At 39.5% G+C, this 144179-nt stretch overlaps 1 protein-coding gene across 1 annotated transcript; it reads right to left on the bottom strand.

The window, feature by feature from the left end:
- Positions 1–39556: 39556 nt before the first annotated feature.
- On the bottom strand, positions 39557–120571 carry LOC124789618. The gene is made up of 6 exons (XM_047257038.1): positions 117884–120571; positions 107629–107853; positions 86074–86167; positions 59351–59653; positions 40699–41215; positions 39557–40592 (listed from the first exon to the last, which is right to left on the bottom strand). Exons 1-6 carry the CDS (start codon positions 120300–120302, stop codon positions 40359–40361), a joined length of 3792 nt encoding a protein of 1263 aa, XP_047112994.1. The 5' UTR covers positions 120303–120571; the 3' UTR covers positions 39557–40358.
- Positions 120572–144179: the final 23608 nt, after the last annotated feature.

Here is a 144179-nt window from a genome sequence, read left to right as displayed (position 1 = left end):
CATATAGCATTTAAAAGGAAATTAAAGAATTTCTTAATGGCAACTCCTTCTACTCATTAGATGAATTTTTGGATGTATTAAGTGGGTAATTTCCCCAACCCACACAAAAAATTGAGTGTCATGCAATATTTTGTGTAATGTAATATCTTGTATAGACACCTTTTATTAACCTGACACGTTCTACATTATTACGAAGTGTCATATTCATGATCTAATGGAACAAGTACTAATCTAATCTAATCTCTCTACCCTCCTAACTTCCTTCCATTACTAAATTGGTGGTCCCTTGATGCCTCAGAATGTGTCCTAGCAACCAGTCCCTTCTTCTAGTCAAGTTGTGCCACAAATTCCTCTTCTCCCCAATTCTATTCAAAACCTCCTGATTAGTTATGTGATCTACCCATCTAATCTTCAGCATTCTTCTGTAGCACCACATTTTGAAAGATTCTATCCTCTTCTTGTCTAAAACATTTATAAGTCTATACTCGATGTTAACAAATTTCTCTTCTTCAGAAATGCTTTCCTTGCCATAACCAGTCTACATTTTATATCCTCTCTTCTTTGACCATCATCAGCTATTTTGCTTCCCAAATAGCAAAACTCATTTACTACTTTAAGTGTCTCATTTCCTAATCTAATTCCCTCAGCATCACCTGATTTAATTTGAGTATATTCCATTATTCTCATTTTGCTTTTGTTGATGTTCATCTTAAATCCTCATTTTGCTTTTGTTGATGTTCATCTTATATCTTCCTTTCAAGATACTGTCTATTCTGTTCAAGTGTTCTTCCAGATCCTTTGCTGTCTCTGACAGAAATACAGTGTCATTGACAAACCCTGCAGTTTTTATTTCTTCTCCATGGATTTTAATTCCTACTCCACATTTTTCTTTTGCTTCCTTTACTGCTTGCTCAATATACAGCTTGATTAACATCAGGAATAGGCTACAACACTGTCTCATTCCCTTCTCAACCACTGCTTCCCATACATGCCCCTCAACCCTTATAACAGCCATCTGGTATCTGTACAAATTGTATATAACCTTTCACTCCCTGTGTTTTACCACTGCCACCTTCAGAATTTGAAAGAGAGTCTTCCAGTCAATATTGTCAAAAGCTTTCTCCAAGTCTACAAATGCTAGAAACACAGGTTTACCTTTCCTTAATCTATCTTCCAAGATAAGTCATAGGGTCACTATTTCCGTGCATGTTCCAATTTTTCTATGGAAACCAAACTGATCATCCCTGAGGCCGGCTTCTACCATTTTCTCTGATTGTCTGTAAGGAATTCATGTTAGTATTTAGCAGCCATGACTTATTAAACCGGTAGTTTGGTAATTTTCATACCTGTCAACACCTACTTTATTTGGGATTCAAATTATTAAATTGTTCTTGAGGTCTGGAGGCATTTTGCCTGTCTCATAAATCTTGCTCACCAGATGGTAGAGTTTTGCCATGGCTGGCTGTCCCAAGGCTATCACTAGCTCCAATGCAATGTCGTCTAATCCCGGGGCCCTGTTTCAACTTAGGTCTTCCAGTGCTCTATTAAATTCTTCACGCCATATTGTATCTCCTATTTTATCTTCACCTACTTCCTCTTCCATTTCCACAATATTGTCTTGAAGAACATCGCCCTTGTATAACCCCTCTAAATATTCCTTCCACCTTTCTGCTTTCCCTTTGCTTAGAACTGGTTTTCCATCTGAGCTCTTGATATTCATACAGGTGGTTCTCTTTTCTCCTAAGATCTCTTTAATTTTCCTCTAGGCAGTATCTATCTTACCCCTAGTGATATATGCCTCTAGTGATATATGCCTCTATTCATCCCTGCTTAGGCATTTTGCACTACCTGTCGATCTCATTTTTGAGATGCTTGTGTTCATTTGCGACTGCTTCATTTACTACTTTTTTTATATTTTCTCCTTTCATCAATGAAGGATTTCTACTAGCACTCGTATTTTTACCTACTTGGTCCTTCTGCTGCCTTCACTATTTCATCTCTCAAAACTACCCATTCTTCTTCTACTGCATTTCTTTCCCCCGTTCTTGTCCATCATTCCCTAATGCTCTCGCTGAAACTCTCTACAACCTCTGGTTCTTTCAGTTTATCCATTTCGCATCTCCTTAAATTCCCACCTTTTTGCAGTTTCTTCAGTTTTAATCCACAGTTCATAACCAATAAATTGTGCTGAGAGTCCACATCTGCCCCTGGAAATGTCTTACAATTTAAAACCTGGTTTCTGAATCTCTCTCTTATCATTATATAATCAGTCTGAAACCTTCCAGTGTCTCCAGGCCTCATCCACGTATACAATCTTCTTTCATGATTCTTAAGCCGCGAAGTGTTAGCTATGATTAAGTTGTGCCCTGTGCAGAATTCTACCAGGCAGCTTCCTCTTTCATTCTTTATGCCCAGTCAATATTCACCTACTTGTTCTTCTCTTCCATTCCCTACTATCAAAATCCAGTCCACCTTGACTATAAAATTTTTGTCTCCCTTCACTATCTGAATAATTTCTTTTATCACATCATACATTTCTACAATCTCTTCATCATCTGTGGGACTAGTTGGCATACAAACCTGTACTACTGTGATAGGTGTGGGCTTCATGTCTATCTTGGCTACAATAATGTGTTCACTATGCTGTTCACAGTAGCTTACTTGCACTCCCCACCCCTCTCTCTCTCTCTCTCTCTCTCTCTCTCTCTTTCTCTCTCTCTTTTTTTTTTTTTTTTTTTTTTTTTTAATATAAAAAAAACCTAAACCTACTCCTGCATTATCCATATTTGACTTTGTATTTATAACACTGTATTCACCTGACCAGAATTGTTCCTCCTGCCACTGAACTTCACTGATTCCCACTATATATAACTTTAACCTATCCATTTCCCTTTTTAAGTTTACTAACCTATCTGCCCGATTAAGGGGTCTGACATTCCATGCTCCAATCCATAGAATGCCAGTTTTCTTTCTGCTGATAACGATATCCTCCTGAGTCGTCCCCACCTGGGGATCCAAATGTGGGACTACTTTACCTCTGGAATAATTTACCCAAGAGGATGCCATCATCATTTAACCACACAGTAAAGCTGCATGCCCTTGGGAAAAATTACGGCTGTAGTTTCCCCTTGCTTTCAACTGTTCACAGTACCAGCAGAGCAAGGCCATTTTGGTTAATGTTGCAAGGCCAAATCAGTCAATCATCGAGACTGTTGGCCCTGCAGCTACTGAAAAGGTTGCTGCCCCTCTTCAGCAACCACACATTTATCTGGCCTCTCAATAGATACCCCTCAATTGTAGTTGCACCTATCGCTGAGGTATGGAAGCCTGCCTGCCAATGGCAAGGTCCAGAGTTCATGGCGGCGGGGCTTTATCATTCACATTTCACTTTCACAAGGCTACTGCAGTGTAACAGACAAGTCTTGTAACTGGACTAACCCAAAATGAAGTGTTACATTCCAAATGATTTGATACACTGATGCTATCTGTGATACCCTCTTCCCTCAGTTATATCTTTTTTTCCAGTCACCATTCTCAAGGGTTCTCTATGCAGTAGACCTCCTATGCAGTACCACAGAATCTTGCTGTGTGACTTCTTCACCTTCTGCAGAGGGCTGAGGGCTCTAAGAGAGCGTCAAACTATGCAAGCTACTACATGACACAAATGTCTTTCAGTAACTCTTCTCTGTATTTTGTATCCAGTGTATAAGAACATTTACAACTGTGGGTGGACAGATCTCTTTCCAATTCGTCAATTGCATTAATCATTATATATAATAATTTCTGTACAGAATTCATAACAGAATGACATTTTTGTTAACCTTCCTACAACTGTTTTTGAGGATTGTCATTATCACCAGTATCTCTTGCTCTATGCCTTCCAAGACACTGCCATGTTGTGACATCAAAGTATAAGTGAGCTCACCACCCCAGGTGGAGACGCTCGATTGCCATCGCATCTTGACTATATTCTGTGCTCACGGTCCTCTCCCCACATCTGCACATAAATCAAACCACAGCACACACAGTGGGAAGTTCACTACTTAAATACTATGTAAATAACACTTTTTTAAATTCACATCTTTCATCAACTTGAGAGGAAGAAGTGTATCATGTTGTTCTGCATCAATAACATGTCACACCACAGTTCACCCCCCATCCACTATGATACAAGATATCATGTCAAACAACTTACGTAACTGTGTACAATCATTTTATAACCTTTAACTTTTGTTAAATTGTTATTATTAAACTTAAGGTCTCTTACGAACTCCACCATTGCCAGTCCCAAGCCCGGGGCCCCATCTCGCAAGTCATGGGGAAGGAGGAGGGGGAGGAGCAACAACCTCATTAAAAAATCTGTGTCCATCTGGCTCTGGATGGTAGCACCCAGTTAGGGCCCCTACCTAGGGTTGCAGGCAAAACCCGGCCAACAGTCTCGAAGATGGAGGAGGAATATCACTTCCCAATGGCAGAGAGAGTGGAAGAGCCACTGAAACATATCAGATAGCGGCTGTACTCCATGTTAGGGGTGGCTACCAAAGACGTCTGTGTCCCCATGTCAGGGGCGGCCTGACCACTTCTTCTGGCTCTAACAACTTCAGTTGTATAACTGGATGGACATGAGCCGTCCCATCAAAAAAATTTTTTAGCTCATGGAATGGATCACACTATGGAATTGAGACTACCCCAGGGGGACAATCCCCCCCGTTGACCAAGGTTGACGCAAGCAGGCATTCGGATTCTGGGGGACCTGCCAAAAAGTGCATAAGGAAAGAGTCGGAGCTCCCAAGAACCTCAAAGAAGATTAAAACTAAAAAGACTTTCAGAATTGGAACCATAAATGTACAGACAATGATTAAGACTGGTAAACTTAAACAGGTAATAGATGAGATGAAAGAGAGAAGCATTGGAATATTAGCGATGCAAGAAACAAGATACACTGACGAAGATACATTGGAGTCAGAAGGCTTCATAATACTTAAGGGGAAACCAGGAGTTAAAGTGGGAAAGGAAAGACAAGCACCTAGATGCTTTGGTACAGGGTTCATAGTAGACAAGAGATAAGAGGATGGAAGAACTGAAATGAGTAGCAGGTCAGAAAGGATATCAACACTGACATTTCAAGCAGGGAACAAAAAGTACACAATAATAAATGGACATGCACCTACAAATGACAAGAACAGGAAAGACAAGAAAGCTGCACATAGTTTCTGGGAAGAGCTAGATGATACACTGAAAAACATACCAAATAGACATGTAAAGATACTCGTAGGAGATTATAATGCACAGATTGGAAGAGAGAAGCAACATAAAGGAGTAGTGGGCGAGTACCTTGCACACCAGCAGACAAACAAAAATGGAGAAAGACTAATTGAACTGTGTCAAGAACACAAAATGAGATTGATGACAACACACTTCAAGGCCAAACCGTGTAAGAAAAAGACATGGGCAAATCCATGCACCCGCCTTGGGGAATTCCAAATTGACCACATAGCAATCAGCTGGACAAACGCTAAAGAGATCATGAACACAAAGGTCAGGAAGAACACAAGAATAGAATCGCATCACTATCTTACAGAAGTTAAGTGCCTTTGGATTCCAAACAGAACAGACTGCCACAGACGAATAGAAGAACAGAAAATATAAAGGTAGACAGAGACAAATTAAGACACAATCGATCCAGATATGAGGAAGGAATTGAATCATTCAATGAATGGGATGACATGAAGCAAAATATGGCAAAACAGGCAGAACTATCGGGAAAGGAAGAAAAGAAATGGAAGCACTGGTGGTGGAACAAGGAATGTGAGGAAGCGGTAGAGACTCGTAGGAAAGCCTGGAGAGACTGGAGCAGCAAGAAAGACCCGGAAAAATGGGAAGTTTTCTTAGGAGCAAGAAACGAAGCGGCCCAAACAATAAGATGGACCAAAAGACAGAAGATGAAGCAGGAACTGGACGAGATTGAGACCAAATTCAGGAAAAACAACAGCAGACACTTTTTTGGGAAATTCAAAAAGGATCTGATTGGATACAAGGGTACAGAACTGTTTATAAGAGATAAGAAAGGGGCGCTGGCTGTCAGTGCACAGGAGAACTATCGGATTTTTGCAGAGTACTTTCATGACCTGCTGAACTGTGAACCACCTGAAGAAGAGCTGGAACTGGGGACTGACACAGAAGAGAGAGAGCCACGCCCTCCAACCAGGGATGAAGTCGCACATGACATAAGTGATCTAAAGAATAATAAGGCAACTGGAGAAGATGGTATAGCAGCCGAGATGATAAAATGGGGAGGCAACAAAGCAATAGACAATATGACCAACATAATTCACCAGATTTGGAGAACAAAGAAGTTGCCAGAAGGATGGAAGAATGCAATTGTAGTACCAATACATAAGAAGGGGGACAAGAGAGATGCAAACAACTAAAGAGGAATATTGCTACTAGAGGTTGGATACAAGGTGCTGTCAAAAATATTGCTCAAGAGAGTAGAAGAACAGGTAGAAAGTACAGTTGGCGACTACCAAGTGGGATTCAGGAAGGGAACAGGTTGTATAGAACAGATATTTATCCTGAAGCAACTGATAGAACATAGGGCCTTTTTTTAAAAAAAAAAAAAGAACAGAGGACTTGATGGAACTACAAAAGAGCTCATAAAAGAAATTCTGACAGATACAACAGCAAGGGTGAGATTCAGAGGAGCACTGTCAGAAGAATTTGAGTTCAAGACTGGTGTTAAACAGGGAGATGGATTGTCACCATTGTTGTTTAATATAGCACTGGATGAAGTGATCAGGCAGTGGAGAGCAATGGACGAGGAAATGGGAATACCAAAGACCCATATGGGGGACAAAAAAGACAACAGGGCTCAAGTGGACTCCCTAGCCTTTGCAGATGACGTAGCAATAGTAAGTGAGACAGAAGAAGACATAAAGACATAACTCGAAAACTTAAGGAAGGTAGCCAGAAAGGTGCGACTGAGGATCGCCAATAACAAGGCAAAGACATTAAATACCACTGCAGACAGGGAAACATCAGAAGGCACTGTGCAAATGGTGGGCAAATTTAAATACCTGGGAGAATTTATAACAGGAAGGAACAGGAGCAAGGAGGGAATAACAGAGAGGATAAAGAAGATGAGGTCAGCCTTCTGCATGACGAGAGAGATATACAATAAAAAGAATATATCCACAGAGGCAAAGATAAGCCACTACAAGGCAACGATGAGGAATGCAGTATTATATGCTGCTGAGACGATGACTCTAGGAAGAAATAGGGCAGAAAAACTAGAGAAAGAAGAGAGGAAAAAAAAACTGAGAAAAATACTAGGTCCCAAAAGAGGTGGAGAGAGGTGGATGCGAAGACCTAGAGAAGAATTGTACCAGAACATGAGAACAATATCCGGGGAAATCAGACTCAAAAGGGCAAGGTTTGCTGGACATGTAGTTAGGATGAGTGTGGACAGAATGACAAAGAGAGTGTGGGAAACAACAGGGAGGACAAGGGGAAAGACAGGAACCAAGTGGGTTGTTGAACTTCGGAAGGACTGGTTGGAATTGGGGATCAAGGTCGAAGGAAAGGAAAATTGGAGGAACAAATGTACACTGACCAATATGCCGGAGATCAATGACAGAGAAGAATACAGGAAAAGATTAGAGTGTCACCAGTGGAACCGACAGGAGAAACGGAAACTGAAGATCTTGGAAGAAGAGTGGGAGAGAAGAAGAAAAAGAATGAAGAGGTTCTGGAAGACGAAGAGGAAAATGCAGTCCACGATGGGGCTACCTGTGGTCCTACAGAGGCTGTAACGCAAGAAGAAGAAGGTCTCTTAAGACTGAATTCCTTTCCAGTTACACAATAAAACATATCCAAGCATATTTCTTATCTCATTTCTTTCAATTAACAATTATCTGGTTTACCAATACTAAATATCATAGTACAGTATTTCCATTTTAGACAAGTATTACCTAATTCAGATTCCTTGAGAAAAAAGTGTTGTGTTGTTTCAATGTCCTCATTTATTTCTTAACATTACTTGTTCAAATTTCTGGCAAATATTGTACTTTCCATGAGGTTGTTTCGCATATTCCAATCTAGTAAATGACTTTCCTGTTTCACATTTTACTCTACTATTATCACCCTTCATCTCCCTTGCTTATACATTGCTGCAGTGTCTTAAAAACTCATGAGAGATATATTCAATTTGATCAGGTTCTATCATGTTTTCAGTATCCTTACTCAAAGGCAGCCCCATTTGAATAGCTTGTAAGAGCATAAGATTCACAAATTTATTGAGATGTACAAAGTTTATGTCTTCATTTACCTTTAGAAGTTACATACTGATATTCTAGTCTCCTCTACTTTCCAAGATTTCAAATCTCAGTTCTCTATTTAGTCAAACATGCCCAGAAATGAATATTGAAAGACTCATCATTGCTCAGGAAGTCTATTTGCTTATTTTGGAGAATACTTCATTAGTGTGACTCATAGTCACTTTCCATCTTCCTGTCACTGTAAGAGCCACACCTACACCTTATCCTGCAGACAGATACTGTGGAAATACATTGTTGCCTTGCAATGTGAGTGCTCCTTTTTTTAATCTTTCCATACAAAAATGGTTCAGATCGTTCCTTCTATAGACTCACCTGAACAAGTATTAGATCATGCCTTCCTTTGGTTTGCCTACCATTCCTCTCTCCTGTACCTACATAAAACTGGGTGCACCTCATCTTAAATATTTTAACAGTGTGCCTGGCCTCTGATCCTAACCTTTATTACCTGCAATGATGAAGTTTCTCTGCAGCATAGCAACATTATCCAGTTATTTTAAATGTGTGTCTCCTCATTCCTCCTCCAGTTCTCCTTTTTCTATGCTTCTTGCAATTCTATAACTCATATACATAGTTTTGAACTATGTAATAAAAAGCCTTCTCTCATGTTATTTAGCCAATTTTTCACCAATCAACTGCAAGGAATCTTCAAAGGAACAGAGACACAACATCAAAACTAACAAGCAAATCCGTGGGACTGAGACACAAACACTTCAAACACTGAATAAAAACCAGACATTTGGAAATACGGTGTTCGAATTTTCAGACATGGGGACTGAGAATGGACAGTAAATACTTGGCTAAGTTGTAAGTAGGAGTGCCCATATTGCTGACAATAGGCCGAAGGGGTACTCCCTGCTTGTGTACCTTAGGTAAGCTGTACAATCTTGGCGGGACTGCAGGACCAAATTGAAGTTTTTACGGAGCCACATCAAGAGTCTCTATGGGGAGGAGATGTTTGAACTTGTAAGGAAGTTTGATAAACTTCATGAGAAGAAGGGGAAGTTGCTGAGTGCCCTCGCTTTTCTGCCAAGATGCCGGAATGAGGGTATAATATCTAAACCTGCCAGAATTGTTCATTACATTGGGACAAGAATGGCCAACAACATTGAGAAGTGTGCTGGTTTTGCCTTAGTAAGGGAGCACATTCATTTTAAACGTAGACAACTGGATTTCATATCCAAGGATTTATTTTATTTGCATTTGAAAGCTTCAGCATTGCTGTCTGCTACATCCTGGGACTGGGTTGACAGTTCGTCCTGGGCAATATCAGACTAGGTCCATGCAAACACCGTCAGTAGGCAATCTTCGAAGTTTCAACGGCTTTCTTCTCAGTCTACAATAACGGATGATGACACCCATCGACCCGTTGTGACAATCTCACAACCAAACAACTGGACGATGCTATGCTAGCAGTATTGGAAAAGGGATTGAATTTTGTCCCTACACCCAGGAATACTCCCATTATGGAATTCATTTCTGACATTGTACAAGCGGTGTCCAGGTTACCAAACGATCTAGCTGATGAGATAAGGCACGAGGTCTCTCATACAATGCATCGGGTGCCACCCGCATGATGTAACATCTCCTCGCTTGAAAGAGCCACGATCCATTCCATCAGAGAAGACCAGGATTTAGTAATTCTTCCAGCAGACAAGGGCAATGCAACGGTTCTTCTTTTGCTGGATGATTATGTGGATAAGATGGATCTTTGGCTTGTAGACTCGGCATTCCAAAGGTTGAAGAACAATCCAACTGAACGTATAAAATGCAAGACACTTTCACTTTTGAAGAAAAGTTCATTACACTAGTCAACAGTGATTTTAGTACAGACAAGGTACATATAAAACTTAATTCTATCTTTTAATGTGAGATAAAATGTGAAATCAGAAAGTATCTGTCGAGTCAGGATTAAAAGTTATGACCTACAAGTTATCTAACATAGCTGAATTTACTGTATAAGTTTTAAGCCCTTTGTGTTTGAAAGGAGTGTAATAAAAGTTAGCACAGTGACCTTTTATGTTCTTAACTTTAATGTGAACTACTTTTTAACTGGAAATGGCCTGTAACTAGAGAGGTACTTTTTTTTTGAAAAGGGGATGAAATAATGAAGATATAACCCCTCAAAATGATTAAGTAAAAGACGTATTACTCAGTGTTACAGCTGGTCGACGCTGATGAATTTTTGATAAATATTCTACTAGTGCAGTCGCTGACATTCTGACACTCCAATATGCCTAACAAAAACATTGGCCTTCTCTTTGGAAACAAAACATCACTAAATTTTGTTCATGCTTATTACTTTTTTTTACATATTAAATAAAAAGTTACACTACCCTGATTTGTTGTTATTTTTGTCCCTTTAATACCAAAAACTACATAAATGTTGTTTTACTATGAGCCTATAAAGTAACAAAATGAATTTTAAAGAGGGTAACATTGCCTCAAGCTATTATCCTGTCTTAAATAATGTTTATATTAAGTGGAGCCAAGTAACCCACTCCAGGAGCTACTTTGCTCCAATTTTTTAAAAATTATAAAATTTCAAAAATAGATATTTGATGTCTTTGTGTGTTACTAGACAGTTTTTAAATTAATTTAGAATAGACTAACCTCATTTTAAAAAGTCATTTTACAAAATTACTGTGCATTACAAAATTTCGTCTGAAAAACTGTACAAATTGGAGCAAAGTAACCCCACGTTACAGTACCTTATCTCCTTGCCTCTTTACATCTCAAACTCCATTTTTTTTTATTCCTCCCCTTGGGTTTTAAGCATAGTAATACTATTAGACATTTCATCTAATTACTTCCTATCTCTGCTTGAGCTTTACTACTATCTGACAATTCTTTCAATTTCTTCAATACTTCTGACATCCTGCTATTCATTTTGCAGATAGTAACTGGCATACAGTGTAGACAAAATTATATACCCTAAATAACGCTTCAATAGCATGAATCTGAACACAACTGTCCCTAACTAGTGAAATATCTTTCAGTAACATTTTACATACTATACTACGGAAAAGGATTTCAGTTCTGGGCTGTTTACATCTCACCTGATAGGTCGTACTGCTGACTGCCCTGCACTACTGATGCGTCACTTGAGGGCAAAGCGATGAGCTGCTGTGCAGTTGTGTAGTCAGCTGAGTGTTTGTGTAGTCAGCCAAGTGACCATTGCACTGAGAAGTGAAGCTGCGCTATTGTCACACTGACCGACACTGAGACACCGTTGAATGTTGAAATTCTTCTATATATTCGACATAATTATTCTAGGCTCATGTGCAAAAAGTTTTTAATCAAGCACATGAACATGTCTTGCTGTTGACCTGATTGCTATTGTCAACTATTTTAGTTTATCCACACACACACACACACACACACACACACACACACACACACACAAACAAATTGCACACACGTCTGCAGTCTCAGAGAGCTGAAACTACACTGCGAGCAGCAGCACCAATGCATGATAGGAGTAGCAACTGGGTGGGGATAAGGAGGAGGCTGGGGCAGGGAGGGGGAGGGATAGTACGGTGGGAGTTGCGGACAGTGAAATGTTGCAGAGGGGGGAGGGGGTAAGTAGCGGAAAGGAGAGAAATAAAAATTAATTAATAGACTGGGTGTGGCATTGAAATGACGGCTGTGTAGTGCTGGAATGTGAACAGAGAGGGGCCTGGGTGGGTGAGGACAGTGACTAATGAAGGTTGAGGCCAGGAAGGTTACGGGAACGTAGGATGTATTGCTGGGAAAGTTCCCAACTGCGCAATTCAGAAAAGCTGGTGTTGGTGGGAAAGATCCATATGGAGCAGGCTGTGAGCAGTCATTGAGATGAGGGGTATCATGTTTGGCAGCATGTTCAGCAACAGGGTGCTCCACTTGTTTTTTGGCCACAGTTTGTCGGTGGCCGTTCATGCAGACAGACAGCTTGTTGGTCGTCATGCCTACATAGAATGCAGCACTGTGTTTGAAGCTTAGCTTGTAAATCACATGACTGGTTTCACAGGTAGCCGTGCCTTTGATAGGATAGGTGATGTTAGTGACCGGACTGGAGTAGGTGGTGGTAGGAGGGTGTATGGGACAGGTCTTGCATCTAGGTCTATCACAGGAGTATGAGCCATGAGGTAAGGGATTGGGAACAGGGGTTGTGTAAGGATGGACAAGTATATTGTGTAGGTTCGGTGGACAGTGGAATACCATGGTAGGAGGAATGGGAAGGATAGTGAGTAGGACAATCCTAATTTCAGGGCACGACGAGAGGTAATCGAAACCCTGGCGGATAATGTAATTCAGTTGCTCCAGTCCCGGATGGTACTGAGTTATGAGGGAAATTGCTCCTCTGTGGCCGGACTGGGGGATTTTGGGAGGTGGTAGGAGATGGAAAGATAAGGCATGGGAGATTCATTTTTGTACAAGGATGGGAGGATAATTATGGTCAGTGAAGGCTTCAGTGAGACCCTCGGTATATTTAGAGAAGGACCACTTGTCACTGCAGTCCCACAGTCTGGCCACAGAGGAGCATTGCCCTTGTAACTCAGTACCATCCGGGACTGGAGCAACTGAATTACATTATCCGCCAGGGTTTCGATTACCTCTCTTCGTGGCCCGAAATGAGAAATGTCCTACTCACTATCCTTCCCGCCCCTCCTACCGTGGTATTCCGCCGTCCACCGATCCTACACAATACTCTCATCCATCCTTACACAACCCCTGTTCCCAATCCCTTACCTGATGGCTCATACCCCTGTAATAGACCTAGATGCAAGACCTGTCCCATACGTCCTCCTACCACCACCTACTCCAGTCTGCTCACTAACATCACCTATCCCATCAAAGGCAGGCTACCTGTGAAACCAGTCACATGATTTACAAGCTAAGCCGCAACCACTGTGCCGCATTCTATGTAGGCATGACAAGCCACAAGCTGTCTGTCTGTGTGAACGGCCACTGACAAACTGTGGCCAAAAACAAGTGGACCACCCTATTGCTGAACACGCTGCCAAACACGATATTCTCATCTCAATAACTGCTTCACAGCCTGTGCCATATGGATCCTTCCCACCAACACCAGCTTTTCTGAATTGCGCAGTTGGGAACTTTCCCTGCAATACATCCTACATTCCCGTAACCTTCCTGGCCTCAACCTTCGTTAGTCACTGTCCTCACCCACCCAGCCCCCTCCCTGTTCCCATTCCAGCACTGCACAGCCGTCATTTCACCGCCACACCCAGTATTTTAATTTATTTTTATTTCTCTCGATTCCGCTACTTATCCCCTCCCCCCTCCGCACATTCTCTCCTGCCCTCCGTCTTAACTGCAATCCTTCACTGTCCGCCACTCCCATCATACTATCCCTCCCCCTCCCCGCCCAGCCTTCTCCTTACCCCCACCCAGTCACCACTCCCATTATGCACTGGTGCTGCTGCTCGCAGTGTAGTTTCAGCTCTCTGAGACTGCAGACGTGTGTGCAAGTTGCGTTTGCCTGAGTGTGTGTGTGCGTGTGTGCCTACTGTTGACAAAGGTCTTAATGGCCGAAAGCTATGAGTGTGTTAATCTTTTTATTGTGCTTATCGTGATTCAGCATCTCCGCTATAGGGTGAGTAGCAACTTTCCTTCTCTGGTATTGTTACATTCTTCTTAAACATTTTACCTACTTGGGCAACACTATAGCCAGTGCTCACCTAAATCTCCTTCACTGTTTAATTAGGTTACTCTGGGAAAAGTTGTATTTTCTACCCTTATTTCTTGAAAATTCTTCTTATTTTCAATAAAGTTCTCCTTTTTGTGCCTCTTATTTGCACCTTGAACTACGGAATGGTACAGCTGGACTAAGCCAAAATGAAGTGTTACCCTTCAAATGATCTGACACCTTGAAGCTATTCATGATAACCTTTACTTCAAGTATATCTTGTTTTTTAATGGCTATCTTTCTCTGCAGAGGATTGAGGGCTGTAAGAGAGGTCTGAACTATGCAAGCTACTAAATGGTGTAAATGTTTTTCAATGGTTCTTCTGTATTTTGTGGCCAGTGTATAAGAACGCTTACAACTGTGGATGGACAGATCACTTCTCAGTTCATAACTTCGCATAAACTGTTACAAATAATCATTTCAATAGAGAACCTCGGAACAGAATGATATTTTTAAAAAGCTTTCTTCAATTGTTCCCAGGTGGTGGTGTTATCACACAGCTTCTTACGCCTTGCCCTCTAAGACATAACTAAGCTGCAATGCCAAAGTATAAGAGATACTGCCACTTCGGGTGGAGATGCTCAATCGCAATTACACCTTGATGACGTTCAGTACTCCACTTCTCTCACCACACCTGTACATACCTCAAACTACAGCACACACAGTGTGAAGTTCTCAACTTATATACTACATAAACAACGTTTTTTCTACATGCACATCCTTCATCGGCTTGAGAGGAAAAAGTTTAACATATTGTTCTGAACGAACAACCTGTCAAACGACACTACACTCCAGAAATATGCCTTCAGGAAAAGACTTGCTAACACTTAAATTCATGTTCAGTGTTAACAAATTTCACTTCTTCATAAATGCTTTTTTGTCATTACTGGGCAACTTCTTATATCCTTTCTACTTTGGCCATCATCAGTTATTTTGCAGCCCAAATAGCAAAACTTATCTCATCTAATACATTTTGTCTCTCATTTCCAAATTCCCTCAACGTTGCCCAATTTGACTACATTCCATGACTCTTGTTTTGCTTTTGTTGATGCTCATCTTATATACTCCTTTCAAGACAATGTCCATTCTGTTCAACTGCCTTCCAAGCCCTTTGCTGTCACTGACACAATTACACTGTCATCAGCAAACCTCAAAATTTTTATGTCTTCTCCCTGAATTTTAATTCTGTCTCCAAACTTTATTTGGTTTCCTCTAATGCTTGCTCAGTGCACAGATTGAATAACGTCAGGGATAGGCTACCACACTGTCTTATCTGTTGAATCAACCATGCTTCTTTTTCATACCCCTCAACTCTTTATAACTGCCTGCTATCTTCATTTTTCAAAGAATGTATTCCAGTCACCATTGTCAAAAGCTTTGTCTAACAAGGGGAGGCCGCCAATTGTGAAATTCAGATTCGATTCATACTGCGCATAATAAAAGCTCATGGCCAGAGGTGTGATGCGGCAAAGCACCAACATGCACTTCTCAGCCGTTGATGAGAAAATCGACAGTTAAAAGAAACCCTTGCGGTGAAATACTCTCTACCATTAATAATTTTCTACAGTCGTGGCGCAGCGGTAAGCGCTCGGGTTCGTAATCCAAAGGTCGCCGGATAGAATCTCGCGCCGTGCAACTTTTTTTTTTTTAGTATTTGTTTTTAATAATTCATATATATATATATATATATATATATATATATATATATATATATATATATATAAAAATAATAGAGGGAAACATTCCACGTGGGAAAAATATATCTAAAAAGAAAGATGATGAAACTTACCAAACAAAAGCGCTGGCAGGTCGATAGACACACAAACAAACACAAACATACACACAAAATTCTAGCTTTCGCAACCAATGGTTGCCTCGTCAGGAAAGAGGGAAGGAGAAGGAAAGACAAAAGGATATGGGTTTTAAGGGAGAGGGTAAGGAGTCATTCCAATCCCGGGAGGGAAAGACTTACCTTAGGGGGAAAAAAGGACAGGTATACACTCGCACACACACACACATATCCATCCACACATACACAGACACAAGCAGACATTTGTAAAGGCCTTTTTTAAGGCATGTTTGCGGAGGGAATGTACATAAAACTTTATGGGGTCGTTGTGAAGGTGTTGTGAGGGTGACATGGTACTAGAAGGTGGAAAGTGGAACACGAGGCTGAAATGAAAATGAAAATAAATATGAAAAAATATATGGGGAGAGATAAAGGTAAAATTAGAAAGCAAATGGAGATCTGGTGTGAAAAAAGGCGAAAAAGGGTTGGTTAGGGCTGGGCTATGTTGATCCTGTGGTGAACTTGCGTAGGTAGATAATGATGTGCATAAAGGTTAGGTGGTTGTGTTGCCGCCAAAACACGTTAAAGGGTGGAGAAATTCGGGAAAATTTCGAAAAAACTACGTGAGGATGTATTAAAAGGAGTGGTTTGGTGGTGGCAGATTATGGAAATGAAGCTAACAGTTGTTTGATGAAGAAATAATGACGTTAAAACCTGTGGGAAGCGGCTAAAAATGATCGGTGATGTGAGAAAAATGGAAATGGAAATAAAGCAAAAGTTATTAAAACTGCCGAAAGGGTTGTTTAATAGCTAAAAGGAACTGTTTGTGGGCTGGAAACGGTGGATTTTATAGCAGCAAAGCGGGAAAAAAAAAAAAAAAAAAAAAAAAAAAAAAAAAAAAAAAAAAAAAAAAAATTTTTGGTTATGGTTTCGAAGTGATTTACGTATTATTACGTATTATTGAGTGTATATCGACGGGATAAAATTGTATACTGGATTACGGTAAAAAAGGAGAAGGTGAATAGAAAGTGAAACTGCTGGCAAAAACAGAAGGAGGAAATAAGACGACAGAAAAGACTTCGAAATGTAACAGTGACAATAACTATAACGATAACAATAACAAACGTGATTGTTGGCTTCAAATTAATGATATGAATATAATAGAGGGAAACATTCCACGTGGGAAAAATATATCTAAAAAGAAAGATGATGAAACTTACCAAACAAAAGCGCTGGCAGGTCGATAGACACACAAACAAACACAAACATACACACAAAATTCTAGCTTTCGCAACCAATGGTTGCCTCGTCAGGAAAGAGGGAAGGAGAAGGAAAGACAAAAGGATATGGGTTTTAAGGGAGAGGGTAAGGAGTCATTCCAATCCCGGGAGCGGAAAGACTTACCTTAGGGGGAAAAAAGGACAGGTATACACTCGCACACACACACACATATCCATCCACACATACACAGACACAAGCAGACATTTGTAAAATGTCTGCTTGTGTCTGTGTATGTGTGGATGGATATGTGTGTGTGTGTGTGCGAGTGTATACCTGTCCTTTTTTCCCCCTAAGGTAAGTCTTTCCGCTCCCGGGATTGGAATGACTCCTTACCCTCTCCCTTAAAACCCATATCCTTTTGTCTTTCCTTCTCCTTCCCTCTTTCCTGACGAGGCAACCATTGGTTGCGAAAGCTAGAATTTTGTGTGTATGTTTGTGTTTGTTTGTGTGTCTATCGACCTGCCAGCGCTTTTGTTTGGTAAGTTTCATCATCTTTCTTTTTAGATATATATATATATATATATATATATATATATATATATATATATGTTTACCGCAAACAAAGTTGTATTTCACAGATGTTATTAATTGTCTACATAACGTTAACCACGTATAGTTAACGGAAGACGTAGAAACGATATTCCGAAATGAATACGTATAGCGTAAGTCAAACGTTCGAATTAGAATAGAGACAACACGAACACAAATTTGCTGTGGCAGGTATGAAATATAAACTCTGTTACTCGCTCATTACACTTGAAGGGCAGATGTTGAATGGGCCGAAACGAGCCGCCGCATAACAGCGTAGTTGCCTGCTAACTTCGGAAGAAGGTAGATGCGGTCCCTAGCGCAACTTATAACTTCGTCGAAAATCAGTGCGGACGGGAGAGCTTTGGTACACCCTGTTAAAAAAACGGAAAAATGGAGGCGGTACAATTGGAGAGCGATCCGCCTTCACCAACACGCATAAGCAATTCATTAAATAAAAATATATACATATATATATATGAAGTACAAAAAACTAATAATTAAAAAAAATTGCATGGCGCGAGATTCGATCCAGTGACCTTCGGATTACAAACCCGAGCGCTTACCGCTGCGCCGCGACGCTGTAGTAAATTATTAATCGTAGAGAATATTTCACCGGAACGGTTTCTTTTAACTGTCGATTTTCTCGACAACGGCTGAGAAGTGCATCTTGATGCTTTGCCACATTACACCTCTGGCCATGAGCTTTTATTATGCGCAGTATGAATCGAATCTGAATTTCACAATTGGCGGCCTCCCCTTGTAAGTCCACATACATTATAAACACAGATTTGCCTTTCCTTAACCTATCTTCTAAGAGGTGTCATATGGTCAGTATTGCTTCAAGTGTTCCTACATTTCTCCAGAAGCCAAATTGATCTGCACCAAGGTCAGTTTCTACCAGTTTTTCCATTTTTCTGCAAATAATGTGTGTCAATATTTTGCAACCATGACATATAAAATTCATAATTCACTAACATTCACACCTGTCAGCACATGCTTCTTTGAATTTGGAATTACTCCATTTATTTTGAAGTCTGAGGGTGTGAGGATAGTTTGAAAAGTTTGTGGAATCACCACCAGATGTCAGCTCTAGTGCACTGAGGTTCCCACATAATAATATCAGTACTCTGGTTAGAGATCTATGGTGTGAACATCTCTCTGTTATTCCCATATAGTGATTTGTGAAGACAGAAAAAAATCAAGATTCAAACAATGATCAAGTATTTCGTATGGAAAAGTGTGAAAGCAAAGGAAATTCATGCAATTTTCACAACACACCGTGGGGACTATAACCCTTCATATTCAATTGTTGCCAAGTAGACAAATGAGTTTAAATTTGGATGGGCTTAGATGAGAATCTGCTTAGTGGTCAGAAAAGATGTGCCACTACCCCAGAAATAACAGCAAAAGTGCATCAAATGGTCATGGAGGATCACTCACTGAAATTTTGAGAAACTGCTGAATCAATATGGATATCATCTGAATGGATATATCAAATTTTAACAGAGGAATTGGATATGAGAAAATTATCTGTTTCACAGGTGCCACACCTCTTAACACAGGATCAGAAACAAATCAGAATGGAAATGTTTGATTCCTTTTCAGAGCAGCCAACATTTTTTTTTTTTTTTTTGCTCAGTTTGTGACCACAGATAAAACTTGGGTCCACTACTATACCCCAGAGACAACACAACAGTCAAAACAGTGGTAACACATTGATTCTCCATCAACAAAGAAAGCAAAGGCAATATGGTCAGCCAGAAAAGTCATTGTCAGTTTTTCAGGATGCAAAAGGGATTCTGCTGATAGTTTACCTTCCCACAGGTCAAATAACTATGGAATAATGCTATGCTATACGTCTGGACCACCTACAGCAAAAGAAACACCAGGAAAGGCCAGCAGTTGACATCCATGTTTTGTTCATACGGTTGTTGCTCTGTGTTACCATCTCTGCCTGCCACTTTTGGAATATGTATTTATTTCAATTCTAGTAGTCCATCTAATTTCTCCTCTCTCTGTCTACCTCTTCCATCCCCGCTCTCTGCATATCTCCTCTCACCCCTCTTTCTATACACCTGCTACTCCCTCCTCTTTTTGTACATCTCCTTCTCTTCCCTTTTTCTGTCCATCTCCTCTCCTTTCCTCCATGTCATCAATGATATAAATTTGTAGGTATATTCAGCAGCATATATGAATACTGTCTGTTAAACATGCTGCACGTAAGGTTAATAGCAATGAAGTAATAAAGTTAAACATCATGATGTCATGCCTGATGCAACAGTTTTAATTAATGAACGGCAAAAATGTAGTAACTTATTTCCTTTCATCATTTTGTGGGAGCTGCAAGTGAGAAAATGTTAAGCAAATGTCTGAAATTATGTGTGAAGTTTGCTGCAAGTCACTATGGGTTCTCATTCTCAAATACTTGATAGCATGCATGATAGCTATACATTATACAATGGGTACATTATGTGGCAAATATTGTGTAATTATGGGTCAAACATATTGAAGTTGAATCATATCATGTAGCACATATCAACCAATAAAAACATTTTCACAAATATGATAAAGTTCAAAAGTCTAAGAGTAAATAGCATTTCTAAAGCAAAACTATTTTCCAATCCATGTAATATTCTTCAAATCAAGTATTTTGTGCTACACACTTTCTAAAGTAGCTTACTCCTCAGTGTTCAAGCTATTTTGTTACCAAATCAACTCAGTGGGTGAGTTCTGATTATACATGTAAATGTTATACATGATGCAGCAGTTTTTCACACAAGTTGGTGTTTATAACATCATATATCCTGAACTGCGTGTTATACAATGATATAATTTTGCAGGTACATTCTGTGGTGTATGTGAACACTGTCTACAACATGTGTCATGAAAACAGCAAGTAGTGAAGAAGTAATAAATTACAAATCAAGACTCATGCGAAAATGAACAGCGAAAATGTAGTAACTGATAAACTTTTTGTTTTTGTCATTTTGTGAAGGGTGTCTACAACAAGAAGTTTCATAAATGTTTGAAATTATGTGTAAAGTTTATTGCAAGTTGCTAAGTGCTATTGTTCTCAAATACTGGATGAATGAAATGTGGGTATTCTTGCATTGTGGCCTACACTTCTTTTCACTCCCACCCACATCCCTTTGATAGATAGGTTATTCTTACACCCAAAATACTTCTATTCAGAGAGTAAGTAACAGACGTACCGAGTTTGGTTGAAATCAGTCCAATGGTTTAAACAGTGATATGGAACATAATATAGTTTTATAATATGTACTGGTATGTGTATCTTTTTTCCCATTATAGGATTTCCGTGACAATAAGCCTATAACAGTGCCTAAAGCAATACTCAAGTTATCAGTAAAAACCTCACCAAAATTCATCTAATAGTTTTGGAGAATAGCGGGCTCAGGCAGAAAGAAAAAAAAAATTACTACAACTTTAAATTATGATTCTTTAACCTGGTTTTGATAAAATAAAGGCTGTACGTTGTCCACAGCTGTGCTGAAATTACCAGTGAAAACCTCATACAAATCCATCTAGTAGTTTTGGTGATTAACATGTTCAAAGACAAACAAACAGACAACATTTTTACAGTTCTATTACTAGTATCTATTGTTTGTAGATTGCTGCTTTTTAACAATAATTACAAAAATAATGTTTTCATCATCTGCAGTGCAGTCTTTGTGATGAAATAATCCAGAGTAGACCCTGCCCAGAGTTCCCAATGGGTACTATTTTACTTCCCAACATTTTACACAACAGAATGTTATCATCAATTAACAATAAAGAGAGCTGCACAACCCCAGGAAAAACAACAGCTGTAGTTTGCCCTTGCACAGCCATTCTCAGTACCAGCAGAGCAAGGCCATGTTAGCTAACATTACAAAATCACATTAGTCCCTAATCCAAACAACACACACACACACACACACACACACACACACACACACACACACACACACACACACACGAGCATCCCCCCCCCCCCCCCCCCGCACACACACACACACAGAGAGAGAGAGAGAGAGAGAGAGAGAGCACCACTGATAGTTCCAGTACTGCAACTCAATTGGAGTGAGCACTAATCTTGGCTGGAATATGTGGGAGATTTACGACACTGGGTGAAGTTGTGAATCATAGCCATGCAGAACATTTAGTGCACTCAAGATGGGAGTATGGCAATGGCCCAACCATAGTAGATACACCGGTTCCCGTCAGATCACCAAAGTTAAGGGCTGTTGGGCGTAGCCGGCACTTGGATGGGTGACCATCTGGGCAGCCATGCACTGTTACCATTTTTCGGGCTGCACTCAGCCTTGTGATGCCAATTGAGGAGCTACTTGATCGAATGGTAGCAGCTCCGGTCACAGAAAACCATCATAACAACCAAGAGAGCGGCGTGCTGACCACACGCTCTAACGTTTCCAACTTAAAGTGTGAGTGTGAATCTGGGTTATTTCGGTTTATTCCCCCAACCCCCCTTCCACTTCTTCACGAGGTGACTTACTTGGAATTTGCAGCCACTCTTCTTTACTGGATAGCCGGCTGCTGGAAACCCTCTTGACTTCTTCTCCGTTGAATAACACTAGGTACAGGAATTTTTAGACTCTTTCTACTTACAAAATAAGTAGACATACAAACTATGCTTATCGTCAGTTAATGATGTATTTGACTTTCATACACAATAAAACTCTCACTTTTAACATAAATATATAACTTCCCGTAAGTCTCTCGCACAGCCGACCGTCAGAAGCAAACTGAGTTACAGTCAAAACAAAGTTGGCTTAGATACCATAGCTTTTCTTAACTTGAATCAGAAAAATAAGTCTTGCCTATAGCAAGCTTACACCAAGAGTATTCAAGAGTTCTTTTTCAACTGTCCTTATTTTAATAACAATAGTCAATGACACAGTAAGCACAGAGCTGCTTATAAACTCCATGGTTGTTCCTTACACACTCACTTAAACATCTATGGATTGCCGGACAGGTACTTGTTGGTGCCGTTCGTCCGCCGTGTCTACTTTCTTCCCACGACTGATTTTAAACCTGCACACACAAACATGTGACACGCAGTAGGTAGGATTATACCACCCCACACTCATATCCAGAATATCATGTGTTCGAGATGGTAGAAGGCTGAGTGATTCTAGAATTTACACAGCAATTCTTGAATCACTACATAACCCCCCCCCCCCCCCCCTCAGTACGAACATACAATATTTTATACATTATCATTATGCAAATAATATCACTCATAATAACATTTCTTATCTTAATGGTATACATTTCTTACATATGTTTATATACATGTCTTTCTTTCAATAACAATTCTCTGTCCTCTCTTGAACAATATTTCGCTAATTGTTTCCTTACTCTTTTCTTATTTTACTTTGTTATTAAGACCTGAGCATTTACTCATGGTTTTAGTCAGCTTTACTAATATTTAGGAATTGTGAGGACTCTTTTTTCTTTTCTTTATTTCTTTTTTTTCCAATCGTAAACTTCAGGTGTTTATGACACAAGTAACCTATTTTCTGTTCTTATTTTTCGGACTTCATTTTTCCTAGTATGTACTATTGCCATTATTTGTAGCTTGGAGGAACTCTGGGCGAAATGAAAGTGTTCTTTTGACACTCATTTGTTTCCGTGAAACCTAATAATCCTAGATGTTTGTAGAATTTACACTTCCCAGTATAATCCCTCGACTCTTATAACTGCCATCTGGTTCCTGTACAAATTGTAAATAGCCTTTCGCTCCCTGTACTTTACCCCTGCCACCTTCAGAATTTGAAAGAGAGTATTCCAGTTAATGTTGTCAAAAGCTTTCTCTAAGTCTACAAATGCTAGAAACGTAGGTTTGCCTTTTCTTAATCTTTCTTTTAAGTAAGTCGTAAGGTTAGTATTGCCTCACGTGTTCCAACATTTCTACGGAATCCAAACTGATCTTCCCCGAGGTCCGCTTCTATCAGTTTTTCCATTCGTCTGCAAAGAATTTGTGTTAGTATTTTGCAGCTGTGACTTATTAAACTGATAGTTCGGTAATTTTCACATCTGTCAACACCTGCTTTCTTTGGGATTGGAATTATTATATTCTTCTTGAAGTCTGTGGGTATTTCGCCTGTCTCATACATCTTGCTCACCAGATGGTAGAGTTTTGTCATGACTGTCTCTCCCAAGGCCATCAGTAGTTCTAATGGAATGTTGTCTACTCCCGGGGCCTTGTTTCGACTCAGGTTTTTCAGTGCTCTGTCAAACTCTTCACGCAGTATCTTATCTCCCATTTCATCTTCATCTACATCCTCTTCCATTTCCACAATATTGTCCTCAAGTACATCGCCCTTGTATAAACCCTCTATATACTCCTTCCACCTTCCACCGTTCTGCCTTCCCTTCTTTCTTAGAACTGGGTTGCCATCTGAGCTCTTGATATTCATACAAGTGGTTCTCTTTTCTCCAAAGGTCTCTTTAATTTTCCTGTAGGCAGTATCTATCTTACCCCTAGTGAGACAAGCCTCTACATCCTTACATTTGTCCTCTAGCTGTCCCTGCTTAGCCATTTTGCACTTCCTGTCGATCTCATTTTTGAGGCGTTTGTATTCCTTTTTGCCTGCTTCATTTATTGCATTTTTATATTTTCTCCTTTCATCAATTAAATTCAATATTTCTTCAGTTACCCAAGGATTTCTATTAGCCCTCGTCTTTTTACCTACTTGATCCTCTGCTGCCTTCACTACTTCATCCCTCAGAGCTACCCATTCTTCTTCTACTGTATTTCTTTCCCCCATTCCTGTCAATTGTTCCCTTATGCTCTCCCTGAAACTCTGTACAACCTCTGGTTCTTTCAGTTTATCCAGGTCCCATCTCCTTAAATTCCCGCCTTTTTGCAGTTTCTTCAGTTTCAATCTGCAGTTCATAACTAATAGATTGTGGTCAGAATCCACATCTGCCCCTGGAAATGTCTTACAATTAAAAACCTGGTTCCTAAATCTCTGTCTTACCATTATGTAATCTATCTGATACCTTTTAGTATCTCCAGGATTCTTCCAGGTATACAACCTTCTTTCATGATTCTTGAACCAAGAGTCGAGGGGCATGAAAGGGAAGCAGTGGTTGGGAAAGGAGTGAGACAGGGTTGTAGCCTCTCCCCGATGTTATTCAATCTGTATATTGAGCAAGCAGTAAAGGAAACAAAAGAAAAATTCGGAGTAGGTATGGAAGTGAAACATGGACGATAACCAGTTTGGACAAGAAGAGAATAGAAGCTTTCGAAATGTGGTGCTACAGAAGAATGCTGAAGATAAGGTGGGTAGATCACGTAACTAATGAGGAGGTATTGAATAGGATTGGGGAGAAGAGAAGTTTGTGGCACAACTTGACTAGAAGAAGGGATCGGTTGGTAGGACATGTTTTGAGGCATCAAGGGATCACAAATTTAGCATTGGAGGGCAGCGTGGAGGGTAAAAATCGTAGAGGGAGACCAAGAAATCAATACACTAAGCAGATTCAGAAGGATGTAGGTTGCAGTAGGTACTGGGAGATGAAGAAGCTCGCACAGGATAGAGTAGCATGGAGAGCTGCATCAAACCAGTCTCAGGACTGAAGACCACAACAACAACAACAGTATAATCCCTATAAAATTTGTGACTTCTGTCACAATACTGTCCCCTTCTCCTAGGATCAGCACCTATTCCTTGCTTGTGGGTTGATCTTATGAGAGCACTTCCTCTTTCCATTCTGGTAGGTATGCCCCTTACAGAACATCTCTATTTTTTAGGCCACAGATCGTCCTATCTCCATGTAGGTACACCTGCCCTTTATACTTAGTGAATGCCGGGTACACCCCCCTTATCCTTTCTAAAGTAGGCCTCAAGGTTCATTACCCTAGTATATTTCTATGTATACCGTAATTAAGTGTCTTCTGGTAAAGATATAAATCTATTTTAAACTTCGCATTCATTCTTTAGTATATCATTTACTCCCTAGAGTCCTCCTCTACTTATCAACTACTAAATTTTCAATATATACTATGTCTAAATATACTATTTACATCCCACTATCCTTCAATTCATCACAGTACTTAACCATGGACCTTGCCGTTGGTGGGGAGGCTTGCGTGCCTCAGCGATACAGATAGCCGTACCGTAGGTGCAACCACAACGGAGGGGTGTCTGTTGAGAGGCCAGACAAACGTGTGGTTCCTGAAGAGGGGCAGCAGCCTTTTCAGTAGTTGCAAGGGCAACAGTCTGGATGATTGACTGATCTGGCCTTGTAACAATAACCAAAACGGCCTTGCTGTGCTGGTACTGCGAACGGCTGAAAGCAAGGGGAAACTACAGCCGTAATTTTTCCCGAGGGCATGCAGCTTTACTGTATGATTACATGATGATGGCGTCCTCTTGGGTAAAATATTCCGGAGGTAAAATAGTCCCCCATTCGGATCTCCGGGCGGGGACTACTCAAGAGGATGTCGTTATCAGGAGAAAGAAAACTGGCGTTCTACGGATCGGAGCGTGGAATGTCAGATCCCTTAATCGGGCAGGTAGGTTAGAAAATTTAAAAAGGGAAATGGATAGGTTGAAGTTAGATATAGTGGGAATTAGTGAAGTTCGGTGGCAGGAGGAACAAGACTTCTGGTCAGGTGAATACAGGGTTATAAACACAAAATCAAATAGGGGTAATGCAGGAGTAGGTTTAATAATGAATAGGAAAATAGGAATGCGGGTAAGCTACTACAAACAGCATAGTGAACGCATTATTGTGGCCAAGATGGATACGAAGCCCACACCTACTACAGTAGTACAAGTTTATATGCCAACTAGCTCTGCAGATGACGAAGAAATTGAAGAAATGTATGATGAAATAAAAGAAATTATTCAGATTGTGAAGGGAGACGAAAATTTAATAGTCATGGGTGACTGGAATTCGAGTGTAGGAAAAGGGAGAGAAGGAAACATAGTAGGTGAATATGGATTGGGGGACAGAAATGAAAGAGGAAGCCGCCTGGTAGAATTTTGCACAGAGCACAACATAATCATAACTAACACTTGGTTTAAGAATCATGAAAGAAGGTTGTATACATGGAAGAACCCTGGAGATACTAAAAGGTATCAGATAGATTATATAATGGTAAGACAGAGATTTAGGAACCAGGTTTTAAATTGTAAGACATTTCCAGGGGCAGATGTGGACTCTGACCACAATCTATTGGTTATGACCTGTAGATTAAAACTGAAGAAACTGCAAAAAGGTGGGAATTTAAGGAGATGACCCCTGGACAAACTAAAAGAACCAGAGGTTGTACAGAGATTCAGGGAGAGCATGAGGGAGCAATTGACAGGAATGGGGGAAATAAATACAGTAGAAGAAGAATGGGTAGCTTTGAGGGATGAAGTAGTGAAGGCAGCAGAGGATCAAGTAGGTAAAAAGACGAGGGCTAGTAGAAATCCTTGGGTAACAGAAGAAATATTGAATTTAATTGATGAAAGGAGAAAATATAAAAATGCAGTAAGTGAAACAGGCAAAAAGGAATACAAACGTCTCAAAAATGAGATCGACAGGAAGTGCAAAATGGCTAAGCAGGGATGGCTAGAGGACAAATGTAAGGATGTAGAGGCCTATCTCACTAGAGGTAAGATAGATACCGCCTACAGGAAAATTAAAGAGACCTTTGGAGATAAGAGAACGACTTGTATGAATATCAAGAGCTCAGATGGAAACCCAGTTCTAAGCAAAGAAGGGAAAGCAGAAAGGTGGAAGGAGTATATAGAGGGTCTGTACAAGGGCGATGTACTTGAGGACAATATTATGGAAATGGAAGAGGATGTAGATGAAGATGAAATGGGAGATATGATACTGCGTGAAGAGTTTGACAGAGCACTGAAAGACCTGAGTCGAAACAAGGCCCCCGGAGTAGACAATATTCCATTGGAACTACTGACGGCCGTGGGAGAGCCAGTCCTGACAAAACTCTACCATCTGGTGAGCAAGATGTATGAAACAGGCGAAATACCCTCAGACTTCAAGAAGAATATAATAATTCCAATCCCAAAGAAAGCAGGTGTTGACAGATGTGAAAATTACCGAACTATCAGTTTAATAAGTCACAGCTGCAAAATACTAACACGAATTCTTTACAGACGAATGGAAAAACTAGTAGAAGCCAACCTCGGGGAAGATCAGTTTGGATTCCGTAGAAACACTGGAACACGTGAGGCAATACTGACCTTACGACTTATCTTAGAAGAAAGATTAAGGAAAGGCAAACCTACGTTTCTAGCATTTGTAGACTTAGAGAAAGCTTTTGACAATGTTGACTGGAATACTCTCTTTCAAATTCTAAAGGTGGCAGGGGTAAAATACAGGGAGCGTAAGGCTATTTACAATTTGTACAGAAACCAGATGGCAGTTATAAGAGTCGAGGGACATGAAAGGGAAGCAGTGGTTGGGAAGGGAGTAAGACAGGGTTGTGGCCTCTCCCCGATGTTGTTCAATCTGTATATTGAGCAAGCAGTAAAGGAAACAAAAGAAAAATTCGGAGTAGGTATTAAAATTCATGGAGAAGAAATAAAAACTTTGAGGTTCGCCGATGACATTGTAATTCTATCAGAGACAGCAAAGGACTTGGAAGAGCAGTTGAATGGAATGGACAGTGTCTTGAAAGGAGGATATAAGATGAACATCAACAAAAGCAAAACAAGGATAATGGAATGTAGTCTAATTAAGTCGGGTGATGCTGAGGGAATTAGATTAGGAAATGAGACACTTAAAGTAGTAAAGGAGTTTTGCTATTTGGGGAGCAAAATAACTGATGATGGTCGAAATAGAGAGGATATAAAATGTAGACTGGCAATGGCAAGGAAAGCGTTTCTGAAGAAGAGAAATTTGTTAACATCGAGTATAGATTTAAGTGTCAGGAAGTCCTTTCTGAAAGTATTTGTATGGAGTGTAGCCATGTATGGAAGTGAAACATGGACGATAAATAGTTTGGACAAGAAGAGAATAGAAGCTTTCGAAATGTGGTGCTACAGAAGAATGCTGAAGATTAGATGGGTAGATCACATAACTAATGAGGAAGTATTGAATAGGATTGGGGAGAAGAGAAGTTTGTGGCACAATTTGACCAGAAGAAGGGATCGGTTGGTAGGACATGTTCTGAGGCATCAAGGGATCACCAATTTAGTATTGGAGTGCAGCGTGGAGGGTAAAAATCGTAGAGGGAGACCAAGAGATGAATACGCTAAGCAGGTTCAGAAGGATGTAGGTTGCAGTAGGTACTGGGAGATGAAAAAGCTTGCACAGGATAGAGTAGCATGGAGAGCTGCATCAAACCAGTCTCAGGACTGAAGACCACAACAACAACAACTTATTACAATGACGTTTTGATGATCAACATGACTAAGTCCTTTCCTACTTTCATTTTCTTTCTTTGCTCACGCCTCTTTCTTATTTATCCATTACTCATTACTACTTTATAGTTGTTCATTATGTAGCATATTTGTTCCATAAACTCATATGCTTTTGTCTCTTGTTACGCATGAGTTCACTGTGCCTATTTTAATCTCTATTTAGAACTGCCACTGTGCTTTGTTTATGTGCACCTCTTCTTATGTACATTCGATGTAGAACCGACATAGCTTCCTATATGTAGGTGCATATTTCCATACGTACACATATTTTCCCCTATAACACTTGGCGGTTCTGACATCGTGACAGGCTTTGTCTTATGTAATTTAATGTTTGTGTAGAAGTGTATATTTGTGTATATGTGGATGTGTGTTCGCATAGTCTGATTTTTCGGCCTTCTCATCTAAATATAAGATTTACGTTTCTAGCAAACATGGAAATAAGGAAGGACTTCAGCGATAGAAGTTTGTGAATATGAAAAGAGGGAAAAATAGGCAGGTCCTCAAATGAGAAGTAAGAAAATAAAAAATAGATGTGGATGCTAGGATCGAAGAAGAGAAAGAAGATAGCTCCAAAGACAGGAAACTCTTCCAACCCCCCTTTGCTAGGATCCCCACCCTTCAGGTACTTAAGTGAGACACCGGAGGTGGTCTGGCATTAAATCGTCCCCTACAGAACAGACTTGTCCCACTTTCACCCTTTGAGGTCCCTGAAGGTAATCCAAGCAATCCTATGGTTCAAATGGCTCTGAGCACTATGGGACTTAACATCTATGGTCATCAGTCCCCTAGAACTTAGAACTACTTAAACCTAACTAACCAAAGGACATCACACAACATCCAGCCATCACGAGGCAGAGAAAATCCCAGACCCCGCCGGGAATCGAACCCGGGAACCCGGGCGTGGGAAGCGAGAAAGCTACCGCACGACCACGAGATGCGGGCAAGCAAGCCTATGGAAACAGCAAATGATGAAAACCAAGGCACACTTGTTTATGAGGGTTGTTTGAAAGGCGTGATGTGTGTTTTGCATTAGTCATGATTTATCTTGTAAATCATGCTTTTAGCTACAATGCCCACCTCTTAAAATTTATACAAACCCTCCCATCTATATCACATCTCATAAAAGGTATAAAATATTCTATATAAAATAGAAAAGCTATACACTACGGTATAACAGTTGTTCAGCTAGTCACATCATATTATATTTTCCACAAATACAATACTCTATTCAGTTTATTTTGTCTATATATCACTTTTTTCTGTGATTCTCTTAAGTTGTTCTCTATTTTATAGTCATATCTGGTTTTCTAAGCAATAATATTACAGAATAGTTTTAGATTTTAAAGGAATTCAGTGCAGGAAAACTATTTTGGTAAAACACTGAAAATAACTGACAGTCGTTACTCTGCCCATTAATTCAGAATTTTAATGTCCCTGGGGGATAGATCACAGAATAGTTTAAGATTTTAAAGGAATTCGGTGCAAGAAAACTATTTTGGAAGAAACACCGAAAACAACTCAGTATCTGACGGTTGTTACTCCGCCCATTAGCTCAGAATGTTAACGACCCTGGGGGAATACAATTTTACATCCTTTACATTGTATTTCGTCCTTTTTTTTTTTTTGTTAAAAGACAATCAAAATATTTCCTTATAGTACCCCAAGTATTATTACAATATTTTGGGTCCCACAAATCTGATATTAACTTTTCTTTCAAATTAAATTTCTTTTGAATGTCTCCCCAAGAGGAAAAATTCTCAATATTTGCTGTTCCCCATTCTGAGGCTTCCCCTATAAGGTACCCAAAAACAAATTTGATCTTCTTGGAGTCTTCTCAATTTTTTGGTAAAGCTTGGTTAAATCTTTTTAAGAAATGGGTCGGATGTACATCTCCGTCCGGTTTAAATTTAGGGAATTGTCTAGATAACCCTGAATTAGCTATCTATTTCAAATCAGTCACTGCCTCACTAGTTAACACAACATTAGATGAAGTTACCATTTTTTCTACGTTATCTCGGATAAGCTTAAATTCTCTCCACAGGTCGTCCACACCCTTCCTGGTATTATTGACTTCAGAAGAAGGAATACGCGATACGTTTCCGAATGTTATTCTCTGGGTAACCTTTCAACCTATAATTTCTCCAAATTGTTCCTCCAAACTAATTACATTTATATCATCAGAGTTAGCTATTTTCTCTTTGAAAATTCTTTCTACATTATCTACCCGTGTATCGACATCTGTAATTTGCGACTGAATGATCGGCATTAATTCATTACTCTTCTCTACACTCTCTTTCAAGTATTCATTCCCTGTCTTACATAATTATATTTAATATTGTACACGTTTCAAAAAGATCCTAACTTTTCAATAAACTCATATTCTATATTATTACATTTGTTCTCAATGTTAAGTTCTAACCTTTTCGATAAATCTTGAAAAGCGTCATTCTGTTTCTGACTAAGGTCAGTAAACATACGATTTATATGAGTGGTCAAAGAATTTGTCAGCATGTTCATTAAATCTACTTTTAAATTATCTACTTTATTACTTATATCATCAAACTCAATCTTCAAAGCACCCATGCCTTCACATAGATTACTAAATTCTTTGCTTTGTGAGTCGGCTTTGGCATTTAACAAACCTAAATTTGTCGTCTGAATATTTAGAGTTTCACTCTGAGCACTTAAAGCTTCACTCTGGTTATTTAATTGAGAACTTAAGACTCTGAGCTTTGATTAAATTTATCAACTCAGCCCAGTCAGGCCATTATTTGCTAATTTTCATGGCCATAGCTGGATCTTGAGTTTCCCCAACCTGTTGTATATTTTCCATACTTTCATATGCCTCAGCTCTTGTAAGCATTTAAAACTAACTTTAAATATGATAATTACACAATAAAAGTTTACTCAACAGTATCTTGTACCACTTCGTACTATAGTAATCAAGCTCTGTTTCACACTCACCCGGTGTATAATTCGCGTTGCGTAGGAGAGCGGATGTGGAGGCAGGTCAGCACCGGTGAACAGCAGCTGGTGCCGGCGGCATCGGATGTATGTTGGTTTCCGCGTCTGCATCTGCGTCCCCGTGATGTGTGTGGGAGCTGTATACGCCCCGCACTGGATCTTTTTGGTTGAAGCATTCTATGTGTATTTCTTCTTAAACAAATACGTTGAAATCTTCTTTGCTGTTTTATTGTTGTGAATTTTTCATTTCTTCACCATTTTTCCATTTAAATTTTGCTCCATTATATACTTGAACATATTCCAATTTTTCGAAGTAATTCTCTTGTCTTCTTGTGCTTGGTTGCTACGGCAACACATAACAGCTTCTTTCTCGTTATTGACTTAAAATTCCTGTTTTCTCGGTCCTTTCACACAGGTCGCAATGTTCTAATGTTCTAACAACTTAAAGTGTGAGTCTGAATCTGGGTTATTTCAGTTTATTCCCTCAAACCACCTTCCACTTCATCACGAGGTGACTTACTTGGAATTTGCAGCCACTCTTCTTTACTGGATAGCCGGTTGCTGGAAACCCTCGACTTCTTCTCCGTCGAATAACGCTAGGTACAGGAATTTTTCCACTCTTTCTACTTATGAAATAAGTAGACATACATACTTTGCTTTTCGTCAATTAACGATGTATTTGACTTTCATACACAATAAAACTCTCACTTTCAACATAAGTATATAACTTCCAGTAAGTCTCTCGTACAGCCGAACATCAGGAGCAAACTAAGTTACAGTTAAAAGAAAGTTTGCTTAGATACCACGGCTTTTCTTAACGTGAATCAGAAAAATAAGTCTTGCCTGCAGCAAGCTTACGTCAAGAGTTTTCGAGAGTTCTTTTTCAACTGTCCTTGTTTTAATAACAATAGTCAATGACACAATAAGCACAGAGCTGCATATAAACTCCTTGGGTCTTCCTTACACACTCACTAAAACATCTACGGATTGCCTTGTCGGTGCTGTTCATCCGCCGTGTCTACTTTCTTCCCGCGACTGATTTTAAACTTGCACACACAAACATGTGACGCACAGTAGATAGGACTCTACCATCCCACACTCATATCCAGAATATTGTGTGTTCAAGATGGTAGAAGGCTGAGTGGTTCTAGAATTTACACAGAAATTCTCGAATCACTACAACACCTTTCCTATCTGCATCCTCAGCTGAGGATGACAAGGTGGTTGGATGGTCCCAATGGGCCACTTGTGGCCTGAAGATGGAGCGCTTTAAGATGGGAGTATGGTTGGGGTGGTGCCTATGTTTTGAAGGAGAGCGACAGACTGAGATAGAGGGCTGCTAGAAGAAACACAGAAGTAAATAGAAAAGGGATGAGTGTGGGGATGCTGAGTAAGAAGAAGAGTTAAGGCGGATATATGTCAGTTAAATTCAAACAATGGAAAATCCAGAATGGAATGTAACAATATTGTGAAAAGGAAAGTTGCTACTTGCCATATAGTGGAGATGCCAAGTCACAGATAGGCACAACAAAAAGACTGTCACAAATATAGCTTTCAGCCAGTAAGGCCTTCGTCACAATTAGACAGCAAACACACACATACACACTCACACAAAAGCAACTCACACATGTTACTGGCCAAAAGCTATATTTTTGACAGTCTTTCTACTGTGCCTATCTATGTCTCAGTTAAATTCAGATGGAAAAGTAATTTGGTGGTGGGAATGTGGGGAGATGAGTAACAGGATGGCATGTTAACTAGAGGATGGAATATAGTGGGGAGAGCATTGGTGGTACAAGAAGCAGATGGTGAATAGGGACTAGGGAAGGGTGAGACCACATGTTTGGGAGCCGGAGTTGCATAGGATAAGGATATTGAATAGCACAGGAGGATTGTACAGACAGTGAGGAGATATTCTCAGTTTATTGGTACCTGGCAGGTAATATGAGTAAGTTGTTCCATTTCTGAGTGGTGTGGAGTTATAAAAAAAGGATGTTGTTTTGTGGTGGGGTAGCAGACTTGCAGGAAGTAGATTGGAGATGTGTGGATATAGAGATAACAGGTGTGGTCAAATGATGTGGAAACAGCATTACACAATAAGTTTTGTTGTTGTATTGTTCATAGACTGTGCTAATAATTTCAAACCACAGATCACCATCCAGAACATTCAGCCAAATATGGCCAGCAAAAATGACAGACTCCACTGATCAATATTTGATGTTATTACGTGTGAAGGAATAATACTATGACACCATGCCAACTACTGCCTGCCCTTGCTGCAGCCATCAGAAGGGTTATGCCAGTTGGAAATGGGTGCTGAAGGCTTCAAGAAAATAATAGGTAAGTGAAGAGACTAGCAATGTCTGTACTGTTCACCATTCATCACTGGGTTTACAATGAACACAACCCACAACATGTATAATGGACAACAGATACAAGTGCTACTGTTACTTTGACAGATAAACCCTAGTTAACTTCTAAAGTCACAGAAGATGTACTTGTTTTGGCAGTAAGCCAGGGCCTGTAATCACCTATTAAACAATGGTGACAGAAATACTTTTGGAGGTGACAGTATACTGGAGTGTGGAGACTGACACATGGTGACACACACACACACACACAAAGACACAAACACACACACACACACACACACACACACAAACACACACAACTTCCATGTGATTCCTATGCCAGTGTAACATGTGATTTTGTCCTACAATATGCTTATGTCCAATTTAACAGTGCTCATCTCATGTGCAAATATGAAACGAATGATCCAGTGGCTGTAGCAGACAGCTCAATCTTCCATACTGTGTTGCATATATACATGTTTGGAATGCTCTCATGAGCTGTGTTGCTGCTTCTGGTTTCCAAACACCCGTTACTCTGAAAGCATCTCAGAAAAATATAAACAAATAACATCCATACCCTTTGAACCTCAAGTATATTATCATTGTTGACATGTGCAGAATTGTTATTTGGAGTAATCACACTCTTAGCTGCCCTATAATGAACTGACAGACCTAATCTGAAATTCTAAACATGTTCTAAATTTGACCATAACATGTACGCTACTCTTGTGTTCTTCACTCATAAATTCTGAGTTACCGTTACCTTTGGGATATTTGAATGACTAATGTAAACAAGTGCATAAGAATGGAAAAAGTTTCTCACCAGGAGGATAATTTGAGCAGTCATACATATTCTTTAACTCTGGACTGATGTTCCATGTAAAGGACCAGCATCTCTGTCTATTTCGAGTACTAATTCACAGTAGAAAAACATCTGTTCTGCTGCAGTTTCTGAAATTTTGGGAGTTGAATCAAAATAAGCCTCTATAATTATACAAATCTGGTATTACTGAAGTATGTCAAGGGGACCAGAGACACCATGTTAGTAAGTTTTCCGTGTCGTATACACTGCTGACTGACTATTAAAATTGTGACACCAGAAGGGCAGCATGCTTGGGCATGCAAAATATTGGCATTGCAGCTCTACTTCGCAAAGTAGGAAAGAATAATGCCAGCTTCATGCTGCACTACAGAAATGTTATGCAGTAGGTTTCTCATTCATAAATCATATTTGAAGTTGGATGGTTGTGATATGTCATGTTTTACATCCTGTAAGAAGAAAAAATATCTAGCAAAAAGTTTTGCAATTTGAAAATGGTAGCGTCATGACCCACTGGGTTTGAGCTTCATTATTCCACAACATTGCTGCTCGCATTGCTCGCAATCCCGCGATTGTCATGCAAACATGGAACTGATGGGTTCAGTAGAACCATACTCCACACCACACAGGATCTCAATTGCCCTAACAGAACAGACATATTGTTTTCTTGGTCATACAAGGTCGCACAGCGACTTCACACACCTTGAGTCAGGAAGTAGATTTGTTTGTAGCAAGATGAGTATCCACAAAAACAGCGTGCAGACTTTTGGAGTACAATGGACTGTCAGTACAGTGACTTTGATGTGGCAGCAAAGAAGGGCGTTCCAACAGTGGTGCGTCCAACAACAGTGGACATAGGAGTGGCACTACACTGTGAAACTACCTGGCAGATTAAAACTGAGCGCTATACCGATATTCAAACGTGGGATCTTTTCTTTCACGGGCAAATACTCTAATGACTGAGCTACCCAAGCACAACTCACAACCTGTCCTCACAGCTTTACTTCTGCCAGCACCTCATCTCCCACCTTTCAGACTTCACAGATCCCACCTGCGAGTCTTACAGGACTAGCACTGCTGGAAAAAAGGATATTGCAGAGACATGACTTAGCCACAATCTGGGAGATGTTTCCAAAATGAATTTTTCACTCTGAAGCAGAGTGTGTACTGATATGAAACTTCCTCACAGATTAAAACTGTGTGCCGGACTGAGGCTCAAACTTAGAACATTTGCCCTTTATGCGCAAGTGCTCTACTAACTGAGGTACCCAAGTATAACTCAGGAGCCGTCCTCATAGCTTCACTTCTGCCCGTATCCCACCTCCTAGTTTCAAAACTTCATAGAAGCTCTCTTGTGGAACTTGCAGGACTAGCAGTCCCGGAAGAAATTGTAGCTCAGAAGATACAGCACTTGTCAACAAAAGGCAAAGATCCCAAGTTCAAGTCTTGGCCTGGCACACAACTTTAATCTGGCAAGAAGTTTCTGATCAGCACACAAACCTCTGCAAAGTAAAAAAATTATTCTGTCACTACACCATCTCTTGAGATGACTCCCAGTTTGGTATACAGCTCATGATGGACTCGCTCATGGGGGGAAGCCCTGAGGAGAACAAGTATTACAGATTGGATTTGTCATCACTGGCACAGGGTGTCATTGGGTACACAACGTGACCATCCATGGTTCACAAAGCCTGTAGTTACATTTATGACATATTAAGGCCATAGGCTGTGCCCTATCTTCAAGATCGGTTGTTATCTCTCAACAAGATAATGCAAGACTGAAAATTGCCTGTACTGTCTTGAGCTACCTTGATACAGAAACTGTTCGACTGTTGCACTGACCAGCACATTCTCCAGATCTTTGACCCACTTAAAAATTCTGGTCATAAGCTGGCAAGAAATTAGCAAGCAACCACTCACCAGTAACTAAGACTGATGAACACTTGGCATAGAGTTTAAAGAGCAGTCATCCAAACTCAGTAATACTCTATGCCCAGTCGAGTAAGAGCCATTGTTACTGCCACAGGTGGTACCTCTAAGTACTTAATTTTACAGCCTACGAATTTAATCATGTATTCTTCCTTCCATACTGTACATTCCCAATATAGAAAATTTCATTACTTGCAATCCATCCTAGTGTTGTATTTGTAACGATCAACAGTGTATAATCACCACATCCATCTGATGCTTATCCCACAAAGAGATATTTTTCCTTTTAATGAATACCATTGCATTATAATATTGGTGGTAAAATTAAGATTCCTGTTTCTCGTAAGCCAAAACAACCTACCACCAACATATGACTGCATATACTGAATGTCTGCCACATAACATAGAGACTGTCTTGTGGGCAAATGTATTTAATGGTAAACAATTCAGATGATTGAATGATGATGAAACCTACTTTTGTTTTTAAATATGTTGGATTCATGACTCACGAGAGAACAGCAGAATAACATGATATTTTACTAAAGTTAGTACACTGGTGTTGTATAACAGATGCTGGTGTTTTATACCAAATGTAAAACTTAATTACTATTAGAAAGCATAGGAGTAAACTCTGGTGTCGGGCTCCGCAGAAGTTGAAAGTCCACCAGAGCAAATGGACGTAGATCATCATACTGCTCCTGGGTCACTGATTTCCGATGTACCAGCCACAAATCTTATTTCTCGTGTGCCAATCAAGGTCGCAAGGCTTTGTACACAAGACTCCCTTGATTTATGGTGTCATAGTTTACCTGGCATCTGTTCCCAGAAATATTATGTGATAGCCTCCAGGGTCAAGTTTCACCAGTACCATAAACAGACTGGACAATCATACTGCTCCTGGGTCACTGACTTCCGATGTATCAGCCACAAACGCGATTTCTCTTGAGCCAATCAAGGTTGCGAGGCTTTGTACACAAACTCCTTGATTTGCGGAGTCGTGGTTTATCTGGCATCTGATCCAGAGGTCCGTACAGTGGCACTGAAACTGGATAACCCATTGTTGGAGGACACCTTGCGAATCGCAAACTGATTTGTAATATGCACATTGTTAACAAACAACTCACGGTGAGGTCAAAAGTGGTACCATATGTTCCACCCTCTAATTGCAGACGTCAGACAACCCCTAGCCTGCAGCAACATAGTGATTTGTCGTCATCTGACATCTCTATGATATCCGAGCCTTCAGCCATTCCTTACTGACAGACATGGAGCTGTTTGCTTCGTGCCTGCTGTATTTTCGCTTTGTGCCTGCTGTATTTTTCTGCTCACTCCCGAGCATACTGGAGATCTTGCACCAACTGTGGTAAAGAGGGGCATCTCCACTCAGTGAGTGCACCGCCACCTCAAGAAAACACTGGCAAATAGTATTTCTTGCAGCTGGCATATGTACAGCCCAGTGAAATAAATATGGCCGCCCAGCAAACAGTCAGTCAGTTCCGTGCTCGCGTCTGATACTGTGCTACTATTGTCACTGTACTATTGACCATTTGATAACATCATCGCTTGGGCCTTGGTTCTGCTCTCTGGTCACATTGAGGAATGTCTCTCTCTCTTTGATCTTAGCCTGTTGGCATCACTGTGGCAAAGATTTTGTTTTCACCTTTTTGTTGCATAGGCTGCTTTGGGCTTGTTCTAGTCTTTGTCTTGTCTGGCATCTGTCAACAGACTTTAGCTCGACTACTGCTCAGTATTGTGTTCTCTGCCTTGGAGCACCACCCGTTTCTCTTCTGGGTTCTGATGCATGCATTGATATCAGGCTACTCATATATATAGCAGAAACTGCAAAATTATAAGGCAGGAGAATGGATGACCAGTATTTACTTTGGTCAGATCCTCCTTATTGAGTTGGGTTATTTTGGGGAAGAGACCAAGCAGGGAGGTCATCAGTCTCATCGGATTAGGAAGGATGGGGAAGGAAGTCGGCCATGCCCTTTCAAAGGAACCATCCAGACATTTGCCTGGAGCAATTTCAGGGAATCACGGAAAACCTAAATCAAGACAGTTGGGCGCAGGATTGAACCGTCGTCCTCCCGAATGTGAGCCCGGTGTGCTAACAACTGCACCACCTCACTCGATTCCTCCTCATTCTCACAAAAGGTGGGTCCTTTTCATCCCAGGTCCGAGTGACATGCCCTCCTTCAAAGCCATCTCTCTTTCCCTCCTGAAAAAGGAGCTAACAATTCGCAGAGTTAGAAACAGATTTTTTATCTGTTTTTCTGGAATTCTGCCTCCTAAAGACGTGAGAAGACTGGCCACTCATTCAGTATCTTTGTAATTTTGCTGTGAAAGACACATACGTTGTTACAAAAGGGTCAAATATTGAACCATCAAATTGAGTCGAATGATACTTGTGATTTAAAAAAAATGAGAGAAACTCAAATATGTTCACAGTATAAAAATATTTTATTTCAGGTTGGCTAGTAAAATCAGTTTTATATCTGTACACAAAATAAGGCCTCTATGTTACCACAACTCTTCAGTGTTTTCTCAAAAAGAAAACTGCTAGTTTAAAACCCTCTTGCCGAGTTAAATATAAAAGATGTATCTCATATAGGCATACAAAAACTTTGTCATTTTATTTTTTAAAAGAGGGAACAGTAATTGACTAATGAACACAATTTTTAACTGAGTCTTTGGCTGCTATAACCTCTCAACACACTACCAAATGCACACATTGATCATAACAAAACAACTGAACACTTACTGACATCACACACAACACAATGTATAACATGGTAATTAGAAGTTCCCTTTAATTTTTAGGTGAACATGTGAATTCTAAATACATTTCAACAAATAAACAATATATAGTAAAAATATTTGTATTTTACACTGGAGGGACTATGAACACAATCATTGCAGTACTTCCCTGAAGACAATTTCATGAGATCGTTAAATATTCTGACAAACGCACAAACATGCAAATTTGGAACCTGCATGCATTTCAACAAGCATAACTATGTACACACACACACACACACACACACACACACACACACACACACATTCTGGAGAGAGCTGTACACATATTTCAATACATGAGGTGTCAAAATAAGATGCAGCTGCAAATACATCACATTCCATTGAAACTGTCAAATTCTGCATCAAATACAGTGAATAAGGCATCTCACTTTGCAGGTAAGTCAGTTCAAATATTGATAAAAATTAATATAATTTAACAGATTTTACAATCATTAACTGCAGCCAGCTTCCGTTTTCTGAACAACAGTATGTACATGCTGCAGTGCAGTTTTTAATAACTGCTCACTAGTTGTCTTACAAGTATCCTCTCTGGACTGTACAAGTAATGTGTTTCCTACAACCTTTAAAAGAAGCCTTGTCAGTGATGACGCACAAGGATGGAAAAGATGGTGAGTCATTGTGATGCCCTTTCTCCTCAGAGCCTCAGCCACAGCCCACAATAATTTCTGAAAAATTAAAGAGACTGGTTCACACAAAAACTTTCAAACATTTACTAAGTGCCTTACTGGTTAAATATCATATTAGAACTGTTCATGCTTGTGGGGGAATTACCTTCTTGTACGTGCCACTTATTCTACTCTTTGATGCTGCTTGACTTGAAGAAAGTGGCTGTGTAAGTACTTGGCTTCTATGGTTCCCATTAACATAAGACGAATTTGACTTCTTTTCTGTCAGCTGTCTGCTGACTGATGAGTGTCGGTTAAATTCTGCATTATGTGATAAGGAATGCCCCACTGGCTGAGAGGCATCAAAGACCAGTCTACGTGAAATCTTTCTTGGATGAGACTGTGAATCAGACATCACTCTTTTTCCATTTATATTGAAATTTTCATTAAGGCTGCGACTTCTGTTCTCTGCAAGCTTTGTTGTTCCTCCCCAAACATCTGTTTTCGTATTATTGGATTCTGTTCTGGATTTTAAATAAGAAGAAACTTTCTTGTCATCAACTGGACTCTGGAAGAGTGCTCTCCTTGAACTTCTTAACTTGCTATCATCTTCTCCTATACAGATTGTGCTTCTCTGGAGTCGGCGATTATTAATTTTATGCTTCTGTTGTTTCTCTTCTTTCCTATAATACAAAACAGTCAAATCAGGAATACACTCTCTCTCTCTGTCTCCCCCCCCCCCTCCCAAAAAAATCCCCCCATCTTCCAGAGGTTACTAATGTTTATGAGATTCATTTCATAAAAACAAACATGGTGAGCAACACTAGTTTTACAGTAAACAGAGTACTTGAGATCCACAACAACAAGTCTGTTTTTATCAATAACTGTGACAGTGTTTAGAACTATTGAGAGAACCAAAAAAATCTCAAAAGTTAAATACAAAATTAATCTAAATATAGGTGAACACGATGCGTGCACACCAGCACATGCGCATGGGGAAGGGGGGAGGACAGAAAGAACTGAAGATAATGATGAGCGTGCTGGCAAGAGTGCTGCAAATCATGCAGTAAGCTACAACAAATGAGTTAATTTATCTTCAGCTTTTGTAGTCCTGTCTTCCTCAGTTGCGTGTAATATTACGGTATAATTATAATTTTTGTTATGGACCGTCTGACAGCAACTGAATAGAACACAATATTAGTGCCATACATGTTTCGCATTTATTTTCTGCAAGGCATCATGAGTGGCCTGGAATAAGTACATATGTTTGCTATTTAATTTACATTTTTGTCACTGTACCTATAGGTTATAAAAAGTTCTGGTGGTTGGTATTTCCTATTAAGTAGTAATGTTTTGAACTGTACTTACAGGTTGCGTGGACAATTTCTTACATATTACGCTCCTGTTGCATTTTTGGTGTTGTTGTTCTTCTTATGAATGCCAATTTGTGTTCCCCCCCTCCCATTCCACAGCACTATGAACTGAACGCTTGCTTTAATGCAATGTTTTGGTTTCTGTTGCCGACTGTCAAATGTTTTTGCCAAAGATCGAATGTTATTGCCAAACTTTTGATGTAATTATTGAAGTATCTGTGACCTGTTTGCGTATGAATTTGTGTGTGTGTGTGTGTGTGTGTGTGTGTTGGTGTGATATAATTTTTTGTGCTGTGTGTGTGTGTGTGTGTGTGTGTGTGTGTGTGTGTGTGTGTGTGTGTGTGTGTGTGTGTGTGTGCCCAGAAGATGAAGGGGTAGGAGTATTTTTGTTTTATCTTATCATTTCCTTTATTAAGTGTAGTAGGGAACCTGTACTGATGTGTGTTTGTTCATTTATCACACGTTTGTTTTCTGCTATGGCTTTCTGGATGTGGAAGTTTTCTTGTGTTTCTATAAGATGTTTGTCATGGTTTCTTATTCTCATTATTTTCATTTCTTCTTCCATGTTTGTAGGATGATGGTTATGGTGCTTTAAATGTTCTGCAAATGTGGAATGGTTTGTTTCATACTTCCAACATCTCATATGTTCTTTGTATCGTGTTTCAAAATTCCTGCATGTCATGCCTATGTATACTGCATCACAACTTTGACATTTAAGTTTATACATTCCTGGTGGTTGGAATTTGCCCCTCTTGGTAGCTGGCTTGCTTAGGTGTGACTGGAGGGTTTGCCCAGGCTTATATGATATTTTGAAGCCCTCTCTCTTTAGGATGTTTGCAACTCTATGTGTTAGTTTGTGTGTGTAGGTCATGGTGTACCATCTGGTTCTTTTCTGTGTGGTGTTGTCATTGTGTGTGTTTGTTGAGTGTGTTTGTAAGTTTTTGGCATTCATAAGAAGAAGAACAACACCAAAAATGCAACAGGAGCGTAATATGTAAGAAATCGTCCACGCAACCTGTAAGTACAGTTCAAAACATTACTACTTAATAGGAAATACCAACCACCAGAACTGTTTATAACCTATAGGTACAGTGACAAAAATGTAAATTAAATAGCACACATATGTACATATTCCAGGTCACTGATAATGCCTTGCAGAAAATAAAGGCGAAACGCGTATGGCACTAAAATTGTGTTTTATTCAGTTGCTGTCAGACAGTCCATAAGTAAAAATTATCAATATACTGTAAGAGTTAATTTATCATTTAGCACTCATTTCAGTATGAAGTCTGGGTAGCAATGATACTCATTTTTAAAAACACAGTATACAGAACAAGAGAAACAAAACCACTGCAAGGTGAAGACCCAATTAGCGACTTATTTTAGCAATTATTTTTTTATTACCCTAAGAAACTGCAGTGTCCAATAATCTCCTGTCCAGGCAGTATATGACATACATGTACAATATACTGGAGGTGAAATAAAGCACATGATAATGGTATCCAGTTGTCTCTTCTGTGGAGGCTACAGGTGATCATCAAACCAAAGCAGAAAATATATCATGCCAAGAGATTGATGGTGCAGTGAGCTATTAACAACTACAGTGCATTTGAGATGCTAAGGTAGTGCTACAGCAAATACTGCTATCAAATGGGGTGGGGAGGGGCGGGGAGGGGGGGGGGAAGGGAGAAAAAAAAGAGAAAACAACAATTTTCAAGCACTCTACACTGTACAGCTGAAAACAAATAGCACTGAGACAAGGAGCATACAAGAGAGATGTCAGTAAAACCTATGCTAAAGGCATAATTATGCTAAATTACAGTTCATCAAAGTAGAAATAAAAATAAATTAGTGAAAATGTCAATAAAAAAGTGTACAAACAGATGTAGCCTGAAAACATCCTACAGATAAATGGCTGATTCCAGACGGGTTGATGACTATTCTGTACAAAAGCCAAGATGCTGACTGTAAGTGTCCTGAGCATTTCCCACTTAGTGGTCGCTTTCCCCAGGAAAACTAATGAACTGTCTTCTCATTAGAAAACTGGGTGAAACCTTCCACAACATTGCATATAGATAGCCATATGGCAAAAGTATTGCACATTAGCAGGTCTCGTTGGAGAAGGAATCCTTGTCCCAGAGACCAGTGTCCAATCAGAAGCAAGTAGAACAAACTTAAACTTTAACTTCAGTAGATGTACGAGTAGCAAAGGTACAGCAGTAATGGAAGAACTATATGCCAGATGTTACATGAGGTGCAAGGAAACAAGTATCAGGTCCCAAATTTTTTCAAGTCAAGTGCAAGTCTCGGCCACATGATTGGGGATATACAGGATATACAGTACGTTGTTTGTGCACAGATTTTGGAAAAGATACAATGTTGTAAAGTAGATGGAGCAGGAAACAGTGCTGACTGGGGCTATGGCTACATTATGAAGAATGACCTGGTACAGATAGCCATACATATGTTGAGTTTATTCCTGTTTTGAGACCTTTTGACTGGCTCATCTGAACAGCTCTTTGAGATGGGTCAATATGGAGTTAGTTTAACTGGTTCTGATAGATGCGGGCTTGAACATGCTCCCCAAAATCCACAAACCCAACAATCCATGATGCCCCATTGTGATCGGTTATTGGGCCCATACTGAAAGAAATTCGGGCCTCACCGACCGATGCCTCCAACCAGTTGCCCATAATCTAGCCTCCTATGTCAAAGATAACAATCACTTCCTTCACCAACTCTCCACCATTCCCAACCATTTACCTCCTGGATTCCTACTCGTCACTGTTGATGCCACCTCCCTATACACCAACAACCCTCATGCTCATAGTCTGACTGCTAATGAACAATACCTTCCCCAACGTCCATCAGATTCCAAACCCACTACCTCAGTCCTCATACACATTATTAATTTCATCCTAACCCACAACTACATCTCCTTTAAAGGGAAGGTATACAAATATATCCTCATCACAGCCATGGGCACCTGCATGGCACCCCCTATGCCAACCTGTTTATGGGTAAGCTAGAGGAGACCTTCCTAGCCCCAAAAATGCCAAAACCCTAGCCTGATTCAGGTTCACTGATATCATCTTCATGATCTGGACTTACAGCCAAGACACTCTATCCTCATTCCATAACAATCTTTAACGCATTCTCTCTCATTTGCTTCACCTGGTTGTCCTCAACCCAGCATGCCACCTACCTAGTTGTTGACCTCCTCCTCTCTGATGACTCCATCTGCACCTCTGTTCACATTAAATCCATCAACAGTACCTAGATATTGACCTCCTCCTCTCATGACTTCATCTGCACCTCTGTCCATGTTAAACCCACCAACCATCAACAATACCTGCATTTTGACAGCTGTCATCAGTTTCACACCACAAAATCCCTCTCATACTGCCTGACTACGTGGGGACAGGAACTTCTTGCCCAATATACTGAGGGTCTCACCAAGGCCCCAGACCTTGTCTGCAAACATATCTCCTGTGTCATTTCCCGTCACACCCCCAATCCTCCCACCACCCTCAAGAACCAGCCACAAAGGAGTGCCCCCTTCATCACCCAGTACCACTGTGAACTGGATCAACATAACCACATCCTTAGCTGGGGCTTTCATTACCTATCATTGTACCCTGAAATGAGGGACTCCTACCCGAGATCTTCCCCACTATTGCTAAAGTGGTGCTCTGTCATCCACCCAACCTTCACAACACCCTAGTCCATCCCTATGTCACTCTCACATCCAATTCCAATCTCAACCCCTTACCAAAAGGATCATCAGGGGCCTGGCCACCTGTGAAAGCAGCCATGTCATTTACCAGCTGTGCTGCAATCATTGCACAGCTTTTTATATTGTTATGACTACCAACAAGCTGTCCACCAGGATGAATGGCCACCACCAAACTGCGGCCAAGAGCACAGTAGACCACCCTGTAGCACAACATGCAGCTGAACATAACAGAATTGATTTCAGTGGCTGCTTCACCACCTGAGCCATATGGATTATCCCCTCCACCACCAGCTTCCTAAATTGCACAGATGGCAGTTATCCTTACAACACATTCTACAGTCCCATAATTATCCCAGCATCACCTTCCAGTAACATATTGTCCCTACACCCTCCACTCAAAAGTTTCCACCACCTCTGTCTTCTCTCCTCCCCATTCTTATCTCCCACCCTGTTTATTTGCAACCCTCTGCCAACGCATCTGCCCATCTTTCCCCACTCCTCTCCTTTTTTGCTTCTTTTTTCCCCACAACCTCCTGAGGCTGCATCTGTTGGCAGTCTAGTCCCTGCACACTCCACCAGACAGCATCTGTCTCTCTTCCCACCCACACACTACTATCGGTTCCCCTTCTCCGCACCCTTCAGACTGCTTCTTGCATCCCACATTGACAGTTGCATTACGACCCGAGCTACATCTACATCTACATTTATACTCCGCAAGCCACCCAACGGTGTGTGGCGGAGGGCACTTTACGTGCCACTGTCATTACCTCCCTTTCCTGTTCCAGTCGCGTATGGTTCGCGGGAAGAACAACTGTCTGAAAGCCTCCGTGCGCACTCTAATCTTTCTAATTTTACATTCGTGATCTCCTCGGGAGGTATAAGTAGGGGGAAGCAATATATTCGATACCTCATCCAGAAACGCACCCTCTCGAAACCTGGCGAGCAAGCTACACCGCGATGCAGAGCGCCTCTCTTGCAGAGTCTGCCACTTGAGTTTGTTAAACATCTCCGTAACGCTATCACGGTTACCAAATAACCCTGTGACGAAACGCGCCACTCTTCTTTGGATCTTCTCTATTTCCTCCGTCAACCCGATCTGGTACGGATCCCACACTGATGAGCAATACTCAAGTATAGGTCGAACGAGTGTTTTGTAAGCCACCTCCTTTGTTGATGGACTACATTTTCTAAGGACTCTCCCAATGAATCTCAACCTGGTACCCGCCTTACCAACAATTAATTTTATATGATCATTCCACTTCAAATCGTTCTGCACGCATACTCCCAGATATTTTACAGAAGTAACTGCTACCAGTGTTTGTTCCGCTATCATATAATCATACAATAAAGGATCCTTCTTTCTATGTATTCGCAATACATTACATTTGTCTATGTTAAGGGTCAGTTGCCACTCCCTGCACCAAGTGCCTATCCGCTGCAGATCTTCCTGCATTTCGCTACAATTTTCTAATGCTGCAACTTCTCTGTATACTACAGCATCATCCGCGAAAAGCCGCATGGAACTTCCGACACTATCTACTAGGTCATTTATATATATTGTGAAAAGCAATGGTCCCATAACACTCCCCTGTGGCATGCCAGAGGTTACTTTAACGTCTGTAGACGTCTCTCCATTGATAACAACATGCTGTGTTCTGTTTGCTAAAAACTCTTCAATCCAGCCACACAGCTGGTCTGATATTCCATAGGCTCTTACTTTGTTTATCAGGCGACAGTGCGGAACTGTATCGAACGCCTTCTGGAAGTCAAGAAAAATAGCATCTACCTGGGAGCCTGTATCTAATATTTTCTGGGTCTCATGAACAAATAAAGCGAGTTGGGTCTCACACGATCGCTGTTTCCGGAATCCATGTTGATTCCTACAGAGTAGATTCTGGGTTTCCAAAAACGACATGATACTCGGGCAAAAAACATGTTCTAATATTCTACAACAGATCGACGTCAGAGATAAAGGTCTATAGTTTTGCTCATCTGCTCGACGACCCTTCTTGAAGACTGGGACTACCTGTGCTCTCTTCCTATCATTTGGAACCTTCCGTTCCTCTAGAGACTTGCGGTACACGGCTGTTAGAAGGGGGGCAAGTTCTTTCGCGTACTCTGTGTACAATCGAATTGGTATCCCATCAGGTCCAGTGGACTTTCCTCTGTTGAGTGATTCCAGTTGCTTTTCTATTCCTTGGACACTTATTTCGATGTCAGCCATTTTTTCGTTTGTGCGAGGATTTAGGGAAGGAACTGCAGTGCGGTCTTCCTCTGTGACACAGCTTTGGAAAAAGGTGTTTAGTATTTCAGCTTTACGCGTGTCATCCTCTGTTTCAATGCCATCATCATCCCGGAGTGTCTGGATATGCTGTTTCGAGCCACTTACTGATTTAACGTAAGACCAGAACTTCCGAGGATTTTCTGTCAAGTCGGTACATAGAATTTTACTTTCGAATTCACTGAATGCTTCACGCATAGCCCTCCTTACGCTAACTCTGACATCGTTTAGCTTCTGTTTGTCTGAGAGGTTTTGGCTGCGATTAAACTTAGAGTGAAGCTCTCTTTGCTTTCGCAGTAGTTTCCTAACTTTGTTGTTGTACCACGGTGGGTTTTTCCCGTCCCTCACAGTTTTACTCGGCACGTACCTGTCTAAAACGCATTTTACGATTACCTTGAACTTTTTCCATAAACACTCAACATTGTCAGTGTCGGAACAGAAATTTTCATTTTGATCTGTTAGGTAGTCTGAAATCTGCCTTCTATTACTCTTGCTAAACAGATAAACCTTCCTCCCTTTTTTTATATTCCTATTAACTTCCATATTCAGGGATGCTGCAATGGCCTTATGATCACTGATTCCCTGTTCTGCACATACAGAGTCGAAAAGTTCGGGTCTGTTTGTTATCAGTAGGTCCAAGATGTTATCTCCACGAGTCGGTTCTCTGTTTAATTGCTCGAGGTAATTTTCGGATAGTGCACTTAGTATAATGTCACTTGATGCTCTGTCCCTACCACCCGTCCTAAACATCTGAGTGTCCCAGTCTATATCTGGTAAATTGAAATCTCCACCTAAGACTATAACATGCTGAGAAAATTTATGTGAAATGTATTCCAAATTTTCTCTCAGTTGTTCTGCCACTAATGCTGCTGAGTCGGGAGGTCGGTAAAAGGAGCCAATTATTAACCTAGCTCGGTTGTTGAGTGTAACCTCCACCCATAATAATTCACAGGAACTATCCACTTCTACTTCACTACAGGATAAACTACTACTAACAGCGACAAACACGCCACCACCGGTTGCATGCAATCTATCCTTCCTAAACACCGTCCGTACCTTTGTAAAAATTTCGGCAGAATTTATCTCTGGCTTCAGCCAGCTTTCTGTACCTATAACGATTTCAGCTTCAGTGCTTTCTATCAGCGCTTGAAGTTCCGGTACTTTACAACGCAGCTTCGACAGTTTACAATTACAATACCGATTGCTGCTTGGTCCCCACATGTCCTGACTTTGCCCCACACCCGTTGAGGCTGTTGCCCTTTCTTATCTCCCACCCTGTTTATTTGCAACCCTCTGCCAACGCATCCGTCCATCTTTTCCCACTCCTCTCCTTTTTTGCTTCTTTTTTCCCCACAACCTCCTGAGGCTGCATCTGTTGGCAGTCTAGTCCCTGCACACTCCACCAGACAGCATCTGTCTCTCTTCCCACCCACACACTACTATCCCTTCCCCTTCTCCGCACCCTTCAGACTGCTTCTTACATCCCACATTGACAGTTGCATTACGACCCGCTAAATCGCTGTTGGAGATGGCAATCGTGTGCACGAGGTGTGCTTACTTGAGTGAATGAATAGTGTGTGTTTCTGATGATGGCTACAGATGAATGTTATGTGTAACTTTTTATGGTGCCTGCCTGCAACTTAGCATGCTATCTTTACAGTAAGTAGCATTCCATCTTTTCCTAAATCGTTGTTATTCCTACCTGAAATTTCCATTGATTAATTTTCAGCCTAAAATACATGAAGGTAAAAGAGAGATTAAATTTAAATGTACAGCATCAAAATATCAGAGTGTCAAAAAACAAAACTGATGAAATTATGATGTCTTTAGATGAAATGCAGTCTGCAAATCACATAGCTCTAATACGTGTTTTTAAAAACCATTTGACAATGGATACAGGAAGGCTGAATATGGATAGATATAACTTAGCATTCAGTTACTGTGCATTAGGTGTGAAGAAAGGGGGAGTTGCCATTTACATTAGAAAGGGCGATAAACATGAAAACATTGATACTCGTAGAGTTTAGAGGGCTCAGCATTTTGAAGCCTGTGTTGTGGACAGTTAATAATAACAGTCACAATGTACAGGACTCCATCTAGTAATTTTGAATTATTTATGAAACAACTTGATACGTTATTTAACTTTTTGACTGCCAAATTTTGGAAATTTGTGGTAAGCTTCTATAGGACCAAACTGCTGAGGTCATCGGTCCCTAAGCTTACACACTACTTAATCTATCTTAAACTAACTTGCACTAAGGACAACACACACATCCATGCTCGAGGGAGGACTCGAACCTCCAATGGGGATGGCCGCACTAACCATGGCAATGCGCATCAGACCACGCAGCGACTTCCAAATACTATGAGGTAACATTAGGTGGAGATTTTAATTTGAATGTTTTACAGCATATCTAATCAAGAGTTACACTTTAGTCCCTTGCCAGTTCATGTAATCTAGCTCCGCTCATACAATTTTCAACAAGAGTTCTGAGAACTAGCAGCTCTGCTATTGACAATGTTTTTATAGATGCAATGAGACTGCAAAGTCATAGTGTAGCCCCATAGTTAATGGTCTCCCAGACCATGATACTGGTGATGTTCAATATCAGAGCGCATGACATAAGTAAAAAGAATTGGAAAACTACAAGAGTAAAAAATTTAAAAAAAGGATTAAGGAATTCAAGAATTTGTGAAATACAGGCTGGAAAAAAGTACACAACACCCCTGTTGTAAACAAAAAATGTAATGTATTCTGTTACACAGTCTACTTTGAAACTATTTCCCTAATTAATCAACCAAAGGGAGCAGATTAAACACACCTAAACTCTGGATTACAAATGGGATCAGAATACCAGGCAAAACTGTACTGTAAAATTTAATGCAAAATCTTCTGAACATCAAAATGTTTGCACCTTCAAGAAAAGATAAACCCTGCCAGCAACAATATAAAAAGTTATTTTGAACATAATAAGAAATGAGACAGTGAAGCCAAACCAAGAAAATGAAGAAATTTCTTCACAGGTAAAATGACCTGATCAAAAGTAGTCCTAAAATTGTAGAAGGGTTTTTTCTGTCAGTAGCAGACAATTTACCTTTGAACACATCCTAAGCAGATAAACTACAGTTACTTAAGAACTGTGGTCGAGCAGTTCTAGGTGCTTCAGCCCGGAATCGCACTGCTGCTACGGTCGCAGGTTCGAATCCTGCCTCGGACATGGATGTGTGTCATGTCCTTAGGTTAGTTAGAACTGGCATGGCACCAGAGAATAGAGTGTACAGATATGTCATCGTATTTGTGCACTTTTTTATTTCGCTAGCATGTTCTTATGCACATTATCTTTCCAAACTAGACTTAGCCAGATGATGTGTAATATTAGTAACCAAAACTGGTGACATTTTCAATACTTACATGCAGAAGATAAAGCTGTTTCAAACTATCTCTGATAAAATTTTTCATCCGGATACAATTTACTATGAAATATCATCTAGTAAATAATTTTGAGTTCTTGCATTTTGAGGTAGAATTCACATCTATATTCGCATTTATTGCAAATATGTGAATTTTTCATGTCCACATTAATGAGTAAAGAATTTTTTTCTGGGGAAATTCAAGTTACACGGATAATATTTTCAAAACACACAAGTGTGACATAAGAATTATATCTGCTGTTAATTCAGGAACATCCTGCAAAGACCCTCTTCAAAAAACTAGGTATTCTGACAAATACTTCACAATACATATATTCATTAAGGTCCTTTGTCATTGAAATATTCCCTCACTACCAAAATAGTGAAAAAGCATGAATATAATAATAGAACCAAAAACAACCCCTACAAAGACCTTGAGGAGTTAATGTTAGTCCTGAATGGAACCAAATACATGCATACACATGTATTTGACAACCTACCGGAGCACGCTAAATGTGATGTAGATAATGTAATTGAGCTTAAGACTGAATTAAAGCACTTTCTATTGGGCAACTCCTTCTATTATATAATCTTCACAGAAACTTTTAATGTTTTAGGATAATCTACAATTAGAATTAGCATTGTAATACATTAATGTAATGTCATTTCACTGTATCACACTTAAATGAGCATCACTGAGACATTTGGCAGCCCTGGAGGCAGCCATATGTTTGTCTGTAAGTACTCGTGTAAAGAAAAGTGGTTAATCTTGTAATACAAGTTATTTAAGTGAATATTAGACAGGATATAGATGTATTGTGTTTTGTAAAGCAACTGTCAAATGTTTCACTCTTTTATATGTATTATGACAAAGTATTGAAAAGTTTGTATAGGCAGTAAATTGCGTATTTTTGACCTACATTTGTTTTCATTTACATTTCTAGTTATGACAAACAGGGACACTGTTCTTTATTTCTGTTCTAGATAACTAAATAGTATTAACCATTATATTATCTAATGTACATTAAGGGGAAATAGTAAAAATTTAAATCTCCTGATTTGGGAAAGTTGTAAAGTATTTCTTGTTCTTAGGCTTAATTTTCTGAACAAATTCTTGAGGTTTATTCAATACTCATTAATTTATTCTAAGCATAATTATGTAGTTTACCATGAGTGAGAAGTGCTTGACTTGCCATGAGATAGTTAGCTCCAGGGTGTGATATGACAGTTTCCGTAGCTTTATCCATTAGTGTACTGTATTGTGGGTAGTGGCAAAATAAATGAGGCCTGGTATTACAGTTCTTCAAGCTAACTAAAGGAAAGATCTGGCCAGGTTAAGGAAGGAGAAAGGTACAAAGAGGTAGGAAGTGGCTACAGTTAATAGAAGTAACAGACAGAAGACTGTACGAGACATTGTTATGATAAATGTGAAAAATAGATTTGTCTTGTTGCACCAGTCAGACACAGATGAGCCTCGTGTATATGCAGGTGTAGAAAGATCACAACACACTTTCAAAAAGAATCTGAGAAATAAGAAGGTAGAAAAATCTTTAAGGACAAAGAAAATATTGTTGTTAGTTAGTTCACATGTTAGAGGTGTTGGACAACTGCTACAGGATAATATAAGTCCAGAGTACCAGTTCACAAACTTTTTTCAATCTAGTGGTGGTCTTGATTATGAGATGTAGGATAAAGACCCATTATGTAAAGATTTTACAGAGGAAGGTATCTTGGTCATAGTGGGAGGTCAGGTAATAGAACTGACAGAGATTGTATCTATTCTATAAAGTGTGATTTGATAAAGATAGTGTCAGCAATGAAGCATACCAATGTCAGATTTGTGTCACTTTTGGGTTGCCATTATTGACCTCACTTGAACTCTTCCATCACAAGAGTTAATTTGGAGTTGGATAGGCTGCTTGTATCAGCTATGGTACCTCACAGTGGTTTGATTCCCGCAGATACTATCAATAGATGAGACTACACTAGGTACAGCTTTCACCTCAACAGGAAATGGAAGGGAAAACTATCTGGGCTAATAGCCAATAACTTAGGGAAATGCACTGTCACAAGTGAGACACAGCGTTCCTTGATTCCCGGAAAGCATTTGACTCAGTACCGCACCTATGGTTATTGTCAAAAGTACGATCACATGGCGTATCAAGTGAAATTTGTGACTGGATTGAGGACTTTTTGGGAGGGAGGGCATAGCATATTATCTTGGATGGACAGTCATCATCATATGTAGAAGTAACTTCGGGTGTGACCCCAGGGAAATAAGTTGGGACCCTTGCTGTTTATATTGTATATTAATGACCTAGCTGACAATGTTAACAGTAAAACCAGGCATTTTGCAGATGATGCAGTTATCTATAATAAAATGCTACCTGAAAGAAGTTGCATAAATATTCAGTCAGATCTTGATAAGATATCAATGTGGTGCAGAGATAGACTACTTGCTTTAAGTGTTCAGAAATGTAAAATTTTGCACTTCACAAAACAAAACAGTGTAGTATCCTATGACTATAATATCGATGAGTCACTGTTAGAATCTGCCAACTCACACAAATAGCTGGACGTAACACTCTGCAGGGATATGAAATGTAATGATCACATAGGTTCAGTTGTGGGTAAAGCAGGTAGTAGACTTCAGTTTATTGGTAGAATATGGGGAAAGTACAATCAGTCTACAATGGAGACTGCTTACAAATCACTCATATGCAACAAGTACTAGAATCAAGTGTGTGGGTCTCGTTCCGCATAGGACTAACAGGGACATTGAATGCATACAGAGAAGGCTAATACAATTATACAATTGGTCACAGGTTTGCTTAATCTGTAGGAGAGTGGCACAAAGATACTGAAGGAACTGAACTGGAAGACTCTTGAAGATAGACGTAAACTATCCCCAGAAAGTCTACTAACAAAGTTTTAAGCGCCAGTTTTAAATGATTACTCTAGGAACATACTACAACCCCCTACATATCACTCACATAGGTATCATGAAGATAAGGTTAGAATAATTACTGCAGACACGGAAGCATTCAAACGATCATTCTTCCTGCACACCATACATGAATGGAACAGGAAGAAAGCCTAATAACTGGTGCAATGGGATGTACACTCTACCATGCACCTCACGGTGGTTTGCAGAGCGTAGATGTAGGTGTAGAAAAGCCCTACTGGTCTATTTAACAGTGAAAAACAAAGAAATTGTGGTTGCCTGTGACTACATAGATCATCATAAAAAGTCTTCCAGTAAACATTCATTACAGTCAGTAACATTGTCAGTCAATCACCTATGGTAAATTTTCCAACTAGGATAGTTAAATTCTCTAAGACAGCCATTGATAATATTTTTTAACCAAATTGTGTGGGTACAGAATTTGTCTGATTTAAATTTGGGAATTTTCTCATAAACTTTTAGAGATGTGAAATTTTCTGTACCTTCGTTGTCTACAAATTAACAAGTGTGCGCACAACTAATTTTATTACAATTTTAATAACGATTAAATTGGATAACAACAGTCAAAAAGTTGTTATTTATATGTACATGATATCTTATATACATTAAAATATTTGTTTTACGAATTATTTAGGAATAAAAGAGACCATTCACTGAAAGCCAGAAGTGCTGTGTCGCCGATAGGTACATAAACAAAAGGTACAAAGTCTGGCTAGCTTTTGGAATTCACATTCTTTTTCAAGCTCATAGGAAACACACACACACACACACACACACACACACACACACACACACAGGATCAGGATCAGGATCCTCACATCCGTTCCAAGAACCAACCATAAAGAAGTCCCTCCCCTCCCCCCCCCCCCCCCCTCCCCCCCCCCCTCCCCCCAGTCACCCAAAACCAACCGGACTGGAATGACTGAACCATGTCCTTCGTCAGGGATTTGATTATTTATCATCCTGTCCTGATATGAGGGACATCCTACTCCAAATATTTACAGCCTCTCCCAAAGTGGTGTTCCACCACCCACCCAACCTCCACAACATCCTAGTCCACTCCTATGCAACTACCTCCCCCAATCCCCTCCCACAAGGATCATAGCCCTGTGGAAGACCCAGATGCAACACCCATCCAATCCAGTCATCCAGCACCACCTACTCTAGTCCCGTCACAGGCTTATTGTGCCCTATCAGATGCCAGGCCACCTGTGAAATCAGCCACGTTACATACCAGCTCTGATACAAACACTGCACAGCATTTTACATTGGTATGACAACCAACCAGCTGTCAATTAGAATGAATGGCCACTGCCAAACTGTTGCCAAAAACAAGGTGGAACATCCAGTGGCACAACATGAAGCAGAGCACAACATGCAAGATTTATCAGGTAGTGCAATTTGAAAGCTAGCCAAGCTCTCTACCTTTTGTTTGTGTACCTACTGACGAAGCAGCACTTCTGCCTTTCAGTGAGTCGTCTCCTTTATTCCTAAATAATTCGTAACTCTCGACCAGAATGTTCTGTACATTAAAATATTTGTTTTTGATTGTTATTATTTTTATGAGATACACCTTGGGCAGTGGATGGAAACTGATGGCCAAAATTCTTATGTCACAGTAGGAGCCACCAATGTTGTATAGAATACCATGACAGAACCATATTACTACGTATAACCATGGATGAGCAAGATAACAACATAAAAGGAGAACAAAGATTAATTCATGAAAACTTTTTTGTTAGTATGAGCTTAGCTTCTGCTCAAACAAGATGTTTGTACTCACTTGCCCATCACAAAAGTTCATCGCCATTCAGAAAGGGAAGAACTATTTTAATCAATGAGTAACAGAAGAATAATAAATCACTGAATCACTATTCATGTAGATTTTAGATAGTGAAAATGTTGAAAAGCTAATCTGCAGTAATTGGTGAAACAAGAAGTCCTACACTGATGTATTTTACACGGATTTTATTTTATGAAAATTAAGGAAGGAGAAGAGATTTATTGAAAAGAAAATACTAATCATTTTTAATTTCAATTCTGATACTCAGAATCACCTTTCAGAATCAAACGAACAAAATCAATAATGCAGAACTGATTTAAACTGGCAAAAAAGTAGTACCAATTTTGGTCACCAGATGCAAATCAGACACTACGAATGCAAGAAAGATGTATACAAATGTTTCCAAATAAAATGGCTTAGGAATGGGAATGAGCAGGAAAGGTCAAACAAGTGAGAAAAGCATAATGCTGATTTTTTTATTAATTGCTGCTTACACAATTTGTTCAGTATGTGCACCAGAGATGCCGAGGAGATGCTGTACAGTGCCAGATTTTCATCTGGTGGTCGAAATTGGAACTAGTTTTGCCTCCCCCACCCCCCCACTCCCAAGTGTAAATTGGTTCCACATTAATGTGTTACCATATCTACCAAGTTTCATTGCCATACAATAATTGCAGCCTAAACTTGAGTAGCTGCACTTTAATTATAACCACCTGGTATCACAAAACCAAAAAATCAACAGCCTACCAGACCACAACATGCAGTTACTTGTTCAAAGTATAAACACTAAGCACGTTAAAAAATCTACTAAATCTGAGTATAGAAGAGCAGTTAATATATAACAAATTAAGTATTTTAGCAAACTGTTCAAAGATATGAACTGGAGAGATTTTACAGTGGTCAGGAGATGAATGAAAAATACAACACATTCATTGATAAAGTAAGTATCTTGATTGAAAACTGTTTTCCTCTAAAAGTAAATCAGATTAAACAAATGCCTACAAGAAAACCATGAATTACTCAAGGCATAAAATTATCTTGTAGCAAAAAAGAAAATTATTATCTTTCAGCCAGGAACAGCTCCAATGATGATTATTTAGTTCATTACAATCAATACTGCATAACATTAAAGAAAATAATCCAGACATCTAAGAAAATGCACTATGAAATGAAGATAGCAACAAAATAAAAACAATATGTGATATTGAGAAAGAGGAGGCTGAAAGAACTAGAAAGAAAGAGGAGAAGATAGCTTTAAGTGTAGATGAAACATTGGTAACAGATGCCTGTAATGTGACAAATACCTCAGTACTTTATGTATGTTGCTGATACCAAAAGAAGTAAAATTCATAATAAAACCTTCAAAATCAAAGCATTCTAGTGGTCATGCTGAAATATCAACGAAGTTGATTAAAGGGTATTCTTGTGGGTTTAGTAAAATTTTATGTTATTTGTGCAACCAGAACATGTCCTAATAAGCTGAAATATCCTGACATCACAACTCTGCAACTTCCAATCACCCCTTCTTTCAATAACTCATTGCTTTGTGCTGCAACAATGAGGTATTATTACACTTAGGTGAAAGCTCACATTGTGCTACAGTGCGTATTATTGTCCTATCTCACTGTCTGCTACGTTTACCAGTTCATTGCTAAAAAATTCCCACATACCTTGGTACAGGGTGATGGAAAATGAATGCATGGATCTGAGTTGCAGAGGAGAAGTGGAAGGGAGCAGTCAATCACTCCCCGAGTGCTGTTATTTTGCCTGTTGTGGCATTCATTTCAGTAACAATGGCGCAGTGGACCTCATCTTGTTTTCACTGTTGAATATCATTTCAAAAGTGATGAATCTTTTATCACCACTTAACGGCTTTTCCGTACACAGTTCAGTCTTGAGCCTAATGGTACGATACCTAATCACAACGCAATATTTCATTTGGTTAACTCCTTCTGCACACCTGGATCAGTTGTCAATCCAGTCAGCTGGTTGTCCTTGTACCGCTTGAACTACAGAAAATGACAACAGAGTAAGTGTGTCTATTATTCAAGGTCTCGTCACTCCACTATGCAGTGTGCTATACGTTTGGGCGTGTCACGTAGCTTGCTACAGCGCATCCTGAACTGAAAGTTACACTTCCATCCTTATCACATAATGTAAAACGGAAAACAATTATTATTGCCAAAATTATTTAATTGGATAGATAAAATCTATGTTCTAAAATAATGATGGTATAGAAGCATCACAAATGGGCTTTTGACAAAAGGAGACTGTTCTGTGAAAGAACACTTGGTGTTCTTGCTACTGACGATGTTTTGATAATGCAATGAAGCTTACTTTCACTTGGACGGTTTTTTAAATAAGCGGAACTGTCACTACTGGGCAGCAGACTATCCAAAATAATTGTATCACAAACCACTGTACAGTGCAAACGTGACCATGTGGTGTGAAGTTCCCAAAGTAGTGGTCATTGGGGAACATTATGTTGCAGTGTTACACAATTTCTTGTGGCCACAACTTGAGGCTTTGGGAACGAACATGGCACAAACCTCGTTCAGTCGATGATCTGAAGGTTGCAATATATGTTAAGTTAAAGAAAGGCTTCTAATGTATGTGTATGAAGATCTTTCTGATGAAATGTTATCTTTAAGAAAATAACTGCAGTTCTTAAACTAGGTAACTTTAGAGTGCACTGGTGCAAATGCATTTTACATGTGATCAAAATAAATCTAATCACATTAGCTTGTAGTTCACGCATTCTTTTTGCACCACCCTGAACCTGGGAGAATAGCACCTACTCTACCTGCCATAAAATTGGAGCATGAACATATTACATTAAAAAGCTGAAAGTGCTGCAGGCTAGCAGCATAAAGCACAATGATGTGACCTTGAAATCTATTCCACTCAAATAATCACTGTTAATGTCCTGTGTTCCAATAACAGTAAATTTCAGTAAAATGGCTCTGAGCACTAAGGGACTTAACTTCTGAGGTCATCAGTCCCCTAGCACTTAGAACTACTAAAACGTAACTAACCAAAGGACATCACAATCATCCATGCCCGAGGCAAGATTCGAACCTGCGACTTTAGCGGTTGTGCGGTTCCAGACTGTAGCGCCTAGAACCGCTCGGCCACCCCGGCCGGCTAGTACATTTCAATTAAGTATTTAAATAAGAGCTGTATTTTCTGAGTCATCTTAAACTGAAGTCAAATGAGTAAATAAAAAAAGTGTCCAATGTGTAAACTATAATTCACTTAGTGCTACTTACTTTGCATCTACCATAATAACACGACGCTCTATTGCACTCCTGTGCATAACTCCAGGCAATTTTCCTGATATACTGGCAGGCTGCAAGTTGCACGAAGAGAATGACTGTCGACGGCGAGCAAGATGACTCAACCGGCTTCCAGGAGACTGTCCAAGACTTCGTTGGTATCTTACTGAGCTTTTGCTTGCATTCCACGTTGTAAACCATGGATTGCAGCTGGATGCAGTTTCACGTCCCACAAAGCGTTCCTGAAGTCTCTGATACTGCCGATCTAGTTCTTCGGATACAGCACCGTGATTGTACCTTTCACAAATTTATATAAAAAATTACTTAATGTAGATATATATGGTGACACTGTATTTAGGTCATTTTGCTTGACAGTGCTGTTTTTATGGATGTGTCAAAACTCTCAGAGTATAGCATGAAAAATACACAAGCAGAAATTACACATCTTTTCCCTTTGAAGTGGAAAATGTGAGCAAGAAGTATAAAACAAAAACATAAATCAATATACAAGATATCGTAACTAAAAAGTTTTTTTTACATACTAAAATTACAGCAACATGTTTGTGCCCATACATAAATACATAACAAGCAAATTACATAAAAAAATTATTTCAGCAAAAATCTAAAAAATATGTATGTAATTTCCGAAATCTTTAACATTTAAATAAGAGTTTTATTATGAGACCAAAAAAGTTATAAATGGGCACATCATTCATCCTGGAATGATTACAACCCAGCTGTTGAAGAAGATACTGAGATACAGATGAGCTGTTTATTTTTCAAGAAGCTCTTTGCAGAGTGGGGAGTGGCCATGTATGTCAAAAATGATATTCCATTTAAATCTGTTGAGGTGCCAAAACAATGGACTAAAAGGTCACTGACTGTTGTGCAGAATTAGTTAAATTTAGTGAAACTAAAGTTGTATATAGTTATCTATAGGTCCTCAACTCCTGAATTCAAGACAGTTCTGTTCAAGCTAGGAAGAGTTCTCGGTTCACTTTATAGAAAGTAGCAAAAATTAGTTGGATGTTCTGACTTTAATATTAATTTTATAAGTCATTGTACAAATAAAATAATCTTGGAAGAGCTTCTAAATTTACATAATCTGATGCAGAATGTATTTTTTTCCAACCAGTATGCAGGGGGACAACAGCACCACTACAGACAACATTTTTGTTCATTCTTCATTACTGGAGGAGAATTCCATTAGTAAAAGGTTATGCACACCCACATACATATGCATGTTAAATATAATTAGCAGCTATTCAGAAATGTTAATCCTGGGAAATAGAGGATTTTTTAAAACCTCATTACAGAACAAGACTGGCAGGTTGTTGAAAGTGCTGATGACATAGATTATTTCTCATGCTCTTTCAAAACTGATTTTTGTTAGAACATTTAAAACAGGATACTACCAAAAGCAACCTGGGTGGCTGGCTGATGTGATAAGGATACCACGCAGAAAATGGGGAATTATATCAAAATGTTAGAAATAGTCACAATAGGGCTGCAGTAACCCATTACAAAAAGTACTGTAAGAAGGTTAAAAATGTCATTTGGAACGCAAAAGGTATGTGGTATGCAAATAGTTCAGCTTATTCTTGAAATAAATTGAAAACAATATGGTCAACCATGAAGGAAGTGTCTGGCCAACAGCACAGGGTCTATATGAATGTTATGTTTTTGTTACTGATAATGCAGATGTATGTACATGATCTAACAATGATTTTCTGAATATAGTATGTGCACTGAATAAACACTTAATTTCTACAGGGAATCATATAACTCTCTCAGCAAATAGCATTCTAAGACTGCTATCTGTAACACACCTTTGTGCAACTGACAAAGGGGACATTAAGTCAATAATTAAATTGCTGAAGACTATGGATTCTCATGGATATGACAGGGCAACTAGAAATATGCTAAATCACTGTGCTGCATGTGTCTGCCCTGTATTTAGCTACATTTGTAATTTTTCCTTTAGGAACGGTCAGTTTCCTGAACAGTTAAAGTGCTCAATAGTGAAACCGTTTTTTATAAAAGGAGAATGGGATAGTGTCGACAATTTTAGACCTATTTCTATACAAATTTCAGTTTACATAATTTACTATTGTGATAGATCTTATTTTAGTTTAGCCACAAAATATAAGTCATTTAATAAGTATCAGAACACTGTGCAGGGTAAAGATGCAGAGAGAGTGTGTGTGTGTGTGTGTGTGTGTGTGTGTGTGTGTGTGTGTGTGTGTGTGTGTGTGCGCGCGCGCGTGCACACTCTAAAAGCTTGCCAGTTACAAGCATCTTTTATGTATGTGTTCTGCCGCTGTTTGGCGAATAGATTTTTTATCTATCCAATTAAATAATTCTATCAATAATTGATTGTTTTTGTTGTTATACCATTTACTTTGTGTCATCAGGTTCTACCTTTGAAAGATGATGTGTGCAATAGAGGAAAGTGGCACTAACAATGCCTATGACATTGCAGGGGCAACAGAAAATTTGTTATACATTCAGTCAATTGGAACCTGTTAAATATGACAGACTATTTTTGGACTTAGTTCATATCAACATAATTGTGATGTTCTGAATGATGAAGTACTTTTGTATTGTGTAGTTACTGTAAAGAAAAGAACTATATATAATATGTTGTTTAACAGAAACACTGTATTTATTTTGAGAACTGGATGTGAGATTTGTATTCTTCACTTCCAGCAGTAAGTGCAAGTCTTCGAGAAACAAAGTTCAATCCAAAGAGTTTGGCAGGTGAGTTGAAATAGTATGATGAGCAGGATTGAATAACAGCAGGTCTTAACTAGAGTAATCTCCTTGAAATTATGAGGGACGCAGGGGTAAAATACAGGAAATGAAAGACTATTTCCAACTTGTACAGAAACCAGATTTCAGTTATGGGGCATGAAAGGGAAGCAATGGTTGCGAAGGGAGTGAGACAGGGTTGTAGCTTGTCCCTGACGTTATTCAATCTGTATATTGAGCAAGCAGTAAAGGAAATAAATAAATAATAATAAAAAAATTGGAGTAGGAATTAAAGTGCAGGGAGGAGAAATAAAAACTTGGAGGTTTGCCAATGGCATTGTAATTCTGTCAGAGACACAAAGGACTTGGAGAGCAGTTGAATGGGAAGGACAGTGTCTTGAAAGAAGGATATAAAATGAAAATTAACAAAAGCAAAATGAGAATAATGGAATATTGTCGAATTAAATCAGATGATGCTGACGGAATTGGATTAGGAAATGAAACACTTAAAGTAGTAGATGAGTTTTGCTATTTGGGGAGCAAAATAACTGATGATGGTCAAAGTAGTGAGGATATAAAATGTAAACTGACAACGACCATGAAAGCATTTCCGAAGAAAAGAAATTTGTTAACATCAAATATAGATTTAAGTATTCAGAAATATTTTCTGAAGATATTTGTATGGAGTGTAGCCATGTATACAAGTGAAACATGGATAATAAATGGATTAAACAAGAAGAGAACATGAGCTTTTGAAATGTGGTGCTACAGAAGAATGCAGGTGGGCAGATCATGTAACTAACGAGCAGATAATGAACAGAACTGAGGAGACAAGAAATTTGTGGAACAACTTCACTAAAATAATGGATTGCATGACAGAACAGTTTCTCAGACACCAAGGGATTGCCAATTTAGAATTGGAGGCAAGTGTTGGGGATAAAAATTATAGAGGGATACCAAGAGATGGATACAGTAAGCAGATTCAGAAAGATGTGGATTGCAGTAGTTACTCAGAGACAAAGAGGCTTGCAAAGGATAGAGTATGAATGGAGAGCTGCATCAAACCAGTCTTTGGACTGAAGACCACAACAACTCCAAATCATACTTTTCTTCATCGCTATGCAACAGCGGCAGCATCAACAATGAACTGCACCCATTTTTGGTGAAACAGCACAACTTACACATCAATCCAGTTTCCCATCGGCATTTATGTTTGGCAAGAGCCTGGTGATCTGTATAAAATCTGAGTTGAATAGTTTCCAATTATTTTTTTCTGTTGTGTTTATATTGCGAAAGAGTGAAAGTGGTTTTTCAACTAGAGTTAATGGGTGTGCTACAAATGCATAACTAGAGTGGTTACAATGTTAGGCTGAGGCCAATTAAACATGTGACAAGAAAAATGAATGCAGACGTCCCAGCTTGGTTTAGAAAATTTAGTACACAGTTCAGTAATGACCTACAGGAGATAACTGTTAATATAACAATAACAAACATGACACTTGGACAATCTAACACAACACTCGAGCAAACAAGCTTGGCACTAAAGAATACTAAAATCGAATTATAGAATGAAATAAAAACAACAAAAATCCACACAACATATCAATGAATCATGTAAGGAAGAGCAAGAAATACAAAATAGCATACTGTAGTAACATACGATACTTCCAACCTTACCAGAGAAGATAAATTCAGAAATATTGACACAGTGTGATTTACTGCAAAATGAAGTTAATGTGCAACTTAAGAAGTGTAAAACAGCACTTCTAACAATTAAAATAATTAACTGAGCAGGAGTTCAATATAATACACAATCAAATCTTAGGCACACAAGCAAGTAGAGAGTGTCGAATTGAAGCAAAGATTACGATGTACCCACTGTTTCTAGCTCAACACCTACTAGTTTGGAGGTCATCTAAATGGTCATAAAGCAGAAGAAAGGAGTGAATCGTATGCAGACACACCTCACTCTAAGGTGGAAACAGGCTGAACAGAGTGAACTACGGAAAATTTGGGATGACTTAACTAAAACCACGAAAGGAATCTCTGAACAACTAGACAGGTTGAGGAAGGAACAGGAGAAGCTATTGGTGCCCTAATGACGGAAGATTTCGAAGTAACAAACTCATTTAATGATTTTAAGCAAACATTTTCATATCCATGGAAGTGTACTTAAGTATAACATGCTCAGAAACTTAGCTTAGAAAGCTACTTAAACCGTAATGAGTATACTAATGAATATTTAAGCCTTGAGCACAGTCTTTGTCAGGAGAGGTGGAATGTAAGTGGATGTACCTAAGCTTACTATAGCTTTTATTTTTATTGTGAGTCTCTCAGAAGACCAACCTCTCATCCACGTTAAGTCATGTGGGTAACACTACAAAGTAGGGGATGACCTAAAGCAAAAAAGTACAGTGGGGACTTCTAGCGCCCTGGGATCAATACGGTAGCCACAAAGGCTCTGTAGGAACTCTAAAAGTGGTGATCAATGAGGCTCTGTGAAGCTGTGATAGGCCTAGCTAGCCAACGGTGGATTAACAACCAGCTATCAACAAGGAAACTAGCCTCCGAAAGGATGGATCTAAAATACAATGACACACCAGGACAAACAGACTACGAATTGGAACTTTTAACATTGGAACACTGACAGGAAAGATAGAGAAGATAGTGGGTATGATGGAAAGGAGAAAGCTACATATTTTAGGTATGGGAGAGACAAGATGGAAAAGAAAAGGCAGTAGGGAACTGAAGAAAGGTTATAGACTATATAGGAGTGAAAACGTAGAAGGTAGACAAAAGGGAGTGGGCATTGTTATGAGGAATGGTCTAAAAGAAGAGGTACAGACATGGTTCAGATGTACATGCCCCAAGTGGACTTTGAGGAAGAACTATAAAAGCAGTTGACTGGAAAAAGGGTAATAGTGATGAGAGACTTGAATGCACATGTAGGGAGTGAAAGACAAGGGTATGGATATGTACTGGGAGCAGAAGAATGGGGAAGCAGAAATGAAGAAGCAAAAGACTGCTGTAATTCTGAGAGACAAATGATGTAGTGATAGGTAACTCATGGTTTCAGAAGAAAGAGAACCACAAAAAAGTGGTACAACAGGAATCTAGCGCAGAAATCTTTGATGTATTACATGCTCTATGATTGGGAAACAAAGATGACTGTAATGGAGGAGTGGGCGATTCAGGGGAGGGGACCAAACAGCGAGGTCATTGGTCCCAAAAGAGTAAGGAAGGATGGAGAAGGAAGTTGGCTGTGCCCTTTCGAAGGATCCATCCCAGCATTTGCCTAAAGTGATTTACGGAAAACACTGAAAACCTACATCAAGATGATTGATGCAGGTTTGAACCATTGTCCTCCCAAATACGAGTCCAGTGTGCTAACCACAGTGTCACCTCGCTCAGTGACTGTAATGGGCAGAAAGGTCCTACCGTCACAGGCATTAGACAGTGACCACCACCAGCTACTAGCAACGAGCATGAGAATAATGAAAGAATGGAAGAATTTTGCAAAAACAGACATAATGTCTGCAGGGATACTGCAATCATTTTTTTATGCAATGTTACTTATAATCCATCTTGATTGAAAATATTTATTCACATGACCGGTTTCAGTTCCTCTAGAACCATCTTCAGATCTGCAAATTTCAGTTACAGGAGTAACCTGTCCACACTCAGCACGTCACATTGTGACGCAGCATGTGAAGGTTGCTGAGTGTGGGCAGGTTACTCCTGTAACCGAAATTTGCAGATCTGAAGATGGTTCTAGAGGAACGAAAACCGGTCATGTGAATAAATATTTTGTAATCAAAACATATTATAAGTAACATTGCAGAATGGAAGAAGACTGAGAACCATGAAGGGAGAATTAAAGTATGGAAACTGAAGAAAAAGGAAGTCAAGGAAGAATACCAGGAGATTATAAGAAAAAGGTTACCAAATGATTGAGGAGGGGGGGGGGGGGGGGGCAGGAGAAGAGGAATGGATACATTTTAGAAGTGTTACATTAGAAGCTGCAGTAGATGTATGCAGAAGAACAAGTGGTAGAAAATGAAGGAATGAGACACGTTGAAGGACTGAGAGAGCCAAGGAGTAGTGGGGAAGGAAGAACAAGGTCTTCAGATGGTAGTTCTGAGAGAGGTCCGAATTAACAAGACAGGAGTGCCAGAAAAAGAAGAAAGAGGCAAATAAGACAGTGGCTGAGGAGAGAAGAAAGTGGATGGAAGAATGGGCAAACACGATGGAGGAAGGTAACAGAAGAACTAAGAATGTACTGCATGGAGTGGACAAAAGTAAGAGGAGAGGTCTGAGAGAGGATGCAGCAATGATAAATAAAAAGGATAATGAGATTAATAACAAAGAGACACAGAAGATAGTGTGGGAGGAGTACTTTGAGCATTTGCTAAATCTAAATGGACTTGGAGATGATGATAATAGACTACAGGAGGTAGAAGTAAACTCTGGGGGAGAAAAGGACCTGACATGGAAAGAAATGGAAATGGCAATGGACAAGATGAAAGGAGGAAATGCACCAGATATGGACGAAGTAAGTGTTGAAAGGTTGAAGTCAGCAACAGAAGTTGGGAAACAGTGACTGTATTATGAGGGTGGTGATGTAGGAAGGACTGTAGAACTACAAGAGAGTCACACTGATACCACACTATGCCAAGGAATATGAAAAGATCCTGGAAAGCAGAATCCAAATACGAGTTGAGAACAAACAGAGTGGAACGGCATGGCTTCAGACTTGTGAGGTCAATGGTTGACCTCGTATTTGCAGTGAGGCAGCTTCATGAGCACAACTATGAATCTAGGGAAGACCTGGTGATGGCATTTCTCGATACAGAAAAGGCATTTGGTAGTGTCTGTAGAAGAAAGGTCTGGGAAGCACAAGAAAAGAAAGGAGTGGAAAAACAGACAACAAACAGTGGATTCAGGAACAGTTGTAAGAAACTGTGAGACAGTATGGAATGAAATTTGATGTAAACAAATGTGCAATCATGGTCACAACTAGAAAGAAAGAAGATAGACCAACTAGTGGAATAAGGATTGGTAGTGAGCAACTGAAGAAGGTGGAGAGTGTCAAGCACTTGGGAAGTGCGATAGAGGAAAATGGAAGAAACGAGAAAGAGATCAGTGAATGTGGCAGACAGACGGAAACATTCCTGTGAAGTGTTAGGAGCCTGGTTTGGGACAAAAGATGTACCACAAAAGAGCAAAGAAGAGATATGTGGAAGCTACTACATCCCAATACTGACCTATGCACCTGAAACATAGTTAATGAAGAAAAGAGAAGCAAGCAGAGTGCAGGCATGTGAAATGAAGTTCCTCAGAAGTATAATAGGTATAATAATGAGAGAGAAGATGAGGAACGAAAGGTTAAGGGAAAGTGTGAAAGAGGAATCCTTGGACAGCTGGATAGTAACATCAAGGCTAAGATTATATGGGCTCTTACAGAGAGTGGAAAACAAAAGTATACCCAAGAAGATAGATGAAATGTAGATGCAAAAGGAAATGACCAAGTTGTGTGTGTGTTTTAGAGCTTACAGTCACCCAACAGTGAGGTTCCTAGAATCTTTATGCATATTAAAAGAAAAGAATGTGGATAAAATTACAAAAATGTTATCACAGTGAGGAGGAAACCTATAAAATGACACTCATGCATGCACTCCCATCTCACTCACATTTACCACACAATCACTCTACCTCACAAGCCTTAAGACAATGGAGAAAGGGTGAAAAGTACTATAGCTGGAATTAAAACAGAAATAAAACAACAGAATGAACTAAAATAGAGGCACACAAAAAGGTGACTGGCTGACCACTTACAAAAAACGTGGGTGAGCCAGTCACCCTGTTAACACATTAAAAACATCTCCCTAAAATTTTTGGAAACATATTGCACAAATCACAAAACCTTAAAAATCTCACCACATTTATTTGAACATTACTTGAAAGAGAGCGCAGATCTGTCGTCAAATCTGCCGTTGACAGCTGGTCAGAAAATAAAACAGTCTAATGAAATGTGGCACACAGTGATCTGTGCACCACACATTGGACAGTCCTCTCACTCAAGCAAGAAGCCATGCATCAAAGGGCCGTGGTGTATGCAAAGACGAGTAAGAAAGATCTTGTCCACTTGAAGTGGCTGAAAGGGGGTATGCTACTGCCATGTTGTCAGTTTTACTAGATGGAGCTTAATTTCTGCCACTTCCAGCCACTCATCCTCCCATTGATATCTCCACAGCGAGGTGACAGGATGTAGGGTTATGGCACACCTAACTAGCTCAGCCTCATGACACGCCTCTATGGCTGCTACATCTGCCCTTTCATTCCCTGCAATACCCATGTGCCCTGGCACCCAGCAGAAAGACATCTCCTTCCCCAGATGTTGTAATTGGAGGAAGGCATTCTAGATATTCTGGGGTACTACATGAGCTGGGACAATTGTTGCAGAGAACGAAGGGCACTCATTGAATTGGAACAGACAAGGACTTTAGTATTCGAATCTCATCTCATCTGCTCCAGCAGCCACAATATTGCATATAATTTGGTGGCAAAGGTAGTAAAGTTTTGAGGCAGTTGGACCTTGAGGACACAATCCAGGAAAAACAACAGAGCAACCAATCGAGTCCTCTCTTTTGACCCATCCATAGAGGCAGCTGTAAAGGTGTGGTGCTCAGTTAAAAGTCCTTAAATAAAGTATTAAAACATTGCAGGAGTGCACCCTTTCCTGTACTGCACCAAATCTAAAATTACTCTGGGCTTCTGCAGTAACCAGGGTGGCAGATGGTTAAAACCTAGGATTTGTTGTTGTACTTGCTCCACACCAAGTGACTCCACCACAAACTGCTTGTGGATCCCTAACTACATTTTTGCCTGCTGACAGTCAGAGAAAAGGCTTCCAGAGGTGGATGAGCAGCTATGGTATACATGTGAAGTCAGAGCTGCAAGGAACTTACATGCCTGACATACCATGAGGAGCTGCCACCAGATGGTGCGTCGTGGTTTCGCAGCCTAAGCACAGAGACTGGGTATGGGGCTGGTCCTGTAAGCATCTGTGGCAAGCCTAATTCCCTCAAGATGGATAGCATCAATAATCTTCAGTTAAGAAGTCCTCCCTGACCCACACACTGTGCATCCATAGGCAGCAGCAAACACAGAAAACCCCAGTTTGCCCCCCCCCCCCCCCCCAGACCTAAGGCTAAGGCACTTTATGATATTAAGTGCCTCCTGGGTTCTGGCTTTCAGATCTTTCAGGCGTGTAACCACGATAGTTTGGAGTAAAAAAATGAGGACCAGAAACCTCACAGGGTCTTTAAAATATAGAATGGTGTTTCACATATGCAATTCATGTAAATTAAAAATATGATAAGAATGATTCAAATGAACACATGCACACACTTATCTGCAGAAAACTGAAAAACCGTTTTCGAAGTCCACTCCTCTAACCTCCACACTGTAAGTTGTTGCAACTGACAGTTTGCTATTGCAACACTGGAAAAGGAAGGAAGGAAGATTGGGTTTAATGTACCATCAACATCAAAGTCATTAGAGATTGAGCACAAGCTCAGACTGTGTCAGGGATGGAGAAGGAAATCGGCCATGCCCTTTCAAAGGAACCATCCAGGCAATGACCTGAAGTGATTTAGGGAAACCACAGAAAACCTAAATCTGGATTGCCAGATGCAGGTTTGAACCGTCGTCTCCTTGAGTGTAAGTCCAACGTGCTAACCACTGTGCAACTTCACTCAGCTGCAACACTGGAGGAGGAACAGAAAACAGCAATATTGTCCACAAATAAGGAACACTTTACAGGACTCCTTACCACAGGCATGATACAGTTTATGGCTATGGCACAAGAGGGTAACACATGAAACACTACCCTGAGGAACACCTTTCTCCTGCTCAGAAAGATCTGATAGCATGTCACCAAACTCAAGACCTAAAATCCCGGTTAGACAGGAAGAACCACATGAAAAGGAGAGGTGGCCATGAAAGCCCCATCAAGGGAGCTGCATAAGAATACTGTTTTTCTAAGTAGTGCCTTACTGATATCGAAAAATATGCTGAGACAGTGATGTTCATGCAGGAAAGCCTGCTGAATAACTGCCTCTAGCAGGGTCAGGGTGTTGACAATGAACGGAAATCTCCAGAACCCTCACTGAGTGTGGCTAAGGAATTGCCCAGTCTCTAACAACCAGACCAGGCGATAGTTAATCACTCACACCAGCATCTTTCCTACACAGCTCATTACAGTGATACTCCGGTAACTACTGGGACATATGCAGTCTTTTCCTGATTTGAAAAGAGGTATCAGAACTGCCTCTCTCCACGAGCTAGAAAAGTTGCCTGTCTGCAATATAAAATTAAAACATTCAAGGAGGCTTTCGTTTGACACTGCTGGCAAATGTTGAAGAATGTAGTACCGGATTTGGCCGTGACTGGGTGCAGCATCACGAGTTTCAGACAGTGCCAATTCTAGCTCCCACGTGGAGACCAGCAGTTGTAAGACTCAGAATTATGGTGCCTTAAGTCGAACTTGTCCCTCTCTGCAGTCACATGGTAGCAGCAAAACGTTAGATCCTGGCTGGCATCAACGGTAGTCGCTGCAAAATGCTCTGCCATCATCTGTGCATTGTTGGAGACACCCCTGCATCAGCGCTGCTGTCCTGGAGTCCGGGAACCCTGGCCACGATCTTTCCTGTTAATTTCCTGAACGATGCATTGAGCCTTGGCTCATGTGACCCAAAAGGCTGCGTGGTTGTCAGCTATTGTGCAGTATTAAACTCGAAGAGCTGCATGCATGTCCCAGATTGTTGAACAGCACTCACTGGTCAACCAAAGAACAGGATACCTCCTAAGATGACCTGAGGGCTTTGGATAGACAAGTCAGCAGCATTATGAATCACTCGTATGATGTGGTCCACCAATTCCTGGATGCTGTCACGGTTTTCTAACACAGATAGCAGGCTGAACTACATCCAGCTAGACCTGCTAACCATTCATTTTGGTGGCTCCACAGGCAGCTAATGATCCATCTTGTAGATGAAAGCAGAGTGGGATGCAGAGAGGTCGATGGCTGAGAATGACCTAGCAACAGCACAGAAATGAGTGGGGGAACCTGTTTTGAGGAAGCACAGTTTGTGAGACATCATGAGGCTTTCCAAAATGTGGACCAAGCAAGGTGGTGCAGTGGCTAGCACACTGGACTCACATTTGGGAGTACAACAGTTCAACCCAGCGTCATCCCATCCTGATTTAGGTATTCTGTGATTTCCCTAAATCGCTTCAAACAAATATTAGGCTGGTTCCTATGAGAGGGCACGGCCATCTTCCTTCCCCATCCTTCCTTAATTAATGACCTCGCTGTTTGGTCCCCTTCCCCCAAATCTACCAACCAACCAAAATGTGACCCAGAGGGCAAGTCAAGTGTCTGCCCCATAATACATTATGTGCATTGAAGTCATCCAGTATGAGAAATGTTTGGAGGAGTTGTTCCATAAGGCCTGTGAGAGCCTCGGAGTCCACTGCATCTTTTGAAGGTAACTACAGTGAGCAAAAAGTGATCCTCCAACACGCATGAATTTCAGTGTAACTACTTGCAGGTCAATAGCCAGAAGGAGAGCAGAGCACTGGTGAGCATTACTGACAAACACATGAAAACCACCCTAGGCTCTTCCCCTTGTCAGGTCATCACTACAGTGGAAAGTTTAGACCTGTAGCAAAGGGATTCAATGTCTTTAAAATGTGTACCTTGTACACACAAGTACAGAGGGTTCTGCCACCTGAGTCCTGAAACCATTCATGTTCCACTGTAGTATGGGAGCCATTTCAGTGGTGTGGTTTTAATTTAACACTATCTTTGTACCGGGGAGATGAGGCACTTGTAGAGCATGGGGGACTGGAGAGTCTGCTGGGTCTGGTGATCAGGCATCTAACTCTATGATGTCCTCCTCATCAGTCAGACGTGCCAGAATGATGTCTGAAGGCATCCGGGACAGCTTTTGATCTGAATGTTGTGACCCTTTACCTGCTCCCGTTCCCTTTGAGGGTGATGGGGAAAGGGGATGTTCTGCTTTTGATGTGTCTTCTTGACACTCACTGCAGAACTGTTGCTGGTCTCTTTCATAGCTCCTTGGAATGCTATGTCTTTATTCAGTTTGCTTTGGCATGTACAGGTGCTTGTGGTGGATAGTGGTATGCTGGACGTTGCCTCCATCAAAGCATCCACCTTGGGAAAAGATTTCTGTACTATGGAAGCATACAAGGTGGCAAAGACTGAAGGTTTTTCTACCTTATTCATTTTTGGCATCAGCATAGGGGATCCACTTGGTCACTTTTAGTTCCTGAATTTGCATTCCTCAGTAAAAAACAGGACAGTCTCATCTCTAGACTGGGTGGCTCCTACAGCAATTGATACAGATCACCAGAGATGGGCAGTCAGTCTCAGTGTCATGGACTACTTTTCAACACTTCCCACAAGTAACTTCACCTCCACAACTGATTGCTGTATGGCCAATATACTAGCAATTATAGCATTGCATAGGGTTAAGCACTTAAGACCTAATTGTAAGTTGGAGGAACCCTGCCACAATATCTTCAGACAGCTTTGGAGAATTCAAGGTGGCAATGGAAGTGGCTGTCTTCTCAATTTATCCATTATTCTTTCGCATTCGTTGATCCACATCCACTATTCCCTGTGATGCCCAATCTTGTTTCATCTCTGCTATGTCCATGTCCACGATATCACAGCACGTGACCACACTCTTGATTGAGTTGAAAGAGGTGTGCAACTCAACAACAATATAAAATCATCCAATTTGTGTGATTTCTTCAGAAGTTTCACTTGCTTTGACTAGTTAGTTTTGACCAACACAGAACCACTATGCAGTTGTTTAACAGACTTTAAGATGCCAGTAAGTCCTCCTAAATCTTTATGGATATAGAACATCCCCTACTTCCTCTTGATCACCAGAAACACATTTTAATTTCTGACTCCTTGTGCCCTGTTACTGAAATTCAGCTGATTCTGATTATAAGAGGGCAAGCCTCCTCATTCTTTCAGATGAATGGTTGTGAGTACTCCCAGGCAGTACACCCAACATACTGGGATGAGAAGATGATTTCGAGGGTTCCATCTCAGCCCCATGAGCAGCTAGGGAAATAAGGGTCTACTTAAACAGTTCCCCCCCCCCCCCCCCCAGGGGCCTGAGTAAACCTAGTACAACTGAGGAGTGACAGGTTCCTCAGGATTTGCCCACTAATGACTGTTCCATCCTTAACAGCCACGCATCTCATTGGCATGCCACACACCTTGAGTTAGAGGTGTTTTTCATTGAGGTTTTTACCATTCTTGTAACCTGAGAGGTTAGGTCGAGATGCCCGTTTCCTATGACACCCAGTACTCCACTGCCACGCTGTACAGTGGTCACTGAAGTGTGCCCAGATCTTATGGTAACAGAGGATAGGTGGTGCTCACCAGTCTTCAGCTCAGGAAACCAAACGAATGCTGAGCCCCTGAGGTTCCAGAGATTCAAATTAATCTTAATGTATTACCTTATTTATTAAGTGGGCTTTTCCCAGTAGAAGTGTTGTATAAAAAGTTTAGAGAAAACCATTCTTAAAAATTTTTTCTTGGCCTGAAATATATGAAGTATTTACAAGAATAGATAGAAAGGAATTGATTAGATGTGCACAATGTTGAGTGCAAGAATGTAATTTAAAAGCAAGCATCCCTAATTTTAAACTCAGTGGCATGGTGCTAGTGACAGTCTTCCATCATACTTCACAATTAAAGAAAGAAATGAGGAAGTTTTTCCACTGTTATGAAGATCCATACAAAATTATGGGGATTGCACACCCAGAAGGTCCTTTCTTAGTAGACCCTATGAGTGGAAAAGAGAAAGGTCTCTATAATACATGTAGATGTGATCAAAAGATGTGTGTCATAAGAAATATCTCTTTACAACTACAACAGTTCTACACCAGTAAGTGGCACACAATAGAAATTAACGAGACTGCATAACCTAGACGAGTTATTTATTCTAGTCTGAGCTGGATGTTACTTCCCTCACATTTGACAGGGGGATCAAGGTAGATATACCATTAGCTAGGAAGTGTAGACATGACAGGCTAACATACAGGTACAATTGTTGAACTACACAATAGAAGGGCATTCAGATTTACAGTAGCGACTCATTATGTACAGAGAAATGGTGACTGATTATGTACAGAAAAGTAACACATATTCAGTAAACAAAACAGATTAAAAACCAGGTATGAATAGGTTATCTCAATACATATGTGTAAAAGAAGAAGATAGAGTTGTAAATGCTATCAACAAGATAGTGAACCCTATTCTGTATGTATGTGTGGTGTACTGGAAGGGACAGGTGGATCTAGAAGAAAAAGATAGCCTACACCTGAGAGAAAAGGGATGCTACATAAATATGGACACTGCCATTGTGGAACAGTAAAAGATTGTTTGAGGGTGGTTTTTCAGCAGAAAGAGGTGAATCTTGACAATTACTACCCAAGTTGATACCATTTGTTTAGAGGTCCCTCCAAAGTAGCAAAATAGAAGGATTTACCTGAATCTGTTAATCTGTTCAATAGGCTAATTTAAAGATGACATGCAAGTGATTAAGTTTTGTTTGCTATTATCCACATTTGAAAAAGATAGGTAACTAACTACAGAACGCCAGACAATAAATGTTTGTTAACTGTTCAAAACATGTAACTCCTCTGGTTTGGTGGCAGTTTATGAATGCTGAAGGCATTTGATGAGGAAACTGCATTCGTAACAATGAATGTGCTGTTCCCTGTAACAACTATGCAGGGCAATATCCCAGTATAGCTCTGTGAATTTTACAGTCTCTCATATTCATTTTAATTTTTTTAAATTTTTATTGGAGAAGATAGGTAATATGGCTGGGTTTGTAAGAATTTTCTAAGGGGAGGTTTAAGCAATTTAGTCCATGAAAAGTTTTATGAGCAAGGCTAGAAAAGCCTGAGTTCTGGAATAAATGTACTTGATTTGATGAAAAATGGATGATTTGACTAAATGGCTATTGGACTGCAGGTCCTGGTGATGAATGGTGCACAAGAGAAAACTACGATATATTGTAAAAAAACTGTTTAATGATCTGTATGAACATAAATATTTGTTATCAGGGGTCCCACATACATAGTAAAAGAATGATTGCATGGTAGAAATGATAAGAAACTTAATCATAATGATATTAAGGTAAATATGTGCCTACAATTACTAGTTTATAATTCATTGTGGGGGCAGTCAGCAAGTAATAAATAGGAATCAGTATTTTTCCTACAAATGAAATGCATTGCAGAACTGATTATGCGTCAAATATATACAAACTACTGACATTTCTAACGAAAAGGTGAAAACTGGTTTTGAACTTTGAATATTAACTGTTTGGTTAACGTTTAACAGTAGTGACTACATCATTTGCCTAAGGGGAGGAATCTGTAGTATAACACATCACATTGGTGATGTGATGTGCTGCACAAGCATTTTCAAACTGACAAATAATGGTTGCCACTATAAAAAGTTCATTTTTAAAATGAATTAGATAAACTACTGTTTGTATGTATGTCTTATTTATGGGCATGTATCATGGAATGGATGGACACAGCACATCTGCAAGCCAGGATGACGATAAACATTTACCATGTTCACTACATCTAAAAGTCACGTAGTTTATTCTGTGTTATCGGATTCTGCCTTGGAGATATAGTGCGTGCCATAGAGAAAGAGTGGCTGTGATGATGCGACAACACAGGTACAAGAGAAAATTTGTTCTACATTTACTCAGTTGGAATCTGTTAAATAAGACAGGCCGATTTTAGACTTAGTTCATATCAACATAATTGTGTTGTGCTGAATGCTGAAGTACTTTTGCATTGAATGGTTACTGTAAACAAGAGTGCAATATATGACACACTGTTTAACAGAAGAATCATATTTATTTTGAGAACTAGACATTGGATTTGTACTTCATTTCCAGCAGTAACTATAGCACTTCAAGAAATGAAATTCTATCAGAAGAGGTTGGTAGGTGGGCTGAAATGTTAAGGTGAGCAACACTGAATAACAGGAAGTCTTAACTCCCAATCAGACTTTAATTCACCTCCTGATACCACGTTAAGGAACCAGAGGAACACTGCACTAAAATGTTAACTTTATAGATTCCAAACTTACTTAAATGAGATTTATACCAGAGTCATCTACATCTTGGATATAGAGAGATAGGTCTCCCATACTTAGATGTGTTGGCTTACAAGAGATCTGACAATACTTAGGACACAATGGGGATAGAATGCATACAAACACAGATAGATATTTAGATGCCACCTCGCATCACCAACGAGCCCAGAAGCAAGTAGTGCTCAACACACTGTCTGCATTGGCATTCTGCATCTGTGACAACAACAACTTGGAAAGGAGATATTGAAGACCAGCAGCTACAATGGTTGGTCCAAGACAGGGCTTTCAAATGTTATTTCTAAAGCTAAGCAGGATGAAAAAGAAGCACTTTTCTCACTTTGTTATCTTACTGACAGTTTCTAGCATTACTGACCTCATAACCAAAATTCTTTGGAAACATGGTATAGAGATCTTATTTTTCAGTCAGGATAAAATAGGAGTTTTTTTCTAACACAATACAGATGCACCTGGTCACCTCCAGATCACAGGAGTCTGTGAACTGACATGTGGCTGTGGCAAAGTGAATGTAGGTTAAATGGTATTGGGTAGTAAAAGAAGCTATAAAAGAGCACAAATGCCGCACATGTTTAAAACAAAAATGAAATCTATGGTAGTGGAACATAAGGAGGACTGCACCCAAGATTCAGATTTCTACATAATCTGTGCCAGCCAAGGAAAGCAACATTTGTAGAAGGTAAGACCAAGAATAGGGTTACAATTTCTAAGAACAAATGTAGCCAACTGAAAAATGCTCCTGTCAGAGCACAAAAAAGATGAATGTGCTCCTCTTTAAAAGACTCTGACAGAAAAATGGGCAACCAGTCGTCTCAGTCCTCATTCCACCTTCCTCGCCAAAAATTTTGACATCTGGACACACTTTTAACACAGAACGTTCTAAATCTTTTTGCCCAGCCTCTCTTCATAATAAAGCCATCACACTCTGACCTCTCACAGTGACTGCCACTATGCCTCTCTATCACTGTCTCCTTTTTCTCCCACTGGCACTTTCTTCTGTCTATTTCTCCCATTGTCACTGTCTTCATTCCTCTCTCTTGCTCTTCCTTACCACTGTCTTCTTCTCTGCTACTTCCACTGCCTCTATGACCCACTACTATTGTCTTTGCCCCTTTTTTCCTCTCAAATTGCCACTGTCTCTTTCCTTCTCACTTACATGCTGCCATCTTTCTCCTGTACCACTGTCATCTCCTCTCCATATGTCCTTGGGGACGATTTTCTTGGGATTTTGACCTCTATATTGCGAAACTTTAGCATGTGGGTATAGGTGATTGGGGGAAGTGGACAAATTTACTCATGTTAAAGTTAGCTGGTGTGGAAGGGGTAGGGTGGGGAGGGGGGTTTGGGGGGGGGGGGGGGGAGTAGGTGTTCAGAACTCCCAAGCCTATGTACAGCCACTATTCATTTGTATTTTTCATTTACACTGTCTCCTCTGTCTTCTGCTTCCACTGATACTATCTCTATCCATCTCTCTCTCCTGTTTTGCTGACACTGACTCTCACTGACTGTCACTATCTCCTCTGTCTTTGGCTTCCATTGCTATTGTTTTCATTCATCTCTCTTTCTCTTTCACTGCTACTTCCTCTCTCCCACCATCACTGTCTTCTCTCTTTCTCACCCACTGGTACTGTCTCCTCTTCTTCCCATCATTGCCGTCTCTCTTTCAGCACAAAAAAGGGTGAACTTGTTTGAATGTCAAAGTTTTGGGTGACGAAAGCAGAATGACGTGAAATGTGAAATATGGTTTAATAGTCTCATTACATACCATGTACAGATCGGTAGGTATGCTGTACAATACACATGTCAAGTCTGAAAAGACTATAACGTTTTTCAAAAGATGTTTTACATTGTTTTTAGAAAGGTATGCAAGATTAATGGTTTGGTTCCCCACTTTTCTGTCAGGGTCTTTTATGGAGGAGCTCCAATTGAAGCACGTTTCAGCTAGTTCCCTTCTTTTCCTTGTTACAGCAGGATGTGCTTTTTATATAAAAGAAATTCTGTAAGTCAGTAAAGTTCTGACAATTTATTTACATACTTTGACACATTTACTTACTGTGACACATATAAACAATAAATAAGTATGCGTAATATAAAGTTTACACAAAATCACCACCTATCAAAACGCTAGTTCACTTTATATTAATTTACATAACAGAATGTTTACAGGGACAAGGGAAAAGATTCCTGGTTTTCCCGGTTAAAAATACATTTTCTCCTATGCGAAAATGCACTTTCTCTGTGTTAAGTGACAGCATACTTTCCCTCGGAACTGTAAAAGTTATCAATCCTTTGAATGGCTATGGTTTTATACACTGGTGTAGAACTTCTCGGCACTTTGGAAAATGAAACTAAGGGGGAAAAAAACATGTTTAGGAAAGATATTTGATGTGCAGTAACATGTATGCTGCATATTTTCATATTACGAAAGTATAAATGCGAATTCCACCAAACACCGCCTGTTACTTTCTGAAGCATTGAAATTGAGATTGCGATGTGGTTTTGTAAGACAGTCACAGCTCAAGTCACTTGATCTCGCCAACCAATGACAGTGAATATTCAGAGTGCAGGACAGTGATGTAGTCAGCCAACAGCAACATCACTGTTAAGTAGCGTGAACACACAAATAGGAAAAGTTATTGGTTTAAATTAATGAACATAGTGTTGCTACAAGAAAAGCAAAGCTTTCACATATAATATTGGTCTCAAAGATTTGTGGGGATGTAGAACCACTGGCTCATCCCCCAATAATACCACTACCCTACCGCAGTGAGAACAACTGTATCTTTGCCAGATCAGTTCTCTGTAGTACGCGCTCTATGCTACATACATTGTGTATACACTGCGAGAATAAAAGTGTTCATAGTAAGTCATGGGAGTGCGAGTGATTATTTATCGTCATAATTACCATGCCCGTTCTCCGCTACCTATAGATTAATAAGCTGCAAGAGAGGCTAAGAGCTTTCACATATAATGCTGATCTTTTTTGCACGTGTTACACTTTAAGATACATCACATAAATGTGCCAGTAAAATGTTTAATAATGACTTAAATGTCTGATCTTCTGATCTCGAAATTCTTCTAAATGGCTAGTCCTCAAAGAGTTGATACTTAAATGAGAGTCAAACACTTTGTGATTTAAGAAATTTACTCGCACATAATTCATCTTGTGTAAAAGGAAATTTACTTTGAAAGTATAACGCTTTTCAAACCACCATTCGCAGTATTTTACTATGACCTGTTAGAAATAGACTCATTTTAGCAGTTGCCGAAGAGTGCCAGATAACAGGCATCACCATGCTTGCACAGCTAAGATGACATAGGAAGCCCTTATGTTCCTACGTGTAAAACATTGGAAGATCTTACATTGTGTCATAAAAGAAACAAGGCATCAGAGGATACTCCAAGAGCATCGGAATTTCGTGAACCACACTAAAATGGATAATTCGGCTCATAGTGCACATTCGCATGTCCAGATTCCTAACGGAGTAGGCCTCGACCTGATATTAAGCTTTTCATTGTGGTTTTCGGGATGCAAATTTTCTTGGAGTACCAGTTCTGTATAATCTCACGTCTGGTTCTTTAGTATGGAATAATGCCATAAGTGCTAGAATATGAAAACGTGCACTTGAAATGCTGTAACAGTTGAAACTAGACAATAGTGTGGAATTACACACTTCATTTCAAATAAATTGACTGCCTTAGCGGAAAAGATTAATGAAAGCCAAATTTCTTTAGCAAATCGACAAAAATAACTTCATTGTTCTGCAAGGTGATTAATGCTCGAGTGTCAGAAAGGTGAAAATAAAATAAAATCTGAAACTAACAACATTTTAGGCCTCCATAATTATGTAAATGTATTTTAATTCATTTGATACCTCCCGACCACAGAAATCCATTTTGCTTTCATTTGACATGAGAGCAGTAAATGAAGAGGAAACAGCAAAATCACTAAACGTAAACAAGGGTCACATGGAGACTATCCACTTCCCCACTACAAATCAGGCTGCTCTCCTCATCTGAACCAAAAATTTAAAAAATCGACCTTTCAAAAAATGTTCCTGTTGTAGCTCACATCTTTCCGAACAGTCTGATACATAAAACACATGTTCGAGAAAATGTAAGACACTTTTTTTTTTCTTTTTTTTTTCTTTTTGTCCCCCTCTCTAATCTCGCTACAGCTTTACATGGCATGCTTTCCTTTCTGCGAAAGAATCTATTACCTCATCAAAGGTCGACAAACGTTTTCCTACAAGAAAACTCGAAATGTCGTTGTCTAATACTGAAAAAGCTGTTAATACAAATAATACCTATGACTGGTGTGACTTCTTGGTCTGATTACGTCTATTTTGTCACTGTCTGCTATACAAAACCATATAGGCCTGTCTAATATTGCTGCAACTGTAACACACATCAAATAAATGTGGTTGTTTTGGCACAAATGCTCATCTTCATAGCACAAAGTACCAATATCAAATGCCTATTAGGTCTACTAAAAGCAAAAAGCTTTATGTTAGGAAATAGTTTCACATTTCATTCATACGCTCCAACTTCTCAAGAATGAGATTGAAATGCAGTAGTACGAAATTTCTGTATAAATTTGGAATTGTCAAATTCTTCCATAATTTGTGTGGTGTCTCCGTTTCTTTTCCTTCCTCCTTCTAACAATCTCGTCCTCACTAATTCTGTAACTATTCTCTGGTTAACTTCACTAACCCTGCTACAATCACCAGTTTAGCTGTCCCACATTTATTCTCTGGTTGGGCGTTATTATGTGTTCGTACGATGTGTTTTCTGCGCTACTTCCAGAATTCAACTTAAGCGGCTGCTAACCAAAGACTATATAACTGGCCCTTACTAGTGTAGCGATCTGGCCAAAATCTTTCTGTCAAAATTTCATTTTATTGTATACCCCGAGAAGATAATACGTAATCTTTATCTGTTATTCCTGTTTGTCATTTATTTCCACTCTGATAGTCTGAATATATGGATTTCACTAGTAATTGTAACAAAACTCACCATTCACAAACCCAGTCAACCACATAACAAACAGCGATTGGCATTCACCCGTTCAGCTTTATTCCTCTCAGCTCATGTAGCCCCATCCCCTTTTGTCTGCAGGAAAGTTTATTTCTAGATAAAACCGGGATTCCTCTGGCAGAGACATCACGTACACTATGAATGCATTCAAAAATCAACTTATGATTCAGTCACAAAGCAACTTAGAATCTGTTCAAAAATGTTAAAAAATCAACAGGGATGTGTTTCAAAATCATGTGAATAATCGATAGACCAACATGCACTGGATGCTAGGTGCTGTGCAACTCAACTGTGCATGCACATGAGCGTGCTCGCAACTGTTCAAACGAATGTAATGTAAACAGTTGTGACGTCACGCTCATCAGAGTCGTTATGATGTTGTTAAGCATTGCTTAGTCTTCCTAAAGCCCTTGACACACTTTGCTGCTGGCAGACGCTTGTATGAGCACTGTGATTTGTTGTTGTATGAGGCGCATTTCCGTTGCAACAGATGCTTTGTTTTCATTTTTTTTCTCTTGTTCATGTTTTATTGCTGCAGTATTATTCTGCAGTAGCAGGATACAATAACATCCTTTGTTAGAATATTGGTTCTTACCAGCCAAAATTACAAAAATTTGAATGAGAGCTGAAACAATGAAAAATTCCTGGACTTCTAAAAAATTCCCGTGTTTTTCCCGGTTTTCTCCAGGTTGTCCCATGTCATATACACACTGCATAAAAATGCGCAACATTTCAGGCTACACATACAGTATACCAAAAAATATGGTGTCTGATTTGCAAGCACAAAGAATTTTGTATGACAAAATAATTTTTTGTAAGGTGCCTATGCCACCAGATGGAACCATCGAAAAATTTCCAGATCAAGATGGCCTGGATCGGCGTGAAATGCTCATTATACAGACATATTGCATCATATGGTTATAATGGTGAAAAAAAAAAAGACTAACCACAACCATGCTGTGTGTTCACTATGGCAGCTAAAACAACATTTATGCCTCGGCCCAGATGATATGTGCATAATTAAGATAACTCTCAACCTTTGCATCTTTGTAATGGACAATGATATAAAAAAAAGTTTCAAGGTTCCTGGAGAACATCATCTTAAGAATATGGGGTAAAAATTTTCACAATTTGCCATGAATAGATATTGTAGAAATGGCCATCCCCAAAACTGGTACTTTTGGTACCGGTACTTGAAAATAAAGATTTTCTGGAGTTTTTCTCAGGAACCAGCCAAGAACAAATGGTGCTCTTACAAGCTGGCTAATGGCCAACCTAGAGCATACCCAGTGCAACAGAACCAAGCAATTTGCTCGTTTGCAAACAAGCAGCAGGAAATCGCACCTGCAGCGAGACACCGATGTTTCAGTTAACATTCCTCTCGCTCAACCTGTTTTGTTATCTATATAATCTGATGAACCATCAGTAGGAGCCAAAAGAAGTTCATCCAATAACATCAACTCTTCAGAACATGCACAGGAAAACTCCATTTTATAAGCGAATGGTACCCTGGTCCTTGACAGTGTCCAACTAATGAGTAACCCCAGAAGATCCTGAATAAGACCTCAACAGAGGGACTGAGACATCAATCATGTAAGAAGAAGATGAAGAGGAACATGATGTGTCCTACAACCAACAAGATTTTACGTTCAGTCATCATTTCTCTTTCAATCTCTTATTCAACTGCTTTCATGAATTTTGATGCTTTTGTGTTCCAATCCTCTCACTAAGGAAAAATCATTGGAAATATTCAGAATCTTTGTAAATATTCCTCGAAGGGCAGTCACTTTGGTAACTTCTCTTTCAGCGCTTAATTAAGTGACTATACATGGTGATTCAGTTGCCCCTGATGTTGCCATTTTATGCTACCCATAATGTTATATCCAGCCTTCAAGAACCATGTGTAATATTTCCACATTCTCTGGCTCACTATGCGCAAACTATCAGTCCTACAGAAAAAATGAACTGGACCTTTTTTGTGGGAAATTTAATGTAGTTAAATTTTGTACTGGAATATGTTTTCACTAGAGGCCATAGTTTTCAAATTATTCAAAAAAACATACAAAAAAGGACCTTCAAATGCACCCCCTCTACTGGTCAGGATTTCTAGTATGTTTCATGACACTCCCTCCTACCACTGTACAAAAATTTGCAACTCCATGAATTATTTCCCATTTTCAACACTTTTTGGTCTTCGCTCACTGGCCTTATTATGCCACCTTTTTAGTCGACCACTTAAAAAATGTAAAACTGATATCTGTGTAAATTTTATCTAATAATTTTGTGAATTTTAACAGCATAAAACAAAAAATTACATTGTTATATTAGTTAAGCACTCTGCCTATGAAACTACTGTGCTTGTAAGGGCTAATTTTGGATCAAACTGTCACCATAATTCGTTTTAATGTAACTCTTAAAAAAGTCATCTTTGTTTCATTATCCTCACAGAAACATTTAAATTAATGATGTTAATGAAATAGCTGACAATGCTGGTGGAATAACAGCCCAATCAATAGTGACCAAAAAATGTCAAACATCAGGAATAGTTCATGTAATCAGAAATAATTGTACAGTGGTAGGAAGGAGTGCCATGAACAACATACTAAAAATCCTGACTGTTGGAGGATGACTATGGGGATGCATGAGCATTTGAAGGTCACTTTCATATGTTTTTTCTTGAGTAACAAGAAAACTGTGACCTCCAGTGGAAAACAAATCCCAGTACAAAATTTAACTGCATTAAATTTCCTACAAACAGGTCCTCTTCATTTTTTCTGCAGAACTAATAGCTTGCATGTAAAGAGTGAGCGACTATAAAAATCCTGCACGTGATTTTTGAAGGCCAAATATAGCACTGCTGGTTGCATAAACAGGCATTGCTATGGGTAGCTGAATCACCCTGTATATATCAATCAACAAATGACGACTCAAATGGAAACTTTTACTTCTCACTGAACAATGTTCGAATGGGGTTAGAGAGCACATTAACTGATCAGCTGCCTACAACCACCCCATAAAGGAAGACAGGTGAGAGAACTGCGCAACCAAGTTAGTGAGAGCTTCCAGGTCTGCATCTTCATTAAGGTGCAAACTAAAGGAAACATTTAGTTAACCTGTTACACCCATTTGCAAATATAGTGGCTACTTGTAGTTGGTGGCTAGGGTAAGAAGTAAGCAGTGACACATATCATTTACACAGCTGACCATTCAACTTCAACTGAAGTCATATTTTATACAGAATGAACAATTTTTTAGCCTTCAGATGTCAAAAATCGTAAGTGCTTCTTGGAAGTAAACATAATATCTTCCAAAACCTAAGAATTTTAGCTCATTCTCATGTATTTGGAGATATTTTAATTTCACTGTAAACAGCAAGCCATTGGGCTAGTGACTGGTTGGTTCTGCCAGTAGATGTCATCACCCTCTTTTTGGTCTCAGATTCTTCCCTTAAGGTCTTCCTTCAAAAGGAATATCAGAACTATTTAACATTTTGGCAATCTGTTCAAAAAAATTTTTTTGTTACTTTTTGCTCTCATGTGGCGATCAGTTTGTTGACGTTTCCAGAACTGTGTACAACTGATTTGCTGATATACAGCATGGAGGCAACTGTGGTCTAAGGAGCATGATTTCTGTTCATGTCACTTACCTGTGTCTGAGCAAACAAAATAGCTTCTGGCACAGAATTCTTTACTATGAAGTGAAAGGTCGAGAAAGTGGCTGACTTTCATGATTTTCAAATGTTGTTCACTTCAGAACAGGATAAGCAAGCCACACACTAATTGTTTCCACACTTTCATCTTTTTCCAAATGCAAGACACAATCAGCGCTGTGTTACATGAATGCTGGAGCAATTGAGGAAGTTATATGGAAGCAAGTAGTGTGGTTGTACTACTGGCACGAGAACAACAGTCATAGGTTTGATGGCATATGCTCATAAAGTAATAAGTGAATCAAAAGTTTCTTCAATGGCAATTACTTTCTTGGGCTTGTGATTACATTACTGTCTTAATGTTTTCTTTTTTTAAATTTTCTGTCTTTTCATTCTAGCATTTTTCGGAAATTTCATTACATGTATATTACAAGCTCATCATTTTACATAGAGGTCATCACAAACTTTGTTCAGTACTTGAGTTTAGTATTGTGAAACCATATTTTCTTCAAACAACAAAGCTTTTTGGTAAAATTCAGTGTATTGAGACTTTTCTTTCAGATGCTATGCCACAAAGTATAGACACCATCTGTTGTCCCTAATTATTTCTTTTCCTGTGGCTGACAAATATGGAACACTAAAAGATGTTGTCTATTTTTTTATTCACACATTTTTATACTCTGCCTCTAAAACACAATAAATATATCATGCATGTATATAATAGTTCATTATAACTAAAATAAATATACATTAAGAAAGTTTCTAGTACATATTCCGACAAACGTTCAGTCTGTCTACATTTCACAATGGGGCATTGTGTTCAGCAACTGTTCAGCAACTTATTTCAAAGTTTCATAAAATTATGGATGACTACATTTTAAAGGCAAATAAAGATATTACACTACATGACTACCAACAGCTTAAATAAAGATAAAGGTATACACAAAACACATAATCTCACATTTTATAGCCTAAAGATTACAAAAGGTTTTTTTTTTAATTTTAATTTAAGTATGAAAGAGTACTCACTGTATATCAAAGAAAGCACAATCTTTTACTTGTGGCCAACTGGTATTCAACACATCTCTAAGAGCACCGTTTGTTCTTTTTGGATCACATGATTCTGAAACAGTGACTTATTAGATAATATAATTGACATTTGAAAGCAGCTTAGATTCAAAAAAGAAAATGGGAAAAAGTTATGAATGAAGAATGAGGAATTCATGAGTAACAGGAAAAAAAACTTAAATTTCAAGTTTGTGACTGATCCCATCTAGTATCTTGATACACTTCAAAAGGTACAATACGTGAATCAAAACATCTGTCATTACATCTCACGATTCAGCATTATGAAAACATTTTGGGCAGCCACAGTGCTGCCCTGTACTCCACTCATCTGATCCACTAGTACGTGGTTCCAGTTATTAGTCCCCCTTCTACATTAATCTGTTGTGGGTTGCAACATGATTTTTGGCATGGAGTGAAATTCTAGGAAGCGGAGAAGTTTAATATCAATTGTTCTCCAGTCGCACGCTGTAACTGACTTCACTTGATGGTGTAATTAACATTACAAAACCAGTTGTTTGTTTTGAATAAAGTAACCATATAGCGCAATGGTGTATCTTTTACTCAAAATTAAAAATAAACTGCAACTTTATATGTAATTATGCTATCCACAATACTGTTTTTTACACACTAACATCATTTTTATTGCATAAAGACTTGCAACAGAAAAATGAGTACATCTGTAACACCCATAGGAAAACTTGTTTCTCATTTCTTCACAAGTGTCTGACATATTGATGGCGAAGAAGAGACTAATTCCTGTGGTCAGTGTTCACAAATGACAAATGCAAATAAAAAACATTATACAAGCTGCCTGAAATTATTTTTTATTGCAATAAGAGTGGAATACACTAAGCAGATTCAGAAGGATGTAGGTTGCAGTAGGTACTGAGAGATGAAAAAGCTTGCACAGGATAGAGTAGCATGGAGAGCTGCATCAAACCAGTCTCAGGACTGAAGACCACAACAACAACAACAAGAGTGGAATGTGTGTGTGTGTGTGTGTGTGTGTGTGTGTGTGTGTGTGTGTTCATTTGAATGATCATTCTGTCACGTCCTTAATACTGACCATTCCTTCTGGGACTACTTGTACATAAAAATCAACTATTTAAGGCTAACTCCATTACGTGCTTCTACATAATGACAGCAAGAACAACGAGAGGCAGGACATGCTCCATAGAAGCACTTTTATGGATTTGTAGTTAAGAGTGCTCTAAAAAGTTTGATACCAACCTTTGTTTCCTAGTATCTTGCATTATTCTTGTCAACTCTACATATACCTGTGAGCAATCACATTACACATATCTACCTAAAAGCAAGGATCATCCTCTTTTGCCCAGATGACTGTGGTGTCACATCATGGCATGTACCCAGTGAAAAACCCAAGGCACTGGGTAGTTATTCACATCAATGATCTCTCCATTGCCAGTTCCCTGAATATGGGGGCAAGGAGCACAGGCTCATAAATTTAGGGTTCCAAATGTCAGCCAAGCACAACCTGGTCACTACTGAATGCCGTGAAACCACATGCCATGATCATGTGAGCTCAACTGTTAGACCAATGGGCAGTACAAGGGCTGATGTCATCCTACTTATGTCACAGGCCACAAAGTGTTAAGATTTGTCATGAAAAATGATTTTTGTGTGCTCTCTCTCTCTCTCTAACAGCATATAAGTGTATTTCCAACATCCTCCACAATCTGTTTTTCACATTCCCTACAACACTTCTCCCTCTATTGCTCCTACCAGCACCAAGTTTACAAACATTCGATATTGTAGCAGATGTACTACTAATGTGTTCCTCCTCTTGATAATGGTTTTCCAGGAATTTTTTTCTTCATACTTTCTTCACATATCACCTGTCCACTTACTTTTTCTACATTTTATAATCAAATGTCAAATTCTCTCTGTTTCTTCCTTTCCATATACCCCATGGTCAACATTTCACTTCCAACTTCCATTCAATGCTGTGCTCCCTTTCAGAAACTTCCTCCTCCTTCACACATTGGACACTAAGCTCAAGCATAGGTCGGATCACAATGCTGCGTTCATAAGATTGCAGCTGAGTATAGCTTGGGCTGAAATTTTCTCAATGTGTGTATCACTCAGAAACTGGACTCATTTCATATGAGAACAATGTACAGGCTTTGTGCTTCCTGTAGCTGATGGGTGTTGCCTTCTGTTGTCAACTTCTAGAATTATAAATAAAAAAAAGCAAACGTAACAGATGCTGTCACGAATGGTGAGCCAATAAAATTTTAGAAGTTCAAAGGGAGAAATTGCTCATTAACTCTCCTCACAGTTTCTCTTTGGAAAGATAATTGTACTTTCTGCCACCATTACTTTAAAATGTGTACTTATCAAGAAACTAAAGTGAATATGAAAAATACATCTTGAAGGTTGGTCGTCTTTTATTTTGTAAATTGCTCTTGAAGCTATGTCAATTATACATATGTCAGAAATGCTTTAAATAATGGCATAAATGGCCAGTTTTTTTGGCCCAACATTCTTCTAAGTGGCCAGTCTTCACAGTGTTAATTACATGTCTTTATTTCATACCAATCAAGTCAATTTCACGAAAAAAAAATATTTCTTTATTCATACAAATGTTAATATCTTCCTTGTTTTACAAGTCCTGCATAATCATGCTTCATAGATTAAATTCTTTCAGTACTTTTACAATTACCAAGTTGTTCCAATAATTAATATTAATATAGTCATTGTTCTGCTTCCTAGTATTTGTCATTACTTTCATCTTTACTTTGCTTATGCTTAATCCATATTTGGAACTAAACATGCTGTTAACTGAACCAACCAACTTTTTGAATTTCCCTTACTTTCAGCCAGAATAGTTGTGTGCTTTGCTAATCTTAGTGTTTGTACTTGATCATCTTGCACTTTTGTGCCTATTCCAAAATTTTGTATAACTTTCCCCATTGCTTCTTTGAAACACCGATGAAACAAGCTACAAGCCCCCCTCATGAAAAGATGTGTGTGTGTCTTGATCTCCCACTTTCATAGTCTCACATGCATACAGTAGAGAATAAATATTCTTCTATAGCTCATATTCACTGTCTCAAGTTTTCAAACACCTTTATCCACTTAACATTATTAAAGACTTTCTTTCCATCCATGAATGCTAAGAATATGTCCCGATTTTCCTTTACTCCTCTTCCACTCCTGAGTGCAAAGTCAGAATTGTTTCACTGCAGCTTTACCTTTTCTGAAACCAAAATAATCTTGGTTCCCATTATTTTAGTTTTCAAATTTCTGTATATTATTCAAGTCATTAGTTTAAAAATAAACTGACTGAACCAAATTTTCACATTTTTTCATCACTTCATCTTTAGCAGCATGAAGATGAAGCATTTTTGGAAATACGATGACCAGTTTTATTCCATAGAAGCATTTCTATATTGTAATGTGTAAACCCCCCCCCCCCCCATGAACCATGGACCTTGCCGTTGGTGGGGAGGCTTGCGTGCCTCAGCGATACAGATAGCCGTACCGTAGGTGCAACCACAACGGAGGGGTATCTGTTGAGAGGCCAGACAAACGTGTGGTTCCTGAAGAGGGGCAGCAGCCTTTTCAGTAGTTGCAAGGGCAACAGTCTGGATGATTGACTGATCTGGCCTTGTAACGATAACCAAAACGGCCTGGTACTGCGAACGGCTGAAAGCAAGGGGAAACTACAGCCGTAATTTTTCCCGAGGGCATGCAGCTTTACTGTATGATTACATGATGATGGCGTCCTCTTGGGTAAAATATTCCGGAGGTAAAATAGTCCCCCATTCGGATCTCCGGGCGGGGACTACTCAAGAGGATGTCGTTATCAGGAGGAAGAAAACTGGCGTTCTATGGATCGGAGCGTGGAATGTCAGATCCCTTAATCGGGCAGGTAGGTTAGAAAATTTAAAAAGGGAAATGGATAGGTTGAAGTTAGATATAGTGGGAATTAGTGAAGTTCGGTGGCAGGAGGAACAAGACTTCTGGTCAGGTGACTACAGGGTTATAAACACAAAATCAAATAGGGATAATGCAGGAGTAGGTTTAATAATGAATAGGAAAATAGGAATGCGGGTAAGCTACTACAAACAGCATAGTGAACGCATTATTGTGGCCAAGATAGATACGAAGCCCACACCTACTACAGTAGTACAAGTTTATATGCCAACTAGCTCTGCAGATGACGAAGAAATTGAAGAAATGTATGATGAAACAAAAGAAATTATTCAGATTGTGAAGGGAGACGAAAATTTAATAGTCATGGGTGACTGGAATTCGAGTGTAGGAAAAGGGAGAGAAGGAAACATAGTAGGTGAATATGGATTGGGGGACAGAAATGAAAGAGGAAGTCGCCTGGTAGAATTTTGAACAGAGCACAACATAATCATAACTAACACTTGGTTTAAGAATCATGAAAGAAGGTTGTATACATGGAAGAACCCTGGAGATACTAAAAGGTATCAGATAGATTATATAATGGTAAGACAGAGATTTAGGAACCAGGTTTTAAATTGTAAGACATTTCCAGGGGCAGATGTGGACTCTGACCACAATCTATTGGTTATGACCTGTAGATTAAAACTGAAGAAACTGCAAAAAGGTGGGAATTTAAGGAGATGGGACCTGGATAAACTAAAAGAACCAGAGGTTGTACAGAGATTCAGGGAGAGCATAAGGGAGCAATTGACAGGAATGGGGGAAAGAAATACAGTAGAAGAAGAATGGGTAGCTTCGAGGGATGAAGTAGTGAAGGCAGCAGAGGATCAAGCAGGTAAAAAGACAAGGGCTAGTAGAAATCCTTGGGTAACAGAAGAAATATTGAATTTAATTGATGAAAGGAGAAAATATAAAAATGCAGTAAGTGAAACACGCAAAAAGGAATACAAACGTCTCAAAAATGAGATCGACAGGAAGTGCAAAATGGCTAAGCAGGGATGGCTAGAGGACAAATGTAAGGATGTAGAGGCCTATCTCACTAGGGGTAAGATAGATAACGCCTACAGGAAAATTAAAGAGACCTTTGGAAAAAAGAGAACCACTTGTATGAATATCAAGAGCTCAGATGGATACCCAGTTCTAAGCAAAGAAGGGAAAGCAGAAAGGTGGAAGGAGTATATAGAGGGTCTATACAAGGGCGATGTACTTGAGGACAATATTATGGGAATGGAAGAGGATGTAGATGAAGATGAAATGGGAGATATGATACTGCGTGAAGAGTTTGACAGAGCACTGAAAGACCTGAGTCGAAACAAGGCCCCCGGAGTAGACAATATTCCATTGGAACTACTGACGGCCGTGGGAGAGCCAGTCCTGACAAAACTCTACCATCTGGTGAGCAAGATGTATGAAACAGGCGAAATACCCTCAGACTTCAAGAAGAATATAATAATTCCAATCCCAAAGAAAGCAGGTGTTGACAGATGTGAAAATTACCGAACTATCAGCTTAATAAGTCACAGCTGCAAATTACTAACACGAATTCTTTACAGACGAATGGAAAAACTAGTAGAAGCCAACCACGGGGAAGATCAGTTTGGCTTCCGTAGAAACATTGGAACACGTGACGCAATACTGACCTTACAACTTATCTTAGAAGAAAGATTAAGGAAAGGCAAACCTACGTTTCTAGCATTTGTAGACTTAGAGAAAGCTTTTGATAATGTTGACTGGAATACTCTCTTTCAAATTCTAAAGGTGGCAGGGGTAAAATACAGGGAGCGAAAGGCTGTTTACAATTTGTACTGAAACCAGATAGCAGTTATAAGAGTCGAGGGACATGAAAGGGAAGCAGTGGTTGGGAAGGGAGTAAGACAGGGTTGTAGCCTCTCCCCGATGTTGTTCAATCTGTATATTGAGCAAGCAGTAAAGGAAACAAAAGAAAAATTCGGAGTAGGTATTAAAATTCATGGAGAAGAAATAAAAACTTTGAGGTTCGCCGATGACATTGTAATTCTGTCAGAGACAGCAAAGGACTTGGAAGAGCAGTTGAATGGAATGGACAGTGTCTTGAAAGGAGGATATAAGATGAACATCAACAAAAGCAAAACAAGGATAATGGAATGTAGTCTAATTAAGTCGGGTGATGCTGAGGGAATTAGATTAGGAAATGAGGCACTTAAAGTAGTAAAGGAGTTTTGCTATTTGGGGAGCAAAATAACTGATGATGGTCGAAGTAGAGAGGATATAAAATGTAGGCTGGCAATGGCAAGGAAAGCGTTTCTGAAGAAGAGAAATTTGTTAACATCCAGTATTGATTTAAGTGTCAGGAAGTCATTTCTGAAAGTATTCGTATGGAGTGTAGCCATGTATGGAAGTGAAACATGGATGATAAATAGTTTGGACAAAAAGAGAATAGAAGCTTTCGAAATGTGGTGCTACAGAAGAATGCAGAAGATTAGATGGGTAGATCACATAACTAATGAGGAAGTATTGAATAGGATTGGGGAGAAGAGAAGTTTGTGGCACAACTTGACCAGAAGAAGGGATCGGTTGGTAGGACATGTTCTGAGGCATCAAGGGATCACCAATTTAGTATTGGAGGGCAGCGTGGAGGGTAAAAATCGTAGAGGGAGACCAAGAGATGAATACACTAAGCAGATTCAGAAGGATGTAGGCTGCAGTAGGTACTGGGAGATGAAGAAGCTTGCATAGGATAGAGTAGCATGGAGAGTTACATCAAACCAGTCTCAGGACTGAAGACCACAACAACATTATGGCATGTTGTCATACATGGCAGAAGATGAAAACATGGACCTTAAATTCAGCGAACAGTTGGAACTAGCCAGTAGTGTGTCATAATGAAACACTTCTGTTTCGAATAAACTGATTGCCTCAGCGGAAAGATTAATAAGGATAAATTTCTTTAGCAAACTGACAGAAATAACTTAATTTTTCTGCAAAGCGATTAATGCTTGACTGCTAAAAACTTGGAAATAAAATAAAATCAGAAAACTGAAACCAATAATACAATTTTGCCCTCCGTAATTATGTGAATGTATTTTAATTCACTTGATAGCTCCCGGCCACAGAAATCCGTTTTGTTTTCATTTGATGTGGGAGCTGTAAACAAGGAGGAAACAGCGAAATCACTTAACGCAAACACGGGTCACGTGGAGACTAATCCCAGCACCACTACAACTCTGTGCATGCGCGAATTTTGCAGCTAGGGTGCGAGAGAAAAATTTTTCTCGTTAGTATGTGGGTGCTTGCTGCTACTGCCTATACAGCTAACGACCTCACTTAAAGTAACGGAAGCGGGAGAAAGTACTGCTCATACAATAGTCAACTGCGCATGCGCATGAGCCCCTTGGCAACTGGTCAAACGTACCTAATGTAAACAGTTGTGACATCATGCCCATAGCAGTTTATTGTTACGAAGTATTACATAGTCTTCGCCCTAAGGCCTTTTGACATATTTTTGCTGTTTGCAGATGCTTGTGCGTGCATGGTGTTTTGTTGTTGTAAATGGCGCATTTCCTTTGCCACTGAAGTTTTATTTTTTTCCCCCTCTCCTTTATATTTTACTGCTGCAGTATCATTCTCCAGTAGCAGGATACAGTAACATTCTTTGCTAGAGAATCAATTCTTATCAGTCGAAATCACAAAAATTTAACTGAAAGCTAAAACAATGAAAAATTCCCAGAATTCCGAAAAATTCCTGGGTTTTTCCCGGATTTCCCGGGTCGTATACAACCTGTATTAGAACAAGTATTAATAACTGTCCACCCGTTTCAGAACGAACTTTCTCCTCAAAAGTTTTGTAATGTAAAGCAAAGTATATATGTTGAAATGAGGTTATCTACAAGTATAAAATTCTGAGTCAGTCACAATTTGGATTTCAGGAGGACTTTTCCACTGAACATGCCATGTACAATTTCACTGACTACTTATTAAAATATCTGAATGGCAATATTTCACCTACTAGCATTTGTTGTTATCTACTTAAGGCATTTGGCCATGTAAATCACATAATTCTAGTGGAAAAATTAATAAGCATTTCTTTTGAAGTGCAATGTAAACTAATAACTTCATATGACATGTTAGGTAGGTCATATAGCTTTCATGCCAAATCTTTTTGAAAGTGGGGAGAAATTACTACTGGTGTTTCACAGGGTTCAATTCCGGGAGCACTCCTGATCTTGTAATACATAAATGTCCTTCCATCTTACATTGTTACAGCAAATATAATTTTCCTTCCTGATAATCAGGCACCATACTAAAACCCAACAGACCTGCAACAACAGAAGGAGCAATACATGAAATATTCAGAAGTATTACTCATTGGTTCTCAGTGTAAACAGTCTGTCACCTAACTTAGAAAAGACACTGTTCATTCATCAAACAGTCCATGGGTGTACTGCCAGTTCATAGTGTACAATGGGCACAACATTTCAGCGAACAGACATCTCAATCATAAGGTACACTGACGCAACTGAGCTCCTGAGGGCATGCAGCCAACTAATATCCCCCACCCCCGCAAGCCACTCCGTCCACAGTTTGTGCCCACGGTCGTATGTTGCAGGTTGTGAAGATGCTAGTGTTGGCATCTGTGACAGCATTGATGTAAGTTGTCTGTCTACCCCGGTCGTGGGGGCAGGAGATATTAAGTAGGCCACAAGCCTGCAGGAGCTCAGCTCGTCAGCGCATGTGTCGATGGTGATATGCCTGATTGTCAAAATACTCTGCCTGTTGGGCACTATGAATTGAAAGTACAACTGTGGATTGTTCAATCAACAAATACACCAGGAAAAACAGAATCTTTATGGGGATGAGATGTGTCACAGCATGAAGAAATTTGACAAGTTCTTGCATTTCCGAAGAGATGTCATGCCCAACATGTTGTGCCGAACTTTGCTAAGGTGACATAATAAATCTCGGGTGAACAGCCTAGGACACAGCGCCCAGACAGCAGGAGAACAGACACTGTACCTGGACCGCACGAGGTGCACAGACCGCACAGATTCATAGGAAGCACCTGAGGGAGGAGTGGGAGGGGGGATTGTCCTATATATACATGGCACCGGCCCACCGCCAATCAGTACATCAGCGCACCTGATGATGGGAACGTGGTCGATTGCCGAAATATTGTGTCCTATGCACACTCACACCAGGCTGTTCACCCGAGATTTATTTCGTCATAAAATACGCCTGGAGAAAATGAAGAATCACATTTTCTAAGGTAATGCATCACATTGATTCTGCAGCAGCCAGGAGAATCAAGAAGTCGGCCAGCCTTGCTTTGGTAAATGAAAGTGCATTTTACCTGCCAGAATCTTGAGTACAACTCCCACGTGCTATTCAGACTAAATTTACAATTGGCCAATCATTTTAATTCCTGGACCTGGGATTGGCTTGATGCTATTACCTGAGTGGCAACCAATACAATCCATAGGAAGGCCACAGGACATCAAATATCAAAATTCTCATGCCTCTCTGACAAAGCATCACCACTGGAGGCCCCATGCAAAGACGGTCAACAATCTGACTGACATGGAGCCAAGTGATAATGCGGTTTCCGATCTGGAGAAGGGCCTTAGCTTTGCTCCCAGCCCTAAGTTCACACCAGTCATGGACATCGTCAGTGCAGCTGAACAAGTTGTGGTGCGACTACCGCCTGAAGCAGCCGAAGAAGTATGTTGAGAAACCTGACGAGAACTAAGTCTACGAAGCTGAACATTATCAGCAGAGAGATGGCAGCTATTTGGGGCCTGAGAGAGTCCCCTGAGATTGTCGTCTTACCCCCTGAAAAAGGCAACACTACTGTTACCCTTTCCCACAAGGACTACATCGAGAAGATGCAGAGCCTGGTACATGACAATACCTACAGGAAGATCAATGCTGACCCCACAAAGACAGCAGAGAACAAGGCTAGGGCTCTTTTCTCAAGGACACGGATTTACCTAAGGGGGCTGCCAAGAAACTGTTACCTCAAAGACTTGTACCGCCAAGACTTTATGGACTCCCTAAAGTTCAAAGAGATGGTGTGCAATTGCATCCCAATATCAATAACATTAGGGCACTAACATATTTGCTGGCAAAATACATGATGGAAATACTAAGCCCTTACGTAGGCAAATGCACTCATCATATTCACAATTCTGTGGATTTTGTGAAACCCTTCAACAACTTCAGAGTAAAAGCCTTGAACATCCTGGTGAGTTTTGACATTGTTTCGTTATACAGTAGGGTACCTCTATAAGAGTCACTAGAACTTATTGGTCAGAAATTACACTATAAGACCACCAACCTTTTTAGGTATGTCCTGACCTCCGCGTATTTTCTGTTTCATGAAGAATACTGTGAACAAATGGCAGGAGTTGCAATGGGCAGCCCACTCTCGCCTCTGGTCACAATTTTGTATATGGGGTACTTTGAGGAGGAAGCCCTGGCGTCAACCAAATGGAACACATGTATTTTTTCCATTATGTGGATGACACATTCGTCATCTGGCCCTACGCAAAAACAAACTCCTTACCTTCTTTACATATTTGAACTCCACACGTCCCAGCATCAAATTCACTATGAAGACCGAGGCAGAAGGAAGATTACCATTTCTGGACATCATGGTCACGAGAAGAGCTGATGGAATCCTTGGCCATAGAGTGTATCAGAAGGAAACACACACTGACCTACCTTTGCATGCAGAAAGCTGCCATCACCCTTCACAGAGGAATGGGGTACTAAAAACACTAGTACACAGGGTGCACACCATTTCAGATGCTTCCCCAGGAGCTAGAACACCCTAGAACTGTATTTTTAAAAAAAAAAAAAAAAACAGGTACGCAGAATGGCAGATTTGACACGCCTTCCACCCACAACAGTACAACCTGTGGAGATGTAAGAAATCACGGAGGACGATTCAGCCACTGCCTTTATACCATACATGGGTGCACTATCGGGAAAATCAGATGCATACTGAAGAAGCACTGAGTAAAAACTGTCTTTAAGCTGCTCAATAAATCATGAGCATTAATGGGAAGTGTCAAAAATGATCTCAGTTTGCAGAACACCAGCATATATCGGATTCTATGTCAATGTGGGAAAACATATATTGGACAGACAGTGAGCACCGTTGAAGATTGTTGCCAAGTACACCAGAGGCACAGTCAACTGATGTATCCCAACAAGTCAGCGGTTGCAGAGCACTATTTGTCCAACAATCATGTGTTGGATTATAAACTTACCAGCTCTCGGCACAGACTTCTGATCTGATGTTGCCGAGTACACCAGAGGCACACTCAACTGATGTATCCCAACAAGTCAACGGTTGCAGAGCACTATTAGTCCAACAATCATGTGATGGAGTACAAACTTACCAGCTATCGGCACAGATTTCTGAATACTGGGACAGCGTCATTAGAGAAGAAATAGGAATTCACACCAGGGACGATCCTATCAACTGAGATTGTGGCTATAATCTTACCAAGATTTGGGAACAAGCACTGAGTTTACTTAAGAAGACTTTTAGCAAACAAAGCGATCTGGCGACCAGAGCAGGCACCAAACTTACATCAATGATATCACTGACGCCAATGCTAGTATCTCCGCAACCTCCGGCACGTGCAGCCATGGGTGCAGACCACAGACATAGAGGATGGCGGTTGCAAGGGATATTAAGTCGGCCGCACGCCTTCAGGAACTCAATTCGTGAGTGCATCTGACAATGGCAACATGTCTCATCGCTGAAATATAGTATGTGTTGGACACTTTGAACCAGCAGTATACTTGTGGACTGTTTGGTCAACAAATACGACAGGAGAAACTGAAGAATCACAACACAGTTCATCCAATTCTGTACAAGGCATGATATATCACCGTCAATAACCATACCCATCTACATCTATACTCTGCAAACCACTGCAAAGTGTGTGGCAGAATGTATGTCCCACTGTACCAGTAATGGGTTTCTTCCTGTGCGATTCATGTGTGGAGTGTGGGAAGAAGGATTGTTTAAATGCCTCTGTGTGTGCTGTAATTAGTCTGATCTTGTCCGTGTGATCCCTATGTGAGTAATACATAGGAGTCTGTAGCAAATTCACGTAGTCATCATTCAAAAACAGTTCTTGTAAATTTGTAAGAAAGCTGTCTCTGGATAGTTTTTGTCTGTGTTCAAGAGTCCATCAGTTCAATTTCTTCACTATCTCTGTGATGCTCTCCAACTGGTCAAATAAACCTGTTACCATTCATGCTGCTCTCTTCTTCATACATTCAATATCCTGTGTTAATCCTATTTTGTAACAGTCCCAAACTCTTGAGCAATATTCTAGGATGGGGAGCATAAGTGATTTGTAAGCAATATCCTTTGTAAACTGATTGCATTTCCTCAATACTCTGTTTTACCCACAACTGAGCCTATATGGTCATTTGATTTCATATACCTACAAAGCGTCACACCCAGGTATTTCTACGAGTTTGCTGATTCTAGCTGTGACTCATTGATATTATAGTCACAGGATGCTACTCTTTCTTTTTGTGAAGTGCACAACTTTACATTTCTGAACATTTAAAGTAAGCTGCCAATCTTTGCACCAGTTTGAAACGTTATCAAGATCAGGGTGAATATTTATGCAGCTTCTTTCAGTCAGTACTTCATTACAGATAACTGCATCATCTTGCAAAAAGTCTGAGTTACTATTAAAATCGCCTGCAAAGTCATTAATATACAACACAAACAGCAAGGGTCTCTACACAATTTTGCTGGGGCACACCCAAAGTTACTTCTACATCTGACGATAGTACAGCATGGCAAAAGGAAATAGTTAAAACTGAGTGTTCAAAATTCCAGGCAGTGAATACTGATCAGAACTAGGATTGGAAGCCATATATTACAGAGCATTTAAATTTTTTTACTTCAGTGACAGTTACTGTATGTTTAATTGCATATTTTGACAATAAAACCACAAGAGAATTAGCTTACTTAGCATACTTCCATTCAATGACATGAAATAACTTTCTGGGCCTATTCCACACATGGGCACACAGTACTCACTGTTTAGAAACATGTAAGGATAAAAAAGAATCTTGTGTTCAACCTCAAAATTCAATTAAGCAATTGTTTAAAAAATTAAGCTTATTAACAACAGCCTCACAATAAATTTACTATTCATTTTATTGGGAACATTCAGGCACAATTTGAAAATACTATAGCACTTTATTTTTGCACAAAAAGGAGCACAGGATGTAGTTGCAAAAATTCTTGACCACTTCCTTGTGAATTAATGAGTTTGCAGATAATAAGAGTTTTAAAAACATACTAAAATAATTTCCACTTAACAACTATTAATCAATAGGTGAATCTGTACATGGTTGTGTTACAATTATCAAAATTTGTTTTAAATTAAGATAAATCCAGTTTTCAGAAAGACAATGTATCTTACTTGTAAACACAGTGACACATTCTACATTATAGCAAGTTGTCACAAATATGATCCACAGAACATGCAAAAAAGTTAACAAACATGTCATCTTAATGATGGCGACAAAGCAAATTACACACACACATACACACACAGAAATAAGTTTGTGCTGTAAGAAAGACAGCCGATATTTCAAAATGTGCAGTACAAGTACGGCAACAGAGTGCAGTAAAAAGAACTGTGTAATTCTGAATTCTACTTACTGAATTTTTGCTCTCAAAAGGAGATCATACAATAAAAAACAATGGAACATATAGAATTATGCAAGTGTTGAATTTTAAAGCAAGTGAACTCACTAGATAAAGATAAGGCTCCTCTACCACCATTACTGATATTATCGTGAATTTTTGTGGAAATATGTGCCTCATTTTGGACCAAAATATAATATTTCTACTAGAAATTAATTAACTCATCTTGAAAAGAACAACATTTCAGTCATACTGATGCCAGTAGTGACTGCATGTTTTGAAAATAATTTATTTTCAGGTACATTCACAACAACTTGAACATGAAATCATCCATTTCCGGCAATCTTCACATCATAAGATTCAGCAGAACAAGAGAGACAGTTGAGGATTGACCTGTACTGCTCAGCATTGGCAAAATTGTTGAGTGCTTTTTTATGGTGTGATGCAAAATCGTCATGTGAGCTGAGCTGCATGGGGAAAAAAACGTGTGGAAGGTCTGCCAAGAAGTTGGAAGTTGTTGCCACCATGGAGTTTGTAGTGCTAAACAGTATGATAATGGACACGGCGGATGACAGACTGACAATTGATCATTGTTGGAAGGCAGAATTAACTGCAGATACCTTGGAATTCTTGAGGGAGAAGGATTATAGTCTGTTCTGCTACGTAAGGACAAAGGGCAATCCTGCAGTGGAAAAATGCTCCACAGCTGACTGCCCAGTATCAGAAGGGCACTGCAGAAGATGCTTCGTTCCTTGCATCAAGTACATGGGCAACTGCTGGACTGAAGTGCACAAGCTTACAAGTGTCACAGCATTTGAGTTTGAGATCAAATCCTTAGGCGACAGCATACTTTGGAGTATGGTAACCTGCAGGTATGACTACAAGCACATAAGGGATCTTGCAAAACAGTACACCACAGATCAACCAATGTCACTAGTACTGTTGAAGACACCAATAAACACACCCCACTGAGGGACCCACCATGGTCAGTGAACAAAAAGTTGGTCAGGATGGGGATGGATAACTTCGGATTATGGTGTGTGCCAGTTTGTTTGCACAACTGGACCAACAAAAAGGAAATTCCCCTATTCATCTAGGCCACAAAAACAGTCAACAATGGCTACCACACTCGAGGCTGCACCGAGATATTTGAGGTGCAGAAGCCTTTGAGCTTACAGGTAATGGTGAAGCTCCACTCTAAGGACCAGATGTGGAACTACAAAGATTCACCGGTCACAAGACAGAGTTCTGCCAGCACACATCAAGATGTGGCAAATGTGCTGGTAACCACAACTCGCACAATTGTCACTGGAAGAACAATCTGTCTGTGTGTATGGTTGTGCAGCACACCATGTGGAATGTTGGCATGGATGCAAGGTCTTTCCAGATTGCAGCCATGCCATGTCTAAAACAACTGACACTGCAAAACCAGTGAAATTTGGCAAAACAGACATGGACATCAAAGGGGTAATTGCAGTGGACATAAAGTGTCCCTGTCTGCCAGACTTGTCACAGGCAAGCAGGCATTGACTTTCTTGTAGTGTGAGCGCATGGGGAAACCTGCCACTGAGAGTTGGTGGGGGAATGCTGAGCAGTGTTTGCCCCCCCCCCCTCCCCCCCCTCAAGCTCACAGATTAGTCAGACCTTTTCATCTGGTGACATGGTCGCGAACCGCGAGTCTATTCATGTCACTGCTAGCTCATACTAGAGTGTGACTGACAGAACAGTTTGCAGCCACTATGCACGCAGCCAAGTAGCATCAACAGTTAGCACTCCCAGTCAAGGTTTTTGGAGGTTTCCCTTGCTGCAATGGAGAATTTTAGAGCTGTCCCACTTTATCTAAACAAACAAATAAACGGAGCCACAATGGTACAACACAGCTTGAATCTTGACCCATTAGGACACAATGTTCTCAAAGGCCCACCCAACTACATCCAAGCTGAGAATGAATTGTTAAAAAGAAAAGATCATAAAACTGATGCCATGGTTCATTCCAACCACTGATGAAACTACACTTTATTTGATTTTGTTTTCTCAGTGATTGGTGTAAAGCTCAGCATTGGTTTTATGTACTGTAAATGGCTGGTGACTGCCAAAACTGATAACTCTTGTGGCAGTATTGGAAAATAAATTATTTTCATAACAACTCACCTGTTTAAAAAACAATTAAATGAAAAGCCTCCAACATTCTCTTCATTAGCAACATTTGGCAGAATGTAGACATTAGGATTGTTGACACTACAGCATTTTCCTCTTTTAAAAATAAATAAAACTACTGATTAGTTCTTAACCAGTTACACTGTAGCTCAGTAAACAAAATATTTCCTTGAATAATGATTATCTGGACATGAAACCATGATAAGGACTGTTTGACAACTGGATTGCTGTGTGTAATTTGAAATAGGGGACATTGTCAGAAAACAACACTTCTCAGAGGTTTGTTACACAATCATTTTCATCCTCGATAGATTGGAGCAATGGCACACATCTAATCTTCACAACTAGTAAAATGAGAGTAACACTAAACAGAGAGGAATAGTTATCTGTTTTATATATATATGACAGGCTTTACTGACCTGCTTTGCATGGCAACCTGCATGTCAGAGGCAAATAAATGATTTTCAAGCCCCTGATGTGTAGTCTGCCCTGCATGACAGGCTTGTTGTGGAGTAGTATCAGCCTGTTTTACTCAACTGTATTTCAGGGGCTACACATGCCATGGCTGGGGGCAGGGTGAGATGGATAGAGGAGAGGATGGACAGAGCGACAGAGAGGAAGGAATAGACAACGAGAGGGGAAGAGGGGTGATGCATGAGGCACGTGGAGGGTATAGAGGGGTAGCAGGCAGGCGGGAAAGTAAGAGGGCCAGGAAGAAATGTAAAGAAAGTGGTGAAGGTGAATATGATTAGAGGGAAGGATGAGGAAGATATAGTCAGAGGGAGGGAGTGTAGGGAATGGGCAAAGGGAAGGGGAGGAAGAGATGAAGAGACAGAGACAGAATGAGGAGAGGGAGACAGATATACAGAGGTGGGAAGATGAGGTGGGCAGACCGAGGGAGGAAGAGGTGGACACAAGAGAGGGGGAGGAGGTGGTGTGTTCCATACATGTGTTGAACACAAACTTGGGTGATACCGCAGGAAAAAGGCTAGTATATAAACAGAAATGGGAGAAATATGAAAAGCAATGACCATCAAGTTTTTCTCTTCAAGCGCAACACCAGCAACTCAGTTCGCCACAGATCATTAGGAACAATACATAATATGTTACTGAAAAAATATCATATAAAGGTTAAATTCATACTATAGTTTCCCCATCAGCTGCAGGAAGTGTGAGGTTTCATAAGTTTTACCATTTACTTGATGTGTTTCAAGAAATTTTTTATGCAACTAACTTAGTGCTCACTGCTTCACTTGCGTAGGCAGTATAAACGAAATATCTTCATAAAAATTCACTCCCTCAGGGGTTCCAAACACACTGAAACAGGTTTTTTTAATTTCCAAGCAAGAAGTCAACTTTTTTTTTAGCTTCCAAAATGTTTTCATAAGGAAACATTTCCATTAAAAATTTCATCCCCTATATCACCCCCTTAGTGGATGAATTTTCAAAAAATACTGAAACATGTATTTTTTAATTTCTGACTGAGAAGGTAAATACAGATTTTCATAGTTTTACCTTTAGAAATGCTTTCACAATGAAATAATTTCTTAAAAACTTTTCTTCTACTATTTCATCCCCTTCGTGGTTGAAATTCCACAAACACTGAAACACTTTCTTTTTTTTTTTTTTTTCCTTTTTTAATTTCTAACTGAGAAGTCAAATTTTCATAGATGTAGCTTTAAAAATAGTAGTGCTTAAATAACTATTTATTTTCAAAACAAATATTCACTCACTATTTCACCCACTTAAGACTCAAATTTCCAAACATACTGTAACATGTATTTTTATTATTTCTGACCAAGAAATTAAATGCCAGTTTTCATAGTTATAGCCGCAAAATTTCCTTATAAAATTTTATCCCCTACTTCACCTCCTTAGGGGACAAATTTAGAAAAATCCATTCTTAAACGATGCGTACAGTATAATATCAACACCCTCTCCAAATTTCAACTTTCTACCCTTTGCAGTTTGTGATGTGTGGTGATGAGTCAGTCAGGATATTCCCTTTTCTATATAGAGATTAATTCTGTAAGATCACTAAAGTAGTTTCATCACACCAGGAGCAGTTATAGGCCTAAGCGTCACAAGCCACTGCTTGAGGTACCAAACTGAGAGGGACACCACAACTGTAAATTTCTACACATGAGGCATCACAATTCATGGCTCCCACTTGGGATGCCAAGCTGAAAAGTGCATTTGAGGGAAAATTTGTATAAGTGTGTATCACAATAAGTAGCAAAAACTGACAACGGTGAAACTTTACAAAGAAAGATGAATTGGACCAGTCAGATACCCAGCTTTTGCTTGAAACTGTACAGCCATTAAGCCACCTTCTTTGTCCAGTCGGAGGTCTCACTATCTAATGTTTCATTGTTAATGGAATCACCACTCTTCCTTCCTTCCTTTTGTAGTACTTTCACTGTAGGTATTACAAATGAGAATACTGTGAACATTGTACATTGCTACAGTCTGTACAACTTCAATAGCTTATCCTGACAAAAAGAAACAAGTAAGCCCATAAAGCACTGCAGGGCTACGAGACTTCACCACTGAGGTACTGCTCTGCAGTATGCTCAGGCTTAACAGCGATATGACTGTTAGTCACTGTAACTGACAGTCTATTCGACATTATTTTTCAAAATTCAATTTTTTCCCCTGATAATCCCGTCACAGGAATATTTACTGACACACTATCACTCACGTAATATATGAATATGTTTAGGCGTTTTTGGCATGACATTGAGTTCACTAATTTAAGTAGATAACAGAAATGCAACACAGGTGGATGGAAATGAGTGTTAAATGTGGACCACTTACTCTATAAGGCTTTACTAAGGTTCATTTCCCAAATGAAATAAATGGCACAATTTGGTAGCTTTTGCCTCTTGCGACAAGGTGAATAGTGGGCTGCTACACTCATCCTGTCTCAGTTACACAATTTTCAAACATTTTGAAACCATTCTCACACTTTTAGATGAGACGATACTAGATTCAGACTGGTGGTGTACAAAAATTACATCCTGGGAGGGCAGAGGGTTGTGCAGGAATGGCACCCAGCCATTTTTCCTTCTAGCATCACTGTTGCTTTTGAATAGTAGTGGATTATTTACAACAAACTTCATGACGGAATAAATATACTGTGAAGCAGCAGTCAGAATGTCCAACTCCTTAAACAGATGTCTACTAGATGATCGTGGGTGAGCACCACATATTATTCTAACCGCACGTTTCTGAGCAACAAAGACTTACTTTCTTAATGAAAACATTATTCCATTTGACATTACTGAATGAAAATATAAAAAATATATCAACTTTATGTTTTCTCTCTCCCCAAGATTTGCAGTGATTCTAAGTGCAAATGTGGCTAAACAATGTTGTTTTAGGAGTTTCAAAATGTGCTTCTGCCAAGTTTAAATTCTCACCAATATGGACACCTAAGATTTTTGAAGTTTTCATCCTATGTTACACTTATCAATGGTGTAGTACCCCGAGATGAGCAGAACAGAATATGTTACATATTTAAAAAAAAAAAAAAAATTGAGGTTGAGACCATTTTCAGAAAGCCAGTCAATGATACTTGGACACTGTTTAACATTTCTTCTGTTTCTGTATGTACGCCTGGATTGGATTGGATTCTTTATGGGGAGGAGACCAAACAGCAAGGTCATAGGTATCATCGGATTAGGGAAGGAAGTTGACCATGCCCTTTCTAAGGAACCATCCCAGCATTTGCCTGGGGCGATTTAGGGAAATCAGGATGGCCGGACGTGCGATTGAATCATCATCCTCCCTAATGCTGCCTGGATTGATTACAACAGTAGTGTCTTCTGCGAAAAGAACTAATTCTGGTTGTTGTGTATTAGATAGGTCATATACATATATGAGGAAAAATAGTGGACCTCAGATTGGGCCCTTGGGAACCCTATGTGTGATTTCTTCCCAGTCAGTATTATGTCCCTGGACAATATTGGTTGAATTGCTAAATACAACTTACGGCAGTTTTCTGCTTAGATATGACATCCTACTGTCTATGATAGTTTCCTCCCAGTTCTCATGCAACTGAGGCCATAATTTTATCCACACTACCTGAAACATGGTCAGGATTTGTTGACGGATAAATGGACAAATTTCCAGGCACACATCTGATGACCTCAGTCATCCCAACAATGTCCTGCTCAACTGGGGATTCTAAACGCATTAGACTAGCTAACCCAAGTTGCAATTTTTGTAATCATTTTGCACTGTGGACAGAATATATATCAAGCATGGGCAGAAAACGGTGGATGAGGTAATACGCACAATGGATCCATTTTCATGACAACAGTGGTTTTCATTTATCATGAACAAATGACTGCATTGGCTTTTGCATGATTGGTGACATCCTGTCGTGTGACCTCCCATGTCTTCACGCCACTGACCTCCCTGTGTGACCTACAACGAAAATCATCAAATGGATGATTCGTGTTTCCGTTTCCTCACTAAGCAGTGACATATAAATGGAGATGAGAGGACCTACATGGAGACTGAGTCCACAATTAGTATTAATGGGACAATGCACTCAGCATTTATACCTCTGTGTTGGCTACAGTTGCCTTTAGCCACTCCACAGATTTAATGAGCTGTCAGCATGGCACATTAAGTTTACTTATAACTTACACAGGAGCTTGCTTGAAACACTTTGTTCCTTACAGCAGTTTTAATTGTAACTTAATTCAAGGCGCAAGGTAACACACTGTCTTTGCCTTACTTCTTGATAGTCTTGAAAATCCTCCAACATGGTTTGAATATAATTTAGATATTTTATGGAACAGATTGTGATACTTATATGACACACTAGTTATTACATAAATACAAAGTTAATGGCAAGTCTATAGAAACTGTACGATCATGCAAATACCTAGTAATAGCTATCAAGCTTGCACAAGATAGAATAACACCTGGAAGAAAAAATGGGGAAAAAGTGCCATGCAACAGTTCAACAGCAGATTTGAGGTGATGTAAGTTGTCTACCAAAAATCATTTCTTATAAAAGTAATTTGATGGACTTCTTGAGAACTGCAGTCTGATTATGATCCTGAACAAATCAGAGCATAAAAAAAATATTCTAGAAAGGGCTGTGCTTGTTGTAGAGACTGTGTTTAATCAACACGAAGCTTTAGGGAGGTCACAGCAACTTACAAAGTAACACTACAGGAAAGGCACCACATGTCAAATGGAAATTTCTTAGAATTTTCTTTTTAAACTGATGACATTACACATAATATCTCATGTTTGATTAAGTATGGCTCTCCTTGCACATATTTTGCTTGGAGATTATGATCTCATTCAATAACAACATTTAAAGTGTGACAGATCGTAGCTGGCACCACTGGCACAGCCATTCCTTTGAAAGTAAGAAACTTACACAATAATGCTCATAGTAAGGTTGTCTCCTGTGGATGAACTGCCTTATCTTATGCTTGCCCTACTGAGTATTCTACACCACAATTTGGCTTTTAATTTATACACACCGATCTAGATGCAGATCTACTACTCTCAAAATGAGTATTATATTATTATTATTATTATTATCATTATTAATGAAGACAAATCCTGGAAATATAAACATTTCATAAAAATAATTTACACTGAATTAATCACTCATGATTTCTACTGATGGATTGTCAAATGACGCCCAACAAGGCTCTTTCATCTTCCCTGTCTGGTTGGATCTTAAATATTTACTGAAAGTAGATTATGAACTTGCATGTTACCTGGCATGTTTCCACTATTTGTAAATGATTTCTGTACCATCAGATGCTCATTCTGCTTGATCAGTCTTAGCATTTCTTCAACTGTGTGGTTAGGCATTGTGATTGATGGTGGTGGAGGAATCCCAAGAAGTAACTCCTGTATTTTCTGAAGCTTACTATGCAAGGCTTCAATAATAGTACTGTGCATCGTTACAGGCGTTACAGTTCTTGATGGGGATTTATTTTCTGTAACGTAACATTCTACTATTAATGCTACAAATAATCACACAAACAACAATCAGAGAATACTTACAGCATATTCAGAGTATGTAAAGAAAAAAAGAACTAAGAAAAGTGAAAATCTGATGCAACTAAAAAATCATTCAACATAAAGATGTAGCTCATAAGATAAAAGCTAAGAATAGGAGCAGTTATCTCATTTATGTGTTTTCCAAGGTATGTCAACAGACAAATTTAAACAGTCAATTAGGGAATAACAGGTAGATGACATTTTTCATAGTAAAGAACTCAAGTTCATCTCTCATCTCTCATGTCCTGATCAAAATATAAACTCCACAATCCTAAGGTGTTTCGAAAAGTGTGACAGTAATCATATACATTGAGCAGCTACTGCAAGGCTGCAAACTTAGTCACTTTGTTGTTGTTGTTGTGGCCTTCAGTCCTGAGACTGGTTTGATGCAGCTCTCCACACTACTCTATCCTGTGTAAGCCTCTTCATCTCCCAGTACCTACTGCAGCCTACATCCTTCTGAATCTGCTTAGTGTATTCATCTCTTGGTCTCCCTCTACGATTTTTACCCTCCAAGCTGCCCTCCAGTACTAAATTGGTGATCCCTTGATGCGTCAGAACATGTCCTACCAACCGATCCCTTCTTCTAGTCAAGTTGTGCCACAAGCTCCTCTTCTCCCCAGTTCTATTCAATACCTCCTCATTAGTTATATGATCTACCCATCTAATCTTCAGCATTCTTCTGTAGCACCACATTTCGAAAGCTTCTATTCTCTTCTTGTCTAAACTATTTATCGTCCACGTTTCACTTCCATACAAACACTTTCAGATACGACTTCCTGACATTTAAATCAATACTGGATGTTAACAAATTTCTCTTCTTCAGAAACGCTTTCCTTGCCATTGCCAGTCTACATTTTATATCCTCTCTACATCAACCATCATCAGTTATTTTGCTCCCCAAATAGCAAAACTCCTTTACTACTTTAAGTGCCTCATTTCCTAATCTAATTCCCTCAGAATCACCCGACTTAATTCAACTACAGTCCACTATCCTCATTTTGCTTTTGTTGATGTTCATCTTATATACTCCTTTAAAGACACTGTCCATTCCGTTCAACAGCTCTTCCAAGATCTTTGCTGTCTGTGACAGAATTACAATGTCATCGGCGAACTTCAAAGTTTTTATTTCTTCTCCATGGATTTTAATACCGTCTTGAAACTTTTCTTTCGTTTCCTTTACTGTTTGTTCAATATACAGATTGAATAGCATCGGGGAGAGGCTACAACCCTGTCTCACTCCCTTGACAACCACTGCTTCCCTTTCATGTCCCTCGACTCTTATAACTGCCATCTGCTTTCTACACAAATTGTAAATAGCCTTTCACTCCCTATGTTTTACCCCTGCCACCTTCAGAAATTGAAAGAAAGTATTCCAGTAAACATTGTCAAAAACTTTCTCTAAGTCTACAAATGCTAGAAATGTAGGTTTGCCTTTCCTTAATCTTTCTTCTAAGATAAGTCGTAGGGTCAGTATTGCCTCACGTGTTCCAACATTTCTATGGAATCCAAAATGATCTTCTACGAGGTCGGCTTCTATTAGTTTTTCCATTCGACTGAAAAGAATTCGTGTTAGTATTTTGCAGCTGTGACTTATTAAACTGATAGTTCGGTAATTTTCACATCTGTCAACACCTGCTTTCTTTGGGATTGGAATTATTATATTCTTCTTGAAGTCTGGGGGAATTTCGCCTGTCTCATAAATCTTGCTCACCAGATGGTAGAGTTTTGTCAGTACTGGCTCTCCCAAGGCCGTCAGTAGTTCTAATGGAATGTTGTCTACTCCCGGGGTCTTGTTTCGACTCAGGTCTTTCAGTGCTCTGTCAAACTCTTCATGCAGTATCATATCTCCCATTTCATCTTCATCTACATCCTCTTCCATTTCCATAATATTGCCATCAAGTACATCGCCCTTGTATAGACCCTCTATATACTCCTTCCACCATTCTGCTTTCCCTTCTTTGCTTAGAACTGGGTTTCCATCAGAGCTCTTAATATTCATACAAGTAGTTCTCTTTTCTCCAAAGGTCTCTTTAATTTTCCTGTAGGCAGTATCTACCCTACCCCTAGTGAGATAAGCCTCTACATCCTTACATTTGTCCTCTAGCCATCCCTGCTTAGCCATTTTGCACTTCCTGTCGATTTCATTTTTGATACGTTTGTATTCCTTTTTGCCTCCTTCACTTGCTGCATTTTTGTATTTTCTCCTTTCATCAATTAAATTCAGTATCTCTTCTGTTACCCAAGGATTTCTACTAGCCCTCGTCTTTTTACCTACTTGATCCTCTGCTGCCTTCACTATTTCATCCATCAAAGCTACCTATTCTTCTTCTACTGTATTTCTGTCCCTTATTCCTGTCAATTTTTCTCTTATGCTCTCCCTGAAACTCTGTACAACCTCTGGTTCTTTCAGTATATCCAGGTCCCATCTCCTTAAATTCCCACCTTTTTGCAGTTTCTTCAGTTTTAATCTACAGTTCATAACCAATAGATTGTGGTAAGAGTCCACATTTGCCCCTGGAAATGTCTTACAATTTAAAACCTGGTTCCTAAATCTCTGTCTTACCATTATATAATCTGTCTGAAACCTTTTAGTATCTCCAGGGTTCTTCCATGTATACAACCTTCTTTCATGATTCTTGAACTAAGTGTTAGCTATGATTAAGTTATCCTCTGTGCAAAATTCTACCAGGCGGCTTCCTCTTTTATTTCTCGCCCCCAATCCATATTCAACTACTGCGTTTCCTTCTCTTCCTTTTCCTACTGTTGAATTCCAGTCAACCATGACTATTAAATTTTCGTCTCCCTTCACTGTCTGAATAATTTCTTTTATCTCATCATACATTTCATCAATTGCTTCATCATCTGCAGAGCTAGTTGGCATATAAACTTGTACTAATGTAGTAGGCATGGGCTTCGTGTCTATCTTGGCCACAATAATGCGTTCACTATGCTGTTTGTAGTAGCTTACCTGCAGTCCTATTTTTTATTCATTATTAAACCTACTCCTGCATTACCCCTATTTGATTTTGTATTTATAAGCCTGTATTCACCTGACCAAAAGTCTTGTTCTTCCTGCCACCGAACTTCACTAATTCCCACTATATCTAACTTTAACCTATCCATTACCCTTTTTAAATTTTCTAACCTACCTGCCCGATTAAGGGATTTGACATTCCACGCTCCGATCTGTAGAACGCCAGTTTTCTTTCTCCTGATAACGATGTCCTCTTGAGTAGTCCCCGCCCAGAGATCCGAATGGGGGACTACTTTACCTCCGGAATATTTTACCCAAGAGGACGCCATCATCATGTAATCACACAGTAAAGCTGCATGCCCTCGGGAAAAATTGCGGCTGTAGTTTCCCCTTGCTTTCAGCCATTCGCAGTACCAAAACAGCAAGGACTTTTTGGTTATTATTACAGGGCCAGATCAGTCAATCATCCAGACTGCAACTACTGAAAAGGCTGCTGCCCCTCTTCAGGAACCACACGTTTGTCTTGCCTCTCAACAGATACCCCTCCGTTGTGGTTACACCTACGGTACAGCTATCTGTATCGTTGAGGCACGCAAGCCTCCCCACCAGCTGCAAGGTCCATGGTTCATGGGGGGGGGGGGGGGGGTCACTTTGGTAGCAAAATTTTAAACTGCTGTTTACCCCAAACCTGTACAACCTCAGGATCTGCAGTGTATTTGAGGGAGGTAAGACAGCAGACTGCAATCTGTGACAGCTATTGCAGTAATACAACTCATAATCACATTATCAGTTACAATTTAAGCTAAACTTACGGGACTTAATGTAAACAATATTCATCTGTGCTCCATATTCAAGAAAAGGCAAAGAGGAAGGAACAAAATCTGAACAGTACTCAAAGCTTTCAATTTGATACTAAAACCACGTTGTCTCTTTCCCCCTCCCCCCTAAGCAACAAACAAATTTTTGTAAGTGTAAGTAGTCACTCAAGACTTCAGCTGAAAGAAGAGTAATTAACTCCGCTCTTAAAAATAACTTATAAAATAAACTATGTCAAAACCCGTAAGTTTTCATAATGTTTAAAAATTCTACATTAAACATCCCTGATATTTAGAGTAAAATATGGATCAGCTGTTATTAACTCATTCTCATGGAAGACAACGATGGTGGAAAAAGCATATTCACCACAATGAAAAAGATTTTATGTCCTGTTGCCTCATATGAATAGAAACTAATATAAAACACCTCACTGATTCCAAAGTACTTAAAAGAAATTAAAAACTGAAAACATCAAACATGAACATAAATTACAATGAAAGTGGCTACAAGGTTGCTCTGCAATATTATAAACAGCTTGGAATCTATAAAAAGGTAAACAATGAATCTGTCTTTTACACGTATATTTGTTCCTCAGAAAATCAGGCAACGAAAAGTGTTAGATCGTATACCTTCCTCAGTCCCTACTGTAGTTCTCCTAAGCACATTCCAGGTGACATTTCTCACATTTTTCTGTCACAGTCCAAAACAAATGAGAGAGAAATATATTCATATAGGCTAGTTCACAGTTTAGTCGCTCTGAAGAGGACTGTTTCAAAGATGGGCAAAACACTAGTTAATACTGGTTTTAAATGCTTCAACATTACGTAGCATAATATACAAAACATTACAGTCAATGTTCTCGACAGTATTTATAACTCAATGTTCATCCTTTTTTAAAGGTTGAAATTCATTTCCAAAGCTAGTTCTCAATTCCCTGAAACAAACTGGCAAAATCTCCAAACCAGAGTTCATTATCTCATTTTCCAATGCTGAAAAGTGAACAGAGGATTGTTTTAGGTAATCAATCAAGGGCAATGTATTTGGATCATAAAAATTGAAACCATTCAGTCTTCCATGCAGTTTATTCCTGGTTACAAAGGGTCATGAAAGATAGCCTTAAATTGCTTCCATGACCACCCCCCCCCCCCTTTCTCTCTCTCTCTCTCTCTCTCTCTCTCTCTCTCTCTCTCTCTCTGTGTGTGTGTGTGTGTGTGTGTGTGTGTCCGAGTTTTCACTGTGGTGGTAGACTGAACTGAGTGTAGTCCAAGGACTATTTAATGTTAAAAGGTGTTAGTTTTGTGTCAAATGCCAAAGCAAACACACATTATGTGAGAAAACACTTAGCTACAGCTACTGTAAAGTTCAAGTAGTAATTTAGAAAACAGTCGGTGAGTGGAGGTTACACATGACTCATTTTAGTTTGACAATTTTGTGAAGTAGCTACTCACCATATGGTGGAAATGTTGAGCCACAAACAAGAACAGCAAAAAGACTGCTAAACAAGTAAGCTTTTGGAAAAAAGTCTTATTCTAAATTAAGCAACACACACACAGACATATTCATGCAAATGCAACCCTCACACACATTACCACTGTCTCTGGCTCCCGAGGCCAGACTGCAAGCAACTGAGCTTGATGAGAGAAGCAATGTGGGTGGTGTGCATAAGGAGACTGGAAGGGGGAGAGATAGCAGGGTATGGGTGGGGGACAGTAAAGTACTGCTTGTGGGAGCAAACAGGGACGATGTAGAGTTACAGTAGGGCAGCCAGCTGCATTCAGAACATTAGACAGAGGGCTAGGGGGGGGGGGGGGGGGGGGAGTCAAACTGAAAGAGTTATGTGAAGATTCATGACTTTATAGAAGAAGTCTGCTACTACACTTCTCACAGCTCGACTGGGTAGCTTCAGATCAGTAGAAGAACTTATATGCCACATAATTACCCCATCTAATAAGTGAAATGCTCTAAGTTATGATGTGAAATATGGGTGGGTAATGTGCATTTTATTGACAGGATGACTATAAACCAATGATTCTGAGCCTAGAGAATTCAGATATATCAGTAAGCAAAGACTCTATTAAAACTAAATTGTTGAAGGAAATGAAGGAGGAAAAGTATTGTCACTCTATGAATAGTGATGCAGCTAGTGAACAAGAAAGATTAAAAAAACTTTGTGCACAATTTCTTTAAGGGACTGAGATGCTACAATTGACGTAAGTATGGTGATACTGCATGGAACTGTCACGCAAAATCCAAGATAAGTAGAAAGTAATTGAAAAAACTTCCAAACCTTACGTTTGGAATTACAAACACTGCCAATGTCATGAACCTGTGTGTTTTTAGTGACTAATACATGATGCCATTGCAGTTCATGCCCACATTCACACTGTCATGGTATATGTGAAAAACAAGCTGCCTCACATACATTTTGTGAGATACTTCAGTGATGGGGCAGCTAGTCAGTACAAAAACTGTAAAAATTTCAAAAATTTATGCATGAATTACCATGATTTCCAGATTCACGTGGAATGGAATTTTTTCACTACAAGTCATGGTAAAAATGTATGTGATGGTATTGGTGCTACCATTAAGTGCATGGCATCACGAGCTAGTCTGCAGCACCCTACAATATCTCTGGCATACAATCATTCTATGTTTCAAAAGATGAGGTGAAATCAGTCGAAGAGTTGCTAAAAAGCAGACTAGGACATGTTAAAACTGTTGCAGGCACAAGGAGCCATCATCACTTCTCTCCAGCGGACTCTGACAATGTGCAGACGAGCAGACTGTCCGGTTATAACTATAGGTTCATGCACAACATGTCTCTCCACAGTGTGTCTGACTCGGGATTCAGAAGCAAAAGCAGCAACATACAACCAGGTTGCTATGTTATTGCTGTTTATGATGACAAATGGTACTTAGGATGTGTTGCAGAGTGCTGTGAAGCAGAAGGTGATGTATTTGTGAACTTCATGGCACTAGCAGGACCAGCAAGATCATTTCATTGGCCACGTTTGGCAGACAGGTGTTGGATTCCTTTTGAACATATTCTTATGACAGTTCCAGTTCCTACCACAGTGTCAAGAAGACACTACAATTTGCCACTCAATGTACAGAGTACAGTAGCTAAAGTGTGGGAGAACTTCTGTTCGAAGCACAATCGAATGGATTTTAGTAGTTAAGGTGCAGTAAACATTAATGATGGGTTGTGTTAATCTGTCTATATGTTGTTGCTTAGTGATTAAACAGTTGTGGGAGAGGATAAGAAGAGGCAGAACAGTTTACGATATGTTTTTACAAAATTGTGTTGTGGAACAATGGCCACATCACCAAATAGGCTACATCTGTCAACTTCCATTGTACACAAATGTCTTGCAATAACATGCTGAAATTTTGAGATATATATCATTATGGTCCACTATGCAGTGTGTGAAATTTGGCTTGGATACCACTTGTCCCTTTTGTGCTACCACACTTTGAAAATCCATGTTTTTCAGGTAATTTTTCAAATTTTTGTATTTTCATGTGCATGTAACTCAGTTTTTGTGACTGATATGGGCATGATGAGTTCTGTGTGTGTTTAGGCCACATTAAGCTTACCACAAAAAAATTATACCCTTTTTGAGTGATTTATATTTAGCATAGATGGCACCTACAATATGTACCTTTTAACATATTACATTTTTTTAAATCACATTTTGGAATTTTTTATTTTCCCTCAGAAATGTGTTGTTGGTGTTTTGATTCATGGAGTGTGTTCGCTAAATGGATGTTACTGGGTTGTAAAAATTTCACTGGACTGTGTGGAATAGTTCCAAAGTTATTAAGACCTGAAGTTGGGTCTGAAGATAGATTGCCAGATGCGGGTTGCAATTTCCGGGTCACACCACCTTCTTTCACAAGTCATAATTCTAGAACTAATTGGTTGGGGAAACTAATACTTTGTACATGAGTGTTCCACACATGGTAGAATTAGTGTACTGAATTTCAGTCAACTCTGAGATTATGAGCTGGAGCCCCTGGTTGAACTGACATGGAATGACCCAGAAATCAAATTATATTATTAAAGAATAAAGAGTAGAAATTAAATTATATTATTAAAGAATAAAAAGGAGAAATTAAATCTGACCCTGTGAATGTGCACTAGACACTGGAATAAAACAGTGCAGCAGGTATAGTAGAATGTTAGAAGAAATGGACAGCTTCAGGCTTACCAAAAGTATACAGGGAGAAAGTAGTCTGTAAAGCTGTTTACCTCACTAACATATCACCCACTAAATCTTGAAAAGGCATGTCACCTGAAGAAACATTATTTGGTAGTGAGGCCTTTGTTCAGATAGATATAGCAAGCAGGCATAAATGGGATCAGAAGAACTCTAAATGCATACTGGTAAAATGTTGTGAACAGAGTTAGGTATATTAACTATTTCATCCCTACCAACAAAAATTAAGAAAGGAGAGAGAGGTGATATTTGAAGAAAATACTGGTGATATTTAAAGAAAATACTGTTCAGAGTAATAATGTTATAACACCACCTAAAAAGTCTCATGTGCCAGAAATTATTCCCAAAATTATGAATGATGGATCAGAAGCCTACTAGTGACAAGAATGGTGACAACCAAAGATGAATTTTACCTGACCAAAGCAGCTCAGTAGATTCAAATTCATTGGACCCAAATGAAAATTCTGCATCCTCACGGCATACCCAAGCACCCAGATTTTCATGAAGAATAGAGAAACCAATTGAGAATGAATAAGTGGCCTATTACTCTACAGGCATAGAGAATTCACATCCATCATACTTCAGGCAATTAAAGAATTGCAGTCTTATGCTGACAATCATACATGGAAAAAAAGCAATCCCCCCCTACACAGCTTTCCAGATATAGGCCTAAAGCCAATTGACACCAATCAGGTCTTCACAACTAAAGAGAATCTCCAAGGACATATTTTTATATACAAAGCGTGGTTAGTAATTAAAGGAAACATACACACAAACACATGGTTTAAACTAGGAAGAGACATATCCTGCAGACATCTGCTGTAATTCATCATGGAATCTGTTTGGTTTAGCTATTAAATATGACCTACACATAGATCATTTAAATTTTGTAACGGCATTCCTACAAGACAATGCGAAAGAGGAAATTTATGTTAAAATCACTGTTAAGGACAAATGTATCATGAGATTTAAGAAAGTAGTTTATGGATCAAAACAAAAGTAGCAGCTAGTCGCAACTGGAATATTACGCTAATGAAGCATTCTTGAAACTGAACTTCACAAGAAGTACAGCAGATTCATGTGTCTGTCAGAAGAATAAAGGAAATAACAATAATTGTTGAAATTTATATTGATGATAGGCCCTATGTTAATTTTCAGTAAGTCACTTTAACAATGATCCAGGCATGCCTAACTGGCAGACAGTCATTTGAAAGGGACTACGGATTTGAAGCAGCAGTTTTCTAGAGGAGAGAATCAAAATGTCACAGGATGCAGTGGTGCAGACTGGGCAGCAGACAAAGAGGATGGTTTTCTGTTTAAAACATAAGGTGCTGTAATTTCCTGGAGCAGCAAGGAACAACCCACATCAGCTTTATCACCTACTGAATACAGCCTGTCAAGAGGCATTTGGGCTACAGATGTCAGAAAAGGAAATATTTCTATGTCCTGAAAACAACCCTATTAAACTTTATTGTGATAACAAAGCTGCAGTCGACTTATCCAAAACAAGTGGCTACAAAAGAAGAACAAAAGAAAAAAAAAGACTCAGCTGAAATTATAGTGGAACAAATCCCAGCAAAGCAGATGATCACTGATAAGCTAGCAAAATCACTTGGAAGACCTTCCTTACTATTGGTCATGTGTGTGTTCTGAATAGTATGTGCATATACTAGTGTAATAAAAGATTTCTTGTCTGTTACATCAAACCATGATCACTTTAGATCTATGTAGTGGTTCACTGGCTATTAAAACCAACAAAATCACTGAGTGATATGGAAATCTTTTATGATCTTTATTAAAAATTTCATAAGTAGGGGCCTAAAACTAATAAGAACTTTCTTAATAAACTAAACTATCAATGTTAGTGTACAATAGTACAAAATTTAAGTTCAACTACATATCAAAATTTGAAATACAATCTGTAGAAGCTGTTAAGTTTCTCAGATAGCTTACCTTTCAAAGCTACCTTTGTGCCTTCCCATTGGCTGCCAGAACTTTCATCATCTGATGCAAACAGAAGTGGTGAATTTTCCAACTGATTTGCACTATTAAAAGTCCTTTCTATGGTCACAGAACAATTCAGACTGTCCTCTGGAGGTATAAAATTTGGTTCCTGCAGAGTGTTATCACTACAACTGACACTATCATCGACATACATTTGCAAATCATTTCTTACAGGATCACCTTTCGGATCTGGTGATGAACTGTCACACACTGATAGATATCGAGCCCTATCACCTACTTTTGATGTATCTATGACTGGACTGTCCAGAAGCTGGTCAAAATAATCATTGTCAAATTCTTTAACTGAATCAAAGCAAAAGTCTTCAAATACACTGTCGCTACGGGTACAACTGTCCTCATTATCTCGAATGTAAGGCTTGTTACACTTTTCACTGGCCTCCCGGTTATCTTCTTCAGGAACTGTGTCTGATGCTGGACACATGCCTAGCAGCAAGTTTTGTGAAAATCTGTCACTCTGTGAGTGGCAGTCCAGTTGACAGCGTTCTTCCATTGGAACTTTAAAGTCATTACACTTCTCTTTGACTTGAGATGTCTGATTTTCATCATATTTTTCTTCCAAGCATCCGTTTTCCAAGATCTCACTGCTAGAAATTTCTTGTGTTTCATGAACACAATCACCTGCCAATAACTTAATGTCAGAATTTGCCACAGCTCTATCAGTATCAGGCGTTATGTTGTAGACATTATTTGCATGAACACTTCTGCCTTCCGAATGAATGCTGGTGTTAAAAGACACACTTGATGATGTTGTTTCAATTTCTCCAGCATTTGACAACAATGTTTTTTCTTCCTGGTGTAAATTCCCTCCAAGAATTGAGTTTGCTCCTGGGACAGCACTACTACAGATGTCAGATGCACCAAATTTTTCATCCTCATGTAATCTTGTTGAATTGTGGAAACAGTTCTTTAATATTAATGAAGTATCACTGCAGGATTTAAATGAGTTCAAATTTTTATACCCAGCACTAAAGTTTATTATATTTTGATGGTAAATAGCTTCATCATTTTTCCTCACATTTTCACCAATTACAGAACCATCATTAACACCTTCCTGAATAGTTAGTGGGCTATTTTCATCAATCCTTCCACTTTTATTACATTCCTCAGTGGTTTCTGGACAGCTATCTTCCAAAATATTTAGCATTTTTTGTTTTTCCAGACTCAGCACACCAATTTCTAAGAAGTTTCGCCTATCTGATGGCAGTGACTGATGGGCTGCTTCACCATCTGTTTCATGCTCTCCAACTCCACCACCTTCCCTACTACAGCAATGTGAAACAGTTCTCTGATATGAACACAGAGGAGTATCACAACTGGCAACATTATGGAGCCTTTCAACACACTTTACTTTTAAGTGGCAGCTGTTTTCACCCCTCCTTGTTCGTGTACCTTTCTGAACTTTCGAAGCGCTTCCCAAAACTGGACTCGCAGGTGAACCTGCAGATGAAATGTGTGTGTCATTAAGCACATCACTGTCATTAATATTATCCTGAGATATAATCACATCAGACATGCCTTCCACAGTGCCATAAAAAGCAAAAGTTGGTGACAAACTAGAAACTGCATTTTCGTCTAAGAGAATAGCATCCACAGTACCATATAGCCCACTCTCCTTTGAATGTATCTGGGTGGCAGACATCTTCGAATCTGTTTCTGTAATTACGTTTGTATCCTCTGACCTTACATAAACTTCAGATCCAGGTGTGCATAGCGTTTCAACATTAGTCTCTTCTTCCAATTCACCAGCATTAGCAATGGAATTTTCTGCAGCCGAACACGCTGAACTCGATTCCAGTTGCATTATTGTGTTTCGTTTACCATTGAGTTCATTCACATCGCACAAAGGTATGTAGTTGTTTTCCTGCTGACTACATGTAGCATCAGAGGGAATGTCTGAGTTCTGTGAACCATTTACCAAACCACAATCTATTTCACATATTGCACTACCATCCGCGATTGCGTCGCACTCATTAATACTTTTCGAAATAGAATCCAGATGTAGCTCAGAACTTTTAAAGCAAGGAGCTGTCGCTTCCTCACTCGAAACGCACGCAATTTCCAGACAATGCCGTGAATATCTATCTTCCTCCACAGAAAGCTGGTTATTCCCATTGTCACTACACTGTTCACTGTTTGAAGTAAAATTGTTAAAATCACTAATCGACTTTTGCAAAATGCATTTTTTAATGATTATCGATAATGGTTTACTACCCGCAATGACTACATATGATTCACCCAGACCGTTCACAGACTTTGTCACTAGCTGTGGGGACTCAAAATCTGCAAGCGATGCATCAGAAGTAACTGGAGACTTCACGTCCTCGGAAGTGTGGCTGTAAAAAGTCATATTTACCGATCAAGAAGTTAGCTTTCATTGGAGTTTTTATTATTTTCCGCAGAAATTTTCAGAATTCAAGCTATAAAAATAAAAATTCGCTTGGGTTATTAAACTTTCAACCAGCATAATTCACGACACAGGGACCCACGAAGTTCTAGTGTTCGCGTAGTGGTAGAACATACAAATCATTCTTTAAACAGCCAACGTAAACTCACAAATCTAAAACGTAAACACATAGTTCATAGGCCACAAACTGTTACAAAACATAAGATATTTCAACGTCCAAGATACGGCCATCCAAAGATTTCTCTTTTCGATGGCGAAGAAGTTCAAATTAGACTGTGTTGTAATCTCCTTGCTCAATCTTGCGGTAGCCTAATCTCCTTGGCGGTAGCCATTCTAGCAGACCAATTAAAGAGGCGTTTAAGAAATCTTCAGTTACTACATTCCCATTTCCACGTTGACAGCTCTGTTCTGGCACATAAAAAAAAGAGGTTGCATTTACTAAATTCAGGATGATTTGCATTCTTGTGCTGTGATTATGGATATTGCATTTTTTGTTTTTGCAGACAGATCGTTACCGAAGAAACTTATTTCAAAAAATATCAGTATTTCCGCAGTATAGTAGCGAGGCAATGCTAGTATTTATAGTTTTCCACATGGATGCCTACAAGATTCCCTACTTTTTTAGCATTTATTACTCTAAGGGATCTCTCAACACTCAATATTTATTGGGCACAATATTATTGGGCAGCATTTATAACTGGAACGCGTCAGTTAGAACTCCGTTTTTGTAGCGAACATGTCGACGCTCGATGCTAAGAGAACTTGTGGCAGACGTAGATATGTGGGTATCGGAGAAAACGCGACATTAATTCACACACAGACTCGATAACAGCTTACAGTTATACAAACATGAATGCATGCACGATGTAAAACATGGAATAACTAACAGAAAAATAAACCAAAGATCTACATCATCAATACAGCCCGAAGTTGTCACTGCATGGAACTTTTATGCGCCACTGTACATTTATGAGGACAAAAAACAGAATACTATATGACCCACCCCGCCCCTTTTAAGGCTAACGATGACGCAGATTGAATTTCGTTTGCATGGGAAAGTAAATCGATTTTGTGACATATTACAAGTTCCTAAACAGGGGCGAATTATTTAGTTTCACCTAAGTCCTTTGGTAGGTAGGTTTTTGAATCTCTGAGTGTTAATCTAATTTATTAGACACAGTTTCTGCGTTTTTCGTCAGGGTCTGCAGTAGAATTGCGCAGCATGTGCCGATAGTCCGTTTATCTGCATAGTTTAGTTTTCCACAGTCTTTAGTATGGACAGGAACGGAGACTGTTGTGTGTGTCGATGCAAGCAGAGATGGTGACACTTCGCTCTCAGCTTCAGCTGTGATGGCTTCTGTTAAACTGCTTGAGGCTGCAGTGGATGGGCACCACTGCTGTGGGCCAGCTATGGGGATGCAACGGACGTCCATCACGGCCTTGTCCTCCGATCGGTCCTCACCGGTGGACAGACCAGTTACTGCTCGCACTGAAGTTGATCCCTCACCAGTGGTCGAGTGGGAGGTCACCCCCGGGCGTAGCAGGTGGCGAAAGACTTCCCAGGTGGCTGCACGTTCCAGGCGCTGTCTGTGGCTAACGCTGTCGCTGAGGCAGATGGTGTCGTAGCGAGATTGAATATTGTAACCCCCAAATCCTCCAAAAATAAACGAAAAATATACCTAGTCAAAAATGCAGATAAAAATTCACTTGATGCCTCCTTGAGAGACAATTTCCACTACTTCCAAATTAATGATATAAATGTAGACCAGATGTGGCTTGAATTCAGAGAAATAGTATCGGTAGCGATTGAGAGATTTATGCCGAATAAATTAAGAAACGACGAAACTGATCCTCCTTGGTACACAAAACAGGTCAGAACACTATTGCAGAAACAACGAAACAAACATGCCAAATTTAAAGAGACGCAAAATCCCCAGGATTGGCGATGTTTTACAGAATCTCGAAATTTAGCGTGGACTTCAATGCGAGATACTTATAACAGTTTCCACAACGAAACTTTATCTCGAAACCTGGCAGTAAATCCAAAGAGATTCTGATCATATGTGAAGTATGTTAGCAGCAAGAAACAATCAATGCCTTCCCTGCGTGATAACAATGCAGATACTATCAAAGACAGTGCTGCCAAAGCAGAGTTACTAAACACAGCATTCCGAAATACCTTCACAAAAGAAGACGAATTAAATGATCCAGAATTCGAATCAAGAACAGCTGCCAACATGAGTAATGTAGAAGTAAATATCCTCGGAGTAGTGAGGCAACTTAAATCACTTAATAAAAGCAAGTCTTCTGGCCCACACGGTATACCAATTAGGATCCTTTCAGATTATACTGATGCATTAGCTCCATACTTGACAATCATATACAACTGTTCGCTCGACGAAGGATCCATACCCAGAGACTGGAAAGTTGCACAGGTCACACTAATATGCAAGAAAGGTAGTAGTAGTAATCTACTTAATTAAAGGCCCAAATCATTAACATCGATATTCAGCAGGATTCTGGTACATATATTGCGTTCAAACATTATGAACTACCTCGAAGGAAGTGGTCTATTGACACACAGTAACATGGGTTTAGAAAACATCGTTCTTGTGAAACACAACTAGCTCTTTATTCGCATGAAGTGTGGAGTGCTATTGACAAGGGATTTCAGATCGATTCTGTATTTATGAATTTCCAGAAGGCTTTTGACATCGTACCATACAAGCAGCTTATAGTGAAATTGCGTGCTTATGGAATATTGTCTCAGTTATGTGACTGGATTGGTGACCTCCTGTCAGATAGGTCACAGTTCACAGTAACTGACGAAAAGTCATCGAGTAAAATAGAAGTGATTTTTGGCTTCCCCAAGGTAGTGTTGTAGGCCCTTTGCTGTTCCATATATATATATATATATATATATATATATATATATATATATATATATATACGATTTGGCAGACAATCTGAGCAGCCATCTTGCATTGTTTTCAAATGACGCTGTCGTTTATTGACTAATAAAGTCATCAGAAGATCAAAACAAATAGCAAAAAGATTTATAAAAGATATCTGAATGGTGCTAAAATTGGCAGTTGACCCTAAATAACGAAAAATGTGAGGTCATCCACATGAGTGCTACAAGGAATCCGTTAAACTTCGGTTACACGATAAATAAGTCAAATATAAGGGTCATAAATTCAACTAAATACCTAGGAATTACAATTACAAAGAACTTAAATTGGAAGGAACACATAGAAAATGCTGTGGGGAAGCCTAACCAAAGACTGTATTTTGTTGGCAGGACACTTAGAAAATGTAACAGATCTACTAAGAAGACTGCCTACACTACACTTGTCCGTCCTCTTTTAGAATACTGCTGCGCAGTGTGGGATCCTTACCAGACAGGGCTGACGGAGTACATCAAAACAGTTCAAAGAAGGGCACCACGTCTTGTATTACTGCGAAATACGCGAGAGAGTGTCACAGAAATGATACAGGATTGGGCTGTACTTCATTAAGAGAAAGGCGTTTTTCGTTGCGAATCAATCTTCTCATGAAATTCCAGTCACCAGCTTTCTCCTCTGAATATGAAAATATTTTGTTGACACCGACCTAATAGGGAGAAACGATCACCAGGACAAAATAAGGGAAATCAGAGCTCTTACTGAAAGATATAGGTGTTTGTTCTTTCCATGCACTACACGACATTGGAATAATAGAGAATTGTGAAGGTGGTTCGATGAACCCTCTGCCACGCACTTAAATGTGATTTGCAGAGTATCCATGTACATGTAGATGTAGATCTAGATGAGCTGAGAAAGTGATCAGAAATGGACGAGCACAAATTTTTTGGGACACCATGATTGTCACCAACAGGGCTGTTGGAAAAAAGAAGAGCTCTGTTCAACAGAGAAACTAGAATAAGTATTGATGGCGAAAATGCAAAGGGTCTGGAATTATTCACTTTTCTAAATTTGCTATTTTAAGTATGCAGCGTCACTTCTTGCAATGTAGAAAGATAAGTTTCTGCATTAAAGTGTGTCCCAACAGACACACACGTGAGCCTAAATGAGGAGAATATGGATTATTATTTATTTATTTTATCCCTTTTAGTGGCAGGAGTCTACAGGGAGATGATTGGGTCGCCAACACTACATTGTTTTCATTTAAACAGAAAGGTTGCATCTTTAAGAGAACTGGAATCTCTCAGGAAAGAAAGAAATTCAGTAGGAATTGGCTGTGGCTTATAGTATGGGACCAATCCCAGCATTTCTCTAAAATGAAAATGGGAAACCACAGAAAACCACTTTCAAGGCTACCAGCAGATGTATTTCAACCACCTCGCCTTCTGAATCTAGGGAGTGCTAGCTCGGCAGCTCAATGTCCAGAGGTACCCTCATCAGTGGGGAATTGGGAAAACTGGTTTTGTACACTGTTTAACATAAAATAAAATGCATCACAACAAAAGAATGAATTCTGATAGTGCATTTTTTCCTTTGATTGTACATGTTTGGTAATTTGATGAATGCTTGCACATTTTAAGATTTAATTGTGCCCTGACTTGTTGTTTCAGACGTTATAGCATTATAAGAGCATAAACAGATTCCGGACGAATTTTGGGGGGGGGGGGGAGGAGATGGTAGCACGCAGGGTGTGGAGTCGGCTCAGACGAATTCAAGCAGCCCATTGAAAACATCTTTTAGATATGAACAGACCTTAGAATGCACTACATACCTCTTCTCCTCCCCACAAAACCCGCTCCAGCTTCGAATATCGCAACTGGTCTTCTTAACTGAGTATGGTTGGGTGACCAAATTGGGCAATATTTTGACATTTGGGGCACAACTGAAAGAATTTTGAGCAATTTTAAAGAAATGCAACCTTAGCCGTTTGCGCGATATTTTTGTTGATCAACGTGGTCTTTTGGAGATACAGACAAATCCAAAAGTATTTTTATGCATTAATTTTAATTCATTGTTATTTATAAGGATATATGCCGGCCCACTGGGTTGTGAAATACTGAAATACTGCAACCCTTAAGTTCTACTAGCCTCCAAATAATGAATCCAGTGCTAACATTACACTGATGTGACAAAAGTCATTGAACAGCGATATGGACATATACAGACAGCGGAAATTTTAATCTGCCAGGAAGTTCAATATCAGTGCACACTCTGTTGCACAGTGAAAATTTCATTCTGGAAGCATGACATCGTCTATAGTGCCTCTCCTGGGCTTGTGAGCATGTCAGTCAGACTCTGGACGACTAGAAAACCATGGCCTGGTCAGACGTGTCGCGATTTTTGTTGGTAAGAGCTGATGCTAAGGTTCAAGTGTGGTGCAGACCCCACGAAGTCATGGACCCAGGTTGTCAAAAACGCACTGTGTAAGATAGCAGTGGCTTCATAATGGTCTGGGCTGTGTTTACATGGAATGGACTGGGTCTCTGGTCCATCTGAACTGATCATTGACTGGAAGTGCTTGTGGTTGACTACTTAAAGACCATTTGCAACCATTCACGGGCGTCATGTTTCCAAACAACAATATCATGTCACTGGGCCACAACTGTTGTAGAATGCTATGGACAAATCGAGTGAATCATTTGGTCACTCAGACTGCCCGACATGAATCCTATTGAACATTTATGGGACATAATCGAGAGGTCAGTTCATGTACAAAATCCTGCATTGACAGTTATGGACAGCTATAGCAGCAACATGGCTCGATATTTCTGCAGGGGACTTCAACTGACTTGATTTCATGCCACATCAAGTTGCTGGACTATACCAGGGAAAAGGCGGTCTAACACGATATTTAGAGATATACAATGACTTTTGTCATCTCAGTGCAAACTGCTGTAGATAGGTAATTAGGCTATCATAGAACTGTGTACATATGTTTAACTTGCCACAATGATTTCAATTTTCCACTTGTTTCCTGTTAAAAACATATCCATAATTAGAAACTGTTAGAATAGAACACAGCACAAAAATAATGAATGGCAGCAGTTACAATACATTCATGTGCAAGTAAGAACTGAACTAATAACAAAACAATAAATTATCTGAAATAGGGCTAACAATGTACAATATTTTGTCTTGGCTAAAGCAGGGATGGGTGACAGCTTATAGTGCTATCGACAATTTGTATCCCTTTTCATTGTATAATGGAAAATCAAAATATCTTTTAATTTCGCTACACAGTCAATAGGTCGTAAGTAATTTCATTTAGGTGATGGAGGGGTGGGGGGAGGCGGAAGTTTGGAACTCCTGGAAACCCTGGACCTCCGTCCCTCCCTTTGACTGGGTCCTTGCACCACTTGTTCCAAAGTCTGTGTGCATACCTGCATACCTGGAAATATGAAGTTCTGTTTGACTAATCTGACGGTCCACATTTCTCCCCGATGCCAGAGTGTGCATTGATGTTATTTCCTGTGCTCTGAATTGCTGTGCCACAAATGGGCGTATCTTTCCTTCTGCTATGTCACAATGTAGCTCTGTATTCCCTTTGGATGATGTCATGAGCTGTAACCTCAATTCTTTTGATTGTTGCAATAAATCACGCAGGTCACTATCACTTTGGTGCCCATGTGCAAGGGCGTCGTAATCAATGGCTTTTGTCATTGCTTCCACACGTGCGGTGTCATAAGCAATGACATTCACTGTTTCTACACCCAAAAGTGCATCAGCTGGAACATTTAGCTTCCCTTCCACAAACGCAATGCTGGTCATGAAATGGCTGATATAATCTGAGTGTCGCAGTTGCCTAGGCAATGCTTTCTCTGACTTTACCTTAAAGGCACAGGTAGGCGGCTTACGATCTGCATAGATGGTGAACTGTCGCAATTCTAATGCATGTCTAAATGTTTTGACTATGTCGTAAGCGGTGTTCAGCTCATAGTCAAATGTTGGCCAACGTCGTTGAAATAGTGACAACTTATGACCATGGAATGCAATGGGTTGCCAATACTGATCAATCTGTTGCTGAAGTGCGGCACAGATGACAATGGATGAAGCATAAACCAAGAGTGCAAATGGGGCGTCAATGATCAGGTGTGCTAATAGGGTGGTCTCTGCTATAACTGTTTTCACAGCCTGAAACACAGTATCTCCCTCACTAGCACATTGCACTCTGTGTTTTGTCTTTGGTGGGCTCTTAAGGAGTTTATTCAGTCGTCCTGTTATTGAATGAATCCTTGGTAGAAATTTACTACCCGTAGTAACTGTCATAGTTCTCTGGCTGAGATAGGCTGAAGTATTTGCTTACAGCCTCTACATTTTTGTGTTGTGGTCGAATACCCTGTGCATTCATCAAATATCCTAGGAAGTGCAACTCTTTCTCACCAAAAATCGCTTGGCAGAATTTATTACTAGTCCCTGTGTGAGTATGCAATCGAATATTTGTGTCACATGCTGTAAGTGCTCCTCTTGTGACGTGGACAGCACCAACATATACCTATATACACATAGTGAAAGTCTTAATCTAATGGCATCTCATCCATAAAGCGCTGGAAGGTCTGAGCTGCATTACATAGTCCAAATGGCATCATGGTGAACTCAAATAGGCCGAATGGCGTCGTCACTGATTTTTGGGAACTTCTCCGTATCCTCAGGGATCGGATAGTGTGTTCAGACTAGGTCAATGGTAGAAAATATCGCCTTACTGTGGGTCCAGGTACCAGTCTGTGATGGTTGTTTCATTGAGTCGGCGATAATCATTGCAGGGGCGCCATCCTTTCTTCTTTTAGGCATGACATGAGTCAGTGTTGCCCAGCTGCTACTAGAAATTCTGAGAGCACAATGTGAAATTCCTGTTTTACCACTTTTAGCTTTTCAGGTATCAAATATCTAGGCTGAACGTGAGTTGGTGGCTCTGGTGTGGTCAGAATATGGTGAAAGGTTGTGTGCTGGATCAGTGGGAGAGTAGGCGACTGCTAAGTGATCTCAGTGTATCCTTTCAGTAACCATATGCACAAGTTATTGCCCGTGACTGTGCATACCACTAGTGCAGTGACACAACAGACTTTCCATGGTGAATGCCGATTAGCAGTGAAATCTATTAATTTCTGACATTGCAGATCTGGCAGAAAGTGGCAGAAGGACAAAATAGGCTGTGATATATCTGCCACTATAAACTGCCATTCAAACTCACAGTGTTCCCTCATGTTAAGGAATAATGTTACATGACCATACATTGTAATTTTAGCTGCAAACAGACAGCTAGCATCACTTCTCCAATGTTTTAGGCAGTTTTCTGGGTATACAGACACTTTTGCCCCTGTATCAACCAAATACTGTCGTTTTGTATCGCAGTCCATCACAAAAGTTGGCGCATGTTCGTAATACAAGTAGTTGTTGCACCTATGTTGGCTGATTCATGCTTCCAAATGCAAGATGGCATATTATTCCATGCTTCATTACAAAATTCCTGTGGTACCAAGATAAATCCTGTGCAGAAAGCATTCAACTACGGTGGTGGTATGGCCACTGATGGATGTGTGTTGTTCGTAATGCAGCTGCCTGTGCAGTCAGTTCTGTCAGTTGCAATTGCAGGCAGGCTTGCATCACCTTGGGCACATTTTCTTGTCGCAGCATCATTGTTGTGACACTTGATGCAGGATACATTTCAGCTATCCTGTCAGCCGTTTGTGCTAGTGTGTTTAAATTGTCCACATGCGCAGTGACAATTTGGTATCCTACAGCAGTCAGGACAAGCATATAGTCCACAGCACATCATCACTTACACTGTTCTTTGCCAATGTGCGTAAAGGTCTTAGGAATTGAGACGGACTGTGATCTCTGAGTTCCTAAGTGTGCAAAAGCTTCTCTAGCCATTTTGCTTCTGACTGGGACAAGCATGTGATCAATGCATTTTTAATGAATTCACACCATTTGGTATCCAGTGGCGTAGCTAGAACATCCTGGACTTCTGCTACTATATCCTCCACGAGTGCTGCAACCACATAGCTGTATTTAGTCTTGTCCGCCGATATTTGTACAAGGATGAACTGACTTTCTAGCTGGGCAAACCATAATAGAGAATTGTGTTACTAGAGTGGTGGTGGCTACATCATCATCCTATTAACTACACTGCTTGCTGCCAGTTCAATGTGACTCGTGAGTCATTCGTTCTCATTTGGGAGTGAGCGCATGGAAGTTACAAGCTTCAACGTTGCAAAACTGCATGAAATGCTGAAGCCGGCACAGATGTGCCATAGTAGGAGGAGGAGATTAGTGTTTAACGTCCCGTCGACAACGAGGTCATTAGAGACGGAGCGCAAGCTCGGGAGAGGGAAGGATGGGGAAGGAAATCGGTCGTGCCCTTTCAAAGGAACCATCCCGGCATTTACTTGAAGCGATTTAGGGAAATCACGGAAAACCTAAATCAGGATGGCCAGAGATGGGATTGAACCGACATCCTCCCGAATGCGAGTCCAGTGTGCTAACCACTGCGCCACCTCACTCGGTGTGTGCCATAGTAGGTCGGGGTCACCAAGTATGTGGGTATTGGAGAAAACAAGATTTATTCTCACATTTTCTCAACCACAGCTTACAGTTACACAAACACGAATAAATGCAGATGATGTGAAGCATTGAATAGCTGACAGAAAGGTAAACCAAACGACAACTACATCAATACGAGTACGTCTTGAAACTGTCACTACAAGGGAAAGTTTGTGAGCCACTGTACATTTGCGAGAACAAAACGTCAGAACAGGTCCCTACAGATAAATTAGTGAATTTTTAAAGAATGAACGAAAATCTTTCAAAGAATTGGTGAACTTTGTTACACCTTACATACACAAAAATATACCATTCACATATTTATCTGATCTCACTTCCAATAATGCTTGAAGCGATCTATAAATATGAAAATAGTAAAGGAATGTCCACATTGTGCCTCTTTCCTCATGTGCCCCACAGACACAAGGAAATTAAAAGGCATGCACAAAAAAATTGCGGAAAGAACGCATGTACACATGGCTGTTCTCGTGTCTACATATTGCCTCACTGTGATAGCAGTCTGCTATGGATCCCTTCTTTGTTTGTGAGCCTGTGCTCCATGGTTTGTGATGAAAAAGTGACAGAAAAAGAAAACGCAAAAGCGACTGTATGTGAAGTAGTATCTAAATAACACACACAAGAAACAAAAAGTGATGACAACCTTTCATTTGCAAATTTCAGGAGGGGTCATAGCGAGATTTTAAATTTTCTGCTTCAGAGACTACAGCAACAAGACTGGCAACAACATATCGTTAGCTACTAATTGGCGACGAATATACCAGTTTGGACTATTCAGCTCAGATGCTCCACACCTCGAGTCAGCCATATTGGGTCATCGATGTTCTTTGCCTTGATGTCCCCAGAGTGCCCTACTCCCCCCCTTCCCACTAAAGTGTGGAGCACTGGAGGGTATGGTGCAAATTCGGAATCTACCAGGTGTGCAAGCTGCTTGTTATCGTCACTGGCTGTTGCTCATGGATTGTGTACATTTCATATGGCGCAAATCATGGCATAAACCGATGTGGTTGGAAATAACAGGAGGTGGCAGGTGTGAGCGTTGGTCGTTGCTCCACTAACAATGGTGGTGAATCATCTGTGAGTAGTGGCTGATGGGGAGACATAACCATGGTCGACAAGGTGCTTGGCATATATACCGGCAGGGTAATTTCATTTGCCAGGGAGATTTGAGAAGACCCTGTCACACAATCCACTATAGTCGGCAGACATAAAGTCCTGATGAAACTAATAACAATTATCGTGCTTGTGGTTTGCGGGGTTACATGTGTTACTTCTAACTAGAGGTCTGTGTCAACTAGTTTGACAGTGACTGCATCTGATTGAAAGTCTAGTATATCACTGTGAGTGTTTCTGATTTATTGGTCACAGTGTGCTCAAACGAGAGATGTCCAGAGTCTTGTCATCCTGTAGGTTGTTTGTATCTTCTTTGGAGATGAGGATCCACACCAGTCGTATTCTGTAGTAGACTCGTAGTAGATTCAGTTCACACACGCAACGAATTCTGCTGGCAGCATGAACATCTCGCTATAAAGGACCTCTGTGAGTGAGGTGGATAGATCCTCCTTAGACTGTGTGGACAACGAAAATTATGCTGGAATCATTAGCATCTCGTCATAAGGGATCTCTGTGAATGGCATCGACAGGTCCTCTTTAAAGGCTGTGTTCACACCGAAAAGCACCCACAGAAGGGGCACAGTCAATGCACCCCCATGGCACATGAGTGCTGTCTTTGTGTCTCCATCTCACTATGCCATTAGTCTAGGGATGATTTGCCTTGGTGCAGTGGCGGGAGATGCCACAGGAAATGCAGAGGGCAGTGAAGAGTGCCAATTCGAAATGGGGGCCCTGATCCGTGGTGATGGTATCTGGTATCAAAACGTGATATCTAGACAGTTGTGAAGGACTTGGTTGTTTATTCCATGGTGATTTCCATCAGAGGAGCAGCCATTAACCATGGTGAAACTCGGTGAACTATTCACAGAAGGTATTTGTACCTTTCCGACTTCGGCAAAGGTCCCACAAGGTCAAAATAAACATGGCAAAAGTGCCTGCATGATATTTCGAAACAGCCGAGGGGCGTCTGCATGAGTTGGTCCACCTTGCTTCTCTGACAATCAAGGCACAAGCGCTCTATTCAGGGCAGTCATGTCCAACATTTGGCCAAACAAAGCGCTTGATGACTAGCCAGATCGCCAGTCCAAAAACCAGGATGTGCAAGATTGTGTAGAGGTCAAAGATTGCCTGCCACATAGGTGAGGGTAGGATTGGTCTAATCTTGATTTGTGACACATTGCAAAGGACGTTGATCTCCAACCTCGGGATTGATCCCTTTTTGAGTTTGACATTGGAAGAATTGTCCATGGGTAAAGGAGGAACTGTCAAGTCCCACTCTTGCTCATTTGCTAATCTGTCATAATCCTACATGAGAGAGATTGTCTGCACTTGAGAAAGGTAGTAGGCGACAATGCTATCTGCGCCATGCAGGCGTTGGACGTCAGTAGAATACTGAGCAATCAGGTCGAGATAGCAGAAATGCTTTCGGTTGACCATTTCTGACAGGAGGCGTATGGCGTCTGCCTGTGGTTTGTGGTCAGTTTAAATGATGACATGGCGTCTCTTTGCACTTTCCAGAAAGTATTATATTGTCTCGTATACTGCCTGTGATTCATGGTCGAATGCTGACCATTTTGTTTTGGGTGCTGTTAGTTCCCTGGAGAGGAACCTGTGGAGCTGTGCTGTACTTCCCACCTTTTGCTGGACGACCGCCCTGATAGCTTAGTCGCTGGTGTCAGCTGTGATGAAGGAGTGAGCGTATGTTGCAGGATGTGTTAGGGATACTGCTGTCACAAAACACTCATTAGAGCAGTCGAACACTATTTTCATGTTTGTGGTCCATATGAGTTTTCGTTTCCCTTGGATGTAAGGGCCTGCCAGGCTGTCAGTCAGAGGTCCTGAACTTCCGCTGAATCGGGTAAGCGTCGTCGGTAGAAGTTCAGATACTCAAGAACGGGTGAGGATCGTGGGAAATTTGCAGTAACAACAGTTGGTGCACAAATTCAGCACAGTCGCTCTAAGTTGAGAGTGTGTTCAAGAAATGTAACTTCATGTTTCCAATATTATAATTTGTCTTCATTGATAATCATACCTGTGTCACAGAGGGCACTAACCTAAGGACATCACACACATCCATGCCCGAGGCAGGATTCGAACCTGCGACCGTAGCAGTCACGCGGTTCCAGACTGTAGCGCCTAGAACCACTCGGCCACACAAGACAGTGTGGTACTGGGGTGCAAGACTCACACATCTCTCGCAGTTGACTTACGTGTTGTGTGCAGCCGGACCTCTTCTCTGGGTGACCAGCTATGTCGATCTCTGAAAGCTTCTTCTCCGAAGACTATAGCATGTACAGGAATTTATGAAGCTACCTCTCTATTCTTGCAATAATTTGTGCATCTCTCAACACAAAGTAACATTTACTCTTTTTGACATAAGTAAGTAAACTCTGGCAAGTCAACCGGTGTCATTCAACGTCAAACTCGATAAAACACAAGTACAATATCACAGTAACAATCCAGTAATTTACAGACATCACATGCATCCTGCCTCATGCAGAGCTAAGACATGAAGTAAGATAAAATTCTCCAGTCTCAATCGAGTCCAATACATGAATGTGCATAGAAATCTATATTCAATTGTTCATTAGTCTTTTTACAATCAACACAGACACTAAAGAGCACAGAATACAACATAATTATTCCTTGAGTTTTCAACACGTCTTCTGTTCAGATTCAGATTCTTTATTGGTCATTCAGCATTTTTACATGAAATAGACTTCGTCGGTTCACTTAACCTATTAATTTTAGAAAACAAATTTTTACATATTTAAGTTGATATTGGGCATTTCTAAAAGTTCTTCTAATGAATAGAATGGATTAGATAACAAAAAGTTATGTATATTTTCTTTAAATAATTTGTTAGTCTTGATTGACGCATTTTAGACAATTTGTTATATATTTTAATTGCCATATACTTATGACTATTGTTAGTTTTAGCTAATCTATTTTGTGGCAGCAGCAGAGAAGTTCAGGTTCTTGTATAGTAGCCATAAATTTGATTTGTTACACTTAAATTAGGTAGTTCAGCAAGTATGTAGTTAACACTGTCAAGAATATATAAATTAATAACAGTTAAAATTATATATTTAATGAACAATGTGTTCTATTATCTACCTTAGCTATTGCTCTGATTGCTTTCTTCTGGGTCACCATAATTTCATTTATTTTTCTGCTGTTTCCCCAGGGTATTAACTCGTACCTTAAAATAGATTGAAAAAAGGCAAAGTACACTGTCTTTGCATACTCAAATGTCACACAACACATCAGTCTCTTCAACAAATATATAACTCTTGACAACCTAACCACTATGTGATCAACATGAGAGTTCCATGTTAGACTGTTGTCAATTATGATACCTAAAAACTTTGCCTTTTGTTTTTCTATTTTTGTAGTCTTTGATAGACTGAACCACATATTCTGGGTCTTTTCCTCCTTTAATAGTAAACCATTTGCATTAAACCATGATGTTGCATTTTCTCTTGCCAATTTCATATCACTTACAAGGTTATCAAGTACATGGTTTACAGATAGAAAAGTTGTATCATCTGCATACATATATGTCTTTACATCTATATTTCCTGGTAAGTCATTTATGTGTACAAGGAAAAGAAGTGGTCCCAAATTAGATCACTGTGGCACTCCGTGTTGAACCTCAAGTGTGTTTGACAGATGACTTCCTGAACTCACCACCTGTTTCCTTTTATTGAGGTACGATTTTATGAGTTTTAAACTGTTATCACATATTCCATAGTACTCAAGTTTAGAGAGCAAAAGTGAGTAGTCAACACAGTCAAAAGCTTTGCTCAGGTCACATAAGGTTACCTGTGTGTGAGCATTGTTCTTGAATGCTGCTAAAATGTCTCTGACTAAGAGCTCTATGGCATGTATAGATGACCTCCCTTTTCTGTAACCAAACTGTGATGCACTTAACATACCATTTAGTTCTAGGTACTTATACATCTGCTGATATATTATGCCTTCAAAGACATTTCCTAGTACTGGAATTAGTGAAATTGGTCTGTAGTTTGCAGGATCCGATTTGATACCCTTCTTAAAGACCAGAGTTACCTTGGATAGTTTGAGAGGATCAGGAAAAAACCCCTTCTATGAGACACAGGTTTATAGAATATGTTAATGGTGCTGCAATGTAATGTATGATTTCTTTCAATAGAATGTTTGACGTATTAAAAATATCTGTACTGTATGAATTTTTCATTTCTTCGACTATTTTAAGAACTTCATGTTGGCATAATTGTTTAAAGGGTTTCAATAATGATCTGTCCCTATTATGATATAGGTTTGCACTCTTAAGAGAATCTATACATGTTACATTGGGTTTACCGATCGACTTTTTGATATCATCAGCACAGCTTATAAAATATTTATTGAATATTCCTGCTGGTATTGGGACTGTCTTGTCAAAGTTTCTGACTTCACCTTTAACAGTATTAATTATTGACCAGGCTGTTTTGCATTGGTTTTTACTATTTTTTATGAGATTTGTGTTGTATCTTTGTTTCGCCAATTTTAACTCATTCTTATACAGTTTCTTACTGGTTTTTTCGAGATCCTTAATTTCATTAGAATTGTTTACTTTGGCAAGGTGCTTCAAAAGCAGTAGCCTATTTTTTTAGATTCTCCAGTTCTTTCGTGTACCACAATTTATCCTTTCTTGTTTTACTGTAAAGTAATTGTGGAATGTTTCATAAACTGTTTGGGCACTCGAATCACAGTTTTGAAATAATTTGTCTCAGTTTGTTATGCTCAGCTGGTGTGTTAGTTTTATGAGATTGTTTTGTTGCTCTCATCCCCTTTTATAAAATGTTTTAACTCTGCTGTTAATATGAAGTGGTCTGAGAAAACAAAATCCTTTACCTTGGGGGAGTACATTTCACAAGCACAGTTGACAAAAACATTATCCAAGCACACTTTTAGTCTTGTTTTTTCTAAATTTACATGATGGAAGTTGTTCTGCCTTTGCATATTCAGTAACTTATTTACACTGTGTTTGTTACATGTTACATCAAAGCTTGAATTACAGTTACATACTGTTTCCACTTCGTTATGTAGCAGAGTACACTGTCTAAATTATCTAAAACAGTTTTGTCATCTGAGTCAGGGGAATGGTAGATACATACTATGATAAGTTTCATTATATCACATATGATCCTGGTAATTTCAAAGTATTTCTCTACACATGCCCAGCTAAGATCTAGTGCTCCTCACTCTATTTCATTTGAAACATAGATAACAGTACCACCATTATGGTACTGCAAAAACTGTTTCCATGTTTATAACCCTCTGGTACATAGTATTGTATTTGTTCTGATTTAAGCCAATGTTCTGATAGACATAAGAAAGAATACCTATTCTGTGGCAATGACTCCTCCAGAATTTCAACTTTACTTTCAAGACACTGAATGTTTAAAAATAGGATGTTATTGTGACTCATCTGTGAGTTAGCTGGCTAGTTTTTCACATTTTTATTTTCTTCTTAGCTTTAAATCATAAAAAATTATCACTGAATGACACAGATGTATTTTTCCTTTGGCTCCTCCTTAAGCATTGCTGTTTTGCTGCTCCAGTTGTTGTTGGTTCTGATACTGCTGCTGTTATTGGTTCTGCTGATAATGATGGTGCTGCTGCTGTTTTTCTTATTTCTGGTGTTTGTTGTTCCACAACTGCTGTGCCTTTCTGTGAATTATTAACATTTGGAGTGTTCACTTGCATTAATAAAATTTCACATTTGTCTTGGAGAGGTGTAGCTTCACTGACAGCAGATTTCACATTTGAGTCTCCAGGTAACACACACTTCATGTCCATGAGAGGTATGAATTTTCTATCATCACATTGCACATTTGAGATTTTATTTACTAGTTCTAAAATTTTTGTTACTATTACGTTTTTTCCAAGCACATTTAGATGAGAACCGTGTGTTGTGTGAAATCTTTTCCCTGAATTGCTGACGTTCACAAATGTTACTTTTCAAACAGCTTGCAAATATTTTGCATCTCTTGATTTGCAGTTTCACTTTCTTTATTTACACAGGACTATTCTATCAAGAGGCACTGAAAAAACGATAATATTTGTTCCTCTCAGCTCATACAGTTTTCTTTTTAGCGAGATAAAGGGATCGTTTTTTTGGTTCCTAGTGACATCATTTGATCCCGCCTGGAAGATGGAAAAGTCCTTTTTGCTCAATAAGGAAATTTTTTCTTGACTCATTTACGTAGCAGCAGTGAATTTTGCTCCTGGTTTTTATTGTACAGTTAAAATTAAAATTCTGACTGCTTGTACGCCGAAATTCAGTGGCTATATTTCGCCGTGAACCTGATGCCAATTTAAAATATAATTTATTTCATGACATTTTTGTAAGTGCATTTGAAAACTGCTTCCCCAAGAAAATAGTTAAATATACTCGTAAGAAACCTTGTAACAAACCATGGCTTACTAAGGGTATAAAAATATCTTGTAACCGGAAAAGGGAAATGTATCTGACAGCAAGAAAGAGTAGTGACCCAGAAACTATCAAAAATTATAAAAACTACTGTGTTATATTAAGAAAAGTTATTAAAAAATCCAGGAGTATGTGTATCATGTCTGAAATCAGCAACTCTGATAATAAAATTAAAACAATTTGGAATATTATTAAAAGAGAAACAGGTCAACCAAGAGCAGAGGAAGACAGTATTACCATCAAATTGAATGAAAACTTTACGAACAAAAAGTCAGAAGTTGAAAATATTTTTAATAATCATTTTCTAAATGTTGTGGATATAGTAGGATCCAGGTATCCATTAGAAGATGCTAGGCTGTTAATGGAAGAGGTCATACCTATGCAATTTGATACAATTGAAATCTCACCCACTTCTCCCTCTGAAATTAGGAAAATAATAAACTTGCTTAAAAGCAAAAACTCACATGGAATTGATGGCATTTCCAGCAAAATACTAAAAGCTTGTTCTCAACAGATAAATAAGATTCTCAGCCACCTATGTAACAGCTCTCTGGAACAGGGCATTTTCCCTGATAGACTGAAATATGCTATTGTTATACCTTTGCACAAAAAGGGGGATAGATCTGATGTCAACAATTACCGTCCAATCTCCCTTCTAACAGCTTTATCCAAAATTTTTGAGAAAGTAATGTATTCAAGAGTAGCTTCACATATCTGTAAAAATGAAGTACTAACAAAATGTCAGTTTGGTTTCCAGAAAGGTTTTTCAACAGAAAATGCCATATATGCTTTCACCAGTCAAATTTTGAATGATCTGAATAACCGAACACCACCCATTGGGATTTTTTGTGATCTCTCAAAGGCTTTTGATTGTGTAAATCATGAAATTCTGCTAGGCAAGCTCAAGTATTGTGGCATGAGTAGGACAATGCACAAATGGTTTAATTCGTACCTAACTGGAAGAGTGCAGAAAGTTGAAATAAGTAGTTCTCATAACACGCAAAGATCAGTACATTCCTCAAACTGGGGAACTATCAAGAATGGGGTTCCACAAGGGTCAGTCTTGGGTCCTTTGTTGTTCTTATTATATATTAATGACTTGCCATTCTATATTCATGAAGAGGCAAAGTTAGTTCTCTTTGCTGATGATACAAGTATAGTAATCACACCTGAGAAACAAGAATTAACTGATGAAATTGTCAATACTGTCTTTCAGAAAATTACTAAGTGATTCCTTGTAAACGGACTCTCACTGAATTTTGATAAGACACAGTACATACAGTTCTGTACAGTGAATGGTATGACGCCATTAATAAATATAGACCTTAATCAGAAGCATATAGCTAAGGTAGAATATTCAAAATTTTTAGGTATGTCCATTGATGAGAGATTAAATTGGAAGAAACACATTGATGATCTGCTGAAACGTTTGAGTTCAGCTACTTATGCAATAAGGGTCATTGCAAATTTTGGTGATAATCATCTTAGTAAATTAGCTTACTACGCCTATTTTCACTCATTGTTTTCATATGGCATCATATTTTGGGGTAATTCACCACTGAGGAATAAAGTATTTATTGCACAAAAGCGTGTAATCAGAATAATAGCTGGAGTCCACCCAAGATCATCCTGCAGACATTTATTTAAGGATCTAGGGATATTCACAGTAGCTTCTCAGTATATATACTCTCTTATGAAATTTGTTATTAACAAGCAAACCCAATTCAAAAGTAATAGCAGTGTGCATAACTACAATACTTGGAGAAAGGATGATCTTCACTATTCAAGATTAAATCTAACTTTGGCACAGAAAGGGGTGAATTATACTGGCACTAAAGTCTTTGGCCACTTACCAAATAGTAGCAAAAGTCTGACAGATAACCAACAAGTATTTAAGAAGAAATTAAAAGAATTTTTGAATGACAACTCCTTCTACTCCACAGAGGAATTTTTAGATATAAATTAAGAAAAAAAATTTAAAAAAATAATAAAAATAAAAAATAAAGAAAAACAAAAAACACAAAAAATAAAGTTGTTATATTAACTTAAGTATGTTGTTAAATTAACCTAATTATGTCATGTATTGGAAAATTCGACTCGTTCCACATCATTACGAAATATTGTATTCATGATCCATGGAACTAGTATTAATCTAATCTAATCTAAACCTTGGCTGTCGGCATACAGTTCAATTTTACCGGTATTTGCTGCTGTTCCGAGATTACCTGTTTACTGCCTACCTTTGCAGTAAGCGAAGTCGTGTTTGGCACTATTTATTATGTCTTTTTTTGTTAACACACGTCGATATTATCTCAGTAGAACAGCTGAACGGTGGAAGATTTTTCGTGAGCACTTTCGCATATGATCTTTTACTTAACTGCTGCTGAAATACTCCATGTTTTACCTCATTCACAAAGTCGTTTGGTTTTCCACATGGTACACTTGAACTGTTAAGAACACTGTCACAATCTGTAGTTGAAAGAGCTTGAAAGTAATTTTCGTTCACTACATTTATGTTTCTTTCGCCATTTTGTGTATCTTGCATTATCTGTTTGCGTCTTTTGTACTTCACTTTCGTCCTATTCTCCGACATATTCGTATGATTTTGTCATGTTCCGTTCACTTTTTTCTTCTTTAAGTTTCTTGATATCCATCTTCAAGGAACTGGTAATAAATTGTAAACTAGACACACATCCGCTGAGCTTTGTAATTTGATCCTTACAACTGTCACAATTTTTCTTTTTCACAGCAAAATTCACACTTTTTCTCTGAAACACATATCGAATTCTTACACTAGCCGCCATCTTGGCGTTGGCGGTTAATACTTGTCGTCAGTGACTCGCCCCTCTTACAGTCTTCTAATAACAAATTTCCGCCCTGCACATAAAAACAGGTGGATCGGTAGAAACGTTCTCACTCTCCCACACTCGTCCCCCCTCCCTCCTCCCCTCTCCACCGGGCTTCCCCTCCCCCTTCCTCCCTCCCCCTCTCTCCTTTGCCCATGGCATCTCTGCTCCCCCCTCTCCCATTCCCCTTCCCATTCCTCCTCCTCCACCTCCTCTCTTGGCAGGTCCCCGGACTCGTACACGCTCAGTGAACATTCGCGCGCCGGAGATCATCGCCGTCAGTGTTTCGTGTGTGTGCCTTCGTTTGTGTGTAGTGTTGTTCGCCGTCACGCCCCCACCGTTCACGTGCCGTCGCCATCATCCATGTTCTGTGCATCGTGTCGCCCAGTGTTAGTGATGTTTCTCGTCCAGCGTGAACGGCTACATGTTTTTTTGATTTTTAGTGTCTACATTTTTTTTTGCCCACCGTTATTACTGTCTACTCTGTGCCACCTTTCTGTACTACTTGTTGTAACACTCAAGGCTGAAGAGCGGCGTACTGTGCTGCTGCCAGCCCGCCTTTGTATAAGGTGTTAAAATCACAATAAAGAAAAAAAAAAAAAAAAAAACCACACTCGTACCAAAAATATCTGGTGTTCGAGACGGTGGAAATCCGTGTTTCTAGAATTTACCCCAAAACCCTTGATGCACTACAGTGTGTGTGTGTGTGTGTGTGTGTGTGTGTGTGTGTGTGTGTGTGTGTGTGTGTGTGTAAACCGATGACATATCCAATGAATAAACAAACAAACTTAATATATGTAACCAAAAAAAAGCTAGTCACATAAACTTCGTAATCTGTGCGACCAAGCACTGTATAATTTGAAACAGTAAACGCAGAACAAGGAATCAGCGATCACAAAGCGGTTATTGCATCAATGATTTCAGCCGTAAATAGAAATATTAAAAAGGGTAAGAAGATTTTTCTGTTTAGCAAAAGTGACAAAAAGCAATTACAGAGTACCTGACGGCTCAACACAAAAGTTTTGTCACAAGTACAGATAGTGTTGAAGATCAGTGGACAAAGTTCAAAACCATCGTACAACATGCGTTAAATGAGTATGTGCCAAGCAAGATCGTAAGAGATGGGAAAGAGCCACCGTGGTACAACAACCGAGTTAGAAAACTGCTGCGGAAGCAAAGGGAACTTCACAGCAAACATAAACATAGCTAAAGCCTCACAGACAAACGAAAATTACGCGAAGCGAAATGTAGTGTGAAGAGTGCTATGCGAGAGGCGTTCAATGAATTCGAAAGTAAAGTTATATGTACTGAATTGGCAGAAAATCCTAAGAAATTTTGGTCTTATGTCAAAGCGGTAGGTGGATCAAAACAAAATGTCTAGACACTCTGTAACAAAAATGGTACTAAAACAGAGGATGACAGACTAAAGGCCGAAATACTAAATGTCTTTTTCCAAAGCTGTTTCACATAGGAAGACTGCACTGTAGTTCCTTCTCTAGATTGTCGCACAGATTACAAAATGGTAGATATCAAAATAAACGACAGAGGGATAGAGAAACAATTAAAATCGCTCAAAAGAGGAAAGGCCGCTGGACCTGATGGGATACCAGTTCGATTTTACACAGAGTACGCGAAGGAACTTGCCCCCCTTCTTGCAGCGGTGTACCGTAGGTCTCTAGAAGAGCGTAGCGTTCCAAAGTATTAGAAAAGGGCACAGGTCATCCCCGTTTTCAAGAAGGGTCGTCGAACAGATGTGCAGAACTATAGACCTGTATCTCTAACGTCGATCAGTTGTAGAATTTTGGAACACGTATTATGTTCGAGTATAATGACTTTTCTGGAGACTAGAAATCTACTCTGTAGGAGTCAGCATGGGTTTCGAAAAAGACTGTCATGTGAAACCCGGCTCGCGCTATTCGTCCACGAGACTCAAGAGGGCCATAGACACGGGTTCACAAGTAGATGCCGTGTTTCTTGACTTCCGCAAGGCGTTCGATACAGTTCCCCACAGTCGTTTAATGAACAAAGTAAGAGCATATTGACTATCAGACCAATTGTGTGATTGGATTGAAGAGTTCCTAGATAACAGAATGCAGCATGTCATTCTCAATGGAGAGAAGTCTTCCGAAGTAAGAGTGATTTCAGGTGTGCCGCAGGGGAGTGTCATAGGACCGTTGCTATGCACAATATACATAAATGACCTTGTGGAAGACATCGGAAGTTCACTGAGGCTTTTTGCAAATGATGCTGTGGTGTATCGAGAGGCTGTAACAATGGAAAATTGTACTGAAATGCAGGAGGATCTGCAGCGAATTGATGCGTGGTGCAGGGAATGGCAATTGAATCTCAATGTAGACAAGTGTAATGTGCTGCGAATACATAGAAAGATAGATCCCTTATCATTTAGGTACAAAATAGCAGGTCAGCAACTGGAAGCAGTTAATTCCATAAATTATCTGGGAGTACGCATTAGGAGTAATTTAAAACAGAATGATCATATAAAGTTGACCGTCAGTAAAGCATATGCCAGACTGAGATTCATTGGAAGAATCCTAAGGAAATGCAATCCGAAAACAAAGGAAGTAGGTTACAGTACGCTTGTTCGCCCACTGCTTGAATACTGCTCAGCAGTGTGGGATCTGTACCACATAGGGTTGATAGAAGAGATAGAAAAGATCCAACGGAGAGCAGCGCACTTCGTTACAGGATCATTTAGTAATCGCGAAGGCGTTACGGAGATGATAGATACAATTTTTCATATAATCTATGAAGAAAATTGTTCACAATAAGGTCATATAAAACGGATTAAAATAATATTATTTCGCCCAATCAATTTGGTCACTGTTGAAAAATTCTTCAAGGGAGCATGAAGGCTACTGTTTCAAGTCAAGTGCAAATTTCCTTTTGAATGCTTCTGGCAGCAGACATTGCACTTCTTGGCAGAGTGTTGAATATTTTTACAGTAACCACTAGAAAACTATCTCGTGTTTCACATTGTCGATAGCTTGCTATTTCAATGTTCCTGTTACGTATTTCTTGCAGCATGCTGAAAGCTGCTTGATTTTCATATTAGACTGAGGAGACACAAAAACACATACTGGTTGAAAATGATCTCGTGTGACCTACTCCAGGTGGGCCAAGGAGGAGCACTATCTGGTCCTGCAGAAGTGACGAGCGCTATCCTGTCCTGCAGAAGTGACAAACTGGCAGTTGCATGACTTGATACACATGAACCTCACGTCAGAGTCTGCCTGGGCTATGTCATGCTCCAAGTTTTGTTCTAGAGAAATGGCTCAGTGGACTGATACTACCTGCCTTTGATTTTCACAATAAGACTGAAGAGCTGCAGAACATCATCTCCAATGCCACTGTATTAAACAGTTTCTGGTGACAAGATGCAGTCAAATGCCTTGCTGAGGTCAGAGAGTGTCAGTGCTATACTTTCTGTGTCCTTTTGCCCATGCCTTATCTTTGTAATTATTAAGTCCAATGCTGCACTAACTGTTCACTTTCCTTTGTGAGAACCTTGCTGTTTGTCCTGGAAGAGTTCATTGTCTTCAGAGTAACTTAGTTTATGAAGTTGTTTGCTATGTAGGAAAAAAATATATAATGGATAAGGGAAAGAGGCTCTGTGTGTTCCCTAATAAATATTGTTTGATGTGTTTGTAAGTATCTACGTAGTAATCAAGAGTGCAACCTTCTTCAGTGTCAATAGAGTAGTTACACAGTATTCGACTAAAGGGAAAGTTCTACTCATATTTAGATCTTCTCTTAAGCTGCTTTTCTTAAAAGGTTATATTCCTTCTGTGTTGTGTTAAATAAATATATTTTTCTGCAGTGCACAAAAGTTTAAATGGTGTCCACGAATTCTTTCCCTGAT

This window comes from Schistocerca piceifrons, chromosome 3 (genome assembly GCF_021461385.2).
Source record: "Schistocerca piceifrons isolate TAMUIC-IGC-003096 chromosome 3, iqSchPice1.1, whole genome shotgun sequence".
NCBI classification, from domain to species: Eukaryota; Metazoa; Arthropoda; class Insecta; order Orthoptera; family Acrididae; genus Schistocerca; species Schistocerca piceifrons.
This window is presented reverse-complemented; position numbering and strand designations above follow the sequence as displayed.

Coding starts and splice junctions, on each gene's coding strand:
- LOC124789618 (XM_047257038.1), bottom strand. CDS start 120,302: ATGACTTTTTACAGCCACACTTCCGAGGACGTGAAGTCTCCAGTTACT. Junction 107,854..117,883: donor CACAAAGGTAGCTTTGAAAG/GTAAGCTATCTG, acceptor GTTACGTTACAG/AAAATAAATCCCCATCAAGA. Junction 41,216..59,350: donor GTTATTATGGTAGATGCAAA/GTAAGTAGCACT, acceptor TTTGTATTATAG/GAAAGAAGAGAAACAACAGA.